General features: G+C 46.6%; 4 protein-coding genes across 7 annotated transcripts; 2 read left to right on the top strand and 2 right to left on the bottom strand.

Moving 5' to 3' along the window:
- Positions 1–10,726: 10,726 nt before the first annotated feature.
- On the top strand, positions 10,727–36,343 carry MAK (male germ cell associated kinase). The gene is made up of 14 exons (XM_075142683.1): positions 10,727–11,015; positions 12,225–12,279; positions 13,217–13,338; positions 14,385–14,464; positions 16,269–16,401; positions 16,493–16,664; positions 22,049–22,216; positions 23,972–24,292; positions 25,429–25,619; positions 26,161–26,291; positions 27,985–28,116; positions 30,036–30,110; positions 31,380–31,508; positions 34,796–36,343. Exons 1-14 carry the CDS (start codon positions 10,915–10,917, stop codon positions 34,948–34,950), a joined length of 1,965 nt encoding a protein of 654 aa, XP_074998784.1. The 5' UTR covers positions 10,727–10,914; the 3' UTR covers positions 34,951–36,343.
- A 3,280-nt stretch (positions 36,344–39,623) lies between these two features.
- LOC142079102 (transmembrane protein 14C-like) lies at positions 39,624–43,535 on the bottom strand. Its single transcript, XM_075142682.1, has 4 exons — positions 43,346–43,535; positions 42,747–42,848; positions 40,671–40,755; positions 39,624–40,443 (listed from the first exon to the last, which is right to left on the bottom strand). The coding sequence occupies exons 1-4, from the start codon at positions 43,419–43,421 to the stop codon at positions 40,386–40,388; spliced, it is 321 nt and encodes a 106-aa protein (XP_074998783.1). The 5' UTR covers positions 43,422–43,535; the 3' UTR covers positions 39,624–40,385.
- A 7,510-nt stretch (positions 43,536–51,045) lies between these two features.
- GCNT2 (glucosaminyl (N-acetyl) transferase 2 (I blood group)) lies at positions 51,046–72,233 on the bottom strand. Of its 2 annotated transcripts, none has more exons than XM_075142679.1 (3): positions 71,082–72,233; positions 53,900–53,992; positions 51,046–52,721 (listed from the first exon to the last, which is right to left on the bottom strand). In XM_075142679.1, exons 1-3 carry the CDS (start codon positions 72,001–72,003, stop codon positions 52,531–52,533), a joined length of 1,206 nt encoding a protein of 401 aa, XP_074998780.1. In that variant the 5' UTR covers positions 72,004–72,233; the 3' UTR covers positions 51,046–52,530. The 2 variants fall into 2 exon arrangements, with proteins under 2 accessions (XP_074998780.1, XP_074998782.1); XM_075142681.1 differs by lacking the exon at positions 71,082–72,233 and adding an exon at positions 59,463–60,199.
- A 20,546-nt stretch (positions 72,234–92,779) lies between these two features.
- Positions 92,780–112,271, top strand: TFAP2A (transcription factor AP-2 alpha). 3 transcript variants are annotated; one of them, XM_075142677.1, is made up of 7 exons: positions 92,780–92,812; positions 100,766–101,200; positions 104,175–104,226; positions 106,100–106,331; positions 107,326–107,444; positions 109,737–109,878; positions 111,433–112,271. In XM_075142677.1, exons 1-7 carry the CDS (start codon positions 92,780–92,782, stop codon positions 111,719–111,721), a joined length of 1,302 nt encoding a protein of 433 aa, XP_074998778.1. In that variant the 3' UTR covers positions 111,722–112,271. The 3 variants fall into 3 exon arrangements, with proteins under 3 accessions (XP_074998778.1, XP_074998777.1, XP_074998779.1); XM_075142676.1 differs by lacking the exon at positions 92,780–92,812 and adding an exon at positions 96,031–96,081; XM_075142678.1 differs by lacking the exon at positions 92,780–92,812 and adding an exon at positions 98,744–99,472.
- The last annotated feature ends 20,090 nt before the right edge of the window (positions 112,272–132,361 follow it).

The raw sequence follows: 132,361 nt of genomic DNA, 5'->3' as shown, positions 1-132,361 counted from the left end.
AACATCAGTTTGATAATTAGCCCATATACTAACCTTAAAAAAAAAAAAAAAAGGCAGACCCCCCCTGCCCCCCAAAAAAAAGGCAAGCCAAGCCAAGTTACCACCCAGAAAAACTGATGCAAGTTTTAGAGTTTCAGAATATGTAACACTATGCCCATTTACAGAACTGAGATTTCTCATCTGTACTCCAAATCATACTGAGGCATTTAGCATGTAGAATAAAAATCAAGATTTACAGCTTCTAAGTTTAAAAGAAAAAGAAACATATTGGAGGAGAATAAGGCCAAAGAAAATGACTAAAAAATCTGGAAAGATTCACAGCAGATGCAAAAGTCAAAGAAAATTTTAAAGCTGTAAGTTGCTCCGTTCTATACAGATTTTAGAGGAGTTAGACAACCACAACTCAAGCTTCAAGCGTATTAAAACATTAAGACAAGCTGTGGGGGTTTTGTGCTGTTAATATTACTGGTATAAAACTTGCCATTGTAGCTGTATGCTTAAATCATTATGCTATGCTCGTAAACACAGCCTTTTAAGTGGGAACTTTGTGCATCAGTTAAGAAAATGCAGCCAATTGTGTTAAGATGCTACTTTTTGCGTGTGGACTTAATTCTAATAAACATGACAGCTGTTTAAGCACAGTAAAAAGCTACAGTAGCGAATACCTCACTGCATCATCTGTAGTACTAGAACAAATAAAACCACTCCGAAGGTTATTGCAGTTTTTCTTCACTTTGCTCCCTTTCATGCGCAAGTGTCTGGGACAAGATACCTGTACATTACCTTTTTCAGATAAAAGACCAGATGGATAAAGTCTAGTGCTGTACATAGTTTTCTCTCCAAAATATATAAACGTAAAGGCAGTGTGAGCTTCTGTAACAAAAAAGCTGAAATTGAAAGCCTCCTTGCCGGTTTGTATAGCTGCAGGATTGACTTTAAAAGCGTGTTTCTCAAGCAAAGCAGCATCCTGAAGAAAGATGCCCTCCCTTCGGTCCCCGAGTCAGCAGCTTCTCTTCCATTAATCATCCCCTTCAAGCGTGGTTTCTGGTCCTGCCTCGAGCACATGAGAGGAGCCCCTCGCCAGCCCGCATCCTGTACTGCGGCAGACGTCTTCATCTAACAAATTCCAGTTGTTATGGCAAAGTCACAGAGGGAGGGGGAAAAAGGCGCTTTCAAACCTCGGCCACCTGTGGCTCCGGCTTCATATGGACTACAAGGACCCTACTGAGGTAAAGTACCATCTGTCCCCATGCTGAAGCTGCCCTTTATACCAAAACAGCAGCCTTTTAATGGCAAAGTTTAAAAGCCCAAGTGTTGAATGGATGCCTCCCAGAGACAAGAGGCCGCTTGACAACGTTTTTCAACCATGTACCCTCCAGACGCAGCCGTATGTCACACATCTGACGGGTGCAGCTACATGTGAGCATCATTTCGTAGTCCCATCTCCTCCTGCCGGGAGGACAGAGCCTGGCATGCCGGTCCGTGCCGTGGCCACGTGCGTCCACCTGGTTCTGCCAGAGACCTCCAGTGAGTCCAAGCAATTTGTTTAGCGCTTGCTCCTCTTCCAAAAGCAGGTTACCTCTGGGCTTTTCAAATACACTAAATGCTACATACAAGGTGGGCAGAAACTTGTCTGGTTTGTGCCTACTGAGCTTGAAGTAGTTCATGTCCTTGTTTGGGGTACAGACTACCATCCTTAAAGGCAGAGGCAAGCTTTCCTCCAAGTTCTATGGGTGGAACCAGAGCTACTCTATAGATACTGACGATGTAACAGAGCAGAATATGATTTCTGAGCCTGTTTTTTTTTTTTTCCCTGGGGATTTTCTGGGATTTTTTCTGGATTTCTAGGGGTTTTCTTCGTGAATTTTTGGGGGAAGCTATCTAATACAACCGAGCTACTCCCATTCTCAAAAGTGGATCACACTTCTTGAGAGAGACCATTTAGCAGGATGCACAATGCATTTCTAGAGATGCAGGAGGTCTTCTGAAGAGATGGATTATGCACTCAGGAAAATTCATGTCATTCCCACCCTTATCAGTAGCAGTCACATGCAGATAAAAAGGGAAGAAGGGGGACCTTTAATGTTGGAGTAGTTCCTCCCAACACACAAGGTGAAAAGTTAGTCCAGGTCTGTTAAAACCCCTTTGCCTGAGGAGTAATGAGACCGGTGTACAGTGCAGTCTGTAAGGCAGTGGATAACTGACTCTAGGTGTTCTAGTTGTGTAAAGTAAATATCTGCCTGTCACTCATGAGCAAAGGGAAGGTGAACCTGTTACTGTTTATGTAGCACTACAGTTGGGATTGTGCAAAACAAAGAGTGCATTGCAACACAACACCTCCGTGGGCTCGCAAGAGTCCATGTGCAACACGAGGATCAGTGGGATGATACAGGTGCAAGTAAGCATCACACAGAAACCGCTCATTTGGATCGAACTCATTCAAACAAGCAGAAACCAAATGAAGTCTACACAACCCCTATGAGCTTCAACGTGCATGCTGGCATTTGTGATGGCGTTTGGGAGAAGCTGGTTTCGGGTATTTAGGCTGGCGTTTCAGCAAAGCATCCGAGACCTTTAAGGACCACAACCAAAGAGGGTTCTTTCAACAGAAAATAAGCAGTGCGTCTGCTCGTGGTGTTGTGTAAAACGAGCAGGGAAGCAGGTGCAGATGTTGTTGGAGGTCCTTTCGCAAGGCTCGCAAACACTGCTGCAGCTCCTATGTCTCTTTGTTCCAGCCTGTTGCCTTTCCTTCGGTTTCCTGGTTCATGGCAAGAGCACAGCACAGCACCTCTCTCCTGTCTTTATGACAAAATGAAGTGTTAAGTGACTGGGTTGCAGTGCTTGTCCTGCAACTCCGCACCATGTTGCACTTTGGCTTAAATGCTGGCAAGTTCTGTCTACAGCCTTTCTGTCTTCTTGCATGTGAAATGTCGGGGAGCATTACAGAAAGGACCAACAATTGACAGACACAAGGTCCTGATAGCAGAATTCAGACTTAAGTGCTGCACCTCTGCAAAACTAATATTGAAATTATTTAAACATCAGACCCCTTGCTTGTGCCAGATCTCTTATAAGTGACTGTAATTAGACTGGAAATGCCCCAGAAGCAACCAAGAACATTGTTCTAGGGACTTCCCAGATAAAAGCATTAAAGCAGCTGCAGCTTCCTTCCCTTCCACAGACTAATCTCTTTGGAGAAGGGATTAGTTTCACAAACCACTCTTACAGGCCACGTAACACTCAGGCACACAAGCACAGCAAGATCCCAGGAAGCCTCACATTAGCCCCACGGCCCTGCAGGGGAAGGTAGCCCAGGGATACCTGTGGAAATTGGGTGGCAGCACCAGAGGAGGAGGAAGGAGTCCATTACTGGGAAGGAAAGGCAGCCGTGGGACAAGGCTAAGCTGAGGAGACAGAGAGGAAAGGACACAAGGGCAGAGAGGGGATATCACAGGGCAACAACTGCACCATTTCCACTGATGGTGGAGAGATACTGCCACGCACGTGATGTACACATGTAACAGCGTTCAAACATCTTTACAGGTGAACGCATGGTTAAATGCTTTGCTAGGTATGACCAATTCCTACTGAATGTTTGCCTGAATTCTGCCTGTGTGGGTGATGGTACCTTCTCCCTTCTCACGTCCAAGTCTCACCTTTGAACTTCATTTTAGCCGGGAGGCACCTCTGATACTTTATTTCAATAAAGGAAATGGGCATATTCTATTTCAGAAACTATAACGTTGTCTTCTTGTACTTTCATTTCAGTACACCGTGTGCGAGTGGTTGAATCCCTTGGATTCCAGAAAACCGATTCCCATAGCCCCATGTTCCACCCAGTTGACTTGAGGTAGAAGCAATTAATCTGTCAACGGTGCTTAAACCATCACAATGCTACCACATCAGTTAATGAGGAACTGGGGGGGGGGGGGGGAAGGTATAATTAAGACAGCTTCCAGTTTTCGCTCAGCAAGCCTGACCTGCCAGCTTGGGGAAGCAGATAGGAATCTGAATTTCCAAAACAATTTTCTGCCTTTCCCTCCATGGTGCTGCTAGTAGTTACCATGTTGAAAAAATCTCCTCCTTTTCTAGCCCCTCGCTCTCAAAAACATTAAAAAATAGAAAGTTCAAAGTAATGTTGAGAATTAAAGCTTAAAATGAGACTTCACTGCCAAAATTACTCTCTGACTTGGACACTAAGTATGCAGTTTTTATTAACCATGCCTTCTGTACACACTGGAGAAATGCGGGTTACAAAGGACCAAGAAGAAACTTTGATTATTTTTATAATAGAAATATATGTATTTTAGAATACATAGAGCATTCAAAGTTTCGCCCCTGCATCAATATTAGCAATAAATTGCTTACAATAAATAATAAAAGAAAAACACTAGGGGGGAAAAAAACTTCAGACTTCATCGCAGCTATGAATATTAGATAGGAGTATTTTGTACAAATCCCAAATATGCGGTGGCTTAGCTGGTGGCTTCATTTAATATATGATTATCACTACCATTAGCAATAACGATAGCAAAGACACTCTCGAGACGATCTCGTGTATTACGGTGCCACCTTCAGGACACGCGTGACACGGCTCTTGCCTGCAGGCGCAGATCCCCCTTTTCCAGCACCCGCTCCCTTCCCGAGTTCTGGCTCGCCCGACACTGACTTCCCACCCCGGCACCGACTCGCCGCCCTCCAGGGTCTGAAAACCCTCCAGAACAGCGTTCCCACACCGAGACGTGTCTACGTCCTCTATGTGTCATGCACGCACGTGCGCACGCCCTCGCCCCCACGCATGCACACGCGCGTGCAAACACCCCTGCACCACCCACGCGCACACCCGTACACACGCACACCCCTGCACCCCACCCATGCAGGCACGCATGTGCACGCGCACGCCTGCGCCCACGCACGCACACCCCTGTGCACACGCGCGGCCCTGCGCCCACGCGTGCTCCCGCTCCACCCGCACCCGCGCCTCGCAGGGGCCTCGCGCCCGCCTGCTGCGCCACGTGATCCACGGCGAGAGGGGCGGGGCCAGCGGCCGGCCCCTCCCGCCCCCGCGGCCCCGCGCCGTCGCCCCGGCGACGAGGCAGAGCGGCGGCCCGGCGGTGGTTGGCGGCGGGAGGCGGCGGCGGGCGGGCCGGCCGGGGGCTCGGTGGCGGGGGCGGCCGCCCGGCTGGCACCGCCGCCCGGCTGGGACCGCCCACAGCGCCGCAGTGAGTGGGCGGCCGCGCTCGGTGTGGGTGGGGAGGGGGCGGTGGGCGTCCTGAGCCTGCGTCTGTTCGTGTTCGCGTCCCGCCTGCCCGGGGCCGGGCCGTTCGGGGCGGGGGCGGCCGCGGGGTCCCACCAGGAAGAAGGAGCTGCCGGTTTAGGCTGGAGCGGGAGCAGCCCGGGGTCCGTCGTCTGTCCCTGAACAGGATGGCCTCTCCCAGCCCCCAGGCTGATTTGGGGTGGGCCGGGTCACTCGTGGCCTTTCCGCGCGTGTGTGAGGAGCTAGCCCGCTCTGTAGTGCTGGGTCTCTGTCCGGTCCCTGCACAGGAGGTGCAGCCCGTGGAGATGGGGATCCTGCCTGCTTTGGCTGCGGTGAGGCAGGTCCAGGCCTTGACAGCCTGACATGGTCAGAGTTACTGAGCGGAGGTGAATTTTTATTTATTGGAACCAGGGTGAAACTTCCAGGCCGGGCCCTCTTGAGTTTCACAGCCTGAGTAAGTGAGAGGAGACTTGTGCTCCCCTTTCTACCGCAAGCATACATTAAGGGAGGTGACTGCACACTCTTGGGAGATAACTGAATGTCACCGGGTGAAACTAAAATTGGCATGGAAACGGACATTTATTGAAACTTACAGTGGGGTGGAGACGTTGAAAGATGGGTGATCTGTGTTCCTTCTGGACACTGCCCAAGGCTGGAGACTTGAAAGCCCGGCAGCAGGTCTCACTGAAACCATTGCTGTCCTGAGACTCGCTGTACTGCTCCTTGCATTGCGGGAAGACATTTCATGGGGGTGGGAAGAGATAACCTGACTGGTGCGGGGCAGCAGCATTCAGGCCGCTGAAACATCCTGAAAAAGTTGGTGTGGATCATTTTGGTTTGAAACAAAAGCAAGGGAAAGTATTTCCAGCAAACTGGAGTTCCTGCTTTTTGATGTGCTCCGTCCTGAATGCCTGATACAAATAAGTGAAACAACATATTAGACTCTTGAAAAGACTTTTTTTAAAAGTTTATTTAAAGCAGTATATTTGAAAGTACAAACATTTATTGTCACTGTTATTAACTTCTTGCTTGCAGCTGAGTAGTCATGCTTTTAAATAACCGCTGGTCTTTGATTAGAGTAATGGATTTGTAGTTAATCTCAAGAACTGGATCCACCTGTCATGGGAGCTGATTACTGTCAGCTTTAGTAATATGCAGTCACTGCAAAGAAGGTTTTTGTAGCAACAATTTGTTTGTTGGTTTGTGGTTGTTTGGGGTTTTTTTTAACTTTTAGAATTTGTATCAGCATACATTCTGTACTGTGCAATGCTGCCAGCTTTGGTCATTGAGAGTAGTTCCACACTCTGTGAACGCTTCTGGTGATTTCAGCAGTTACTCTAAACAGGTTGGTGAAATTGGGTTGTAAGTGTTTTGCTTATCTGTGTGGGAGGTCTTTATCGGGTCATAGATCCTTGTTTGTATTTTAATTTGAGAGTAGCCTGTTTAGCATGCAAGTGTAAAACTTTTGGTAACGTGTAAGACTTGTACAGCAGAAATGCAGATGATTTGCTGTTATTCATTACATTTTGAGATGTCTGAATTACATTTAAAATAATTTAAAGTTGTTGCTAGTGCTTAAAATAAAACACCAGTAATATAGTAAATGTGGAAATTTGCTTAAATTATTTAGTATTTGTTCAGATTCTCTAAATTTACACAAATTACTGGATTCTGTCAAGCGATTGTATTTTGTCCTCTATTTGTCCCCTGCTTTAATCCTTCCTTAATCCTGTGTGAAGAGATTATGGGGAGTGTGTCATTAAGACTATAAAACAAGCTGTTGTTTACAGCAGGATTTCTCTTTTCAGTTTGGTAGCTGACTATTATGACAATTTTACATTTTAGAGCTTCATATCACTGAGGAAATAATATCATATAAGCTTTAGGATGGGAAAGGCCACTTCAGAGGCTTGCATTAACCAGAAAAGCTAGATTGAGCCCTTTCTTTTCCCCAGGTTAGTACAAAAGAGAAAACTGAACTGCAAATTTGAAAAAAATAGAGACCACAGAGGAAAAATTGCACACCTGAGCTGGGTACGTGTGGTGTAAAGTATGAAGTGTTCAAAAGTCTGTTGTAGTGAAATGTGAATCTCTAGAGCATTTATATTCTAACTCATCATGCTCTGTAATTCCAGTAAGAGCGAAAGAAGCCCATGACCCTGATGTCACACCAGGCTGATAAATACAAGTGCTCGGCAGCCTCATTTATTGTAGTATCGGTGGACGGTGGCGGTTAGAGCCTGCAGGATCCAGTGCTGTACTTCATGGTCAGCAAACCTCTGTCACCCTCCAGCGTTTCTTACGGACTACTGCGTGGCATAGCATTGCCGTAAAACTGACAGCTTAGTTGTCCACAGAACTCTATCAATTATTTTAGATACTTCTGTATGAAGGATGAATTCTCTAAAAAGTTGGAGAAGAGCTTAGAGTCAGATACCTGCTGTCCTTTTTTTTCACGGCATTTGGTTAGTTTTCAGTTGATGATGTCTCACAACTCATAAGAGTTCCCTCATTTGTTAACTGTAAGTGACCAAGACAATTCTTTCACGAGAGTCATTAGTGGAATGGCCTAGCACGCATCAGTGTGGTGGTGAATGTATGCAGTATGTATGATGGTACATAAATATTGTTATCAGGTACGTAGTTTTTATACCCGGTTTTATGCATTTCCATAGAGCAATTTTGAGACTTCCATTTTACTATTGAAAGAATGTGCTGACACTTCTGTGCTTTACTTGATTAAGTGTTTTCATGCCCTAAAAATTACAGTATACAGCAGAAAAGGAATAAGGCAATAAGATATATTACAGAACAGACAAAATGCACAATTATGTCTGTCATGTGTTACATTACATAGGATTTCTGGAGGGAAGAAACACTTTATGTGATGCTGTTTCAAGTGCACATGCCGAAATAATAGAACTGGACAAAAGGAATAATTGTAAAAGCATGTGAGTAATTTATACTCCAAAAATGACTTGGAAAGCTCATAGGATTTAGGCACCAAAATTAGAAGACTTAAAGGTCAAAAATTGAGGTTTGTGTCTAAATCGGGGTCTGTTTATTGCAAATACAGAGGTTTTCATCTTGGTATTTTGGTTCACTTTGTTAGAGAGCAAAAGGTTGGGCATGAAATGCATGCAAGTTCTCCAAATTTTTAATGTATGTAACTCTAGGAGTTCAGGCTGTCTTTGGCAGGTATTGCTGAATCCCCTCTGAAAACCGTGTCTTAAACAATGTACAATGATACTTGTTGAAACAGAGAAATGCAGGCACCCAAATCCTGTTACATTTAACTTCACTTCATGTTATATGCCTGTGTATACCTATACATAAAAGGCCTACACAGTTTATCATTGCTGATGCTTTAGATGCAGATGCTGTGTTTTAAAATGTGTATTAGAATACTTTCAGAAAGTTTTTGGTTTGGGTTGGGTTTTTTAATAATATATATAAAACTAACAATTAATAACTTGCAAGATACGAGTAGTTAGTATGTATCTTAACTTGGCGTAAACACTTGATCATCTGCTTATTACTGGAGTCAACAAATAGTCCTATTGAAGAAATGGCATTATTCAAGGTATTGAAGACTAGAGTGCATGCAGGCACTTTGGGGAATAAGATATAAAGCTGAATTCTGAGAAAAACAATAGGCTTAAATATATGAAAGTCCAGTTTAAAACCCAGTCATAATTTGAATTGTCTATGACTGTTACTTTTTGTTAAATCTCGTATTTAGCTTTGTTATAGAATATGCTATTAACCAGTGATCTTATTTTACTATAGCGATGGCTTTTTTTGGGGATGGATAAAAACTTCTTTATATTTTTCACTGCTAAACTGGTGGTTGTCTGGTGCAAAGATTACACATTGAGATGTCCACTCGGTCACTTGTTGCTGGCATCCTGACAGCTGATATAAGATTCCTCCCTGGTAACAGAAGCAGCAGTGAGTAGCAAGGTGCACATTACGCCTTCTCCAAGGAAGCAGCATTTCAAGTAATAACAGCTTAGAAACATTGGTGTATTGTCCAGGCAGATGTTTCCTTTACACAGCAGGCTAGTCTACTTGAGAATGCTGCGTTCACACTCATAAGAGGCCAATTTTATTGTTCAATTTTGCTGGGCCTGTAAATCTAACAAGCCTGAAGCTTGTTACCAGCTGAATTTGAGTTCCTTAATTAGTTTGGACAGCCTTAACCAGCCTGTAGCTAAGTCTGGCATAAGGATAGGAACTACAGAGTTGCATCTCCTATAGAGGTCGGCTGACAGTGGATGCCAGTTGATTTGAGCTTTATTTTGCATTTTCTGACAGGAGAGGCAAAAGGTAGAGATAATGCTGGAATTCTGTTAGCAGTCAATGGTTTGTTTGTGTTTAAGCAAGTTTGAGTTATGGTGAGTAAATGGTACAGTGATTGGCTGTTAGTTTTTCCTAGGCCTGCGTAAATAAGTGGATGGCTGTTGTGAGTTTGCGTAAGTGCCTTAACATCAGTTTTTAGGATTGTGTCTAGTAGGCAGCCAGTGCTAAGGTTAGAATTAGGATTTGTGCATAGGACCTATGGGAACTAGCCCTCACCTGAAGTGTTGGTGACAGGTAGTATTGTGTATAATGAAATCTAGGGTTCGGATTCAAGTTTGGGTCAGGATTCAAATTAAAGTTTACATATATTCAAAGATGAAGATTCAACATTGTTTAATGTGAATTCTTTTCCAAATGGCAATTCAGGTCTAGTCTTCCATATCAATACAGGTGAGCTCTATACTCCTCTCTGCAGGCCTTATAAAACTGAACAATAAACTTAACTCTTCAGCATTACTGTGCCTAATCCTAACTGTGGCTATAAAGTAAGAATTCCGTGAACTTCAGAGCAAGATATTCAAGAATGTTTATAACAACTCGATTTACCTTGGTGAAGAATGCAGCGTTTATCTCGCTTCTTCACCTCCCTTCCTCGCTAACTTTAAGCATAGTGAGCCTGCTTACACCACCAATCCAAAACACAGCATTTGGACCCTAGGTTTACCATAGCACCCTGTGCAAAATTTGAGTTCTTCTGTCTGTTTTTCCAAACTTCAGCCCTGCCTTCATTACAGATTAGAAACCTGCTACTGTCTGCAAATTAAGAATAAGGAGTTCCATCGGAGGACACCAGCCTTAAACACACTTCTCTGGTTCTAGGGAATTATGACAGTAATCCTGACTCTCCAGTTCCTGCTTACTCTAACCCTAATCCTAGACTAGGCACCTTCTGTGGTTTGAAGGATTTAAGGGAAATAGTTATACTGAAGTGTTCTATTTAAAGAAAGCGTACAGATCTGGAGGTTGTTACTGTTAGATACAAATAGTAGAGTGTCTCTTTCCTAAAATACTGTAAAATTACATATTTTTCTATTCTTTTTTTTTTTTTTTTTTTAGGATCTATGTGAGAATGACCATGTTCTTCTGTCTCCTAAACTTTATCTCTGGATCTCAAAGTAGCTATAATTTGGAGGAGACTAGTGAATATCCTGCTGCGTTATGAGAAGACACTCACCAACGTAAAACAGCCTGGAGGAAGATTTCTCTAAGAAAATCAAAGAGCATAGAATCCTTTAATAAAACAGAAGACATTTAGAATTTCATAATCTTTTGGCTATCCGGATCTTAAAAAAAAAATGAACCGTTACACAATCATGAAACAACTAGGTGATGGCACCTATGGCAGTGTGTTGATGGGGAAGAGCAACGAGTCAGGAGAACTTGTGGCTATCAAAAGGTATGTAACATCTAAAATCAGTAAAGGTACTTGCAAAAGCTTAATTTTCACTTTTAACTTTATTGTTGTCTGCCATCTGTGTAGAATAGAAAAAAATGTCCCTTTTCTTTTTAAGGAAATTGACATAACAAAATTAATTTTATTAATTAAGATGCTTAACAAGGTGATCGTGGGTCAGACTTCAGCTAACAGATCAGTAGAGACATACACATCAGTTTGTATAAGTTACTGATTTATCTTGGCTTATAAAATTGCATGCTGCTTTTTTTCCGTTTGAATATGCTTCCTTCTAAAAACGTTGTTAGGCTAACACCAAACGAAAAGCAAAACTGAATGTGCAGTTTGTTTATTTATATGAATTGTAAGAATACTCGTCTTAATGGGTAGATTTGAAATACCTTCCCACCCCCCAAATCTTTTTAGATACTGCATTGAGTTTCAGATATTGTTACAATGATAAATACCAGGTAACAATCTGGTGAGATAAATAAAGGCTGTCTCCTTGGATCTAATAAAGTTGTGTTGCGCATAATCATCAGTGATGTCATACTTGCCTAAAAAGATTATTACAAAACAACAAAAATTGTTCTAGAGGGGTAGGGAAGTTCCTCTTGTATTCCTACAGAATTGCAAGCAGGATGTAAAGCGTAAGTTGAAATACCAGAAATAGTATGTTGCTGATTTTTTTCTCCATTTGTGGTTTTACTGCAAGAAGATAATTGTAATATAATTGACTGACTTTTGTTTTAAGAATTTCTGAGAATTTCAGGTTTCTCCATATACTCCTAGTACTGTCACCTAAGTTAATAATATTAACCTAAGCTTAAAAAAAAAAAAATCTGCAATTGATTATTTTCATTATTTTTAGGCAAAAGGAATATTTTTGTGGGAAGTGTTTTTTGTTCTCATGTTTTTAGGATTTGGAATTCTTTGGTGTGATTTTTTTTTTTTTAAGTTTAGGATTTGAAGGGGGAACAGTTTTGGTTGGAAATACGTTTATTTTAAATGAAAATCTTGGGTTTAAATCTCCCTGCTCTAGCTGCTAGAACTTTACAGAGACACAGCAAATAACATGACATTCACAACCCCATCCCAAGATCCGAGCAACACCGAATATCCATGTTTGTATCTATGCAGCCTTACACATAATTGTTCTAAAGCATTCTGTACTGTTCACTGAAAGTAGTTTATCTTGGACTTGTATTTCAGAATGAAAAGAAAGTTCTATTCATGGGATGAATGTATGAATCTGAGAGAAGTCAAGGTAAAGTGGTGAACATACCACATTTAAAAACAGTGTCTGCTTAGGTTTGCTTGAAGGAAAAGGGCATCTACAATGTCCAAGCATAAGGCCAGACTCTTTGAACTCTTTAAATGGGGGTGACAGATTCCACAAAACCATGGGCTGCTGGCACTGCTGGAGCTCCTGCTGCGTTGTGGAATATCCCACTATTCTCAAGCAGTGGCCATGTCTCATAAGCAAGCCTCTTGTCTTTGAGAGAAGATAAAGAAATTGATTTTGTGTGTGTGTATGTTTCTGTGTTTTACCATCCTGCTCTTTCATTTTACTGGCAGATTTCTAGCTGTATATCCCGTCCTTATATCTTGTATTTGGGGCAGTTGTAGAAAGCACTGGGAGTTTTGGCTAGCCACATGATAGAATAAGACTTGAAATCCTGGGCTTAAATTCCAAGTCATCCCCTGTTTCAGGCATCTGATTTTCTGTATATACAAAACTCCCTAACAAAGGAGTTGGGTATCCATAATTTAGGTTTAACTTAGTGGAGATTGCACGTAATCAGTATCTCCAAAAAGAACACCTGTAAGAGACTCCTTGTTCATGAAAGTTTCACAACAAAAAAAATGCTGGGTTTTCTTGAGTTCTGTGAGCAAGAGCTGTTACGGCTTCAGAACTGTAGAGAGTTAGGTTTTTGTGTTAATCTTCACTCCAGCTATGATGTAATCCCTCGAAATAGAAGTTCTAAACTACTATTAATATCATTGCTGCTTTTATTTTGAAATTAATTTAAAATGCTGGTTTGTTGTTCTTTTAAACAGAGATTACAAGATAAAAACGGACTATCAGATGGATATGTTTTGTAAATTCTGTGCTAGAAACTTCTACGTGTTAAAAATTTAGTTCTGATAAAGAATTAAAGTCACTGTTGAGTTATCTGAAGCCATATTTTGTTCTATTACAGTCTCTGAAGAAGCTAAATCATGCCAATGTAATAAAACTGAAAGAAGTCATACGAGAAAATGACCACCTTTACTTTGTATTTGAATACATGAAGGAAAATCTCTATCAGTTAATGAAGGACAGGTATGTCTCTTTCACAGAACAAATAGTGTGCTATCATGCTTTATTTAATGATTCTTATGCTATCTTGAAGAACACATTGGAATTTCTGGTTTTGGCTCTTCTTGCAGCCCCACTGATGTGAACAGGAGCTGCTGCGCCTGCTTACCTGAGGGCAGAATTCTGCATTGCTCTGCTTTTGGAAATAACAGTTTGTTCAGTTGTTAACACGATAGTTTGCGTGTCTTTGGTGTGTAGAGCCATGAGAGAAATTCCAAATACTTTTTTTTTTTTCTTTATTAGCCTTCACTTTAATGTATGAAGGATTGGATAAACACTGTTCATCCTGCTTTTGTTCATGGATTTGGCTTAAGGTGGGGATGGTCATCTGCATGTACATGCGTGCATGCTCGTAAGAAAGACTTATGTATGGACTAACTGTGTGATGTTGCAATCTTGGCAAAGAGTACATAGCAAGGCTTGCAGGATGGACTTTGGAATAGGATCTGCCTTTTCAATAACATTTTTCTTTGCTGAATTCTTTTTCCTTTAATGTGTGTTTCCTTCAGACGTTGTCATGCACCTTTATCTCCTGATGTGCAAAGCTCTTAGGTTCGCATCCTGAGACAGCCGCTAGCGATACTAGCGCAATGTTACCCTGCAGCTGACAAGCATTGCTCTCAGTCAGGGTTCCCTTAAGGGTGCCACTGGGTAACACACCTACCACAGTGCTGCACTGTGCGGTCTCTCTTCCTTGCTACATTACTGTGCATTCTGTTTTCATCTGGTCAAGCACACTACTGGCCAGCTGGCTTCTACAGAAAGATAGGATCATGAACCTCTCTGCAGAGAAGTCCCTGTGCACCACTTAAAGTGAGTGAAATTAAGGCCTGGCAGCAAGTGAGTTTTGAGATGAGAGCCAGTTGCATCTGTCTTTCTTTGTGTGCAAGGCTTGACGGATCTGTTTTCATCTGTTCATGATGTGTTGTGCAAAATGAAGAAATACGTATGTTCGAAAATACATTCTTTTTTTTTTAATTATGTGAAGTTGTTAATCTGTTTTTTCACAGAAGCAAGTTGTTCCCTGAGTCAGTCATCAGAAACATGATGTATCAGATATTACAAGGGCTAGCTTTTATCCATAAACACGGTAGGTTTCATACTAGAGTTTAACTGTGTAGCACTTTTTTAGGAAATAAGATAATGCACAGTAATAACATGCATAAAAATATCTAGCAAAAGCTATTAATTATCTCTAATAAAAATTCTTATCTGCTTCAAGTATGGTGCATTTTTAAGCCATACCTGAAGTTACACTTTTTTGTTCTATAATCAGATATTCCTCTTTCTTTTTGAAAGCATAGGGTATTTTTCATACACTGTTCAGTACTTTTTTTCCACCTTAGTTACCAGACGAATAAACTAAAGAAACCTGTATGCTGTGCTATACTATGCATTTCTGTTTCCTCAAAAAGATCTATCTAAGGAGCATTGATACTTTACAGATGGCAGTTTCTGCTGTCTTGAGATACTATAACTAATATGATACCCTACATCTAAAAAAGTACTTAAATAACTTGTTCACTAAGAAATTCAAACAGCCTCCTTGTCAAATACAACCTGGATTTAAGTATCTTTAGAGCTGGGACTTTTCTAGCAATTACAAGCACAGTCTAAATAAGAGGTGCTGGGTGATCACAACAACAACAAAAAGTTTCACAGCATTTACAAAACTTTTAATTCTCATGTTTAATATCTGTCTGCAAACTGCGTTCTGAAATACTGGTATTAAGCTTCTTTGCATTTAAAAAAGTAGTGATTTTATTTTGTACTTGTCCTTCACATCACATTGGTATCCCTAAAACTTTTCAAAGGCAATAAAATACTAGCTGAAAATGAAATAAGAAACAATGTTCCCAGGGATCTCTGGCTTTCATGTACCCTGACAAGGCCTGTTGATGAATTCAATTAAATAATTAGTTCTGTTCAGTATTATCAAATATCCAGAAACTGCCATTTTATGTCTTTCTGATCAAGATCATATACTGTTCTCTGATTATTAGCATCCTCTTTTCCTTCCTCATTTCTACATGAAATAAATGAGAAAATTAGAATTTAAGAAAAACTGCCATTTCTGAGTTACAATATTAATATTCTGTTTTGACCATAAGTATTTGGGAATAACGGGTATGATAAATTTGAACATTTACATTTCACTAATAATTTCAGCCAATTTCTTACAGTGGTTGTCAGCTTCTGCATGCAGAAATCGAATGCTTTATTGAAATTCGCTTGCTACAATCAAATTGATTTATATTATAGCTAATTGTGTATACCAGTTAAGCTGCAGAATTGATTTGCTTAGCAGCTTAACTGCTGTCCAGGTATATAGGTACTCAAGCCAACACTAAGCATTAAAGAAACTTTATGTGCCTGCATTACTAATATTAGCATTCCTGAGCAGAATTTTGATATCTTTTATATGTCTGTGTCTGCAAATTGTTGTCACAATGATAAATAAACTAGTTAAAAATCATTCAAGGAATTTTATAAATCAAGTAAGTGTGTCAATTTTCCATTGCTCAATTTTCCATTATCCAAAAGTGACAAAGCAGTTGTAATTTTCGCAAAAGATTTCATTCTGAAATTGGTTTGTTATTTGATATTGCTGCAATAGTGAATTAATTTTCCTTAGTGTGTTAATGACAGTTTACATTTGTTAATTTTAGAACACTTGGTGTAATAATCACTGGAGGGAAAAAGTGTGTGCTTGTTGGGGGGAGGGTTACCATTCATTTATTTTGAATTAAAAAAAAAAGAAAGAGAAAAAGGAAAAAAAAGAAGCTGTTTTCTTCCAAAACATCCCAAAGTAAATTTTTGATTACTCTATTAGAGGTTGCTGTTTAAGTGATGACACAATAATTCTCCATTCATTTCTGTCTGGTCTTCTATAGGATTTTTTCATAGAGATATGAAGCCTGAAAACCTTCTCTGTATTGGACCAGAACTTGTGAAAATAGCAGATTTTGGTTTGGCTAGAGAACTAAGATCTCAGCCACCTTATACAGATTATGTTTCTACCAGGTGGTAAGTATATTAAGAAATTAATACGTTACCTTAACTAATTACCTTTCTCTTACCATTTCAATTTATCTATTATTTCCTTCCATCCTCATAGGTACCGAGCTCCTGAAGTTTTGCTAAGATCGTCTATTTATAGCTCACCTATTGATATGTGGGCAGTTGGCAGCATAATGGCTGAATTATACACACTAAGACCTCTTTTCCCAGGCACAAGTGAAGTAGATGAAATCTTCAAAATTTGCCAAGTATTAGGGACTCCGAAGAAGGTAAGACTTTTAGAAAAATTCACACAATAGTATTTTAAAAAAAAAATTTAAGTAAAATTACTATAAAACATTGAATGTTATCTCTCTTTCAGAACATACATATAAGTTATCGGGTTAGTTTCCTGCAGACTTAAGGTTTTCTCAACTGTATTTCTTTTAAGCTTCCATTAAGGCATGTAGTGCTAGTCTTTTGTGGTATATTAGGATCTGTTGTATATCATGCCATTGTGAGTAGCCTTGCTCTCCTCTGATGAAAACCAGATAAAATTGTTTAATGTAGTTATTTAAAGCTATGCATATTCGGAAGAAAATCAGAAGTCTTCTAGGATTTCATTTTGCCACAGCCGATTTGCTTTCCTTTCCTGAAAGTGTAATTCTTCAAGGCTGGTACCCAGAATTTGGAGCTTATGGAAGATATCATAAATAAGACAAATTACGCTTTTCTTATTTTTAAAGCATAAAGGAAACATTTGATCTCAAACACAGGTATCTCATAAAATATTATTAGCAATAAAAAGTAATGGAGGAAAAATGTGCGGTATTTTAGAGAGGAAACAATTATTTTCAAATATTTAAAATTACAAGAAAGGTTTGGATTGTATATATAAAAATGTATGCAATTATATTTACTTCAGTTAAGTTGTTTTAGCAAATGGATACATGAACATGCAAGAAAAGAGTAAGTTTACCTTCAAAATTTTGAATAAACTGAAAAAAGACCATATAATATAAATATTTTTTTGAGAATAAGAGATGGCAGATGTATATCAGTACTTTATGAGCGCAAACAGAACTTTGTGAAATAACTGACTGAACACAGTGTCAGATCTGGAAAGCCTAAGGGTGGGAGAGAAAAACATCAATGTCATTGGTGTTCTACTAATATAAAATAAAGCATAATTCTTGTCCAGTAAAGGAGCTTTTATCAATAGAGAGGTGAGGAACAGAAAACTTAAAACAGAAATAGATTAAGCTTAGCTAGGAACATGCAGCGCTTGAGGTGGTGGGAAAACACCCAAGAGAACGTACTGAGAAACAGGCGCAACTCATGGCAGAGCAGAGAGTAAAAGGTCAGAGGTGGAGAGTTATAGACGACATGTTGTGGAAGTGAAAATTGAGTCTAGAGTGAAAATTGCGATGATGTGTGAAACAGTGCTTGCTATGACAATTGTGCATTAGAAATAATGTGTAATATGAGCGCTATTTTAAGACTTGAGTTTTCAAACAGATGTTATGTTTCTTAGGCAGCTCACAAGTGTAGGATGGTAAGAAGAACATTTTGATGTATATTAAGAGTATCCGTGAAAGAGAACAACATACTAACTTCTGGAACATTTTTAGTGTATAGCATAAACAAGTTCTGGAAGTGCAGGGAGATCAGAGAGAGAGATTTTCACTGCGTGTAGTAGCAGAGTAGTACTGAGCTGTCTGCTGTGGTTTTTCTCTAACCTTATAAGCAGTTGAACAGAAGCAAATCATATCTGTTTACACTTTGTCGTTTCCTGACTAGCAAGCTGATTGCTTGGGAAAGCAGGGAGCGTTACCAACTGAGTATTTCAGAGAAAACTGTAGCCTCTTCTAAAGACCCTAAGGGTTAGAGACACTGTAAGTCAGCCCTCTAGGATCAGGAAGGTGTAATTAGTTCCTTTGTGCCCCTGTCATCTGCTGGGCAGGCTTGGGAATTTTATCTCCTTACCACAATGCTAAGGCATTCTTCAGGGAGATCACAGTGTAAGAAGAGTACGTAAATATTATGATCGGAATTATCACAACAAATGATGCATGTGTTACAAGTGAAGTACTGTTCTGCATTCTGAAAAACACCAGCAGTTATTTTAATAGTCTGGTTTTGCAGATAGTGTTACAAATAGTATTTTTTTCAGACATACATTTTCATTTATTCCATTATCCTGCAATAAGGAATTACAGGAATTACGCCCAGAAGCTATCTTCATTCCAATTTGCCTTCCTTTGTTTAAGTCCGTAATACCGTACTAATGACTTCTGTGAGTTTGGTTTTTTTAAATAGTGACAGGCAACTATTTTGCTTTATTTTATAAATGGAGTTGCTTTATCTATTTATTTTATAAATAAAGCAATAAGTTGCACCATACAAGTACTGGCATACTAGGAGTATGCCAATTTAATGAAAAAGCTGTTGACAATGTGAAAAGGAGAGATTAATGAAATGCATTTTCATTAGTTGAAGGTTGGCAATGTCATTTTAAATAATTCCAAATTCATTTTTTTATAAATTGAAATGTATTTTTCATTTTTTTTGTACTTGTACTATTTTCACGCTATCCCTGTACTTCACCAGTTCAACACTCAGCCCTTGCTACTTTGTTCTAAATCGTTCCTTTATCACTACCTCTGGCAGACAGAATGTCACCAACTCCAGTAAAGGAGGGGGATGCAGTGGAGGAGGAAAGACTCTACCACCCATTAATTTAAATGAACAAATTATTCTCCGAGGTGGAATAGGAAATCACTTGAAGTCTTGAGACTTACTTTAACCAAACTTGGTTTATAATTATATTTGAGTTCTTTGATTACCATAGACTGTGTTAACAGAGCTAAAATTGCGTAAGTTGTTGATGTACATAAGAAGATGAGTAATAGCTAACATGGTGTCTTAAGACCAAATTCTATCGAATTAATCCAATTTACTCCTGTAGCAGTGTAACAAGCTTTGTGGATAGAGGAGAAGCACTAATATTATAGGTTGTGTTCAGTAAGGCTTCTGACGCTGTCTCTAATAACATTCTCATCAGCATATTTATATAAACAAACTGCATGATAAGTGCATAGCTGTTTTGAAAGCCTTATTTAGAGAGTAAGATTTACTGGTTTGCATTCAAAATGAAAGATAGATTGTATTAAAGGCCTTCTGATGGAATAGATTTTACTTCTTAAGTTGGTAGATAGCAGGCTGGGAAGGATTCAGTATGTTAGAAGACAAGATTAGAATTCAGAGTTTCTTATAAAAATTAGAGATGTAGCTTTAAAAGTTTTCTTCAGTAGTGTGTAGAGTGCTGTACCTAGGCAGGAATAATCAGCCACCTAAATATCTGGGGATAATTATCCAGCTAACACATCTGTAGAAGAGGATGTAGGAGCTATATAGTGCATTGTATGTCAACAGTATTTTGTTGCAACAAAGACAAATACCATACCAGTGTGTAGAGAAAGGAGTATTGTCCACTGACATATGAACTGATCTTTCTGTTCCACTTGCTATATTATATCCAGTTATAAGTTTTGCCTTTCAAGAGAGAAAAATCAGAGTGCAGATGTGGTAGCTTGACCCTGGCTGGATGCCAGGTGCCCACCAAAGCCGCTCTATCGCTCTTCTCCTCAGCTGGACAGGGGAGAGAAAATATAATGAAAGGCTCGTGGGTCGAGGTAAGGACAGGGAGATCATTCAGCAATTACCATCATGGGCAAAACAGACTTGACTTGGGGAAATTGGTTAATTTATTACCAATCAAATCAGAGTAGGGTAATGAGAAATAAAACCAAATCTTAAAAAAACCACCTTCCCCCCCCACCCCTCCCTTCTTTCCAGCCTTAACTTTACTCCCGAGTTCTCTACCTCCTCCCCGCCAGCGGCGCAGGGGGACGGGGAATGGGGGTTGCGGTCGGTTCATCACACGTTGTCTTTGGCGCTTCTTCCTCCTCAGGGGGAGGACTCCCCACACTCTTCCCCTGCTCCAGCGTGGGGTCCCTCCCACGGGAGACAGGCCTCCACGAACTGCTCCAACGTGAGTCCTTCCCACGGGCTGCCGCTCTTCGCGAACTGCTCCAGCGTGGGTCCCTTCCACGGGGTGCAGTCCTTCAGGAACAGACTGCTCCAGCGTGGGTCCCCCACGGGGTCACAACTCCTGCCAGCAAACCTGCTCCAGCGCGGGCTCCTCTCTCTCCACAGGTCCTGCCAGGAGCCTGCTCCAGCACGGACTTCCCATGGGGTCACAGCCTCCTTTGGGCATCCACCTGCTGTGGCGTGGGGTCCTCCACGGGCTGCAGGTGGACAGCTTGCCTCACCATGGTCTTCTCCAGGGGCTGCAGGGGAATCTCTGCTCCGGCACCTGGAGCATCTCCTCCCCCTCCTTCTTCACTGACCTTGGTGTCTGCAGGGCTGTTCCTCTCACATATTCTCACTCCCCTCTTCAGCTGCAGTTGCATGGTTTTTTCCCCGTTCTTGACTACGTTATCCCAGAGGCGCTACCACCGTCGCTGATGGGCTCGGCCTTGGCCAGCGGCGGGTCCGTCTTGGAGCCAGCTGGCATTGGCTCTGTCAGACACAGGGGAAGCTTCTAGCAGCTTCTCACAGAAGCCACCCCTGTAGCCCCCCTGCTACCAAAAACTTGCCACACAAACCCAATACACCAGAGAAGAAGAAAAACTTAAAAAGCCTAGACCCAGGAATTCAGTTGTTTGGGTTTCTTTAGCCTATAGAAAGGAAGACTGGAAGAAAGGAGAAGAAATACACCTTTTAATGTATAAAAAGGCTGTTCTAGAAAGAAGAAAGAAATAGTCTTTCGTGGTGTCCATGGATGATAGCACACTCAGCAACGGTCTTGTATTGTCGTAAGAAAAATCTACATTTTTCTAATCTTGAGGAGAATTAAGCTCTGGAATAGACTGTTTAGAGTGGTTGTGGAGTGCCAGAAACTGGAAGCTTTTTGAGACTAATACCTGTCAGGAAGGGACAAGAGCATGGACTAGAGGATCTCTTGAGGTCTTTGATAATCCTGTGATTCTGTATTCAAACAATGCAATTATGAAGCAACTAAGGACTTCAGGGTTTACTTTTGGAAAGTTAAACACGCAAAAAAAAAAATTCATCTGGTGGTCATGGCTTTTTTCTGTTGTAGTAGTGTCTAGTTGTAACTTAATCATTACATTAATCATTGTAACTGTAATCTTAATGGTGGAATCAGTGGTATATTATATAGGCTGCATCGCGGTTACACAACCATGATCTGCTGGGTGTAAGGGCCTCACCTCTGCTATTCCCATAAAGAAGGTATGTCGAAGTCAGCTGTTTGAGCTCATTTCTGTGGTAGATGGGATGTTCGGCACTGCTCCTGGTACTGCACTCTCTTCTTCAGATAGAATATGTCCAAGTGTGGTATCCACAATGACAGTTCCACCTTTACCTACAGGAGAGCTTGAGAAGGACTGCCATTGGAGACTGATGCTGCGTTCACTGGTGGTGTAACAATTGTAATGGAAAATAGGAATGCCCGTTTTCCACTATATAGGAAGGAGCTACGCAGACCAAGTGTGACTCAAGCTGCATAAAATTAAATTTGATCTAATACCTCAAAGCTATATCGTCTGTTCTTTTTTGGCACTCATTTTTCTTTCCTTTGAAACAGAGTGACTGGCCAGAAGGATACCACCTTGCTTCTGCCATGAATTTCCGTTTCCCACAATGTGTCCCTATAAGCCTAAAAACTCTCATCCCAAATGCAAGCAATGAAGCAATACAGCTTATGAGTGATATGCTGAACTGGAATCCAAAGAAGAGACCTACAGCAAGTCAGGTCTGAGCACCTGAATGATTAAGTATAAGACTGAATTTTCTTGCATTGTTAAAAAATTGTATATACAGAAACCAATTGATTGTCATAATACTGATGGCCAGAGAAATGAGTAGTAGTGAGGAGAGAAAGTTCTTAAACCTGTCTCAGCAGATATCATAAACTCTTTAGTTATTTCTGCAATGTTGTCTTATCTATTGGCGTATTCTAAAACTTCCTCTGTACAGGACAGAGAAAAATCTGCGCTGCAAGTTTCCTGAATTGTAACTACAAATCACTTCTACTGCCGCCTTTTTCCTCCCCCATATGTACGATGGGCGATACTGAAAATTAAGCTTTGCTTTTTGTGGAGCTGCAGATGGAATGCAGTATGGAAGAGCTAAGGATTATTTTTCCTTGGAGGTGGGACCTAAACTGTACTAAGTGATAAAGAAGGAACTTTGTGAAGAACATACCAATAGGTCACACAGGTCACAGTCTTTCTTGAAGTTAATTTTTAAAAACATATTTCAAGTATCAAAGATGGTTACATTCTACTGATTTTTTTTTTAGGTATTCATACCTAATGCAATCCTATTTAGAAGGTATAAAAGGGGAGTACAATTGGGAAAGAAAAAAGACATATTGCAAGTTATCCTAGGTGGATGTAATGTGATTTCATAAAGTGATTCAGAAGTGGTTAAGCAGATGGTACCAAGTAAAGCAACCATTCCTCTCCACTTTATAAAGCATATCTATTGTTACAGTCACTGAGATCTAACTGGAGTCCGGTGCTATATATCCCTACACAGAATACTGCATGGTGCTTTATGAAAGCAAATAACCATCTTTTGCCCAAATGAGTTGTCAAGGAAGCAGCTGCAGCAGTTGTGTAATCCACAGCCAAAAGGGAGAGTTTAATGGACATACATGGAAATGTGTACAAAGGCAGCAATTCTCAAGTGCAGCTGAGGCAAAACATCTCTTTGAGAACTAACAAAGAGTAGGACCCTACCCAGAAGGAGTAGCAGAGTGTGTTGTTTTGACATAGGAGGAGCTGTGTTAGTAAGGTATGTCTGTGCTGTGTGTCTAGCGGTGGACATGAAAAGGTCAGAGAAAAAGAATGAAATGCACATCTGCCTGAAGACAGACGCTGTAGTTTCCTAATAAACATGAAGGCACAGCAAGCACAGTGAATGTACTTCAGAGCAAAACAAAAACGGGGAAAGCTGGTGATAAGAAAATGAAGGGGAAACTTTGCTCATTAACATCCTCTAATTGTAAAACCCATGCATTAATATTAAATGGCAATCATCACACTTCTGTTTTTTTAAATTAAAAAACAAAGCTGTTCATCAAGTTGCCAAAACGTAGTTAGCAGTGGAAATATGTAATAAAGCATGTGGTAAAGGTAGTGGAGGCTACCTGTTTTAAGATTGAAATTTGTTACTGCATGATTATAGAATAGTGTTGAATGTAAAATGCACCTCAAAACACGGACTCCACAAAACCTAGAAGTAAAGGAGGGAAAGAAAGGACATGACTGCTGTAACATGTACAAGTGGATCCATCTTACTAAATTACACGATGGGAAGGGTTTAAGATACAGAACTGACAGTTATCAATACACACTGTTTACATATGATCTTATTATGCATCCATCTTGCATTTGTGCTGTAGAGCTTGCTCAAATGCTTCAGAAACCTGCTTAGATCCTTGATGAAGTTACCAAAGTCAACTTTTTGAAGTAAAATTAGTATGTTATATCTTCTTCTCCAGGCTTTGAAGTACCCTTATTTTCAAGTTGGCCAAGTTTTAGGACCTCCTCCACAGTATCTGGAGAAGCAGACTCCTGTTAAACCAGTTCAGCCAACAGAGCCAAAGCCAGCTTTACCTAAACTGGAAGCTATATCCAAGCCAGAACCTCTGTCTTCACCTGATGTACCTGACAAAACACAGCCACAGCCCCTGTCAAAGGTTAACCACCAGCCTCTCCAGCAAATTCAGTTGCCTCAGAATACAGCTAACCAGCAAGTACCAAAACAGCAGCAGCCACAGGCACAACCATTTTTTCCAACTATCAATAAAAACTCATCGCCAGTAAGTTTCTTCAATAAATATTCAGGTGGTTTTATTCAAAGTTCTTACTATATTCAACCAGGTAATTCCTTGAAAATTGTCATACTTTTTTATTAGAGGAAATACAGAGAGGTAATTAGGGACTAATTAAGGATATTACTGGCCACTTACTGAAATTTTACAGCGAATCAGAAGAATAGATTGCCTGTAACAACAATGTATGTTCATTTATAATAGCTTTTACTGATGTGCCTATGCAGTAATGTAGTTACAACAACTATCGTTTATTGACCTTTGAGAAACAATTCACAAAAATATTTTTAGTATACAATAGAGAAGTGGAAAGAGAGAACTTCACTTGCCTCAAGCAGGAAAATACCTGAGAAAGCTCAGAGTCTTGTTTATGATGGTAGTTCTCCGACTACCGCCTGTTGGCTACTAGTAGATAGCTGCAAAGTGAGCAACACTTGTAATCACATGGAACTTGACACTTCATCCAATTCCTAAGCTTGTAAGATTTTTAGCAAGATGAATATTAAACTTTGGTTTACAATCTTCATTTTGCTTTCCACTTATACCCACTGAACTACAATATAAAGTATGTTAAAAATAACAGGTATTCAGAAAATACTGGAAAGCAAACTACGGTCAGGTGAAAGGACAACTTTAAAATTTAATAATTTCTTTAGAAGAGAATGTTAAGGGAAGTCCTGACTAACTCCTGTTATTTGCTGTATTTACTTTGGGGCCAAGGCAATTGGCATTCATAAACCCTGAGCGTGATTGCTGTGAATGTTCTGCACCACTATGCCCTACTTCTTGACAGTTCATCTGCCGCTGTCGAGAGCAGGAGTTCAGCAAGATACCAGTAGCAGAGGCTGAGCACTGAACTGCCTCTGCAAATAGAACATTAACTTCACTACTTCAGATAGATCTGAGCAATTTAAGGATGACAGTCCAAAAAAACTACAAGTCAAAATACCTGCCAGCATCATTATTATGTTTTGTGCTTAAAATCATTCTAATTCTATGACCAGAATAGGCACAACACAGTGGGAAAAATTATCTCAAAGTTCTTAAGCGGTAGTTAGGAAGTGAACTAGATACAAAATATAAAATTTTAGAATTGAATTGAAGCTTTTTCCTATTTCAAATAGAAACAAGCAGCTAGTGGCCCTGAGAATGGTGCAGCAGGTCCTAAAAGCTGCAGAAGACGATGGGGTCAGACTTTGGTAAAGGCTGTGGATAGCTGGGATGACTTGGATGACACTGAATTTGGAATGTCATGTTCAAAGAAGCCTAGCATTGCACTGTTAAAAGAAAAGAAAACCAAGGAATGTCTTTTTAGGTAAGTCCTATAATTATAAAATCGCAATTTTTTTAGTAAACAGTTTCCAGTAGATTTATAGATTGATTAAGACAAATCTACTAAAATTTAAGTCACCAAGAGTCTGCAAGAATGCAAAGAGCTGTATGAGCAGACCAGCTTTGGGTGTGGTGTTGATATGGCGCCAGTAATATCCAAACTGAATCAAATTTGTTTTCAGGCACTGTATGGTTTAGATGTTTGTCATGTTATTAAGAAACTGTGTGTTTTACTAAAATCAGATATACTAACTTAATATCCTTTGTCAGTTAAGTTAGGGAAAGTTCTGCTACAGATACCCACATTTGGTTTTATTCAGTAGTGTTGGATACACTTTTTTTCTTTGAAGTCCCAGGTCAAACTCTCATGAGGTATGAGATTTGGCTGTTACTTTCTGTGGGAATAAATTCTACTGATGAAGGCAGGGTAAGAGAAGAGCAGTGTACTCCTCAGGCTAGGGTCAGCTTGTGGTATTCTGAGCTGGAGTTGTTGGTCACATTGGTTGAACATTTTGGTTTTTCAGTGTGCCAGAACCAAAAGCTTCATGCTGTATCCAGCCAGGAGGGGAAAATAAGGTTCTGATGAGAAATGATTCTGGAAGATCAAATACATCAGCAAAACAGTACTATCTAAGACAATCAAGATATCTTCCTGGTAAGGATAAAACTCAATACATACGGAAAATACAAGCTGAGAACAATCTATGTACAGTAAGTTTAAACTTTAGATTTCACACTGGATAATTTCACTTTTCATAACCAGGCTAGATTTTCAAATTTTGGACTAAATACCTTTCCCAGAACATATCTTATCACAATTGATGCAGAAGGTCCTGGCTATGTAAACATGGACGGGAGCTCAACGCTGCTTGTACACCATAAAAGTTCATAGGCCCTCTTATGACCAGTAATGTATAAAACCCTCAGTAATACAAATCCAAGATCTCTTGGATTCCTAGGAATATATCCTGATTGACCATAAGCAAGTGTATTTGAGGACTAAAGAAACTACCTATATATAAATATATAGTGCGTTGTTCTCAGTTTTGCAATATCAGGAGGTTTGGGTTTTTTTGAACTTAAAAGTTCTGATAAGCAGAATTACCCTTCTTGGTAGGAAGTGTTTAGAAATATCAGCCACTTGCACTGGTAGGAATTCACCACTCACTTTCCTTCCCAAGGCAGTCATCCTCCTTAAAAATAAATAGATAGCTAGTCTAAATCTGGGTGATTTTATCAGGAAAATAACATGAAATTATGTAATTGCTAGGAATAGGAATGGGAAGGAGGAGAAAGAAAAGGGAATGTTGCCTTCAGTTAGTATTCTGAATACGTTCTATAATCAAATGACTGCCTTGGTGTCTCACTTAGTATCTTTTCTTTATTGCCATGATGGTTTGCACAATTACAGTACGTGTATCATGACTTCTACTGTAATCCATATATGAGAATTCAGGTAGCTCACAGAGGAATTCCTGATTGTCAGGCAAGTTGTTTTGTTACAATGTATCACTAATTTCTCAGGAATTCATTAAGCCAGCGATGGCTTCTGAATATTGAATCACTTCTTGAATGTTAAATAGGATGCCTAGAGCCTCAAGAGTTTAAGTCCAAAAGGGAAAAAATAAAGGGGTGGGGGAAGTAGCGGGGAAGCTTCCCTATCTAAAGGTAACACAAATGGAAAGTTCATCTATATTTCTTATGTTTTTTAATCTTTTTTTTTCTTCTAATGTCTCTTTGGTTTTAGTGGAGTTTTCAATGAGAAAGGCATAGATATAAAAAATAATTAATATCAGCTCTTAAGAGAATAATAGCTCCAAGAATCATACTTGTTATTTATCTGCATTACTTTAGTTCTGTTACCACTAGACCTGGAAGCTACTTTCATGCTGTGTAATCCCATTAACTCTTGTAATGCTCGTAACATGCTGAAGTAACAAGAACCTCTTTGTCCTACTTTTTAACTTACCTCTTGAAGAAATAGTTTATTTTCAGCCATGAGAATGCTAGTTTTTGATAGGTATTTTTAATTTGTGTTAATTGTTTGAGAGTCAAAAATATCAATAATGAGATTATGGTTTTATAGAAACCAAGTAACTGCACTAAAAAGGCTTTTAAAAGTTCTCTTGAAAGCATGGAGAGAATTGTTCTTAAATCAGTGTCTCTAGTTTTCATGGTTTGGCTGAAAAATCTAACCTGATTGATGGACATTATTCTTTTACATTAATGGTGTTTACATTACAGCACAAATAATTCAGCGTTTGACTGTTCTAGAAATGTCCATTTTTCATTGGTTGAATTGTTTGAAAAATGATATTTATAACATTTTCCATAATTTGTTTTCTAAGGTGTAAACCCTAAGAGTGTCTCTTTAGTAGCAGTCAATAAAGAAGGATCACATGGAACTTGGAACAACCACTTGTTTTCTAAACCGCTGGCACATACTGGAGGAGGAGTGACTTTCAACAGAAATGCTACAGGTAAAAGTGTAATTAAAAGTGGTCACATTATATCTCATCATACTTTGTTTAATTAATTTAGTTAAGACCATCTGGTTTAACTTCTGTTGTCAGGCTTAGCTTCTAGGCTAACATTTTTTTTTCTTGTTTTAACGACAGACTCGTAAAGTAACAACTTCTTCAGATGTAAACTATGTATCTTGCTTTCAGAGCACAAAGGAAGTATAGACCAGCCCCTATTATAAAGTTCCGTCAAGATAAATTTTGTCCATAATCCTCTTAGACCATTATTTTACTGTGTTAATTTAAGAAAATAGTTTGACCTCATTACTGCCTAGTCAGTGTGCCGTGGAACACTATCAAACAGCAGTCTCAGGTATGAAAACAAGATGGTGGGTGGTGTGCTCATGTAATAAAAGTGCTGCTTAATATTCTAAGCATGTCTTTTAACAATCTACTAGCCTTGTCCTAAATACCTTGCTGCATGAAAAGTCCCCTTATTTTCAGCAAGGAACTTGCAGTAAGGTGCCTTTTGGTACTATGTTTTGTGAAGAACACTATTGTCAGCATTTTATAGAGTGAAGACTAAGACTAGTTAAACGGCTTATCTAAGATTTTACTGGGGAAAGCACCAGACTCAAGACTAAAATCTATCTTCCGACCACTCAGCCCTATGTACTTTAAGTACATAGACCCATCACCCTGTTATGGGAGGTTTCCTTGTTAACAACTTTGCAGCCATTGTCCAGCTAGCATGAGTCACTCCCAAATACTTTAATGCCAATAAACCACCTAGCCTTACATGCTTGTACAGAAAGAACTTTAGAAGGTTTGTTTACATGCAGATGCTGCACCCCTTTTTAATAGAACTTTAGTAGCCATTCTGCAGTGTCAACAAAGCTGATTTTCCCTCTGAAAGTCAGGTGAGCTGTAAATCGTTAATCTGAAATATGTGAAAGATTTTAGGAAGTGGAAAAATAACAGCACCTACCAGAATTTTGATGGAATGGAACAGACTTTTTTAAGCAATCATCATATGTACCTTTTTGTTTTCCGAAATATTGTATCTGGGTGCCTCAGAATTAATTAATATATTCATAAAATAGTCTTGCAAGGGAATTAGGCACAAAGAGGCAAAAAGCTGTTTCCAAAAGTATGCACCAATAAGCTAGACTTCTACCTATTGAATTGCACTGAAAATAAGATGAATGCTTATGGTAAAAATCCCGCTTTTGTCTTACTGTCTTACTTTGGGTATCTACCAAAACTTTAAAGGAAAAAAACTCATTATTTTGTATGTTTGAAAATACTTGGTATTATTTCCATCAGTATCTTAAATTGCATGTGACGTTTCATATACTGGGGAGGCAACAACATCTAAGACAGACACACATAAAACCAGTATAGCTGGAGCACCGATCACGGAAATACAACACATGTAAATTGTGTTTGTTTTCTTTTTTCATATTGACAGAATTGAAAGTTGACACTGTGCTGTTTACTGTTTAAATAACTATGTTTAGTTTATTTAAGTGCTTTTTTTTTTTAGCTCATCCACAACATTTCCCTAAGGTGAAATAAGATAAGAGCAAATACTTACAGATGCTTTATTTACGAAGAATTGTAAGGTTATGATCAGTCAACTTTGCAGATACGCCTGAGTGCTTAAGCCTTGTGATTTATGTATTTGTGTGACTGCAATGTGATCGCATTGTTCATAAATCACATTTTTATTCCATTATTAGAAAGAACCTTGTAAAGTAACTTGTTAGAGTAACATTTCCTGCTTGAGAAAACACAGGATTGAGACATTAGATATTTATTATTTCTTGCTTTGTTTTCCCTCATTTCTTTTACATCACCTAGCCAGGTTCTTCATACACTTTTTCTAAAGCTCTGTCTTTCCATCTTTTTCTTCCTTTCATTTTCCTTGTCTACAGATGAGAACTTAATTATACCTATTGAAAAGCTATCATGCAAAGAAAAGTTGAATGAAAAATTAGAGGATCCAAAAGGTAATTTATAGCAATTATAGCCTGGTTCTTTGCACATTGCATATATATATTTTACATTTTCTTGTAAAAATTGCACTTACAATGCAGATTCCAGATGATCATATACTTCATTTTCAGTTGTAAGCTGTTTTGTCAAACCTTGCTCTCTTCATTGTGACTTCTTCTGGACTCTTGGCACTTATTGTGCTTTAAAAGACAGAGAATATTTTATTACCCTAATTATAATCCACAGCATGTCACTGCACTGTTGCTGGATAGTGGTGAAGAAGCGATCCTAAAGCAGCAGCATATGCATCTCTCCTGAAGGTCTGCTTGTTCATAACAGCACTTGGGACTTGCACCGTTGACTGCATTCTGATTCTCTGTTACACTGATTTTACAGCGCTGTGATTGCATAGATTTTGGTGGAGTTACCTTAGTGTAAGAGGGTGGAAACTCAGGTTTCCAGGCAGCCTAGTTTATGGCTAAACACAGTCCGCTGCGAGCAGTGTAAAGCTGCTGGAATGTTTCACCTCTCTCCCAGTTTCTGACCCCGCTGGTGTGTACTGCCTTTGTGATACGTCCCTCTGCAACTATTCAGAGAGTTTTTTGAACTCAATACCCAGGACAAATGATTCAGTGACTTTATCCTTTATGAAGAACCAGGTATGTGTTGTTTGAGGTAGGGGGTACAGCCTGGGCCATGCTTACACTTGCTGACATCATGGCCATGAGTGCTTGCCTGTACACCTGCCGCCAGACCTCCTGGATGCCTGATGGATGAATACTTCTACAGCAAGAACCCCTTCTTTTGTACTGCAGTGGTCAGATAGATTTAGGCCAAACGTGTTGAGCACAAGAATACTGTTGAGCGCTAGTTTTCAAATACCAAAGTGCTTAAACTAGCTTCCGGTAAAGTAAGTAGCTGTAAGTAAAAGGTAAGATCCTGCCTTGCTCTAAAACTCAGTGTAAACCTTTCCATGTGGTCTAAGTTTAAGGAAAGTACTAATGAAATGTTCATCCTGCTCTGTCATTTTTATTCCCGCTGAATAGCGTATCAGATGTACTGGATGTGCGACTTAGCGAGTTTGTTAGGTGTAAAGGGTCCAACTAATATACAAAGCAAAGAATGAATACGTACTTTTTTTCGACAGACAAGCACTAGGGAGTTTTTAAAGAATACTCATACTTCCTCTTGTGATACTGCAAATACGTTTTGAAGTGACTATAAAAAGTAGGCAAGGTTTTCTGAATGCAACTGAAAATGCTAAAACTCTGTAATGTCAACAGGAAATCCTGGCTTTGTAAGTGGTGCTGCTTACAACCCATCAGGAGCATATATCCCTTCCTTTCATAAAAAAGAAGTTGGATCAGCTGGACAACGGATACAGCTAGCTCCTCTTGGTGCACCTGTATCAGGTAAGAAACATCCTTTTACCATACATATCTGAGACAAAGAAATGTTCATTTCCCATGCTTCCTACAAGATTTATTAGCCCTTAGTAAGGTTTTCCTCAAGTTTTGTAAATAAAATTCTTGGGCATAAGTTGTTCTTAATGTAAGTGAATTGAATGTAGGTGTCTAGAGGCAGTCCCAATACCCAGAGAAAATATTTCTACTATTATTTGTTAGGTAAAAGAGAAAATAAAGGTGCAAATGTTTTGTAATTCTAGAAGGTTTGGACCATTTGCTAAACTACTGTTCATTAGTGGTGAAAGGCTAAGCAGAATTGTAAAAATATGTAACTCCACAACTCTACAGTAAATGGTCATACAGATTGGACACAAATATAAATCCATGATTTATGTAGCTAGTAGGAATTGGTACAGTCACCAACTAGTAAGTATGCAAAATAGATGAATTCAAGTTTAAAAAAAAGCCTTATATTCGAGTGGATTTGGAGGAATTTTCTTGACAGTGACTTTCATGTAGCTTGGGGCCGTCTTGTGTGTGTCTTTAATCAGTTTAATGTCACTCAGTGCAATGGAACGATGCTGATGCATGCTTACAGTGGCCTCAACAATTTCAAAAAAGGCAAAGACTTTCATCAATTGACTTAGTAAATTCATAAATAATGTTAGAGATATGGTATAAGCAGTAAATTAAAATCATTTGCTCTCAGATACGGTATGAGCAGTAAATTAAAATTATTTGCTTTCTTATTTACTGGCCCTATCTAGTTGGCAGTGGTCATGTAAGGTAGGTTTTCACTGTGTCTTTATTTCACTATGTTGGCTATGTAAGTCTGCGGATACGGAGATGACACTACTCTTGTACCCATGAAACATCACAAGAGTGCTTTGTGAAGTAAAACTTTCAATGTTGCTACATTATAGAAGGTAAAAGCCAAACAAGAGAAGGCAAATGACCAGTTCTTAATAGTTATGATACAGTAATCATGTAGCTGTACATTGCATTAACAAACACATTGAAAGACTGTTCCATTCGTCAGTTAAAAACAATGTGGAATCTGTTCTGAATGTAACTGTTACCTTGGATCCTCTGCGGTATGGATGACATTCTGAGCACCTTCTTTGTTGGTATGTTTCTGATTCAGAGAAGATGAACAGAAGTGCTCAGGATGCAGGAGAAACTGGTTTGTAGAGCCGTTGTCCAAAACCCAACAGCACACTTCTCTAGTTAGTTCAGGGGAAATAGCAAGGCCCTAAACTAATCGTGAATTGTTTAACTAAAGGGCCTATGGCAGACCAATCTGATGTGGTCCTGCTTAATAATGTTGTCTTTTTCCTGACTTGCTCGTTTGAGTTACCTGTTTCCCATAGGAACTTGCAAGTGACTTCTGAGAAGGAGAGAGGGAGGGAGGGAAGGAAGGAGATGGCACGCATATATAAAATACGCTTAGATGTATGCATATTCTGCGTCTGAGTTGATCAGAAACCCACCAGGGAAGGCTGGAGCTGCACTTCGTTATCTTATCAACTCACCGCTGGAAGACAACAACGAAAGTTTTGATTTGTCGCAGTGTGTGGATCAAGAAGTTCACAGGAGTACGAAATCTGCAACTATCTCTAGACTGCTGTGAATAGCGAGAATGAAAAGGAATTACTGATGGTGATCCAAAGGAAAATAAATTCACTGTTAATCTGTAATTAGAAATGGAAAATGTGTAGTAAAAGTCAGAAAGGCTGACAGATGGAGGTCAATTAAGAGACTCTTCCATGTCCTGGAGAAGAGCAAGAATCCTGTTGCTTAAACCCCTCACATTTAGCCTAACCTCTGCAGACTTACATGGGAAGAGAGATAAGGATGAAACAAATGGCAGGTTTTTTTATCTCCTATCTGTCAATATTTGAACATTAACATTTTTGGTGACCCTTTGCTTTGTATTATTGAAACTGAAATATTTATGCTCTCAATTGTTTTTGCTCTCTTCATTTGTTCTGTTAAGTTTTTTAATGCCATGATTTAAATAATTTAATGTAGTATAAACGATCAATTTCTCTGAGGAAAACGCAATGCCAAGACCCACAAAAAGTGACCTTCGTTGCCAAGAGAGGTAAGCTGGAATCATACTTGCTGATGAAAGATAGGGAATGCTAGCCTACAATAAAAAAGAACAGTATTAGTTTTCAAAGAGGTGGAGACCTGACCCCCAGTTTCAGTTCCTTGAGATTCCTCCTTTTTAAATGTCTTGATCCTCACCTGTTCCTGAACAGGTTCAACCCAATTGAAAAATACCACCAAAAATAGGTGGTTTTCCTCCGTAACATGTTAAATTTAAAAAGAAAAGACTAAACTACGAAAGTAGGAATGGAAGGGGCAGGACATACTTTAGGAATGCTAAGGCAACAATGGTAAGGTATAGCAGGAGTATATATATTTCTTATATATACAAATCCTAACAGGATTTCTTCTTATATGTAAGAGATGTCCCAAATGACTGACTTTAAAGGCTTGGGAAAATGGCAGAATTGGTGATGAACATGAAGAAAACCATGAGCAGTCAGCCCCTGCAGCAGGGCAATTACTTTAATCACATGAAGCTTGAGGAAGTAGTGGCTATCTGTGAAATGCAGTGAAGGGCAAATCTGAGTAGGAAGGCTGGGAATATAGTAGTGCACTACTACCAGTGCCTGAGACCAGGTGGATGCCAACATAAGGGATAAAAAAACCCAAGGACTTGGAACAGATCCTACAAAAACGATAGAGAAACAGGAAATGGAGATGAAGAGAACTTGCCACCAGGTACACCAGGAGTTCTCAGCTAAGCAGGAGGGGAATAAAAGGCATAAAATCTCAAAAGGAACAAGAGGGTCTGCAGAAGCTGTCTTTCAGTCTAGGCTGTTTGGGTTTTAATAAGTTTAGCAATGTTATAATTATATGCTTTTTCAAGTATTTGAGATAGAGGAAAGAACACTTCCATTCTGTAGCCATTTTGTAATAGGAGATACAGAGTTGTAGACATACACATCAGTTTTTCCACTGAATTTCAGTCTCAGTGTTTTCTCATAGGATTGTTGCAAAACAAGTATCCAGTAGATGAGAATTACTAAGAAGATACACGAACTATAGGAAACATTAACCTTATCTGAAAGCAAGCATAGACAGCATATCAGAGACCAAAGCATCCTGCTGTTTAGCATCCTCGAGTACCACAAATCATCTTTAAGCTCTTATTCCTGTATCTGTAAAGGACTGAAATCCCTGTTGAGTCATAACTAATCCTGAGTTCTTGTTCCTTTCAGATTGTTCCTGGAAAACCAAAGCTGCTCGTGCTCAGTTACCAGGTCCTACTTTCAATTCAGCAGCAAAAACCATGACTATTTTAACTCGCCCACCAACAATTCAGCCAGTACATGGAAGAACAGACTGGGTGGCCAAATATGGAGGAAACAGATAGAAAATGCCATCCTATATAGATATTGCCTGAGCTATGTTCAGTTCTCCTGTGGTGGAAACCTGAAATGCCTACTTGCTCTCACTTTTCCTAAGACTATGCAATAGTAAAGAAGAAAAAAAAGACCTTGTGTTCTGTTACCTGTGTAATACATATAATACTACATAAAATACTGGCTGTAAAGTAGGATTTATTGAAGTATTTTATAACACATATTGCCAAAACTACTGCAAAGTAGATTCCACTTGACATTTTTCTATAGATGGATCTCCTATCCTCATACTCTTAGAACAACTGTCATGGTTGTTCGCCCAATGCAACGTCCACTATTGGCATATGCCTGCTTTCAAGTACACAAGCTAGAGCAGGGCTAAAGCAGAGCAGCACCAGGCTTTCAGGTATTGGCTGGTTCCTTACCAGAAAGATGAGAGTGAAAGCATAGATCGGGCCTTGTGAAGAACACCGTGCTCTCATACAAAGATTTCAGAACTCACTTGTACCTAAGAGTTACTTAGGGTCTGTAATGTGCAAATATTCATAATAGCAATGAGATCGTAACTCCTTGTAGCAGGACATAAGCAATCCACTTAACTCCTTGTAGCAGGACATAAGCAATCCACTGATAAATACTACACAAGCAAGGTCTAAAAACTTGGCCCATATATTGCTATAGAGTGATATAGCAATATTGGAAAATAGTTAAACTGAATGCTAGACTTACCTCACCAAGGTATAGTGAAGCCTAAAAATTAGATTATAATTTATAATTAACTTATGGCCATTTTTGGTCAAAGATCTGTGGAGATTTATAACTGTCCTGTCAAAGGAGTGTCACAGTGACATTTTAAGGAACCTGAATCACTGCAGTCTGTCAGTCATTTTAAGGGTGAATTAGCAAAAAAGGTATAAATTATCAGTAAACTCCTGTTTCTACATGTCTTTATTGGGTGATCAAACTAAACTATGGAAGTTGAATAAGCTACATGAGGGAGGATATTGCGCTGTTCTTCAAAGACATTGCTTTCTGGTTTAGATCTTAAAGGCCAGCTTAGGTACCTGAGAACACACACAGACTTTAATAATACAATACCTCACTGTTTATATGCTCATTCAGTACTTTCCCTGGCTTCTATGCTAAGTTTTATAGTAATATCCCGCAAAGGACCTTGCAACGTACAATAAATTGTTTTTAGGATGCTGAGCTAGGCTAATTCTGTTAACAACTACATTTAGAATAGATGCTTTAGACTTAGTAGTTACATTAAACCTGCCATTTTAAAGTACAAAATGAGTATGTTCTTTAAAGCTGTTAATGATTACTTTAAGCATTGTAAAAAAAAAATGTATTTGTATGGCTTTTATAACTGCATATAAAAATTTGAAATCCTGTTGTTGACCTAGTGTGCCATAATATATGGGTTATGTTAACTTACTGGAAATCAATTTAATCTAAAACAGTTGTACCAAAAAGTCAAGTATTTTGTTATGAAAATTGCACCTAAAGAAAATGCCACTTTAATACTGGAAGAGATATATAGGGATAGGGATATCTGGTTAGTAATGCACTAGAGACTTTAATTCAATTGCCATTGGTCTAGTCCTACGTATTTGTTATTCCCTTAATATTAACAGATGGCCCTATGCTATTTAAATGCATCTTAATTTATCTGTAGAATATATCTGTAACTGGCTATGGCAATGAAGGACAACCTCAGACTTTCTATAACAGGCATAAATGCACTGGTTTTATAATTAAAAACCAAGAGAAACGAATCACTCATCTCTAGTACAAGATGCCAGTGAGTTAGTTAAAATCACAGTCTGGTCAAGGAATTCACTAATAATGTGTCCATAGCTCACATGTCCATAAGTCACCTAAAGCAGAAAAATAAATAGGTACTATTTTTGGCACCAAATATGGCTAGAAGAAACATGCTGTCCTTACCATACGCTCGTGAACATTGAAACGGCTTTGACATAACCATAACAGCATTTACTTGTCCATAATCAAAGCATGACAAGTGTTAATAAATTCTTCTCATAAACAGCAAGAAAAAACAGTAATAAGAGGCTAAAAAGCTTTGTACAGTCATTTTAACTCTGATTCACTGATACACATTGAACTGTTAGTGCAGAAATGCCGTCTAATGCTCAAGAAATTTAGTATATGCTGATAAAGTTCCAAGGGGTTAAAAAGTATATAAGGCTCAAGCTTTTCTCTCCTCCCTTTGTCTGGATTACTACTGTTTCTCTTGAACATGAAAAGTGGTAACGAGTTCTACCAGCAGTTCTTAATTCAAGCTACTGCTTTCCAAAGCTTAATGCTTTGGTCTAAGAGTTTAAAAGCTTATCAGTCCAATTCCCTGCTTTCTATTGTCTTTATTCCATTAAAGGACAACTGCAGCCCAAATTTGCAAGTTACCTGATTTGAGACCAGCATTATACAATTAGAAAACTGCTGGATCGTGGCTGTTCTCACTTTATTGCAGGAGATGCGTTTATGTTTGCATCTTACTTCCAGAGAAGATTACTGCTTCAAAAGCAATACGAAGAGGCAAATAACCCGTACAGTAGTTTAAAGAGAATCATAGAATCATTAAGGTTGGGAAAGACCTCTAAGATCGTCGACTCCAACCGTCAATCCAACACCACCATGCCCACTAAACCATATCCCTAAGCGCCTCATCTACACGTCTTTTAAATACTTCCAGGGTTGGTGACTCAACCTCTTCCCTGGGCAGCCTGTTCCAAGGCCTGACCTTGGAACTTGGAATTTCAGTGAAGAAATTTTTCCCAATGTCCAGTCTAAACTTCCCCTGGCACAACTTGAGGCCGTTTCCTCTCGTCCTATCGCTTGTTACCTGGCAGAAGAGACCAACACCCACCTTGCTACAGCCTCCTTTCAGGTAGTTGTAGAGCACGATGAGGTCTCCCCTCAGCCTCCTCTTCTCCAGGCTAAACAGCCCCAGTTCCCTCAGCCGCTCCTCACAAGACTTGTGCTCCAGGCCCTTCACCAGCTTCGTTGCCCTTCTCTGGACACGGTCCAGCACCTCCATGTCCTTCTTGTAGTGAGGGGCCCAAAACTGAACACAGTATTCGAGGTGCAGCCTCACCAGTGCCAGTACAGGGGCACAATCACCTCCCTGCTCCTGCTGGCCACACTATTTCTGATACAGGCCAGGATGCTCTTGGCTTTCTTGACCACCTGGGCACACTGCCGGCTCATGTTCAGCCGGCTGTCAACCAGCACCCCCAGGTCCTTTTCCTCTGGGCAGCTTTCCAGCCACTCTTCCCCAAGCCTGTAGCGTTGCCTGGGGTTGTTGTGGCCGAAGTGCAGGACCCGGCACTTGGCCTTGTTGAACCTCATACAGTTGGCCTCGGCCCATCGATCCAGCCTGTCCAGGTCCCTCTGCAGAGCCTTCCTACCCTCCAGCAGATCAACACTCCCGCCCAGCTTGGTGTCTTAAATGCTAATGTCTGGCTTATTAACCTTTCCAAGCTAGAGCAAAGACACTCAGACACCTGCCCACCAATGCTGGGTCCGCGGCCTGGGATCAGGCACTTAAAAAGGATGACTTATAAACAAACCCTCTGCTGTCCTGCGCACCCCTTGTTTCCCTATGCAGGGAGGTAGGATGGAAAAGTAAATACAGGTGAGCACCCGAAGCTGAACTCTACATGTTGATGAATAAGGGCTCTAGGAAGGTGCCCTCAGTAGGTTCTCCCCCAAGAGCTCTTGCTGCCTGCGCTCAAGCCGGCTCTGACCCAAATTGTGTGGCCTGGGACCAGGCTGCCAAGACCCTTGCCCTTGCTGGAGCTGTGCGGCAGCTGTGCCCGTGCCTGGCCACGTCCCTGCCGATCTGGAACCCAGCCTGCTGACTTGGCATCCTACCTCAACCGCAGCCCTGCCTCATCGCTGCAACCTGCCCGGCCAACCCCTCACTGCTGGCAGAGCCGGGCTACTGCCACCGGACTAGCTCTGCGCCTCTGCTCAGGCAGTGGGGGGGTCACCCCCTGCCTGTTTTGCTGCGCCAAGGAAGGAGGGAAGGAAGACCACACGATGTCACCCGCCTGCTAAGGTCCTAGCCTGGTATTTAGAGAACTCTGAGCAACTCCAGAGTCTCACCAATCTAACGGATCAAGGCCACTGCTTCCATCTCTCCCAGTACCAGCCACTAAAGAAGAAAGGTTGAGGAAATCGAAGCTCAGGATCTGTGCAGAAAGGGACAGAAGTTAAATGAGACTGGAAAAAGGATACATTACCATCCATGCGGAGCTCCCAGGATCACTTCTGCATGACAGGTTTGTATTTAGAATTATTTCAGGCATCAACAGAATCAACTGAGGACAAAGACTGATCAACTTAAGCCCTTCAGTCTTTAAATAAACTTTCATAGAGCATTTTTCAAATCTGAAATAGATGATTCCTCTCAGAAAAAAAATCGCAGATTTTAATGTAACACTTGTCTGAATATATGGTCTCTTTGTTCTCTACACTTCCCCCCGGCTTATGGGATTTTTATATTTACAAGTCACTAGATTCAGGGAATGGAATAGAGATAATTTATACAACCCAGGTTCACAAATACATCCAGACACCCTGCAGGAAAGGCACCAAACTGTATCAAACCAGATGAACAATTAAAGAAAAAAAACAGTTGTGTAGAACACAAAAGTTTGTAATAATAATTTGTTGGTTTATTTAACATTTTAATTCTCATGAAATGCAACAGCTATGCCTACAATTCAGCATTAATAAAGCATATTTTTGATTTATGAATAATAATCTGTAAAACTGAAACAAACAACATGTAGCTGGGCACTTTTGCTTACAAGTAATTGCAAGTAACAGGTTTGCATTTATTGCATTATAGCAGAACCTTGACAGCCTGCTCCATGATTGTGTTTTGTGGGACCAGGTTCTAATGCACAGTGCTGGGAGAACAAAGTCCCTGACTGACAAACATGATGACCGGATAAACTGGCAGGGAAGTGGAAGCAGAGAGGTAACATAATAAGCATGTTTGTTATATTAATTACTAGTGACAAACTGGCAACTCCTCTCCCCTTATTTTTAGGGGTATAGATGATTTTAGAATGACAAATCCAGATGTACATTTAAGCTTCAATCCTGCAACTGTCTGTATGCAAGGGCCAAGAGGTCTTTGCCTACAGTAAGTTGCAGGACCAGCAGCTAAACTAATGCTATACTTGTATTTTCTTGCTTCACAGTGCAGAAAATGTTAATAAAAATACCATTTTGGAAGACAAGACAAGGGCTCTCAATGTCGGTCCTTTAAAAACACAACCCACGTACATTAAGATACGAAAAATACAATGCACAGACAGCAGTGCCTTTTCCACTTTTGTGTAGCACATTTAGGCAGTTGCATTTTCAGGCTTCTCAATCATGTATCTTCAAGTGACTTGATGCAGACTTATGGCTTAAGAGGCTTTTCCATGATCTGCAATCCAAGCCGTCCAACCATCAGTAAACTGTTAAATAAAATAGTTGTTATAAAAAAAAGGGGGGGGAGGCAAAAATCCCGTAAAGAACAAGAAGGAAGAAAACATTGGCATGATTTCATTTAGCTGAACTCCACTGTAAAATTTCATTTTTCACAGAACTTACCATGTAACATTTTTAAAACAATATAATCCACAAGTAAGTTAAATAAAATGCCTATTCAAAAATACAGACAAGAACAAAAGCAGGTGACTACCTGGCACCAGCAATTATCCCAGGCATTGCTTTTCTGGAGTTGTAAAACCTCATTCCCATAACAGCAGACAAGGTTCCAGACGCCACTGTTGAAAAGAAGCCCGGTCAGATCTGTTTGAAATAGAAACACCAGCGCAGCACTGCAACGCGTGGACGTTTAGCAGAGCCAACCAAACAGGCCTATGTCTACAAGCAGGAACGCCTCCCTCCTCTCCGCAAGGAAGCGTATGCAAACATTTTATTTATTTTTGTTAAACAGTAGAGCTGTTGCAAGCTTCTCAGCAGCTTTGGTAAGCATGCCCTGCTGCTCATTAGAAGCACATAGATCTCATCAGGCTTGAGACCACTTGTCTAATCCCCCACAACCTCCAATCCTCTGGGCAGATCACTGACTCTCCCTCAGTTTCCCCTTACTTGCAGAAGAATGGTTATGTCCTTGAATACAGACAGGCTCAAAACTGCCAGAAAGCTGGGACATTGACAAAGTTCGCTATGTGAGAGGCAAATATTACTACAGTTCCCGTTTCTCTGTGACATTCTGAACTGGAAGGTGGCACTAAATACTACAACCAGAAATAAAACAACCCCACCTGAAAATATGAATTAGCAAACAGAAAGCAATCTAAGGGATCAAACTGAAAGAGCAACTGACATTTTAAACATTACTCCAAATTATTTAATCTCAAAGTCTGGAAAAAAAATCCCATCAATATTCACATACAAGTTACAGGACCATTGTTTCTTCAAAGAAGAAAGGCAGACGAAGGTGTTGTATACCTTTCTCCAAAGCTTTAAGTTTGTTTGCATCAGACAGGGCAAAAGCTATTCTAAAGATACTCTGTCAAGATTCTTCTTCTGGATTTCTACCCTTGATGTACTATGACCAACCTAAAGCTCAGCGGGAGCTGCAACTGCACACCGCAGCAGGGCTGAGGAGGAACGGATGAGTAAAGAGCTGTACTAGACTGGGACACAACACCGCTTTCAAGGGGTCCACTTGAAGGCACTACAGGCACCACATCAGGATGTAATGAAGCTGCTCAACTTTCTGTCATGACACTGCCTAAAAACTCATGCCGGAGATGCACAGCCACTCCCACAGCAGGCCAGAGTGGAAGAGAAAGTTCACAAGTGGAAACTTTGCTTCTTACTGAGCTGTGTTTTACATTCCATTCCTTACTGACAAGGCAGCTTGGTCCTCTGCAGTATCTACCAGGGGCTTCATAAAGCCTTTCAGCACATTATGTGATCAAGTCCCATTGGTTTTAAGTAGTCCTAAATCACTGTAATGCTACAGTATCATAACTAATCACTAATAATACTGTGGTGTAGTTACAGAACTAGAAGGAACCTCAAGAGGTCACCTAGGCTAACTTAATGCCCAAAGGCAAGATCAATTCCTGACAGATAGTGGTCTAACCAGTTATTGAAAGTCCTGCAGTAATGGAAGTCCCTGAGGTTCACCTCATCTCTTCCAGTGCTTCATAATACTTTCCGCTGTCATTTTATCCTTCTCCTTCACCTGAAGAGTTAACTGCAAGCTAAGCCCACAACTTCCTGTCCCATCTATCATAAGCAAGAATAGATTGTTCCCTCTTTTCTTTTATCTACTTCAGACTGTTTCTTCCACAGCATATGATGCATTAAAAAGTATACTGCTCTTCTTCTGAGATGCTTGTGCAAACCAATATTCCATAAAGCCACATACTGCTTGTCACAGTGCTTTCACTATTGCTAAAATGCCTATTCCATGACCACAGACTAAAAATGCTGCTTCGCAACCAAACGTTTTTCACATACGCTTCCCGTGCCTACATTAGTTTAACACAGTATCTCGTCTGGCAGAGGAGATAGGTATTTCTCACCAACTCTGGCTTCCAGAAGGACAACCTAGGTCTTGGAGCCAGGTACCGTGCTCTTACACAAATACCTCCTGGCTATGGGCAGGAGGGCCTGCCATCACTTACAACATTTGTGTAAATAAAAGGGCACAGATAGGCTGGAATGCGCTAGAAAAAAGATTACTATTCCCACTGCTACCAGTAATGCTTAGTACTTGGGTGCCGAGCAAACTTACCGAGGGAAAGCCACACATTCTTTGGATCTTTGGACTGCTGGTAGGCACCTAGTCCTGCTAAGCCACCAAAGAGAAGACCAGCTGCTAGAGAAGGGACGCTGCCTTGAATAAAATGAAAGATAAAGCAGTTAGCGAAAGAACATATATAAAGCATGTCTGCAAAACAAACAAAAGCACTTGCAAGTTCACATTCACTACTAAAAAAAAAAACATCACAAACCCAATCTAAACCAAACAAATTATACTGGAGTGGGGTTTTTTTTTATTAGCAAGACACTTGCAGACCTCAGCCGAGCTCCGTTTCCACGCAACAAGGACTGAGCACGCTTTGCCGGGGTCACTCCCCGCAGCAGGCCAGGGCCTTGCGGAGGCGGCAGCCTCCCGCGGGGCGCTCCGGGGGCCGGCAGACACCCCGCCACCGCCCAGGGCGGGATTTAAGCCCCTGAGGTCGGCCCGGTACCGACACAGCCCTCCCTCCCGAAGCGCCCGGACATCCGCCGCCGGGCCGGGGCCGGGGCCGGGGCCGGGGCCGGGCGGAGCGGAGGGCTGCCTGCGGCAGGACCGGGACACCGCCCCCGCCCGCCGCCGGCGGCACCCACCTGCCTTGGCGTAGCCGACGACGCCGCCCGCCGCCACCAGCGCCGCGTAGCCGAAGCCCAGCCAGTCGTACTCCATCTGCGGGCTGCGGAAGCCGCGGGCAGCGCCTGGCCTCGCCCCGCCGCCCCCCGGCTCCGACCTTGGGCCGCCCTCCCCGCGGCGGCACCGCCTCCCCCGGAGGTCCCGCCCGCCGGCCGTGACGGGCACCCGGGGGGAGGCCGCTCGCCTCTGCGGCCGTCCGGGGCCGGGACCGGGGCCGGGGCGGGGGCGGAGGCGGAGGCGGAGGCGGAGGCGGAGGCGGAGGCGGGTGTCTCTCGGAGGCTGGGTGGGTGCGTGGGTGCAGTGCCTCCCGTCCTGCGGTTCCGGGGGAGGAAAGATCACTCACCGGTTACCGACACGGGCAAAGCAGGCTCGGCTTGGGGAGATTAATTTAGTTCATTGCCGAGTAATAACAGAGTAGGAAAGTCAGAAATAAAATAAAACCACCTCCTCCCCTTCTTCCCAGGCTCAACATCACTCGGACTCCCCGGGGGATGGGGAATGGGGGTTGCGGTCAGTCCATAGTGCCTCATCGCTGCTGCTCCTTCCTCCTCACGCGATTCCCCTGCTCCAGCGTGGGGTCCCTCCCACGGGAGACAGGCCTCCACGAACTGCTCCAACGTGAGTCCTTCCCACGGGCTGCCGCTCTTCACGAACTGCTCCAGCGTGGGTCCCTTCCACGGGGTGCAGTCCTTCAGGAACAGACTGCTCCAGCGTGGGTCCCCCACGGGGCCACAAGTCCTGCCAGCAAACCTGCTCCAGCGTGGGCTCCTCTCCACGGGCTGCAGCTTCCTTCAGGGCATGTCCACCTCCTGTGGTATGGGGTTCTCCAAGGGCTGCAGCATGGGTATCTGCTCCCCCGTGGTCCTCCAAGGGCTGCAGGTGGACAGCCTGCCTCACCATGGTCTTCTCCAGGGGCTGCAGGGGAATCTCTGCCCCGGTGCCTGGAGCACCTCCTCCCCTTCTTCTGCTCTGACCTGGGTGTCTGCAGGGCTGTTTCATGTTTTCTCACTCCTCTCTCACAGCTGCTGCTGTGCAGCGTTTTTATAAAATATGTTATCACAGAGGCGCCACTAGCATCGCTGATGGGCTCAGCTTTGGCCAGCGGTGGGTCCATCTTGGAGCTGGCTGGAACTGGCTTAGCCCAACATGAGGGCAGCTCCTGGTGTCTTCTCATAGAAGCCATCCCTGCAGCCCCTGCTACCACAACCTTACCACGTAAGCCCAATACAGTTGTCAAAAGAAAGCATCTGGATTCCCTGGAAATTCTCCTGACAACAGTGTGCACGTGCTGAGCGATAGTGGTGGTGTGCTACAGGGCACAATCCCTGGCACCACATGGAGAAGCTGCCCAGGCACTGCACTGGCTGCAGTCCCAACTCCTGAGGGAGCGTGCAGCTCTCCTGGTCTGGGGCTGCAGAGGTGCCTGGGACTGATCAGCTGGAGAGCAGCTTTGCAGGAAAGGTCCTGGGGGTCCCAGGGCGTCACAAGAAGTCGCCCATGAGGCAGCAATATGACCTTGCAGTAAAGAAGGCAGACGGCACCCTGGGCTGCATCAGGCAGGTCGAGGGAGGTGATCCTTCACCTCTGCTCTGTGGTGAGACACAGCTGGGGTGCTGGGTCCAGGCCTGGGTTCCCCAGTGCAAAGCAGACATGGACATACTGAAGCAGGTCTAGCAAAGGGCTATGAAGATCATTAACAGCTTGGAACATCTTTCATACAAGAAGTGGTTGAGGGGGCTGGGACTGTTTAGCCTGGAGGAGAGGAGGCTCAGGGGCATCTTATCAATGTGTGTAAATATCTGATGGGGAAAAATAAAGAAGACAGAGATAGGGTCTTCTCAGTGGTCAATGGGCATAAGTTGAAATACAGGAAATTCCATTTAAACTTAAGTAAAATAATTTTCACTCTGAAGGCAGACAAACACTGGAAGAGGTGCTCGGGGAGGCTGTGGAGCCTCCACCTGTGGAGATATTCAAAACCCAACTGGACCCAGCCTTGAGCAAGTTGACCATGCTTTGAGAAAGGGGGGTTGGAGTCGGTGGTCTCCAGAGGTCCCTTCCAACCTCAGCTGGTCCATGATTCTGTGTGACACAAGCACTGTGAAATTTGGGCAAGTTTCCCAGCTGATCTCTGCCTCCTTCCTTCCCAGCCGTGCTTTGAGAACTGAGCGCTGAGGTTTGTGCTTGTGACAAGATCTCTTACGTATTTTACAGAAAGAAAAATATCATGAGGCCCATCTGACACAAGAAGCAAATGACTTTCTGACCCTGGCAGAGCTTGTTCATTAATGTGTACCCAAAAGTTTACCGAACTTGGCAAGTTTCAAGGCCTGCCGGTAGGACAACACAAATGACCTGTTGATCATGCCTTCTGCTTTGTGGGGTTTTTTTCTTCAGCTGCACTACTGATGGTAGCTATGCTTGGGCCTGGATATATTTGCAAGGAAAAAAAATCGGAAGATCTGAAGCTTGCATGCTGCAAACTATGGTCAGACCAATTCCTTCACAAGGCAATGAACTTTCTTCCACACTTGCTTCCATAAAAGACTCCGAAAAAGAGCTGTGCAGACTGCACCTTTGTTCTGTTGTATATGAATGGTTAAGGGACTAGCACAAACATACTTCGACCAAAAGAAAGTTAATACAGTTGCCAGGCTTTCACTAAACAAACAAAACAAACCCAAAAATATGCTATTGCAGTTTTATGAACTCTATGGCAAACCAGCAGTTTGCCCCAGGTTATCTGGAAAAGAAGGCTTACACTGACTGAATGACACTTACCAAAACAGTATTTTTATCCTGTTTAGCTTATCAGCTCTTTACATTCTCCGTTCATTCTCTCATGGGCTGTGTCTTCCTTTTCCTTTCCTTGTTTTCCTTCTCCTACCTTCTCCCCACTTTTGTCCTAAAGTTTTCTCTATCTTTTCCGGTGTCCTCCCCTTCCCCATGTTCTCTGGCCCCCCTTGCTCTGAGCTCCACATATCCTCTTAAGACCTCCTCTACTGCCCTTAACGGGTGCATGGAAAAGAGTAAGACTATGGATCACATTTGCAGAAGCTTGCCGTCTTCTGTGGAGACAATTCGATTTGCATTTTTGTGCCATTAGATGCGCTGCAAATATTTGTGTTTTAGGCAGACAGGGTTTGCAGTGGAGCTTGAAGCATCTAGCCAACATAGTGCTAATGACTGTCTGCAATGGCTTGCTGATCAAAACCAGGCTGGCTCCTTTGTTTAAAGCAGGACCTTTACTTTTGGTTTCACATACCTGATCAGATCAGATAGTAAGGTTTACCTGTTACCTACTGGATGCCATTGTGTTGCCTTGGTGCGTATTTCTAGGCCCATTTCTAGTGCTGATTTCCAACCTCTTCAGGTGCCCCTCCCAAAAATGACACTCACACAGCAGCCAGATTTTTGTCACTCCTATGAGTGAGCCTTGATGCTCACACAGCAAACCACCATGGTGCCTTAAAATTTCTGGTGGCAGTGACCAGCCATAAGCCAGCAGGATGTGCTAGGCAAAGACCTTGTCTTGGATGGTCCTCTGTTAGTAGAGGTCTGAATCACCCCTGGCTTCTCTGGTGTGGGGAGAGGAAGGAGGCGGCAAGCAAAACCATAGCTATAGAGTGGCACTGTCAATCTGGAGCAATGAAAATCCATCTTCATTCAAATCCATTAAGAATGGATTTATTTGCAGAGGGTCAGCAAAAGTGCCTCTCTGGTGTGGAGCAATGCCAGTAAAACTTTTTTAAGCCTTATGTCAAGATGTTATGTTCATTAGATATTTGTATGTTTATATGGTTCCTGGTGGACACTGAGGACATTATTGTATTCCTGCACGACACGGCGTAACATAGCCTCTTGATCTCTGAATCGGTGTGTGCTAACAGGCAGATCCTGGCACCATCCTCCGTGGTGTTTGCAGCACTTGCAGCTTCTACTTAATTCATTGTTTGGTGTTGCTGATGCCACTGCTGACTTCACAGCTCACAGAAGTCGGGTCCACCAGAGTCTTTGATGCTTTAACTGAATCAGAAGCCAGCAACTGACTCAGAAGCCAGTGAGAAGACAGTCCTACCGGCTACTTTAGTTTTATGCCTCCTGTGGCTATGCGATGATTTATTCATGCACATCGAAGCTTCGGTCTTGCAGTTGTGGGTGCCAAAATGGTGGGTTTGTGGTAGCTGTGGTGCCCACAAATTGAGACAAGGTTTGCAGGACAAGGCAGTGTACTTTAACAGAGGAGTGGGATATTGCAAGAGAGCAAACCAAACCAGACCACAAGCCCATTAAAGTGTGCTTGGCTTTTGCTTTGTTCTGCAACTTCAGTGTCACCTCTCCTTTCTTTTATGCTATTTCTGTTATTCATTTGGGCAGGGAGGTCCAATATTGCACCCATATTAGTTGGCTACTGTATGACCTCTAAGGTGACGCCTAATAGTAGTGGTAAAACTGAAAACATGAATACATTCACATTACTTTCATTCCTTAAGTGAAGGTAAAAGGATACCTTGGTAAGCCTCTCTTTTTTTTTCTTTTTCCTTTTTTTTTTTTCCTTTTTTTCTTTTTTTCTTTTTTTGTCACTAGATTCAACTTGAGCAGCTGCCTGGCTCCTAGTCCTGGGATCACCTCTGCCGCCCCTTCTTTTGGGCTGGCACAAGTACTGCTTGGCCTTTTGGTAGAGGAATTGATACAACTAGGACGTGGACAAATCTAGCAGGAGTGGGAACGGGAGGGCTGGGAGCCTGCTGGTCTAGGCTGACTTTTGCAGCACTGCTGCCAGACATCGAGCCATGAGCTAGGCCTAAGGCTTGTCCTCCCTTCTCTCCAAAAAATCCTGCTTGTGGACCTGCTGCCAGCGAGTTCAATTCAGGCCTCTAGAGCAGAGCTCTAAAGCAGCATTTGCGCAGATGCCCGGTTTGCAATAGCAGGCTTGAGCCCTGCAGTGAACAGGATGAGGCAGAGCGCGCTGCATCTTGCTTTTCTTGGACCCGCTCTCACAACTGTGCTCCCGGGGACTCTTTCACAATTCCTGCAGCCTGGCACACACTGCCAGACATTTTTGGCTGCTGCGCACACCTCCGATGTTGCAGGCACACATAGAACATACGTGTTCCTAGGGGTGGGGGATTTTTGGAAGTATTTGGGTGTGTTCAGCTGAAAGGGAAATAGCGTGAAACCTGCAAGTTACTTACAATGGGGAACAGCAGACCTGTGGCCATGCACGTTGTGTAAGCCCGAAACTGCAGCTCCTGCTGATGTGGGCTGGCTCTGGGGAATGCATGGCCACAGGGTCTCCATCTACAGCAGCTCTGCTCATCACCCCACGCCGAGCACTGGCTGCACCAGCTCAGCCTGATCTGTGGCCCTTTCTGTTGGCTTGGATCAGGCCCTGGGAGCTCGCTACTGTCTCAGCCACGTATTAACTTCACGGTGCTGCACTGTGGGGTGGAAAACGAACACCTGATGGTGCCTGCTGGACCTGAAGAAATAGTGTGTCTTAGGAAGACGAAAGCTTGGGAAGAAACTCTCAACTCTCACACCCAACAGATACTTTAAAACCCAGTAGGAGAAAGTTCCACTTAATTTGAGACTTAGCAAGCACCAGGCCTGTCAGCTCATACATCCCATTGCAAGCCCAAATACTAAGCTGTACAGCCACATAGCAGAGTACGCCATGTCTTGCATGACTACCTCTTTGCGTTAATAGACCAGTTAAACGAATTCCAATGATGAGTCCAAGATTTGTCCTAGGCTAAGACAACAGCAAGCAAGGGGTGAAGCAATGGTGACGTTTCTTCCCTACCACTTACAGAAGGTGCAGAAGTGCTCCTCCAGATGTCCTCTCCTCCCTACCTCACGTATGGAGTGACAAAAGAGGAATGCATGCTCCTCTCGCTCATTTTTAGTATTTTGAACATCTGAGGTGCTAGGGAATGAAGGAAAAATATTGCAGTATCTAGTATAGGCACAGAAGTTTGCAGGGTCATGGAGCTGCTCATACAGCATCATAGAGTATGTAAAAATGTCCTTAATGTTAAGAATACACAAAGGTTGAGGAAAGGAGACTGATGATTTCCATTCATAGGCATGAATCCTAATCCCAAAGTGATGACAGCCTGTGCAGATGTACTTGTCATGACTTCAGAGCTTTGTCCAGTGGGGTCCTGAGCCGCTCCAAGGATGAAGACTGCACAGCCTCCCTGCGCAGCCTGTTCCTATTCTCATTTCACTGTCCTCGGAGTCAAAAGTCTGCAGTTGCACATGCGTTAAATCTTGGCTGCTTGGATGAGGCGTATAGAAGTCTTTAGGAGCTCAATAAGCAGAAAGGCATCCAGTGGGTTGTCTAAGCAAGTCAAACTGACTTCAGTGGAAAGTCTGACCTGCTTGGAAATCCCGTTAGAGAGAGCAAGTTCTTTATGTGCCTCGTCCAGGTCAGCTTCTGAGTGAGCGACTGAACAGAACTGAAAACTTTGCTCCGCTGTTCATACTGATTTGGAAAGGCAGCTACAAGTAGCACTGGGAAGGCAGCTACAAGTAGCACTTTTTTTTATTTTCCCTTGCCATAATTGTAGCAAACAAGAAGGTACAGATGTGAGTTACTCAGAGAGCAAGCTCCCCCTACGGAGGTGCACCGCAGTTGCTGAACTGAATCACTGTTGTTACTGTTGTGCACAGGAGTCTAACCCTCCTTAACGTCCTTCCTACCAGCCACCTCCTCCAGTTTTTCATCTCTCCCTGTCTTTTGCTGCCATTCCAAGTACTGCTAATACTGTTAGGTCACACTGGTTCAGATGCATTTCTTGAGCTTGGCTGCCAGAAGTTGTTCTATTCCCTCTTTTCTTTCCACATCACTTCACAAACAGTGATTAACTGTAATGTTCTTTCTTTAAAAAAAAAAGAAGAGGCTGATGAGGCAGGTGTTGTGCCCAAAATCAGGCACACAATGAAAACAAATTAATTGACTTCCAGAGAAACGTAACATGGAAGTAGCATGGTCTCTTAATAGACTAACCAGCTGTGATATTTTTTCTGGGTTCTTACTTAAACAGGTAATATAACCCAGTCTTAAAATACCTATATTTGTTCAGGCTCGGAGTACAATACCCTTTTATATATGTAGTTTCAAACTGCCAAGCTTACTGCTTCTGCTGTTGGGTAATATTTTGCCTTTTGCCTGCAGAGTCTGAACAATGAAAAGTAATCTTGTTTGTACTCTGTGGTACTTTAAATATTCACATAAAATGGTGAGAATGCCTTTATTTTATTTAGAATGTTTCAATTGGGGGAATATTCAGCTTGATAAAGCAAAAGGGGGGCTGGTTCCAGACCTCTCAAGTTGGACACGCTAAAACTCCCTCTTTAAAAGAATTACTCTCTCTGAAATACTTCTCTCTTAAGCTGCCACCATGGCAGTAAGTTAGCAAAGCCCTCTTATTCTCCCCTCCCTAAAAAACTGAACAGGATTTCCACCAAAGTTCTGCTCTAGAGGTAAATTCTTCGTGCCTTTCTGCAGGGATCTGCGTTATTAGGTGTTGGCAGTGATAAATGCAGAATAAGCTGACTGAAGCAAATCCTGCCTGTTGAGAACCTTCCCTGGCGGTTGCCAGCCATGCTTCAGGACATTTAAATATGATGTGTTGTCGTTTCTGAACTGCTGCAGTTTGCAATCCAGTTTGCTAAAAGACCCTGAAATTAGCAAAGTTTTAATTAAGTTGGCGGTAAATTGCTGTTGTTCAAGAGGTACTCTTTGAGCCATCATCGCTTGTTCAGAAGAGAGACAGGAGAGCAGCACACACTCTCCTTAGATTCAGGCATCTGGATTTATACCGCCTCCATGCTGCTGACTGGGTCACTCAACAGCGCTGCTAAAATGCCACGTAAATACAACCGTCTAGCTACATGAAGAAGCATTCATAGTTTTGCTTCCTTGCTTTGTTTTTTAGGACATGATGACCGATACCTGTAACTTTTACCTTCTGTTTGCCGTACTAAAATCTTCCCGAGCACTGATTTTTTCTCTGCAGCATGCTTAGTCTGTTGAGATTTTGTGTGGTTTAAAGGGTTGCGGAGACTTGGAAGGGAAAATCTGCTCAGATACTTGATGGCCTCCCTCTAGTGGTAGTTATTGGGGAATAAAAATAGGGCTGTGATGAAGTAAACCCCAAGGTTAAGTATGTGCATTAACCATTATACGAAGATGAAAGGAAGGACACTTGGGAAGAAGGCTTATGCCATATCAAAATATGACACAGAATTACTGAGTTATTGCCAAAGCTCAGTTACTTTCAGTCATGAAAATGTTTGTCTTGCTACTTCCTTCCCCGCTTTCCATCTCTTCCTCTGTGGCCTTACACATGATGATCTAAGGACACTGGTGGGCCAAAATCTGTGTGTAGAGAGGTTTTTTATTTTTTCGTGTTCTGTTAGTTGGCCAAGTAAGATAAATATGCAAGCCCCCGTTTTTCAGACATGGAAAAGGGCTCCTGTGCCTGAAAGCCTATCTGATTTTTCTAACCACACCCATTGATCTAGTAAAAGATGCCATTTTCTCTTACAAACCTTGTCCTGACAGATATTTAAAGAACAGGTAAGATCTGGGAGTGCAGCATCTTTATTCCATTTCCAGTACTTTTCCGTCAGTTCTCTGCAGTAAATATCAGTATCTTTGACAAAACGGTATCTGTATGTATAGCCAGCAGTTGTGTTCCTGCTTTTAAGATCTTGCTGACCGTGACTCATTACCTTTTTGCTTACCACATGTGCACACTTCTCTTTTAGACACGAGAAGTGCCAGGGATGCATGACTCTCTTTATATTTTTATAGAAAAAGATAGCAATGACAGTGTAGCAAGACAAGAGTTGCGGCTGGAAAACAGCCCATTAGAAGTGCAAAGCTCCTCCAGCTGCAAGAGGAGCTTTGCCCTGGTGTCTCTTTTTGGATCTCTTGCACTTTGGCCTCTGGGTGTTAAGTGGAAGGTGAGATTTGCAGACAGTGTGAGACAAGCTGACCCGAGCTGCATCTACAGAAAATCCTAAAGAAACCGGTCTCATGAGTTTGTGCTTCTAGCACAGCAGAAATTAAGATTGCTGCTGCTATTCTCGTGACCACTTTTATGGATGCTGTAGCCTGGGGTTTTGCTAGCTAAAAATACCAGTTGGGTTCCACCTGAACCTCACTCTGGGACAAGGTTCTCTGCCGATGTCTCAGCTCCAGGCACTCCACAGTCAGAGGGTACGTTCTGAGCTCAAACTTATTTGCAAACATACAGGTGGAGTTAAAAAGCCACTTGAGGTCGCCTGTTCCATATACACAAATGCCTCTCACATAATGGCCTGCCAAAAGACAAAGGAAAACGTCAGAATCAAGGATCCAAATCATTCTTTTTGAGAAGTTTTATGTGCAAAGCCACTATAAATAATCTCCTGCACAACAAACATGCTAAAAGGCCTACTGCACATGCAATGGGAATAAGTATGAATAATGGGATGAAATGAAGAAAGTTACTTCAGAATAAATAATTAGCAAAATAAGGAGATAGATAGCTCAGAAAAGAAGTGTTACTATTTGAGACTTTTTCTCAGACGAGGGTGAAACACAGCAAAGGGGAATTTCCTTCTGTCAGTGACGAGAAACCAATACTTTTACTCATACTAGATTTTCCACTAACTATTTCGGGGTGGTATTGGTGTAATTTCACTGATTTCAATGTAGCTATGCGGATGTGAAACTGCTGTAATTGAAGCTGACTGAAGTTCTCAAAATTTTTCTCCTCAATACAAACAACTATGTTATGGATTAAGAATTCTTGAAATAAAATTTATGTCATTAGTATTTTGGCATTCCCTTTCTCGTCCCAAGTGGATATGTCAGAAGTAGTAGCAGTACGCAATGTACAAACTAGTGACTGAAAAATTAATTGTGCCATACAGAGACTATCTACTGCTAATGTCATGTCATGAAGTAACATGACATAGGAAAACTCAAAGCTCAGCCGTCATCGTCAGCCCACAGCTCCTTGGGTTCCTCGTCAGCTGTAGCTCTGGCAGGCATCGGTGCCCAGCTGAGAGCTGGGATTTGTCCAAGTTCACACAGGACACCTGCCCTGCACGCTGCTGCTGGCTCTAGCGCATCTGCATCCCAGCGTGGGACATACACACAGGTTATTCCCACCCACCTGCAAGAAAATGCCCCCAAGGCCTTCAAGAAAATAGTCAGCTAACTCATGTGAGCCCTAAGCACTACCAAATATCCCCCTTCCCAAGGCTTTATATTCTATAAAATTCCTGATGAAGAAGCAACTGTTCCAGCTTTCTCACTGTTTATGTGGCTACTATCATTCACATATGGACTGTGAAGGAGGTGACTCCTTTTTAATGTCTTCTCTCTGATGAAGTGCTGTCTAAAGACTGTCTCACATTATGATTAGAGGCTGTTTAAGTACAGGAACAACAGTCGAGTGTTTTTCACTATATGAACAGGAAGAAGAAATGGAGAAAAATGTACACATTACCGTGACAACCTCCATGGCTCTCTTCCATATCAATCCACTTCACCGCTTTCAGGTCACCTTCCCATGATGCGTTGGGCATGGATCCTGGGACACCTGCAATTAGATAACAGAAAATCAAACAATTAGTTCTTTTAACAGTTATGTGTTCAGGTTTATGTCCACTCTCTGGGACCTTTCTCCAGAGAACTGGGATGAAATTCTTAGGAATATGCATCAATAGATGTCTGGCTGCTAACCTTGTTGTCAAGTTTCTTCACTGAAAGCAACTTTCATGACATAAACAAGATGTCAGCCCAAGAGACCTAAACATTTCACTTGAGAAATAAAATCCCTCTTTTGCAACAGCCTCAGTATGATACTGCATGCATGTACGATCACTCATGTCATCCTCCCAACTAGCACAGCCTTCCGAGGGCTATTTGAACACTGGGCCACTGACACTTAGTACCTTCACATGAATTTAATGGTAAAACCTTTCTGGTTTGTTTTTTTTTTTTTTTTTTTTTGAGAAAAGAGGCTATCAGAACAAATTCAAACATGGTATAACTGGATGGAGTTTTTGAAACTCAACTATAGCTTATAATGTTATATAATAATATATGTAAGTATAGGCAAATCACAGGACCTATCTAGGAGATAAACTTGTAAGAGGACCTCTCCTCATCAGTAAATGATCCAGTCCTGCTATAACCTAGCAAACATCCATTTTAAGTAATTAAGGGGGAAATGCTGAACATGCAGTGTTTGGTATTTGCTGAAGAGTAAACAGACAATATGTATGCAATGTGTAGGAAACTGCTGTGAGTCAAGGGAATTTCAGTATCGTCAGCACAAGGCAGTAGCTATAACAGACCATCGCCATGGGATGAAGTCTTTGCCTTTAAAAGCAAGAGCTGAACAGGTAGGTACAGCTGGGGAAACCTCCCTGTCTGATCTGTACTGCAGTATCATATTCAATTCAGTGAAAGAAGTTTATTGAAGTACTCCCTAAAACTGACTTCAGAATACAAGAAAAAAAAAAAAACCAAAGATATAAAATCGTAAAAGCTTTCTATGAACTTATCCCTTTCAGCAAATTTTGTCTTTCTTATTGGCTCAATCAGTTGTTGAAGAATAAAACAATGACATGGACTGTGTAACTGCCACCCGATATACAAACCACTTCGCTAAGAAAAGCTGGAAATGCTCCAATTTCTCACTGTAGCACAAACACTTGCATATGACTTGCTTGCTTGCTTGGAAAAAACTAACTGTCGTGGTTTAACCTGGCAGGCAGCCAAATACCACGCAGCTGCTCACTCACTCCCCCCCCTCCACCCCCAGTGGGACAGGGAGAGAATCAGAAGGGTAAGAGTGAGAAAAACTCGTGGGTTGAGATAAAGACAGTTTAACAGAACAGAAAATGGAAAATAATAATAATAATGATAGAATGTACAAAGTGAGTGATGCCCAATGCAATTGCTCACCACCTGTGCTGACCAATAACCAAGTAGCGATCGCTACTTCCTGGATCATGCCTACCATTCATATACTGAGCATGACGTCACATGGTATGGAATACCCTGTTGGCCAGCTGGGCCAGCTGTCCTGGCTGTGCTCCCTCCCAGCGCTTGTTTTTTTTTAAGCTCAATGTCCTTGACTAGCAGGGTACTTAGCAGCAACTGAAAACATCAGTGCGTTATCAACATTCTTCTCATACTAAATCCAAAACACAGCAGTAGGAAGAAATTTAACTCTATCCCAGCCAAAACCAGGACACTAACCATCTTTTATTCTTTCCTGCCCAGCAAGCAATGACCAGTGCTGTCCCTGAGCTATCAAAAGGCAGAACAGGCAACGTGTGGGGAGCCAACGTGCATGCCAGCAGGTACAAAAACACAGACGTTATTTCTTCTTTCCCTAATGAAGCTGAAAGCAAAGGAAAAGACTGACTTGCTCAAATGCAAAGAATTACTGCAGTGTTACCGCTGAGGGGTACCTGGGACTCAAGCTTTTTAACAAATGCAGCATAAGCGCCAGCACTGACTGGTGGCGGTGACCGGGGAGGAGAGGATTTGTACCAACCTGGCTGCTCCCTGCACACCCCGAGCAGTGGGAGGCTGGAGCCGAGGGGTGCTGGGATAAGCTGGGGCACCGCTGCTCCGTGCTCCTCACGCACTGCTGAAGCTCAGCCCCTGTCCCAGAACCCCCCGTAACGGATGGCCCTCTGTGATTTTTGTCAATCTGTTGTACACGCAGGGGGTGGGGAGTCCGATAGCAATAACAATGTTAAGTATTATTGCTATTAATAAATACTAATAGCACCTGATAATAATCTAATCATAGCTGAAGCAAAAGTTAGGCTGTTTTAACAGCTAAACATTTTCAAGTGTTTTTCTTCCAGATTTTTAATAGGGATATTTAAGGCCTGTTATTCCTACTTCCTCCTGTTTTCCTTTTAAAGGAAACAATTACATGAGTGGCAGGGAGGGAACCATGCAGCTTTTTATGAAAACATCTTCATAACTTTTGTATTATTATCCGTCATTTCTACTGACTCTGCATACTGAAACGATGGCAATTTTCCTCGATGTACAATGAGATGAGAACAAGGCCTTTTAGAGCTTGTACAAAATGCATAATAGCACTGGTTTGGAGTTGTGGGACCTGTGCAAAGACAGGGAACCTGAGCCCTTCAGATATGATTTTAACTACAATAGAACAGACATTTTAATCTCTAGTTCTGACCTCTCTCTTTCTTTAAGGCCAATTAGCCCTCTTCCCGATTTTCATAACTTCACTTAAAATGTGTATTTATTTTGCTGGTTAACTATAATCCTAAATGGGGTGATTTGCCAGCAGTTCTGTAAGGCACAGTTTCAGCTGGTGACCGCAGCACACACAAGAAGCCCTTGGTGCTGAAATGGTAGCTGCGAGAGTGTCATCATCCCAACCTTGGAGTTTTCTAAAAATTAAAGGTGAAAGCAAGGTAAGATTTTGTTACAATTTTGTTTTTTTTCTGTTCCCTCCTTGGGTGGCAACAAATACAGTACCTCTACAGTTACCATAACACAACAACTATTTTGCTTGTGAAGGACAAACCAGAACCTAAACGCACTGTTTAATGTCAGGGGGGTTTGGTTTTGGGGTTGGGTTTTTTTGAGAAATTGGATGGGATTAGGTTAAACATCAGGTTTTTTTTCTGTTTGCTTGCTTTGCTCTGTGTTTTTAAGGATGACTTGTTCCTGGTAAGTAAGGATGGTTGTTTGCAAATACTGAGTCATGACTTTTATACCAAATGCAAAAAGACCGTATGATCCAACAACAGAACCACCATAGCACTTTGCCATTACAGAGATATGTGGCAGCTGTAGCCAGAACTTCACAACCTTATTTCTCCCCCTTTGTATATTGAGCCATTATCAAATAAAATAACATGCCAAAAAGTGTGGTTTTGTCCTGGGGAAAATTCAGAAAATATTACCCTTTTGCAGAAAGCATTAACCTAAAGATAAGACTTTATAAAAGTCAAAAAGAGGCAGCGATGGCAAGGGATAAACACTTTAAATGGCCTGGGACGTGCATTATCATCCCAAATTAAAAATCAATTCACAACAGATGGCACTAAATGTGGTGTGCGGAAAGACCTGGAAAATGCTGACACGGTGGGAAAGCAGAAAGATGACGGACAAAACAGGAACGACTCCAGGACATCCACAAAAACACTGGAAGGCACTGCCTTCCAGGATTACAAAACTACTGACTTCACATTATTCACTCGTCTCCCAAATTGAGTAAACCAGGCATTTTTGTAAGTTAATTAAAGAGTGAGGGAAAATGTAGCTCAGCACTGGGAAAAAAATATGGATTTACCACATTGTCCTTTAAATATTTGTTTGAGCAACTGATTTCAGATTCAGAAGCTGTTCTGCGGTCCTGTTCTTATAAGTACGGTTTTCTGAAAAGTGGTGCTGATGTGAAAGTTAATATAAAGTTCAGCATGAGTTGCTCACTCTACTTTTGTCCACCTCTCGTCTCCCGCTCCATCAAAGTTAGCAGAGTTTTGTCCCTGAAAACGAGGAGGGGGGAAGAGCCGCCTCGCGGGCAGCAGTACTAAGCACTGCCCTGGAAATGAGTTTGCCACCACCAGCTCTTAGAAAGAGCCGCCACCAGAACTGCACCACTCAGGTGTGAAGACAGTCACAAGTGACTGGAAAGACAGGCCAGCCCCTCCGATGCCTTTAATTTCATGTCTTCCCTCAGTGGCGGAGGTTTGGAGGCAGGAAAAACACTGCTTCAGAGCCTGGACCTCATCCACAGGACAAAGGAAACACAACCTCCTTCTCTGCTAAGCCCTTCCTGGTTTTTTGCCATTGCAATTCCAGTGAGAGTTGATCTGCAGGCGTTGGCTCCGAGCGGCAGCCCACTCCCTTTCCTCCTTGCATCGCTACCATGTGTTATGAAGACAAACATCCGCAGCTTACACAAAATGAGCCACTGCACTGGCATTTCTGTAACGTGCACATAAACCAACATTGGGCTGGAAATCTTGCAGCATAAAAGGCTGCCTGATTTGCCTTGACCTCCAAGTCCCGTACCTGTGATTCCAGGATCAAACCAACACATAGGTTAAAACCTAGCTGCCACCGGGCTAGTCTTCACCAGTCTCCTGGAGCAGCCTGTGCTTCCTTGTCGGCATCTCTCTCTAGGGAAGGGAACAACTTCTTTACACTTCTGTGCCACCAACTGATCTGAGCTTTTCTCCTGCACTTTATAAGCTGATGCACAGGAGTTTGTACTTCAGAAATCTGCCTGAAATGGTGTACATATCACCCTTGGGAATACTATTCTGCAAGATCTGGTTGAAATCAACCATAACTTTTGCTGGACTTTGGGGCCATGTATTTATGTTTGGGAAACACGCAGGGCTTGGGGCGGGCCACATATAGGTGGGCAAGTGCATACCCTCTCCCGTACAAGTGAAGGCGTGCAGCCCACCAGTGTGTGAGAGGGACCTGGAAATTCACAAACCCCTTTGGTGGCTTTTGGAGAAGCAGGATGGTACAAGGAAGTACACGTGGGACTAGTGAGACAGTATGGCCGAAGAGGGTGGAAGCCAAGTGGATGCCAAGCTACGTCCTTGGATCTTCATGGGGCAGGACAGCTGCTGCTAAGCAGGAAGGCATGTGATGTCCCTAAACCCATCACACTGCAAAGTCCACCACCGCTGGGGACCTCCCCTAGCCACTCATGGGTGCTGTTCCCACCAGAAGACAGCTCAGCCAAGTGGATAAATCTCCAAGACATCAAACTCAAGGAGGTTGAGTACGCCTTCCTCACTCACCACTAGTGCCACCAACATGGGCTGTCACCTGCCTGGGTGTTTCTCCATGTGAAACAATGGGAGTGGCGACAAGCCCACTGGTGGGCACCACCAAGAGCCACATCTGGAAACCATGGAGAGGTGAGCTGTGGTGGCCACCACAAAGAGCAGGCACCATGCAATGGCCAAGTGGTGGCAGGTGCCGGAGTGGCAGGTGCCGGGGTGGAGACCCCCACACCCTCCCCAGGCCTTATGTCCTACCTGGGATCCTGTTGAGCGTCACCCAGAAGTGCTCGTCGGGGCTGTAGGTGTCCTCAGACCAGGCCAGCAGATCGATGGCGCGCTGGTCCTGCAGCATGAACTCCACAAAGGGCCGGGTGACGGCCACATACGCGGAGCCGAAGTAGATGGTCATGTTGTGGGGCGGGGGCGCCTTGCGCAGCCGGGGGGTGACCAGCCCCGAGGCGTTGTGCCCGGCCCCCTCCCTGTGCACATACTTGGTGCGTGCAATGATGTGGGGGGGCGGCAGCACCCCGGGGGTGACGTTCTTCCCCCCGAGGCCCTTCAGCAGCCGGACGATCTCCCGGTTGGTCTTCAAGGGGAAGTCCTGGCCGCAGGTGTTGAGCAGGTAGCGCCAGGGCACGGCCGAGGCCAGCAGGTCTCTCATGCAGTGGAGGTCGGCCCGCAGGCGGGAGGCACCGCCATAGACCACCCGCTCCGCCCGGGAGGCAAGGAAGGCGTTGGGGAAGCAGCCCACCAGGCGCCCCACCGCCTGCCGGAAGGGGGCCGGCGCCTTGGCGTCCACGTGGACGCAGTAGACATTTTGGGGCATGTACACTGCCCTGAAGAGCCGCTCAAAGGTCTCGAACTCCTTGTGCAGGGTCATGATGTAGGCGATGGGGAAGGCAGCCTCCTCGGCTGAGAGGGCGCGGGTGATGTAGCGGCTGCGGGACACATACGTGCTGCAGGGGGCTGCCCCCGGCGCTGGCTGCAGCTGCCTGCCCCTCAGGCGGGAGGCCTGCCCGGCCAGCAGCGTGCCGCACGCCCGCTCCAGCGCCGCGGCCTCTGGGGAGCCCACCACTTGCCGCCCGCCATGCCGCAGCAACATGGCAGTGCCCAGCAGCACCGTGGTGGCCACCAGCAGCCCCACCGCCCGCCGCCACCGCATGGCCCACACCACCAGCCTCGGCCCACCCCTGGCCTGGCCGGCACCTCCCGGGCGGTCCCACGCCAAGAGGACACAAATGCGAGGCTGACCCGTGAAACGCACTGCCGCAAGCCGCCTCCCACGCTTGGGAAGGGCAGCCTCGCCACCGCCCACAGCTGGCCCAGCGCCCCAGGGTGCTCCCCGCGCCTGCCGCTTCCACGGCGCCTTCCCAGACAGAGCCCCCCGTCGGGTGCTGGCAGGGCTGCGGGCAAGGGGACGTGCGCCCCGCAGGCCGGCCCTGTCTTCTGGCGGTAGCCACTGCCCTTGCAATCCTCCTAGCTGCATGAGAAGTCCCGCGCATGGACACAGGGCTTCACTCCCAGGTTCCTCCAATCTATTTTAGTCTCTTCCAGGTTCTCCAACAGTAAATTAGCTTTGTTTGGGGTTTTTTTTCAACTTTTGTCATCTTACAGAACTGCAATAGGGAGAAATCAAGGAATTAAGCTGTCAGTGTTAGGAGGATGGAGAGAAGCTGATGAGCAAATGCGGGTAGGATGGAAACGGTCACCTCTCAACCCTGTACAGCAACAAGAATTTGTCTGACCAGGCTCATAAGACAGCATGCAAGAACGATTTGCACTGAAATCCTGGTTTGTCTGTTTTCTTGTTTGTCCTGTGAGACAAGTTCTCCCACCTGTCCATGGGAGGGAGGTGGCTGGTAAAGATATACGGGAGTCCTCAGAAGAAGAGATTTTCTTTCAAGATGAGATTGAAACAATGGAGGAAAAAAAACACCACCCCTCCTTAAATATATACAAAGACTCAATTTTGTATTTTGCCACCATAAATTTTCATTTCGGTGGGGTATGTGAATGCAAAAATGTGTGTGTGGAGGAGTGAGAGATTAACTAAAATAAACTCAAGATTGTCAAGCTTTAAAGCAGACCTCAGAACCTGGAGAGAAGGAAACAAAACTCAGGAAAAAAAGCAGCTTATTTAAAACTACTTCTTTCAAGACAGCGGTCTGAATTAAGGCAATGCATGCCATCTCCTTGAGCCGTAAGGCTGTTGACAGTCATAAGAGAGCTAAACTGCACCTCCTGTGTTGAATCATCTGGCGGATAATAAGGAAAGTGTCTCAGTTCTAGTGGCTTCATTTGGTGATATGTTTTGAAGGAGGTTTTTCTGAGCTGTTATTGACCCATAAACTAACTCTAGTGTCTTTGGCATGGTTGCGGTCCTGCATCACAGGAGGTGAACTTTACAGGGCTGGTCAGGAAACACCAGCTTCCCGACACGGGAGTAAGCTGGACCTGTGGGGACACGCTGGGTGCCAAGGACAACCAACGGGAGAGACGCTCTGCAGGAACCGCCTGTGCCCACCCCGGCACCAGTTCAGGCATGGTTCTTCCAGCTTCCACCCCAGCTGCCCAGGCAAGCTGCTGGCGGCAGGGTTTGTCTCTCAACACGCGTAACGCAGCTTTAGGTGTGGTCAGATGAATTTGCTCATAGGAGAAAGGAGGGGACAGGTTTAGGTGGCCTGACTGGAGTTCCCCCTTAACAAAAACAAGGGCTGTTGGCAGCTCAGCATCTGGGAACGTCAATAAAAGTCTCTGTTACTGCAGATGGATTGAAATTTAGTTGGTTACATGCATGAGTTGTGACAGACATTACCTGATGCCAGAATTTAGAAAGAAAAAAATTCTTCCTTAAATTACTCTCATCTGATTCTGTTCTTCAAGGGGTTGTGCTATTCGAAGCCTATTACACCAACGTCCGATAGTTGCGAGGATAAAGGAGAATCAAGTGAAGGAACACAAGCCCATTTGTTAGCTGTGGCTTTTCAAAAAGACTTCTTGAAGACCTACCCTTCCTTATCCCATCGTCACTAAGCAGTGTTTTAGTGAGAAGCAAACAATTGGTTGTGAAGCAAAGTATTGCTCCTATTGAAAGCAGTACTTAAATTCCAATGATTGCAGATTGCACAGAGACTAAACCCTATTTTAAGTTATATCTTCTCAGATGAACTATGATATCTGAATGGTGGATAGAGGACAGGGGTAATTTTTCAGGAAATCCTGCCATGAAGAAGCTGTATTTGTGATTGCTGCTACTGTGTTGCAACACCTTCCTTTAAGCAGGTTTTTCAAAAGAGGAAGGTTTTGATGATGAGATTACAACAGCTTTGCGGGCATGAGGCTCAATAACAGTCACAGGAATATCCTTTTTTTTTTTATACCTTATTCCTGTGAGAAGTTCTTGCTCAATCAGGAAGTCTCATTAAAATAATGGAGAACATGAATGAGAGAACAAGGATTAGTTATATGAGTAATGCTGCAGACATAGGTACAAAATACTTCTTTTCTAGAACATGGCTTATTCAACCAGCATCACTGTCTGGAGTCATATTTAAAAGCTTCTGTCTCTCTGTCTGTCTTTGGGTGGGCACTAAGCTAAGGAAAAGGAACAATTTTAACAGGCAGAACAGAACCGCAATGGTGCAAGTTAGTATGATGTATGCGTTGCAGAGAAGATCATTCCAAGAGCCTGTCTACAAACAAGAGTGGGGTGGAGAGGTACCAAAGTAGTTTTGAAAGATTAAGTTGCTGTAGTGAGAAGCTCACTGCAAGCTAAATCGTCTGGAAAAAAACCAGATCTGTTTGTACAAGCAAACAGCCATATAAAAACTTAAAAATAAGGAATTGGCTAACGTGATTGATTAATGTGCTGGCAATACCACTCAGAATTTTCTGGTTGATACTCTTGTATCTCACACCCACATCCAAGGCATGTGAATGAAATGTTCCTTGAGAGCCACCAGCTTTTGTTTGGATGTGAAACTACAGCTTCAGATAAACTGCGGTGAAATTTTAACAAGGACAACTCCCATCTGTCTTGAAAGCATACTAGCTTCACTCACAGCATTACCCACCACATGCCTGCCATTACCTGAGATATACTGTATGCCAACTGTCTTCCTTATTTTTCTGTCTACCATTCAGCTCCCAACTGAGGAGTTGCCATCAGGATGGTGCAGGTATACTTTCAAAGTTTAGGGGTGGTTTAACACTCCACTTGCAAACAAAACTAGCTATCATTTTCATTCCTTCCCAATCATTTGCAAAATGAATGAATATGTTAGCAACCTTAGAATCATAGAATCATTTATGTTGGAAAGGACCTTTAAGATCACCAAGTCCAACTGTTAACCTAGCACTGCCAAGTCCACCACTAAACCATGTCCCTAAGCGTCGCATCTACATGTCTTTTAAATATCTCCAGGGATGGTGATTAAACGACTTCCTTGGGCAGCCTGTTCCAGTGCTTAACAACCCTTTTGGTGAAGAAATTTTTCCTAATATCCAACCTAAGCCTCCCCTGGTGCAACTTGAGGCCATTTCCTCTTGTCCTATCACTTGTTACTTGGCAGAAGAGACCAACACCCACCTTGCTACAACCTCCTTTCAGGTAGTTGTAGAGCGCGATGAGGTCTCCCCTGAGCCTCCTTTTCTCCAGGCTAAACAGCCCCAGTTCCCTCAGCCGCTCCTCATAAGACTTGTGCTCCAGGCCCTTCTCCAGCTTTGTTCCTTTTCTTTGGACACACCTTCATCCTGCTCAGAGAGAGCTGAGGGGACTCTGAGTTTTCGCATTTAGACAGACACAATACACAACTGTGTCAAAAACACTTAAAATTGTGGTAGGCATACACCTGGGTGAATCCTTGAAAAAGCAAACACAAGTTAGAATGCAAAATCATCTTCCATGGATGGGTTCCCAATTTCCATGTCAGATTAGCAGCCAGAGGAGAAAGAACCTCACTCAAAGAGGTTGAGGTTGCTGATGTCCCCAGGTGCCTGTGCTTGACGGGAAGCTGCTGGAGACCCTGTGCTTCTGTGATCTGCCCATTCAGATCAGAGAGTGGTCTGGGTTTGTGGGCTTGCACAGGACACTGTGGGCCACCCCTTCTGGTAATCAACTAGCTCGTGTTCCCACTGATGCAAAAGTTTGTCTAGTTTTGCAGCAGGCAGTGTACCCAATGTCCCTTTCAGACTGGCACAAGAGCAAAAGTGACATGGTGCTCCTTTCCCCCCGCCTGGGACATATGACCCACACCGGTCCCCATTCTGCAGGCTTCTTGCAGAAAGCAGGAATAAAAGTGGTTCTGCCTTGGCACTTTCCCTGCAAACCCCCAGCTTCCCTTATACCAAGTGACTGCCAAGTGCCACTCATGATCTCTGTGGAGGGATGTGCATGACCAAGGCACATCCTAGAGGTGGGACCACACTGTCCGTGGGTGGCCAGGTGAGTTTTGTGCTGGCCAGAATGAGAGCGGGGAAGAGAGGTGCAGTACTGTGGCTAAGAGCTGGCACAGCTGCTAACCACCTTGCGCTCCATGTGAGGACAAACAAACCCAAACTAGTGGCTGTGCTTTCTGCAGTGACAGGAACCAAAGAATTGCTGAACATGGCACCGTTGCTACGTCGTCAGCATTTTTGGGGAGAGACAGGAACCCCATGTTAGGGTCTTTTCATGGAAGCTTAGAAGGGCTGGTCTAGCATGGGAGGATGCGTCTGCAGCCTTGTTGAGTTGCCAGAAGATAACTGGGCAGGGAATGAGTGGGTGATTTCTGTAATAGCCAGTTGCTACACGCAAACTTTCTTTCGCATCTCATAACCTGAGGGAATTGCTAAGGATTTAACAGCTCTTATCATGGGACTGGCAATACTCATTGCATCTCTGCAAAACTGAGACTGATGCCCTGGACAAGTGATCCCCCAGTAGCCTAGTGTGTCCCCACCCTCCCCTGCCATACGTGCATTTGAGCTGGAGACATGGGTAGTGGGGTTGGGGTGAGGTAGAAAAAGCAGTGTGCCTGGATGTGAGTGTTCTATTACAAGGTTTTTTTGTGATATCCAGGATCAAGGATCCTGGATGAGTGCCAGAACCTACAATCTCCTGCACTTACCATAAAGTAAGGAAAGCAACAGGGAAGGGGAACAGTGAAAAACAAATGACAGCTGAACAAAGAAGTTCAGCATGGGAGAAATGGCAAAAGATGGAGAGCAAGGAAAGAATACTGAGGCAGGAAAAATGCTGTAGAGATAAGGAAGGAACAACCAGACTGGTGTGCTGGTGGGAGACAGCAACTGTGGAAGACCAGGCATCGCCTAGCTACTTATGCAACATGAGGCCTTGACGTTTCGGAGTCTTCTACTGGCACATACTAGCCAGTGTGCACTTTAGGACCAGCACTGTGCTTGGCAGTGGTGCAGGCTATTTCCTGATTCAAATCCTTGTGTCCCCCTTAGCTGCTGCACTGCACTAGATGTGTTGCTAATGCACATCTTCTGGTTTGGTTCCATCGGAGAAGGAATACAGCCCTCGTGCACTAAGATCATTATCTGAATAATAAAACTAGTGTGCAGTAGGAGGGAACAGTTGGAGGGAAAGCACTTCAGAAGCACACTTCTGCTCCCAACTAAAACATTAATTGTGTAACCACCATCAGCAAAGCAAACGTGTCTGTGCAAAGCTGGGGTCCAGAGTGCTGTGCTCTGTCTCTGCAGCAATGCAATGCCTTTTGGAGGCACACCGGCTAGTTGCGTGGTGGCAATTCCACAACCATTTCCCTCAGTGACTATGCCACATGAAGCATATTCCTGAAGTTCTTGCTCCTCTTGTTACACAGGCCACTCAGTTGTGCTCATGCAATTTCTGTGGAGCCACACAGTGAACTCTGGGGGCAGAGCATCCTGCTAGGAATAATCCTTCCCCAAAAGCATCAGAGTGCAGCTGCAAAACTCAATTTCTCCTGGTGATAGCTGGGTTTCTTGTTATGCCTAGACTGCTTGTAGTATTTGGCCAGCTTGGATATCGCAATGCAACACTCCATTGTGCCTTTCCAGTGTGCTCTCAGAAGAGTCGTTCCCAAACTTCTCTGCTTCTTCACCCAATTTCTTGAGTCTTGACTGCAATTCACTTCTAAATCCAGCTGTAGCCATGGCCCCAGATGTAGCAACTCCTGCCCCTGGGAACGAAGAGGTCCTTCATATCCGCTAGTGAACAGAGTGAAAGGCACATCAGGGCTGGCTCTGGTCAGAAGCCCTGTGAAGAAGAGGATGCTCTGCCAGCATCTGTTGATGACTAAATAGCTAAGACATCATTTGGTTTTCAGTGGTACAGCATCTCCGTGCATGTTGGTTAAGTTTTGAAGCTAAAGACGGCAACTTAAAACACTGCTGTCGCCATCACAAGGCAGAAGCTGTTGCACATATCCCAGTAAAGCAAGTCACCCTGAGTACAGCTGCCACCCAGAGCAGCTGGACAAGGGAAGGATAAGAAGGGTAAAAGAGACAATGCCTCGGGTGGGTTTCCCAGGCTGCAGTAACAGTTCTACTCTCTTTGTAACAGGGCAGAGAGGACAGGCAGAGGTCAACTTGCCAAGTGGCTGTCAAAAGGCACTGCAGGAAAGGCCTCACATAGTAACAGCAGCGTGGTGAGCCCTCTGGTCTGGATAAAATAGGACCTTCTTGGCATGCCTGAATTTGGGAGAAATTCCCTAAAATGAAACCTGAACAAGAAACTTGGAAAACAGATGCAGGGAAGTAGGAAAGAGACTTGCTTTGCAGGTGCACAAGTGTGTTCAGTCACAGTGTTCAGAGAAGGAATGAAGATAGAGGTTAAAGTGCTTCGGGAGATGAGCCTCTTATCTAAATACATACTTCTGGCCTCTGGAGATTTATTCCCTGTTCCTGAAACACCCTGGCTGTTCATTCCTGTAACTACCAAGCCCCTTCAGTCCTGCCAGCACAGTCATCTATAGGACTATGTAATGAGCCAGGGCAAAGATTGATTGCAAATAAACTCTTTTACATTTTCCAGACTGGTGTTAACCCAGACCATTTAAGACAGAAGAACGATCTGTATAGATGAGCCCAGTGCCAGCAGCACCTAGCAGAAAGATCAAAGTAGAAAACAGAGGCTATTTTTACACGATATTGCAGTAAACTACCTCTGGCACACTAATGACATTTGTTCTTCAGTCTATGGGCTAGTCCTTTTAAAATACTTATTTTGGCTTTGAGGATGACTAATTCACTTGTCAGTTGGAGAGTGCATGGTATAATCTTGAAGATTAAAGCAGACAAAGCTAAGACTTGTTTCATTGTGATCAATGTGAGAGAACTTCCTATAGGTAAAAGCTTTAGCACAAAGACCTGAGCATGTGAGTTTTAGACAGGCAAAGTTTGTAAGAGTAATATAACCCATGGGACTTTAACGTTGAACTTTATTTCTCCATATCCTTATTTCCTAGAAATATGTCTTAAATGCAAGAACAAAAATATGTTCAACTAGCAGTGCTGGATTCCCTAAATACATCTCTTGTCTGTATTGGGATGAAAATTGTACAGAAACTGTTGATACTGATAATACAGAGGTAATGCCTTTAAATATTTCTGCCCTACCCTTCCAAGCTCTGATGTTAGAAAGAGGTGGTGGTGTTGTAGAAGGTGGTTTGAGCCAGGCTCATGGCTCACCATCACTGAAACGGGAAGGTCTGGCTCCTGTTCCTCCTCTCCTTCCCATTTTCCTCTCCTTTTTGCTCACATCTGCATGTTCACCCCCAGCTTTAATTTGTGCTGACTTCAGTGCTGGCCAGATTCTTCACGAAGTCAATTCAATTCACAGACTCAGAAAAAAAGTAGATTGTTTTTCTTCAGATCTAGTGAGTTGAACTGTCAGAGCTCCTGGCACAGGGCTGGTGGGCAGAAGGGAATGGGAAGGGATGAGCAGCAGAAAATTTCCTATTTTGGCAACAATGAGCTTTTAGCCCTCAGCCATCTTGTGCACCCTCACCCTTAGTAAAGAAACGGGGCTGGTGCGGAAGCAACGGTGCAACCATGCTCTGTTATTCTGCAGGTGAGCCAATTCTGAAAAAGCAGTTTAATCCAGTGCATTAGATTGGGAGTCAGGTGTCAGTGCACCAGTGCTGGCTTTGCCCATGGTCTGGTTTAAGACACTGGGAATATAATTTTGCCCCTTTCTGCCTGCTTCTGTGAATGGGAAATAATAGCACTGATCTCCCTTGTAAAGCATGTTGGTGTCTCTGAATGAGAAGTGCTGCTATTACTTCTCCTGACCTTTATTTTCCCACTTGAACAATGTGTAAGTTACTAGTGGACCAACGTATGTGTATGTCAATGTACATGTCGGTATGTACTCTGAGGGATTATCACCTGAGACTGCCTGTATCCCAAGTCATGCATACGCTGTGACCCTATTGCATGACAGTGGGGACAGGATTTTGGCTTGGAAGAAGATTCAGTTGCCCTGAAGGACTCAGTAGCATGGACTGTGGATGCACATCTCTCCCACAGTGGCCAGAACCTGCTTTCTGCTCTACGTGAGCAGAGAGGGGAAAGGTGGCTCAGTGGTTACGCTGCTGGCCTGGGATGTGGCCGCTAACCTGCACTGCAGTGGTGTGTCCTTCTTGTGTGACCCCAGGGAAGTGATTTGGGACCAGTCACTTCAAGCCTACATACTTTGCAAATACTTTCCCTTAATTTCCCCATGGTTCTCTTCCTTATCTGAAAAGTGACTTTCAAGAATTTTCTGTCACACAGGAGTCATGTGGGAGATAAGTGGCCTAAGATAAATACCAAAGATAAGTTAAGACTGTTATTTGAAAATCAACTGAATGGGAATTGAAATTCTCTAGCCTTTAGGGAGCTAAAAAAAAGTCTTGGTCTTCATTGCATGGCTCTGGGTAATACGCATGCTATTTTAAGATTTGAGGACCAGTCAGTCTTTTTTTATCTTTTAGCTGAACTGAGATTATTATGGCTGTCTGAAACTACAGATATCTGTTTGGTTTAGTTCTTTCATGATATGCTGTACATCCAACCTGGTCCTTAAATGATCTCTCCGCTTGCCTGGAGGCCTCCAACAATTTGTTCTAACAGCTGGACCACTGCTTGACACTATTATCTCCGTTTGTATGCATCAAAAGCTAAAAGGAAGTGGCTTGGCCAAACTTGGACCAGAGGTTTTTGTTAGAGCCAGGAACCAAGTCCCAGGCTAACACTCCATGCACCGAGAGGGACTTCTCACCCCAGAGTTGCTCAGAGCTCTGGATCTGGCTCAGGTATGTTCAGATGAGACACTCCATGCTATGCTTACAAGTTAGGATTCAAAATCCTGGACAACAGCTTAGGTATATCTGTCAGAGCTGTGTGGCCCTGAGTATATCTGTCAGAGCTGTGTGGCCACTTTTGTTCACTCTAAAATGATGGCAGGGAATAAAGGAAAAGGAAGGAAACATATCTACTGTGGAAATGTTTCATCTTTTTTTGATTCCTCTTTCAGATGCAAAGAGAACCAGCACAAAAAAATGTTACGCCAATGTGCAACACTGGAAAGCGTACAGTGATGATCATGGACGTAAATAATGAAATACGCAGCCTGTAAGCCACACAGTGCCATACAACAAATGGCAACCGTCTTAAAGTTTCTGATTGTGGAGAACATATCTGGTCCCAGGTTTATTGCTTCTGAGGCAATGGACTACAATAAGATCACAGCAACCGGCTTCCTGGAAAAGTCAGCTAGCTACAAATAAGATATGCTGATGATTATACCATAAATATCTCGATCAGTAATCATTTGTGCATCTTGTGCATGCCAATTGTAAAATATAGTTATCAGAAGAGCAAGCACTATTCTCAGAGAGAGTTATGTGATAATTTGAAAGCAGACTGGCTTTGCCAAATGGACCCATAATCTGCTGCTTAGGTTAAGCTCTGCCTCTCTGTTACTGTTCCTTGTTTTCGTTCCCACAAGTTACAGTAGGGAGAGGGAGAAAGAAAAAAAAAGACAGGAGAAGAAATTTATCCTTGCTTCCATTCCCCATAGCCCTGCTTTGGGCCGCTGTGAAGCTCTAGAGAATCGGGAGCAGTAAAGTCCTAGCAGGTGCTTCTAAAAGCAATGTACATGGGGGAGAAGTCCTGTGCATCTTTCTGACCCTTTCCCAGTTGTATGAAGGAGGTAAAACTAATTGTAAATACATAAGTGAAGATGAAAATACTGGCTCTGATTCTGTTTCTCTGAACAAATCCTTAACCTTGTACAATGGAGTTTAGGTAGTAGTTATGAGTACATGGGTTTTTTGCAGGTGTCACGGGAGAGCTGGTGTGTGTGCATGTGTGTGTGCCCACAGAAAAGCACGTGCAGACTAGAAGCAGATTCGAGCCTGCACTCAGAACTTCTGTCTCTGGAGTAATAGATAGAGAGGGAGGAATTGACTTCTATTTGTGGAAAAATAAAATTCCCCCCAGCAAAATGAACATCTTGTAGAAAACACCTTCAGTACAATGCTTACATACCTTACATATTTTAATCTTTATTCCTTCTCTTTTCTTCGTCTCGATTTTTACAGGTAAAAGGCTTAAATCAGCTGAAATGTCCAAGGATTTCAATTTGAACTTAGATCCCCTGGGCTTCTTCCTGCTCAGATGCAGAACAGTAATGCACATCCTGCACGGCGCAGTCATGTCTCCCTCAGTGGTCAGAAAGAGCAAGTAAACTTATTTGATAGATAAGCCTTTTTTATCAATTACAAGCCGATTAAATTTTTCATCTAGGCTTTGTCAAAATCAGCCTCAGATGTAGGACTCTGTGTGTGTGCGTGCATGTGCGCACCTATCTACAGAAAACAAAAGTGAAGGTGTACTCACCCGGGATCCTGTTGAGCGTCACCCAGAAGTGCTCGTCGGGGCTGTAGGTGTCCTCGGACCATGCCAATAGATCGATGGCGCGCTGGTCCTGCAGCACGAACTCCACAAAGGGCCGGGTGACGGCCACGTACGCGGAGCCGAAGTAGATGGTCATGTTGTGGGGCGGGGGCGCCTTGCGCACAAACGTCCACAGCATGAAAGAAAAGAAAGAGTATAATTGCTCCCTGTGCACATACTTGGTGCGTGCGATGATGTGGGGGGGCGGCAGCACCCCGGGGGTGACGTTCTTCCCCCCGAGGCCCTTCAGCAGCCGGACGATCTCCTGGTTGGTCTTCAAGGGGAAGTCCTGGCCGCAGGTGTTGAGCAGGTAGCGCCAGGGCACGGCCGAGGCCAGCAGGTCTCTCATGCAGTGGAGGTCGGCCCGCAGGCGGGAGGCACCGCCATAGACCACCCGCTCCGCCCGGGAGGCGAGGAAGGCGTTGGGGAAGCAGCCCACCAGGCGCCCCACCGCCTGCCGGAAGGGGACCGGCGCCTTGGCGTCCACGTGGACGCAGTAGACGTTTTGGGGCATGTACACTGCCCTGAAGAGCCGCTCAAAGGTCTCGAACTCCTTGTGCAGGGTCATGATGTAGGCGATGGGGAAGGCAGCCTCCTCGGCTGAGAGGGCGCGGGTGATGTAGTGGTTCTGCGTGATGTACTCCGTGCAACTGGATTCTCTGAATGATGTTTTTAAAGTGTTTTCCTTCAGAAAGGGCGCCTTACCTTCAATAAGTGCTTTACAGGCTTCTGCCAAAGTTGAACTCACCGAGAAATTCAGCCTCTTAAGAGATTTTTCTCCGTGCAGATTAACAGCATAGAAAACAAATGGAAGTGAAGCACTGAGAATCAAGACAGCGAAGAAGCAATATCGGAGTGTATTCATTGCTGCTTAGAGAAAGTCTCACTTGAAATATTGTGAAGAGGTCAGATCAGACACCACAAACAGCTTCTTTTGCTGGCTGCGCTTGCTTCCTGCTGGAGAACGCATGCGTCCGTTTAATGCATAATATGTAGCTGCTGTCCTTACTTTCAATATTAATAGTTTCGTAGTCATTGTTGATGTGGAAGCAGCATAAGCAGCAAACAACTTGCAGACGGAAGCTGCTCCACAGCAACCTGAAGATTAAACAGACACATTGCATAATTACTGCCTTGGCAACGAACAGCCAGCACTACATATTCCACAGTGTCCCTGAATTCAATTTATGAGTATGTTCTTAACTGCTCCCTCTCCACTCTCCCCACACGTATCATATAGCTGTAAAACTTCCTGTGCGTGCACCTTGTGACAGGAAAACCTCATATTTACCTCTTGTATCATTCTATTTTTTCACTTATAGGAACTTTTTTTTGAACCACCCAAGTGTATCAGTCATCGCTGCTTCAGAATTATGAAAGGCTTGTTCAGCGCACCGTGCTACCATGTAAGACCACCAACACTCTCGTATAAGAAGCAGAAGAGTCTTTCCTCCTCTGTGTAGAGTTATATCAGAGCCATCAGGTTTTTGCAGCAATGTTTTCTTCATTTGTAAATTTGAAATCTGCCAAATAGTTTCTGCTAAGTGTCATGGATGAGTTGTGACGAGCTCTGGGCTTACATCCATCGCAAGGAACTGGGTTAGCAAAACCTGCTATTTAAACTACTTAAGCTAACCTTAGGCTTTCTGAGCCTAAATGATGAGACATTCTTCTTTCTAAGAGCCGTGCATGCATTTGGTATAACAACATGATTATGCAATGAGAGCTCCTGGCATGGCTCTGACAAAGTGAAATACTTGGTAACTCCCCTCTTCCAACTCTGAGTCTATTCATGTGGATCTGCTGCCATGAGACAGCACGCTTGGAGCACTTTTTCCAGCATCATGTGGTTTTGCTCCAACATGGAACTGAGGCAATATCAGATGATCTGAGATTACACCAATAAATATTTTGACTGGGCAGTCCAGCGTGCTACAAAAGCAGAAATACCACCACCTACCTTCCACCTCATGCAGACAAGCCACCTCAGGTGCTGGCAGGTCCCTCCCAGAAGCTGCACTTTCCTCCCGAACTGACCCCAATGTCTTCCCACCTGCTCACTGGGCCAGCTGGCTGCAAAACCATTTCTTGCCCTGTGCCATGGTCTTAACATGAGACCTCCATCCAGCTGGAGTTAGGAAAATGTGGAAGGAGGAAAACTGGGGGCAGATGCCAGCATTCCTGCAGGAGCCAGGATTTCCTTGGGGAAGTCTTAGTTGGGGGCAGAAAACACAGGTAGCTTTTCCAAAGTATCAAAGGCTGAGATCCTCCAAGGCATTTAGATGCCTTTGAAACTGTCTGTCCAGATACTTTTAAAACTCTATTTTAGCCACTGTGTAACCTACTATGCAGCTAGGAAGACTTTTAAGAACTTAAAATATATATATTTATATGTGTGTGTGTATTTGTGTATACGGAGACTGTTTTCTTTTAGGTGTTGAAGTTTGCATTACTATTGTGGTCCCCAGCAAACAAGTAAGCTACATGCAGAAAACAAGAGATAGGCCTGCTCATCATAGGAGCAAAATGCAAGATTTAACTTTTCCTTGGTGTGTTTTGCTTTTTTTTTTCTTGCACAGACATTGCTGCAACACCCTTGCAGCAATCCAGACTAACCGTGATCTTTTGGTACTACTAGCCTTCGGGGAAAGAAGGCTGCATGCTCGGTGCTACTTCTTAATCCTAATTCCTCGATTCTCTGGCACGGTTAGTATTTAAAAACCTGAAAACATGCATGCAAATGATTGCTGTGGAAAACCAAGCTTTCAAAACCTTTGGGTTTTTTGGGATTTTTTTAATAGTTCTATCTTGTGCCGATCTTTGTGAAATAAGATCCATGCCATGGGTTATAGGGAGAAATCACAGGGGAGAAAAAAAAAAAAGGGCAGGGAAACAAAGAAATAGAGTACAAATCACATGAGCCACCTCAATGGAAAAACTCTTTCTCAGGTATTGGTGAGTTGTAGATTTTACAGACTCATCTGAAGTTCAGATGCAGGGAGAAACCAAATCTAGATGCAAATTGATGCCATATGATGGCAGATGTCAGTGAAAAGCAGCAAGGTTGCAGGAGACCTCATGATGCCCGTGGCTTCTCCCAATATTGGTTTATATTGGACCTCAGCATATTTTGGGTGCAAAACCAGAGTTACTGGACAAAAGATAAGAGAAGATCAAATTTACCATGCTATTCCATATAGGCTGCATAAGAGAGGTCTGTGCTGGTAGAACTAAAACTGCTGCTGACGGAGACTTGCAGTGCAGCTCCTTGTTGTTCCCTCGACCTGCATTGTAGCAATTCTCATTTTAGTGTGAGAGGAACTTTTGGTGTGGCTTCTGTAGTGGAAACACACTCCCCAGTAGGATTAGCAATTGAAATGGCCTCCCTGTGAATGAATGGGAACAGACCTTTCCAGACAACGAGGATATTATCTTAGGAATATAGTTAGTACTCAGTAAACTGCTCCTGGCCTTAATCAATATAGGTAATTGGTTTCAGCTAATTTGTCAGCTAATTAAAAAGCAAGATGCACGGCTTTGCACATTGGTTTTCAGTTCCTGTTTGGCCTCGGTCAGTAGTGACAAACGTTATATATTTCATGTTTATTTGGAGTCACTTGGCATTTTCTATTCTATTGTTAGGACAAAACCATCTGTATCATGACATTCCTTTTCGTGACCCTCACATGCAAAGCTGTCAGTTTGAATTGGCACCGTTGTTAAAATCACAGCAAGGCCGTTGTGAGCAAGCAATTTCTCCTCAGTGTGGTTTTTCTGGTTAGGAAAGGCAGGTAGCCACAGTCTGCTGTTTTGTGCCCAAGAAAAAGATCTCCTCCTCCCTCACACCTTTTTGCACTGAGATGAATCTGCCTTGGTTTTGTGCTGCTCTGGGATGCCATGCAAATGCACAGTCTCCCCAAAACTCTCCTCTTGGAGCAGCCCTGCCTGGAAGCAACCTTCTCTAACACGTGCCTTATTCACCTGCCCTGCCTGAGCTGGAAGGTATATACATACTGTATAATACAGGGAAAGAGAAAGCAGTCTTAGCACAGGAGCAGTTATAGTTTATTCCTCTCTCTTCTCTTCTGCCCTTCCTTTTCTTTCCTGTTCAGAGCAGCCCCTGGCATTCCTGCACTTCCCAGCCAGCCATAATCTGGCTATTCAAAGAGAAGAAAATACAAGCCTACCTGGAACGGGAGCTCCCAGGCAGACGCACTGATATCAGACAGTCACAACGCAGCAGCACTCGCAGCAAATGGGAGGAGAGATGAAATGACACATCAAGGCAAACACTAGCTCAGCTCACATGGTCCAGTAAAATCATCGACTAATCTAATCGTACGCAGTTAGTGAGCCCATCTGTCTGCACAAACAGCAGGGGCCAGACAATACACCATCCCATCCGCTTTTGTCTCGCCGTGCTTTCAAAAGCTTCTTACACTGTGGGAACTTTGCTGCTTGTCTGAATTTGCAGTAGACTTTTAGATATAAAGGTTTCAGGAATAAGTAAGCTGCCTAGTCTCTAGCAGAGCGCATTTTGCAAGTCAGACTTGCTACTGGTCCAAAGCAGAGCATTCTACTTCTCCCTTCTCCAATTAATTTCCAACAGGGACACGTACTCACCTCTGTGCAAACTACTCCTCATCAGCTGCTCAGGAGCAACAGCACAGCGTTCTCTTCCCTGCTCATTTATCCTCCTGCGCAGAGAAAGCAAGACGTAATTAAACATGTCCTAATAGAGGACAGGCAGGCTGTGGTGGTGAAGTTGGTTTTCTTATGTTAAATATGACTGGATTTTATAGGTGACACTGGTGTAGTCGAGGCATGGAGAGAGATCTGTTTTCTTACTGCAGATTAATGTACACATTAGTGTACAGTAAAGTACAAATGTACACGTGCAGCTATTATGTGCACTGGAGGAATGTCCAAAGGTAGCTCACACTGTTCTTTGCAAACATTTGGGCACTCGCTAACTTTATGAACATGAACCACGGTGTTCCCCTCGGTGGGTGAAGTGGGGCAGCTGGTGTCAGACCCTTAAGGAGGTGCCAGGACAGGGCGGTGTCCCTGCAGCCCGGTCCCTGCGTGGCCAAGGGCCCGTTCCCAGCTACAGGTGCCTTAGCAGCTAGAGGAATAAAGCAACTCCATCTGCAGGTTGGGAGTGACCTGCTCTGCCAAGCAAGGCTAACCGCAGCCTCGCCTGCTGGTACGGGTGTCTGGCTATGCCACAGAGAGAGCAGCTACGTGGATCACTCCTTTTATTTCTAATGGCTCCACTAAGCGTTTAGCATTATCATGCCCTTTATTCTGGCAATATAATTTGTTGGCAGGTATGAAATGGGCAGAGAGTCCATAGGAATCTAGAAAACATCACCTGTCAGGGATGACTGAAAAATACATATGGTTATTTTTGTCATTAAAAAAAGGAAGTAGGCAGAAATTCTTTAAGTATGCAAAAAAGGAAAACCAGAAGCAAATCCTGATGCAAATAGGAAGGGAGTAGCTCATTCTCCTGTGCATAGGACAAGAACTAATCATCTTAGATAGCATCAGGAGAGGTGAAGATCAGACATTAGGGAAGCTTTGTAGTGATAAACAGTTAAATGTGGATTAGATTGTCTGAAGAGGCTGGAATTTTCCCGCTGATGGTTTTCAGGAGCAGGTTAGGCGTAGCTTTTTCAGCAGTTTTGCAGGTCATACTGGTCCTGACCTGGTAATTTTCTAGGTCTTTTCCAGCTCTCTTTCTTATGATTGTCTGTATTACAGTATCTCTTAGCTTTGCTGTAGCTGGGCTGGGGATCCTGTTACATCTAGGAACTGTTAACAAAAGGACTTTGTCATTACTTAGAAATATGCTCACCATCTCTGCTACTTACCATCTGCATTGCAATTTTGGTAAGCTCAGGATAGTCCTGGACCACTCTAGAAGGAAAAGCATTTGTATGATACTTTTGTGATTCATCCTAAGCATAAAGAAAAATCATTTAATAAATGATAAGTCTGTAACTGTTTACACATTGACAAGTATTTCACCTTTCATGTCTTTTCTCATCGGAACACAAATTAGCTTGATGCCTGTTCCATCTCTTTGCTTAGTTTTCTTTCAGTGAATTACCAGGATCCTCTTTCAGAGGGCTGTGGTAGGTATCTGTTGTCCTTAAAGTCTTCCTATCTGGGACAGGCTTTTTATTAGGTTTAGGTAGAATCAAGCCAGGACTTGCCTTGAAAAAGTCTCTTTCCCACCCCACCAGGCTGTGAGCAGTGGTGAGGTGCCACCTGGTTTGCAGGGCTCCGGAGTCTCCCAAAGGGCTTTAGGATTGAAAGTGTCCCCATCACACTGCACTCCAGGTCTGCTCGGGAAGTAATGTTAGACATGACCATTAGAGCCTGCCAGGTTCTTAGTGAGTAATGACAAGCCTTGTGTCAGAAGTAACTTGTGACTAGTGAGAAACGCTGGCTGCCAGACTGGGGAAGGAGTTGACCAGTGCTGTGCAGCTGCAGTTTTTTTCCCGCCAGCAGAAGTGTTGGCTTTTGCAGGCCAAAGTACAATGTTTTTCTTAAGGTTTAGCCTAAGATTAGCTTCCATTGCCTTGTTTTCTCTCTGGAGGCTTTACTCTATGCCAAGGTCTCCTCTTTGTATAACCAACAGCCTGGGCGAACCATCTGTGTTGGTGATCCATCTGCCTCACACTGTGTAAAACCCAAACTTGCACTTAAAATTGCCACTGTCCTGCTGTAAAGACAGTCTTTTTCCCCTGTCCTTGCCATCTACGCTAATTAACCAGTATCACCCTTTTCAGAACCAACCCTGCTTCAGGCTCTATTAAGTTTTCACATTCATCTCCATGCCTTTTTTCCTGATTATCTTCTAGAGCTGCTGATGTACGCACACCCAAAATGGTGCTCAGCAAAAGCCCCAAACTCCACTCCTGGGTGTTTCAAATTGCCAAGCACCTTCCTGTTTGCTTTTGGTTTGGGTGGGGGCTCATGCTTCTGTTTTGGTCCCTTGTTCTACTGCTTACACAAAAACTTTTTATGGCTCTCTTACGGGAAGGGCAATGGCTGCAATCACCAGTCACCATGAGGTCAAAGACAGACCCTGATGGCATTACCGAAGCTGGGACAATCTAGTCTCCCCATATTGGGTTGCTGGAAGGTTGTAAAGAGGCTAGAAAACTCCTGGAAGTCTCCTGCCTTGCACAACATCACATTCCTCAGCTCCTGCAGCCAGCCTTGTCTTGTCTGGTCCCTTCCTGCTAAACTGCCCCTCCCAGGCCAGGGTTTTCTTATTGGGTTCCCCAGTTACCATACATACCTGGCAGCTGGTACCCTGGTGTGGGTTTTCTGTCCCGTGACGAGTTATTTCACGGTGTTTTCTGGGACCTTCCTTTTGCAGCGTGCCTGGATCCTGCCTTGAACTGCAATTCTACTCTGCAGTCTCAAAATCCTGCAAGTGTCTGTTTCTTTTCTTCCAGTTTGGCTCAATTTCTCTGTTTGGGAACTGCTTACAGCTTCTTGCCTGTTGCTTACACTGATAACACTCCTTGGCCTGAACTTCAAGCCTATGTTTAGGTTAGTTTTTGCTATACTCCTTTTTTTTTTGCAAAGAACATGCACAAAGGCCTCTTTTCCCTGTACCTACAGCAAGCAGAAGAAAACAGGCTGCTTTACTCCTAAATCTCTGCTCGCTCCCTCTCTCTGCGGTCTCTGTTCAAGAAGTGGCTGGGTAAGTTCATGAGAGAGAGGACCATTCTTGGATACACAGCAACCACGTCCATCTCGGGAAGACCCTGGTCTACAAAGGGTTGGAGGCTGGAAGGGTGTCAGGAGAAGTGCCACGTTTGCTTGCCTTGCTCCTTTGCTCTTCCATAGGCCTCAGCTTTGGGCACCTGCTGGGGACACCATACTGGGCTGGGATGTTATGACCCTCCTGCTCTCTCTCAGAGGTGCACAGACAGTTGCTTTTTTCACTCTTAGATCCTTTTCTTAGATCCTTAGCTCAAGACAGCTGCAAATGCTGCCCTGCTCCAGGCTGCTGGTTGTCAGTGGATACTGAGGTTTCTTCAGGTCAGGTCTTGCTCAGGACATGACACGCAGTCAGTGTCTCGGACAGTGGCTTCTGTTGTTTCGGTGATGACGAAACAGTATCGGAGTTCGAGTTGCTTCTGGTGGTTAGCCTGAACAGACCACAGAGAGGCACACTCCATCCCTCAGCAGGCTCTGAGGTTTCTTACATACCCAGCTTGCCACGTCCAGCATGAGGCCACCATGTCCTCTAATCAATGCAGCAGTTCTTGAGTAACTTGGCTTCTCTGTAAGAAAACAGTGACTGAATTCATGCGCCTGTATTTATACAGTCCCATCTCAAAAATTTCAGCCGGGCCAACTCATAGTGGAAGTAAGACTTTTTCCAGGGGCATTAGCTGTGGGATCTCCAGAGTTATAGCCACATTAATCATTAATTCCCCAAGAAGCTGCCCTACCCCATTAAATACACTGGCATATTTTTTAATAAGGTCACCTGCCTTGTGTCGGCTGAGATGGAGTAATTCCCACTTTCATTACCAGTTTGATCAATTTAATATCCAGCCTGCTCAGGGACTGAGCTCTAGCGATGCCGCTGTGTGTACAGCATGAAATTTGTGGTGTTTTACATGCTATTCGATTGGGTATAAAAGCACACCATGTCTGTCAACATCCCCCTGCTTTACCTTTCTCTTGCAAAGGTGGGTTCTTCCTCTCTCTTCCTTCAGCCCATCCTGCTGTTGCCACACCAATGTGGAAAACTACACAGCCAGTTGGGGAGCCATGGCTGAAGCCTCTGCAGGTTCTCACTTTCTGCTGGGACCTGACTGCTTCCACGGGGACACCAGGAGGGGGTCCTCTTCCTGTTGGCTGCCTGGTCTTAAGTATCGCATATTCCACCCTGGTTTTAGTTGCATAGACGCTGGGGTTGGGTATCAGCTCTTTGTGGCAAAACTGTTGCAGGCCACCACACTGTCCCCAAGCAGTCTGTCCTTGGCATTCACCAGCCAGCATCTTCTGTCCTGTGGTGATAATCTCCACTGTGGCAGCAGGACCTGCTTCATGACGCGGGGCCAGCAGCTGTACTGGGGCTTGCAGAGTAACCTCCATGCTGTCCCGTCTACCCAGCTTTTGCAAAAAGAAAACAGTCCTTTTGGCTCTTCTTATACAACCACTTAAATCCAAACAGTTGGTTTGGGGTTTTTTTTTGTCCAATTAGTACTGGAAAATGACTGTCATTGGCTCCTTTGTGTTGGGCTTTGGTCCTTTGCCACCCAGATGATTCAGAGGATTTCCCTCTGGACAACAAGAAATGACAGCATTGCCAAGCCATGAAGGGCAGGTGGGTGATAGATATGTTCCAAAGCCCAGACTAGATCAATGTAAATATTGCAAGTTTTCTTGGGAAAAGAATGACCCTATATTTTTGCAGATTATTTTTCCCAATAGTCTTCTGCACTGGTTACTTAATGTTTGAGGTTTTGGGGAGCATCCTCGCTAGCAGCATCTCAGAAAAAAATTCTATGGCCAGGCAAGTGCATTACAAAGACCATTTGTAATTTACTCAGCTCTGCAATCTATAAAGCAATAATAAAGTGAACTTCTGCATACTAAAGCACAAAAAACCTATACCAGGAACAAATACAAGCAGGATTTAGGATCTACTGACAGCCATTCTCTGAAACAGGCCAGGTACCCTTCAGTTAGCGCACCATCCCCTAGTTATGTTAAATGTTCACCCCCTTCTCCGCAAATCCCCATTAACAGCAAGCTGATGCTAAACGGCGATGTTGCAAGCTATCAATAAACCATGTGTTGTATCCAACCACTAGGTTGCTGCCCAAGTTTGGGCCAACCTGTCGAGCCACATCATCACCGGGTACAGCGATTAAACTAACGAAGGTCCCCCCTCCCACCGGCAAGCCTCTCCGCTGTCATTTGTCCCCTGTGCCACTGGATGGCAATGCTGACTAAAGCATCGGTGAGGTTTCGCGGCCGGTAGCGGAGACCAGGGTGAGGAGGGTGAGGAGGAGGAGGAGGGTTGGCAGCGCCGGCAGCCGGGCAGGGTACGGGCAGGGGCCAAGGCAGGAGCGGGCACCGTCGTGCCGAGTCCGTGGGAAAGGCGTCCCATAGGGACACGGGACCTTTTGCTGTTACTTCCAACCTGACAGGAGATGCACGACTCACGGGGGCTGATTTCTCAGGACCCCCTGATTTGGAGGACTTGAATCATGGAAAACTAATATTTGGTGTCGAGGTTTTAAGCGTAGGAAGGGGTTGCCGACAGGCGTGACCAAGAGTCACGCATTGGCACGGCTTGCTAGAAATTGCCCAGTTTTTATACTTAAAAACTGTACTTAGACTTTGCAAAAACGACTTTGTAAGCATGGCATTGCTGGGCTCAATGACTATTCAGTGAACTCATTTGAATGTGCATAGACAGGGCTTGCTTGAACTGCTGCATCAAAGAGAAATGCTGAAATGAGTCATTTGTGAATCACGGCTTATTTTCTGTTGTTAGTTCATCTGGAATCCCATGGTGATCAAACAGCCTTTTACAATGTGTTAATACATCGCTACTCCATGTGTTTAGCAACAGCTCTGTTCCAATAAATTGTAGGTAGTCACCCATTATAAAGAGGTAGTGTTTTCTGCTGTGTGTAAACCGGCTGGGGCGAACTTGGAGATGAAAACACATGCGAAATTTCATGCTGTTCCAAACACTCCCTTCCATGCTGCTTCCACCCTGATTTCATACATCCTTTTCTGTCTCCTTGCTTGCAGGGCCACAGTCCAGCCAGAAGAGATTGCCTGCAAGGGTCAGTGCTCCTGTCCTCTAGGAAGGCTGCGGACAGCCTCTCCAGCAGGAACCAAGCTGCTTTCCAGGCACAGGAATGGAAGGGAGACAGGAGAAAAACGCCCTCAGCAGCAGTTTAAGGTAAGGCCCTGGTTTCCAAATTGGTGGCTGTCCTCAGCAATACTGGCTGTCCCTGTCCTACACCTTCAGCTCCATGGGCTGGAGAGCTTGGGCCAGACTATAATCAGGAACTGATCTGCATAAATTTGGAGGAGAGGGTAATCCCCCCCTCACTTTTTTTTCCCCCCTCTTTTCTTTAATGAACTGAATCAGTCCAGCAGGTCTGCAAAAAGTTGACAGGAGGCTGAGGAAGAGGGTGTGAATCCCCTAAGGCTGCTATTGTCATTGAACTCTCCGTGGTGTGAAACCACAGCCTGAGGTGCTGAGCTTCTCCCCAGAGCGTCTGAGGCTCAGGAACCAATTCCCTTCTGCCAGCTCTTTTATTGGAGTGAGCGGCTGGAGATGGAAACATCTTCAACCAGCACAGCAAGCTTCACCACAACCCGTCTGTCAGTGCCCTAAGCCCTGTCTGCTTGTATGAGAGTTACATGGCCATGAAGGCCAAATACTCCCTGCCATCAGCTACTTAGGCTTCTTCTGTCACACATAATTGTAGCTCAAAGGTCCTGAATAATTGCATGCATATTGGGCCTGATCCAGCCCCCAATAATAATCTTAATAATGCTGCTCTTAACCAGCCACATGAATCCCTTTCAATCCCCAACACAGGCTCAGTCATGCTGTAATTCAGTAGAGGAGGCCATTCACTGTGGGGCTAATTTAGTTTAAAATGCAGACAGCCTATTTATGGGACAATTTTTTTGTTCCTGTTCTAAATTCTTATGCTCAATCAACAGCCTGTAAACCAGGTCAAGCCAATGCATGACCCATTAGTGTAGGCAGTTGGGGCTTACAGCCCTTAGGAGCTATATTTGTGCTGTGCTCCCTCACAAGTGGGATAGATCCCCGATTTAGCTAATAGGCCCTGCTGGAAGGCAAAAATACAGAAACGCTTTTCCTTCAATTTCATACAATTGCAGGGTTGAGTTTGACCCCACACTCACTCGATAAGCCACCAACTTCTGCAATCAACACTGGCCTTCCCAAAATGAAGAAGCGTCACTTTCCCCCTGTGCAGGAAGAGCACAAAATGAAGGTAAGTGTTGAGATGAAGACCATCCTCCCACCGTTGGTGCTGCCGGGAGCAGGATTCCCAGGAACACAGGAAAGGGCTTTCCTCCTGGAGAGGCTCCACATGAACACAACTCTATTAGCGAAGCTCGGGTTCCTTAATGAGTCTAAAAGATGATTAAGAAGTAGCTTATTCACAGGTTTTGAAACTCAACCTGTAGGATGTTGCAAGACTGGGCAGGGGTTAAGACATGCCCGTATCCAGCAGGGAGGTGGGCAGCAAGACAGATGTCTTGGGTCCTTACCCAGGACAAGTCCTCTGATTTAAGCACACCCCTCCTTTTTCTCTCCAACGTTATTTTAAGCTGGCTGGCTGACTTCAGCAGTGTGCCTTACCAAGAGCTTTGGTGGGGCAACCCAATACTGTGTGAGTGGAGGGGAAGGGTGGAAACAGAACAAGAAGTGAGGGGGAGGGAGGTGAGAGACACCTTTTAGGACAGCTTCCCCTGGTGTGGGGAGCTGTGGCCTTAGGGGCCAGATTTACCTGCGACAAGGGAGGCTGTCATGGAAGAGCTGGTGAAAGGAGTAATAAGCACTCCAGGTGGGAAACAAAGGTAGGGCAACCACCCACCCATAAATATAGGCAGGGCAAGCCTACATCTACATTGCCTACAGCTGGGGCCACCTGTCTAAAGGCAGGGAGGGGTATCAGGAGAGGAGGGCCTGTTCCAGGTTAGTGAGGTTAAGTGCGAAACAGGTGATGCTGACTCTGGGGCAAGTGATAGCCTGTCTGCATTTGCATGCCATATTTTTCCAGTGACACTTTGCAGAGTGTGTGTGTGTTCTGAATAGCCCCAAATAAACACTGCACCCCTCAGACATGCACATCTCTTACATGTTTTGAAATAAGTACTGACAGCTGGAAGACAGGAAAGAGGGCAAAGACTTAAGAGACTCACGTCTGCAGAGCCCGTTGATATCAGGACCTCCAACAGAATAAATCTCACCAGAACTCAGGCTGGCTGGGTTTCCTTCCTCTGTCCAGCCATCTCACTACATCCCTGTACTCAGGCAACTCACTTCATTCCTTTGTGTCCCAGATATCTTGAAGATATGGGATAAATAATGCCACCTACCTCACAGAAAAATATTTACAGTTCCTCTTAGGATTTTCCTAAGTTTTTATGCTGATTTTCTGCTGCTTCTGCCTTCACCTTTGAGGAACACAGGGGCTTATATTGCAATCCTGATGCAGAGATATAGACATGTATTTCCCACAAGTACCATATTGCCTGTCCAATTTGTAAATCTGACCCTTTGAGAGCCTAAGATACTTCAAATGCTTTATTTTTCCTTCTTGTCTTTAAGGCTCTTTCCAGTCTGCACCTCATGCATACTGGGAGATACAGGGATGTGGAAAAAATGATGATAAACACCGTGACTCCAGGAAGTGGTGCTTTAAAATTATTAGTCACTTTGGATAAAGTTGCCAAAGAGAGCAATTCCGGTATCTAAAGGAGGATAGGTAAGGAGGGGAAATTGCACAGCTCAAGTTAGGGTCAGGCTGGGTAGCGTTGTCTAGGCTGCCCTTGCAGAGCTCTCCCACGTTCAAGCGCGGTGTTTCTGCTGCTAGGTTAAAGGAAGAGAAGTCTGGGGTTGTTCTGTCACTGAATTTCCCGAAAAGGAGACACACAGGGGCGCCAAAGACTTAGAAAAAGAAACGTAAGCCTGAGCCTTTTTCTGCATAGCTCCTTTCTGGGCAGGCTCCTCGCCCCGCGAAATCAGGCAGCGGGAAGCGCTCTGCTCCGGAGCGGGTAGTGTTAAGGGAGCAGCTTATCAGCCCGGGCCTGATTTCATTTGCAAACGCGCTGGGGCTTCGCAATCGCTTAAACTTGCCTGGTGTAAACAGGCTAGGTGGCTGCTGGCTGCTAATAACCTCGCAAGAGGAGTCCTAAGGAGCTGCTGCTGAAGGAGGGACGGCGTGCGCTCAGGTGTGGGGGGCCTAACTCCCGTGGGAGGCTGATGCATCGCTTTGTCCTTCTTGCACAGCACTCGCAAGCACGGCCCCAAACTTGCTCTGAACAAATTTCCCAGCTAAATCTGGAAAAGCTCCATTGTATCAGTGTGGTAATACCACCCTTTGGAAAGTAAAAAGTTTGCTGTCCAGTCTCCAAGTAACTGCTTTCCTGGGTGTGATGATGACAGTCTGAATCTCCGCCCAGTCAGTTTGTCCTTATGAGCTGAATCCGGCGTGGTGGTGTCTGCGGCAGCTGTAACAGACACCAAGGTGAAAATCTCCAGGACGGCTGTAATGTGGGTGCATGTCGTCTGTAACCTCCATCCTCCAACTACACCCTCGTTTCCCTTTGACGTAGGCAGGAGGCTAGTGTAAGAGCGATTACATCAGCTCTTGACTGCCATTAGACTATACATATAGCGGGTTGGTATTCCTTCAATGGCTATATGGAACAATTATACCGGATCATCCAGTGCATGGCCTGCTCTTTCACTCACTTCCAGAGGTTTTATTCCATAGTTGTTAGGAAGGCAGGCAGGACATATCGGCATAAAACACCACATAAACACAACTGAGCCAGGCAAACTAGATCCATAGTATAGGCTGCCATGGAAAAAAAAAGCCATGCTGTTCACTGTTTTGTTTTGTTTTGCTCTCCACTGAGTGATATATCTTAGTGACAAGTTGCTCTAGCCATACAGCATTGCTTTTAATACCATAAAGTGTCGTGGGGTGTAGGCATGTACTAGGACAATGGCTAGAGCTAATGTTAAAGGCTAAATGTATTGCAGCTGCATTCAAGCTGGGCTAGATTAAAGACTACAGTTTTGGAAGTTTCGTTTTAAAAAAAATCACTTAGAGTTTTTTGTGCAGATTAATATTGTTTTGGACATCAGAGCCTCCAACAGTCATTTTCCAGTAATACGGCTTTTTGTAATTATTCGACACTTTAAAATATATGCCTTGCAGACAGCAGTTCTAATGTTAGCATAGACATATCAAAGTAGATTTTATTTAAACTCTGCTGTGGGTAATACCAGGCTTTGTTTTTTAAACATGTCTTGGAATTATTAGGGTGTTTTATTCAAGGCACTAAAGAATGAAATTCCACTTCCAATATATCATATAGTGCCAGGATGGATGCAACACCAAAGTATCATTGGAGAAGCTGAGATTTTCAAACGAGGGTGGCCAAGTTTAGCTATCAAAGAGCACCATTAGGCACCTGACTGGAAATGACCTGTGTTATAGAGATCCTGATCATGTGCTGCTCCTCTAAATATCACTTTCCTGGCTATGGGGCACATTGTCACCAGCAGTAGGAGGAGCAGATACTGGTCTGGTGGTTGGTTCAGTCCCAGTTCCTGGTTTCCTTTCCTTTCCTTCCCTTGATCCCCAGCAAACCAGCTGCAAGACCTTGGGGAAATTCCTTATCTTCCCCTTGCATCAGTTTACTTATCTGTAAAGCAGATAAACTAATAACACTGCACCTCTCGAGGGTTTGTTGAAGCTTATTATACAGTAGCAAGTGCTTTGAGAACAAAGTCATTATAAAAGCGACAGTGTTAATATGACATGAAGGTAACATGAAGGAGCCCCATTCCGCCCCATGCAAGTTAGCGGAGCTCTGTTATTTGCTTTAGCAGAAGCAGGGATTTGGCCTATGCTTAAATGACTTGCATTTGTTTTTCTTCTTGAAGGCTAATATATAGTTAAGAGATAGCATTACAAGGAAAACTCATTCCTGCCTATGTGTAAATATTTAGCAGCTGAATAGGCGTTATTTAGCAGGGCACAGTTTCTGCTTCTCCACAGTTTCTAAGGATGTTAGTACAGACTCATTCTAAGCTGCTACAGATCAGAAGATACACCGAAATTGCCAGATCAAAATCCTTCCCATATAAGTGTACACATACAGAATTTATTTTACTGGGCAATTAAATGTGTAAGATAAATATCCCTGGGGGAAGAGGGTTGTTTGAGGTTTTATGGCATATCTTATTATGGGCTCAGTTTCGAAACCTTAATCCAAGCAAAACTCCCCATGTAGAGACTTAACGCTAGAGCGTAACTTTGTGTTTCGTACTCAGGATATGTGCAGTTGGGTGGGTATGTGCAGTTGCATCAGTGGATTTTAGAGTAGGTGGGAGTGAAGGCAGTGGAGCTTCACCTAAAGAAAAGCAGCCCTTCCTAGAACATTTATATTGGCAATAATGCTTTGATCACGTTGAAGGACCTTAGGCAGCATACTGTTTTCTGGATTTCATCTGACAATTTTATTGATGAAAAATTAAAATAAACGTCAAATAAAACTCATTTGCAGTTATTTTTGGGTGGCATGGTCAGTAAAACTGCAACCTACTGCAGCCATGAGATTGTTGGCAAAATAGTTGCCTGTGTTTCAAATGCAAAAGCTTTTTTGGAGGACATGTGAGCAGCCAGAATCGCCCAGAAAACACTCCAATTTTATGTCTGAGCTGCAAATGCAACTATTTTCTTAAAACTGGGTGGGTTTTTTCTGTTTAGGAAATGAAATGTGCAACAGAAAAAGTGGCCAGGTTGGAGTAAACAAATAATCAGATCTTGACATGCTCCTAGTGGACAGATTTCTTTTTCTAAAGACAAAAGTGCTTGGTGGCTTTAGCGTGGATTTATTGTGCTTTACAAAAAAGACAAATGCCTCACAAACATTTGTATTTGAGACCATACAACTGCTCCCCGAGTAATCCAAAAAAGCTGAAGCACAGAGTTTTACCCCACCGATGCTTTATTCATAGGGATGATCTTTTTAGGAGCTCGTTTTCTGGAGACGGCAATGACGGTACTTAGCCCTAAAGGGCCTAGGTTGAGAAAGAGGTATCTGGTGAAGCAGAATGTGCCTGTTATATTTCCATAGGACATCTACAGCATGGGAATTTGAACCATGTGGTTGCTCATGCAAACACCGACCAGTCCTCAGTAGCTGGATTGCATTGGTACCGCAGTGTGCGCTCAGTTTTAACTCATTTACTTCCCGGTTTTGCTTGTTTAGTTGCTTTAGTGTAGTTAGTTTAGCAAATAAATATTAAAGGAGCAGGTGAGACCCACGTGCTCCTTGGAAAAAACTTTGCTTCCCCCCCCCTCAAAAATGTTTTCATCTCGCTTCCAAAAAGTTGCACTCAGACATCCCTCCTGCCCCTTCATTTAGCATTAAAAAAAAAAAAAAGCTATTTACATGCAGACCTGATATCCAAACTGATCAGCCCCCTGACAACACTCTGGGGCTTCAAACGCCGGGCCGGCGGCCGCGGGGGTCTCGGGGGAGGGGGGGGCGGGCAGCAAAGGACGCGCGGAAAGGTACCGCAGTGCCGTACTCAGGGGCACAGCATCCTCATCATCTTCATCTTCATCCTTATCCTCCTCCTCCTCCCGTTCCTCCGCGGGGGCTGCGCAGGGGCGCCGGCCACGCTGTGTCCTGGCGCCGGCTCAGCACCTGTTCCACGCGTGACGCCCCGCAGGCGGGACGCCCCGCATCCCCCTCCAAAATCGTGCCCCGGAACAAAGCGGGAGGGGGAAGGGGAGGGAAGGGGCATTGGTTTCGTGAGATCCCGGGAGCGGCTGAAGCGACCTGTTGCACTCGGTGAGCTTTTCTCCCGTGGGAAACAGGCTTGAAGGAAAACAAACTCTGCTAAAATGAGTAGCCGGAAGACAGCACCGTGGGCAGGCCAGTCGCAGGTGGGAGCGGACGCATTTCTTCTCTTACCCTGTTTTTCCTCTCCGTCACACCATCCCAAGTCGCGCACGGGGAGGACTTCCCCGGATGCGCCGGGGAGAGGGCTGAGGCTGCTCCACCCCGGCAGCCGGCTCCCCCACGGCAGGGCATAAAAACAAGACACAGACCCCCATATCAACCGAGGAAAAAACCTCTCCGCTAACACCCGAGACGCAGCACCCCCCTTCTCCGGCACCGGTCTCCCAAAACTAATTGAATCATACTGGACCGCAAAGCGCGAGGCGAGGAAGGGCGGGGGGTGTCTATTTTCCTCTTCTTTTTTTCCTTTTTGTCTTTGTTTTGTAGGGTTTGGGGTGTTGGGGGTTTTTTTATGTCCTGCCGGTTTTTACCTCTTTCCTTCGGCTCCCCCCTCTGCTCAAAGCTGCGCCCGGGAAGACGTCTCGTCCCCGAGACGGAGGCGACCCTCATCCCGGGGGCAGCCGCTGCCCCGCTTCCCCCCGCCCCCGTAAAGCCGAGGCAGACCCACACCAACCTGAACCTCTCTTTCTCCCTCCGAAAACACCGACACCAGGAGTTCAGCCTGGGCAGAGGACGGGGGAGGCTCCCTCCCTCCCGACCCGGCCGGGGAGGAAGCCCACCCCGCTGCCCGCCGCAGCCCCACGTCCCCCGCGGAGCGCCCGCCCTAGGACGGCGCGGAGCTGCGCCTCTGCCGGCCCTGGCTGGGCTGCGAGTGGCCCCACAGGCGCAGGCCGGTCACTGCCAAAAATTAATTTAAAAAAAAAAAAGCGATTTATGTGGCAGTGAGCCGGTAGAAATCAGCCGCGCCGAGCGTCTCCCCAGCCGGGCGGCACTGGGGCAGGGAAAAGGGAAAAGCAACAGTGCGAGGAATAACCAACCCTCAACTCTCCGCAGAGCATCGGTAGCCGGGTTTATCCCACCGCTTTTGCGGCCTCGCCCCGGTAGCAGGCAGCACAGGCAGGAGCGGGAAGGAAAGATCCGGCCCGCAGCTGGGGTCCGGGCAGGTGGGGATACTCCCGGCTCAGGGGTGCAAGGACCCGTCGGTAACTCAGACCGGCTGGGGAAACTCGACGCCGGGCAGGGGAAAGCCCCCCAAGAGCATCTCTTCCCCCCCTTCTCGGCTGGGAAGAGATGCGTGGTGGGGTTTAGCCAAAAGGGTGCTGCCGGTGGAGGGGAAGGGCAGCGGGCAGGATCTGCTGCCAGCGCCGTGACACACGGGGAGGGACCCAGCGCGCCCATCAGAAATAAATCAGACGGGATGGAGTTCGGCGGTGACTGTCTCCGATCCACCTGCCAAAATCCCTGCCAAGCTGTGAACCAGCCGGTGTGACAAAGAGGGAGGAGAAGAAAAAAAAAAAAAGGCTGCATATGTCTGTTTTAAAAGAGAGTGTTTAGTCTGGGGAGAGAAGTTTCCTCAGCCTCATCTTCCCTTCGCAGGGGAGGAGGCAGGCGGCGGGGCGGGCAGGACGAGGACGACTCCCAGAGCTGGCACCTCAGGGATGACAGTAGCCCAGGGTGCGGTGGCTTCGGTCCCCTACACCTTTACGTGCCGGATTTGCCCTCAAGGCTGCGAGGGGAAGGAGTCCGCTAAACGCCCGGGCCAGGGAAGCCGAATTAACCCCCTAAATGCGGCCACCAAACGCCCCAGGGAGGGGAAAAGGAGCGCCCCACAACCCCGGGCTCTGCAGCACGCCTAGCCCATGCCCTCCTCCCCTGGGCTAAAAAAAAGCGCAGGGATGAGCCCGATGCGAGCCAGGGCTGCCCCGTAGCCCCAAAAGCCCGGCTCCCGCCCCGCAGGCGGGCTGCGCTGGGGCCGCCTCTCTGCCAAGTGCCGCGGGGCAGAGCCGAGTCCTGACCAGGGAGATTTAACCCTGCATGGGGAGCGATGGAGGCAGGGAGAAGGGGGAGATCCCACCGGGAAGACAACAGAAACGTGGCACCAAGTTTACCGGGAACGTTTCGCGCAAGGCCAACTTCAAATCGGATTAATTCCCCACCTCTCCCCGCAAAATAATAATAATAAAAAGTAGCATTTTAAATAATCGTTTCGGGGCCAAAATTGCCGTCTCCCGGAGAGGACTCGGAGGGGCAGGGCGGCCGGGAAGCGGGGAAAGGAAAGGCGGCAGACTCCCAGAGCCACGAAATCTTCGCGCATCTTCCCCATCCCTCTCCCATTTTGCACGGGGCTGTGTTTGCTCCGCGTCTTCCCCGAGCAGGAGCCTCCCCGGGACCGGAGGGGTGGGGAAGGGGCAGGGCTGGGTAATTAAATTCCGGTGCCCGGCTAATTGCTGTAATTTGACGCTAACTGTACACCGCGGGCAGGCGCTGGGAGCGGCGGTGTGAAGCGCGCCTCGCACGGCCCATTGACCGCGCCCCGCCCCGCCGCCGCGCAGGAGCCGCCGGTCCCCGCCGAGCGGGCCCGGTCCCGGTCCCCAGCGACCCCGGCTCGCTGGGGCGGGGGATGGGAAGCGGAGCCCCGCAGGAGCTGAGGCTTCAACTGCCCGCGGCCCCGGCTTTCCCCCCGGGCCGAATGGCTGCGGGTGCCGGCTCTCGCCTCCCCCTTCCCACCTGCCTGGAGGCAGGGCCTGACCTCCCTTCTGCAAGGTCCTTGTCCCCAGGCTCTTAGGGTGGGGCAAGGGAGTGCGTTCCCCTTCCCTCTACTGGAGGCTGAGACCAGCCCAGGACCCCAGGACCCGACCCAGCACAGCCTCATAGGTGGGGGGCAATGCGCCCCGGCTTTTAGGAAGCCTCAAAGTGACCCACACCTGCGACACGATGCCACATTCCTCTGTCTCTGAAATGCAAAGGGTTTGCTGTGCAACTGCAAAGTGGAAATTAATTGCATGCCTCCCCAAAATCCTGTAGCTGGAGTACTGCTTCTCCCCACTCCCGCCGTGCCCAGCCCCTGGAGATGGGACAGAGGCTGTGCTCCCTGTCTTTCGGGGTGTGAAATCAGAGCTGTGCTACACCCTGGCAACTTCCCAGGGTACTTCGGCACTTGAACCCACAAGGGAAAAAAACACGGGCGAGGACAAGGGGTGCCGATACCGAGAGGTCCAAGGCCCACAGGCTGTCGCAGGCCGGATTCTCCCGCAGCATCCCTCACCCCGTGCCGCTCCCGCGCAGCCCAGCGGGCCAGACCCCTGCTCGCCGGGTGCTGTCACCCCGGGTGCTGCATTCCCCCGGCCGCTGCCGCCCGCCCCGCTTCCTGGCCCGCGTACCGCGGGCTCGGAAAGCCGTCTGCACTTGGGGGGCTCTTTGTTTCCCCCTGAACTCCCCCGGCCACTTGCAGCGCCTCCGTTACCCACTTGGGCTAGGTCAGCCCCCCCGGTGCTTTGTCTTTTTGGGCTGCTGCCATTATTATTATTATTATCATCATCATCATCATTATTGCTACGAGCACGCACCCGCTGGCAACTTGCCCCCGAGGAAACCTACCGGCCCCCCGGGGGGGCGGGGGTGAGGATGGGGGGGGGTCGCCCGTCCCCTCCTCTGCCGCAGGCACCCCGGCGGGCAGAGCTGCCCACCGCTCGGGCTCGGGGGAGCAGCGGGGCAGCGAAGTGGGCAGCTGCCCGGCAGCTGCAGCGCGCCCGGGGCACGCCCGGGAGGCTCCCCGGGGGTTGGCGGCGGTGCACCCCCGGGGGGCCGAGGGACCGCTGGGCCGGGCCGGGCGCCGTGGGAGTGCGGTGGCGGGGGGCAGCGCGCAGGCAGCGCGGAGGCAGCGCGCAGGCGCGGGCAGGGAGCACCCAGCTCTTTATGGCCAGGTGAGAGAGTCCCGGCGCAGGTAAGGGGAGGATTTACCCACAGGCATCCCGGGCGGGTCGCTTGCCCTCGCAGTCCATGACCAGCAGGGACCTGGGGATCCGGAGCCCGCAGCCAGGATGTCTATCCTTGCCAAAATGGGGGAATGGCAGGTAAGGCGACCCTCCTGCCCTGGGGGGGGGGATTTATTTTGGGACGGGAGGCAGGGCTGGAGCAGGAAAGGTGACGGGCCGGTAGGGAGCGGGGACAAACCTGGCGCCGGGGTTGGCGATTTTGTGGCTCCCCGTGCCGGGAGCTGCCCCGGCCACCGGCGAGGCCCGGCCGCAACAGGTAGAGAGCGGCGGGCTGGGGCCGGGAGGGGCGAGGGCTGCTCCGCCGCCGCCGAGGGGGGATCCCGGCCTGGGGGCGAGCTGCCCGGCAGCGTGGGCCGGTGAAGCGTGGCGTGTGCCCGCCCGCCGTCCCTCTGCCCGGGGCTGGCGGCGGCCGTCCCGCCGCGGAGCCCTGGGGCTGCCCCCGAGGCGCGCCGGGCCCCCATGCAGGGCAGCGGCCGCCGGCGTGGCCCGCGGCCGCGCGGCGTGGGCCCGCCGCGCTTCGGAAACGGGTCGCGGGGGCTGAAATGTCGCTGTGAGCTCCCACCCGAGCCCGTCCCGTGGAAAAATAACGTCCTCAAAGCTCCCACTCGAGCCCGTCCCGTGGAAAAATAAGTAGACGCGCCGGGAGCGCCCGCGGAAAGCGCTCCCGCGGGGATGAGCTGAAGGGAAAAGCAGCACCCACCAGCGAAAGCGGCCAGGCGGGGAAAACGCGGCCCGCCGGGACCTCGCCCAGCCCCGCGGACCCGGGGGACCCACCCGCACCACAGGCGAGTCGACACGTGTGGAGTTACGGCGGCTCCCAAACCGGGAGACACTTGGAAATCCCTACAGCCTCCCGACGTCCCTCCGCTCGGGCCGGATGGCCGCGCCTTGCCGGCTGATAAAAGGGAAGACGAACCGTCCTGTTCAAACACCCGGGCTTTTATTACCGAAAACGACTTTTTTTTCCAGGACAGTCCAGCTCAAGATGGGAGCTTCGCTTCTTTTTCTGCTCCCAACTTTTCAAATCTCTCCACTAAGTCTTTCTCCGGACTGCCTTACTTAATTTTTTTAGGGTAGCAGTAAGTCGTCTGCAAAAAAAAAAAAAAAAAAAAAAAAAAAACACAAAAAAAAGAGAGGAAGAAAGTGCAGCAAACAAATATCTTTTTAATTATTTTTACAGTTAGAACGGGCTTCTTTATATCAGGTCGGTGCGGAGAAGGGATCCAAAGAGGATTTTAATTTTTTTTTTTTTTTTGCACTGAAGTCAACTCTTATGTAATCGCACTTACGGGCTATCTGCCTTGGCATCTATTCCCGATTTTTCCTTACACCCTGGCCCTCCTTGCTCCCTCTCCCCGGCGCTGCGGGCCCCTCCATCCCCCGCCATGCCTGGCCGGAGGGGCCGGGCCGGGCGGACCCGCCGCGGGGCGCGCAGCAGCCGCCTCCCGCTGCCCCGTGCGGGTCTCTTGGGAAAGCCGCCCCCTCCCCTCTTACCCCCGCACCACAGCCGGGCCGGGGCTGGGGGAGAGGAGGGACAAGGGCCGGGCCTTTGGCCTACGGGAGTCCTGGGCGGCCGCGGGTGGGAGGCTGTCCCGGGTGGGAGGGTCTCCCGGCCGGCCCGGCTCCGCCAGGACGGCGTTGAGGGGCGATGGGCCCCTTCGTTACCCGCCTCCCCTCCTGATTTTCTCATCCCCCCCACCCCCCACCCCAGGGCATTAACTAGGCTTAATCTGCCAGCTCCATTTGAACCTCAATGGGAGTAAAAACAACAATTTACTCTCCTGCCACATGCAGACAAAAGCGCTGGTGAAAAAGAGCATCGGGGGATGGAGGAGGGAGGAAAGGGAAAGAAAGAAGAAAAAAAAAAAAAATCCATTTTGGGGATGTAGATGTGCGTGTTTGTGAAGGAGCAGGCCCGGGAGCCTGGAGGCTTTGCCGCCCTTCCCGGCGTGGGGACGCGTGTGCCGGGCCCGCTGCGGCTCCCCCGCGGGGTGGAGGGGCCGTTTGCTCTTGGAGGCAGTAAATTTTCCGCCGGTGTCGGGGGGTGGCCCCGGGAGGGTCTCCCAGGCCGACAGGGCAGGGTTTGCCGTTGGCAGGAGGAAGTTTCGGGGAGCGGGTCCCCCCCCGCCCCGCGCGGGGATGCCCGGCTCCGGGGGGGCGCCCGGAGGCCCGGCGGGCGTGGGGAGCCGCGCCAGGCCCGACACGCCGGCCCCACGGAGAGGAGGATGCCTCGCCGTTAAGAGCGGCGTGGGATCAGTGAGAGGAAAAAAAAGAAGAAAATGGGGGAAAACGAAGCCTTTCGGTGGATGGATCAAGGCTGGGCACCCGGGGAAATAAAAGAGGAGAAGGGTGGAAAAGCAACCCCCCAGGAGGGCGGGCTGAGCGCTCGCTTAGCGGCACATTGTTAAGCAAACGAAGCGCTCCACCTAAGAAAGTACCAAAGTTTTATTATGGTCATTGTTTTGTCCCTTTGCTCAAGTGCTTGCAAAAGACTTTTTGGCTCCTGCTGCATTCACATTACCGCTCGCCCACTTCTATCTCGGAGGTTTATGTTGGGTTTATTTGGAGTTTTTTTGAAGACCAATAGCCAACAGAGCCGAGGGGAACAAAATGGTTTACAAAAGAAAGAAGCTTTTCAAATATCCACCAAAAAGATCAAATCAAATCCAGAGGGCAACAGAAGCCTCCGCAGACAATAACCTCGTTAGAGCAAGACCCGAGTCTCGTTTCTCCTCGCTTTAGTTTCTTTAAACCTCATGGGGAAAAAAAAAAGGGGGGATAAAAAAGAAAAAAAGGAGGTGGCTTCATGGCTAGCCCCCAAACTCTGCAGATGAAGGGACGATGGCCTTTTTGATTTCGCTGGCCACTTTCCTCCCCGCTAGCAGGTAGAGGTGCGGGGGGAGCGGCGGCCGGGGAGCCCCGCTCGCCCGCCCGCAGGCAGGGCCCGCTGCCCCCGCTGCCCCCCCGCGCCGGGGCTCGGCGGGTTGGAGAAAACATTTTTGGTTTTTGTTTTTCTTTTTTTTTTTTTTTTTTTGCTCGTGGGTCCTTTCTACCTGTGTCCATCGCTGCAGGTTGTTATGCTGGCGAGCAATTGGGCTGTTGTTGATATGCTAATGAGGCGATTAGGCTGTGGGTAAAGAGCTGGAAAAGGGAAAAGTTTCCACCATTAGAGGGAGATCTCCGAGCGCGGACGGGAGCGCCGCAGAGCCTCCGCCAGCCGCGCTCCCCACGCCGCCCCGGCACCGCCACCGTAGGGAAAGGCAGGGAGAACCAAATCCTCTCTCTCACGCCAATCCATGAAAATGCTTTGGAAACTGACGGATAATATCAAGTATGAGGAATGTGAGGTAAGCGCTTTCCCCGGCCGGGGCAGAGCCCCGGCCCCGCAGCTGCGAGCGGCAGCCTGCAGCATCCCTCCGTCTCTCAATTTCGTTTAGGAAAACTTCTGCTCCTTCGCCAGGCTTCCTCGCGGTCCTGCAGCTGGAGAGGGGCTGGGGTCCTTCTCCAGGAACTTCGGGGCTTGTGGAAAGCCGGCTTTGTCGGAAGTGTATGAGGAAAGGCAAAGAGGATCCGGCAGCAGTCTGGTCTATAGGTAGATCCTCCGTAGATAAGGCTCTGTAGGATGCTACACTCATCCATATGGATGGATGGATGGATAGATGGCTGGCTGTCTGAATGAATGGACGGATGAATGAATGAATGAAAGGGCAAAGAGACAAAGGGAAGAGAACTATTCCTACACGCCAGGTACCCGAGGCATCCCAATAAATTGGCTCAGGACCGACGCTTAAATTCAGCCTTTTCGATGTAGCTGCGGGTTGGTTATACCGAGCTGCACAAATTTGCAGGGGTCAGCTGCTGAACTGAAATCACGGGTTTGGGAGTGGTGTTCCCTCAGACTCCTAATTTTCAGGGCCACAATCCCACGGCTTTAAGCAATATTTTAACCGCTTGAAAAAAAATTAAAATCCACCTAATTTGGTTTTGGAGCCGTTCAGCACAGACTGTGTGCGCGCATCTTTCTATATGTGTCTGTGTGTGCATCCATATTTTTAGAAAGAGGCGAGTGTCTTTTAATCTGACAAAAAGGAGAAGAGGAGAAAGAAGAGCAATGCCCAGGACCCGTGCCTAGTCTCAAACCAACGAATACTACTGTCACCCGTTTCGCAAAAGTTGCCTGTGCAGTGCCTTTAAACCGCGCAATAAAGGACTCCACTTTGCAAATGAACGCAGTTATTTGGTCGTGACCCACGCGGGAAGGCACCCCCAGCCTCGGCGGAGCCTTGCCGACATGCATGTCTGGGGCGAAGGGGGGGCCATGCTCCCATCCGACCCTGCCGCTGCTTTGGGCGATGCTGTAGCTTAGAGAAGGGACCCAGGACTCGCCAGACTCGCCGCCGACTAAATGATTTGGTGGTTTAGTCCCGGATCGAGGAGTTTGGGATAAAGCTGTCTCCCGGTGCGGGAGCTGAGCTCTTATATCCACTCGCTGGCGGATGCTTGATTTCTAGGAATGAGGCGTCAGGGGTGGTGTGTTGTTTTTCGGTTTTTGCTTTTGTTGTTGTTTTTTTTTTTTTTTTTTTTTTTTTAAGTCGAGGAAAAAAAATATTGCTCAGCTGGATTTCGGGAGGAAAGCGTGTCTCTCCCCCTCCCTCCCCCCAGGATCGGTGTTCAAGCGTGCACACGTGCGAGCGTGTGGATTTCATCGCAGACGGCTTTTGTTGCCTTGCGCTAATGGGACTTTGCACCGAGGTGCTACCGAACACGGAGGGAGCAGCGGCCGCTCCGCCGGAGCCCGCCGGCTTTTGTGCGTGTGCGGTTGCCTCTCCGTGTTTTCCTCGGGAGCGGATGCGAGGTGACTTGTAGAGAGGATGGAAAAGAGGGTGGACGTACCCTGACGGGGACAGGACCTGCCTTTAAAAGCAGCAAAAAAAAAAAAAAAAAAAAAAAAAAGAAAAGCGAAATAAAAGCCCGAGAAGCCGCGCTCAGCGCCCGGAGCGCCGGGGGGCCGGGAGAGCAGGCGGGCGGAGCGCGGGGCCGGGCGCCGGCGGCGTGGAGGCTGCGGCGGGGCAGCGGCGGAGAGCGGAGCGGTGCCTGTTTGAGGGAGTTGTTTGGGAGTTGCACAGCCAGTCCGACGGGTTGCGCCGGAGCCCCGGCTTGTCTGGGCCGGGAGAAGCGCTCGCCTTGCCTCTTTTCCCGGCTCCCTCTCCCCCCCGCGTCCCTCCCGCCCTCCTTCCCTCCCCGCCTCGCCGCCTCCTGCCTTTTTCCCCCCGTCTTTTCCCGGATCCTCCGAGAGGGGGGCCGCGGGGAGCCCGGCGGATGCTCCTTGGGCTCCCCAGCCCCCCCGCCCCGGGCGCCCGCCGGCCTCGGCGCTGGGCTCGAGCCGGAGGAGGAGGAGGGCTGACACCCAGAAGGGGAGACACCCAAAAAAACTTTCCCAGCCGGTTTCCGGGACGCGGGGGACGGAGGCGAGCCGGCTCGGGGCGGCCGCCGCGGGGGCAGCGGCGCGGGGAGCCCCTCGGCGGGGCGCCGTCGAGGCATGGACGGGGCGGCGGCGGCGGGCGGCCCCGCGGAGCCCACCCCGCGGAAAGGCGGCGGCGGCAGCGGCGGCGGCGCGGCCGAGGGCGGCAAGAGCCAAGCGGGGAGCCAGCAGCCGCTCTTCTCCCTGGGCTTTGAGGCCGGCTACGCGCAGCAACCGCAGCCCGAGGTGCGCCCGCCAAGGACCGCGGGGCTGGGGGTAGGGGGAGGCGGCGGCAGGGGGGAAGGGAAGCGAAGGGAAGGGGAGGAAGGGGGGATCCCGCGCCCCCTCCCCTCTCTCCTTCTGCCCGTCTCTCCCACCTCCCCCCCCCTCCGCACCCCCCTTCTGGCTCCCACCCTCTCCCTCTCTCCGGATCTCTTTCTCTTTCACTTTTGCATGCCCTGCAACCTTTTAAAATGTTGCCCCTTTCCTGTGATTCGTCAGACGCAGCAGCATGTCCCCCCTCTCTCTCTCCCGCTCCCTCTCTCTCCCTTTTTGTCTCTCTCTCCCTCTCCCTCTCCCCCATCTCTGATTAGATACACTGATTCTTCATTCAATGGACGTCATTTAGAACAGGCTCTGCCTTGAGTTGCCTTCTCGCTTCACGCTCGATTTCCAGCCATTCTTCCCTTATTAAGTATTCGTGTAATATTAATAGTCATGAATATCTGCTATTAGGAGTCTCCAGGAAGGCAGCAGATCTGTTATTAGGAGCTCAAGTGAAGCAGCAGCTAAGTCAAAGGAGAAAAAGAAAGAAAGAGACAGAGGAAAAAAAAAAAGGATTAAGAAACAAACACACACACGCTAAAAACAAAACCAAAAAAAGGCAAAAAAAGCGCGCAAAACAAACAATCAAAAGCAACAACAAAAAAAAAAGCAACCAACTTTGACTCCTCACACCACGCCAGGATAGAGAGCTCGCCTTGGCAACACCCGATGAAGGGCAGCAGAGATCGGTGCAAGTTCTGATGGATTATAGTGGCGCGCCCGCGGTGCAGGAGCAGCCCCGGCGCCCCGGTCCCGCCGCCCGCGCCTAGCGCCGGGCTCCGGCCGCGCTCCCTCCGCGCCCGCGCCGCGCCCGCACCCGCGGGGCTCCGCCGGGGGCTGCGCGCTCCGCCGGTCCCTTTCCTTTGCCTTTTCTTTTTTTTTTTTTTTTTTTTCTACCTTGACTTGTAACCCCCGACTCTTCGCAGATGTTAGTACACAGTTTTTCGGCTATGGTGAGTTGCTTCACGTTTCTCTCGGAGGGGGTTTGGTGTGTGCTGGGTGTTGCTATTGTTGTCGGCGGTGGCGGTGGCGGTCGGGGTTTCGCACCCAGCTTTCCGGAGAGGGCTTTTTTTCCTTTCCTTCATTTTTATAAATTCGGTGGCTTACCCTTCCCCCCCTCCCCCTTCTCTCTTTCTTTTTTCTCCCCCCCCCCTTTTTTTTTTTTTTTTTGGTCTGCTACGAGCGAACGGCAAAAGGCTTTCCTTGGACCCTACCGCTTCGATTTCTTCACCTTGCCACCTGCAAGCGGGATATTTTCAGCTTTCTCGTTTCCCTTTTTCGGGATCGTGGCTCTTTCCCTTGAATCCTCCTCCTCTTCCTCCTCCTCCGTGGAGGCCATGCCTTTTTCCCCGGACATACCTGTGGGCTCTTCTTCTGCCCGCCTGCGGGAGCCGGCAGAGCCCTGCCGAAACGCCCGGGCGCATTTCGGTGCCGCTGGCCCGTCGGGGCGGCGGAGCTCGGGGCGGTGCTTCCCCCCGGCTGCCCGGCGCATTCCTCCGCTGCTCCGGCGCCCCGGCCGCCGCCGCCGCCCCCTTGGCTCCGAAATCGGGGAGCTCGACCGGGCACCGGGACGGCTCTCCCCGTAGGTGGAGGACCGTGGCAGTACCTTCGCCCCGAAACATTTGTAAAACTCGCGGGGGGAACGACCGGTTTGTTTAGAGCCTATTTCGGCGTCTTCTGGTAACAAAATGGCAGTGGGCTTGGATTTTCCAGGGTTTTCTCGGGATGCGTTATCGGTAATCCCAGCGACAGTATTTGTCTTGGTTCTGTCCAGGGCCAGCGGGAGGATTTTGGGTGGTGGTAGAATTATTATTTTAATAATGCCCGCTTATGAATTGTTCTTTTTATTTGCGGGAAATACCTGCTCCTGAAATGCCGGGGCGCGATCTGTTGGGAATCCACGCTGTATCGCCGCAATGTTTTATTAATTATTATAAGCAGTCCTGTTATAATTATTGCTATTATTGCCGTTATCATTATTGCCGGTATTATTTATTATTATTATTTAAAAAGCGAGACTGCCTCTTAATTGTGTGTGAGGGGAAATCGGAGGCAGAGAAATCCCCAGATCTGCTCTTCTCCGCCTCGGAGCGGACGAATTGCCCATCTTTGCCCGATAGGTGAAATTCGCAAGCCGATTTTTGAGGAGAAACAGTTTGATTTTATCTTTGTTTTTCTTTTCTCCCCTCCTTCCCCCTCCCCCTCCTCCACCCCCCCCCTTCGTCGCCCCCCCCCCCCCACCTCAGGAGCGCCACGACAGTACCAGCAACGGGACAGCCCGGCTACCCCAGTTGGGGACCGTGGGTCAGTCTCCCTACACCAGCGCCCCGCCGCTCTCCCACACCCCCAACGCCGACTTCCAACCCCCCTACTTCCCCCCCCCTTACCAGCCCATCTACCCCCAGTCTCAGGACCCCTACTCCCACGTGAACGACCCCTACAGCCTCAACCCCCTCCATGCCCAGCCGCAGCCCCAGCACCCAGGATGGCCGGGACAGAGGCAGAGCCAGGAGACGGGGCTGCTCCACACGCACCGGGGTTTGCCCCACCAGCTCTCGGGGCTCGACCCACGCAGGGACTACCGGCGGCACGACGACCTGCTGCACGCCCCGCACGGGCTGGGCTCGGGGCTGGCCGACCTGCCCCTCCACTCCATCCCCCACGCCATCGAGGACGTGCCGGTAAGCAACGGGGCCGCCTCGGGGCCCCTCGCCCCTCTGCCCCGTCCCCCTCCCCGCGGGAGCCGAACTTCGGGGGGAGGGAGGGAGAGGGAGGGTGACACCTCCCCCCCCCCCAAAAAAAAAAGGGGAGGGAAGAAGAGAACCCCCCCAGGGAAAGGCGAAGCCCCCACCTAGAACAATAGGTTCTCGCAGCTCGTCCCTGCGCGACGCCTCCCCGCTAACGCGCCCGCTAAAATATAAATAAATCAAATTACTGTCATCGTTAACAATATCTTTCCTTCCCAATGACAATAAGCTGTTACGATTGGAAGAATATATAATATCACCACAGGGCCGTGCATTTGGGGATTTCTCGCTGCCTTGGGAAAAACATGAGTCTGAAACGCGAGATCTCATTAAATGTCCTCCCAGGCAAACGTAAAGGGGGAAGGAAAAAAAAAGTGGGTGAAAGTGGCCTAAGAAGGAAAAATCGGTTTCCCGTGATTACAGAATTGGCATATAGGATAACGACATCTAAAGTTGTAAGAGGATACGGGCAGATCCTCTTCTCTAAAGGAATTAATTGACAAATCAGGGAAGAGGTATATTAAAACGCTGCCGCCTTCTTTTAGCAGCGGTGCAAAGGGATGACCTCATAAATCATTAGCTATAGGTTATCAAATTCGAGCCAGACCTGCTACACCCTATATTAAATTAAATAGTTGGGAGCCTATTGGAGGATGCATTATTCGGGGGACCTAATTCTGTTATCGATAAATACAGATTAAAAAAATGATTTCTAATTAAGCATGACATTAGCGCATGGGCTATTTACAAAGCAAGCCAGAGCTATTGTTCGGTTAGGAAAGTGGCCTTATGCAACGTGATAGGTCACGATCAAAGTTCATCTTTCTGGGTTTCTCCCCGAAAATGGAATTAGAACATGGCAATAAATTTATTAAAGCCCACAGAGCTCGTGCTGAGGGACTGAAGCTGCTCGACTTGCAGGAGGAAAGAGGAGGAGGGAACTGTGGTATCTGGATGTGATTTTTGCTGAAATGCCATCCCAAATTACAGGATCAAATATTACAACAATATATTCGCTGACAGTTTAATGAGTACAGTTTCGTGTTGCAAGGATAATGTTCAGATGGACTTACCTATTTTTGGGGGTCATTTTGAAATCTTTTGTAAATTATACTCGGGGAAAATAGTGAATTTATTACAGCCCTCATCTGGCTAAATTAGCCACAGAAAATTGCTGGTTATGTTTAGCAGTTTTGCAATAAACGCATAGGTTTCCCAAAGTGGAGGATTTAGTAAGCAATTTGGATCCGTTAAAAGCAGGTCGATTCTTTAAACTTGATATAAAATAACATGGAGGCAATAGTAAGAATAAACTAATTTGTTGACTGCAAGCCCCTGATTGCTGTAGGAGGAACATGACCTAAAATGTTCTCTTGAATTCTCCCTCTCCTCGATTGTGCTCTGTGACAGTGGGCTGATTCGGGAAGCCTCCTCTGCAGATATTTTAAGTACAAATCATTTGATTTGCCTTTCAGGGATCTAGGAATTAATAGCATTGCTATACTTTGTGAAAACCAAATGCCATCTGGTTTAAATCCTTAAACCAGCCCAGCCAATTTTTTTTTTCTCTGTAAAACTGAATCAGCAGGCTGCATGAAGGAAAGCATAAAAATAGGAGGATGTATCTTTTAAGAGAATTTTATCTAGTTATGCAAAAAAAAAAAAAAAATCCTTTACAGAAATCTGGGTCGGGAAAGGGTCGTTTTTGAATTTTTCCGTTGCTGCAACAGTTAACCTTTAATAAAAACGACCGCTAAATATTTAAGAAAATCAAGTAGACGGTGAAAATTATTTAATCATAAATATCTCTGTGGGATTTTAAACTTAACAGTCCTCCCTGTATGGAATATGTGTAGAAATAACACAAATAAAAGTATTATGCCACAGTACATTTACTTTATGGGTTTAGGGTGCATGCATAAAGGGATCATATTTCCCCATATAGTTAAAACACAAGAACTGCAGCAGTAGTCATTTCTGAACATTTCTCAATTTAATTATACTTAAATCCAGAAGCACTTTAGGCAAGTTACAAATGAGAGCATTGAGTATAATAAAACCTGTAATAAAGCAACTTAGTACCATCCACCCGGAATCATTGAGATCAGGCACAATTAACAGGAGCATAAATCCAAGACAGAATGGAAAATGTTAGAATCAGTATTATTGTTGGACAAAGACTAGAGAAGGAAGTAATAGTTTTTTAAATGGTAATGCCTGGGTTTTGTAACGATTGCGAAATCTTCTATCTCAGCAGCACTGGTGTTAATTTGTAAACACAGCCAGACATTATATTGCCTGTCAGTTTTTGGAATTAGAAAACACGATTTCATTTGACTTTCTAATCACGTCGGGACTCCGCCGCGCGAAACCCAGCTGTAGCCGCGACCGCGGAACCTGCGAGGGGACAATAGTGGGGGAGCGCGGGTTGCGTGGGGCCGCGTGGGGCCGCCCGCCCGGCCCCCCCCGGCACCGTACCGGTCCCCCCTCCTTTGTGCTTTCCCTCCGCTGCGGGCGCAGCGGCGGGGAAGGGCCGGGCCGGGCCGGGGCTGCTTCCCGGGGAGGAGGGAAGGGGAGGGAGAGGGAAGGGAGCCGGGAGCCCGCAGAAGCTGGAGGCCACTCGGATGCCGGGCTCGGCCGGGCAAGCTCCGCGTATCTGGGGGTGATTTTTTTTTTTTTTTCTTCTTAGGGAACGAGGGAAGAGCGGGGAGGGATGCAGGATTCCTCCCGATAAAGGAAATTCCCCCAAATCCCGTCTCCCCCCCGCCCCGTTCCCGCCGCAGGATCTGTTGTTTCCCTCCCCGCACCGTGGCCGGGGAGGGGGGACACAACTTCTCCCGCACCCCAGCCCTCCCCGCCTTTTGTTGTGGTTGTACATTTACATCCCTGCCTGTTCCTTTTGTTGCAGCACGTAGAAGACCCCGGTATTAACATCCCAGATCAAACTGTAATTAAGAAAGGTAAGCCGTTTCCTTGCGCATACCAAACATGTCGTCACAGGCTGGGGACTACTCGCAGGGAGGACTTACCGGCCTCCCCCCCGGCCCCAGGCTCCTTCCTCCGGCACGTACTGCTGGCCGAAAGGTTGGAGGCAGGGAAAGAAAACGGGCGACGCCGGTTGAAATCTCTTCAACCCGTTTCTTAAGCGGCCACGTTTGCCGGGTATTTTAATTATTGTTGTCGTTAACGAGGAAAAATGTTAGCAGATGATCTAGAAAATCCGAGCCGGTATTTTAGTGCATTAGCAAACCATTCGGTTTCATGGTTTGCCCCATGCATCTGGCTGAGCGGCGGGGTTTAATCGTTGTTGGTCAACTGGGTTGTGAAAGAGAAAACGTTGTCCCTCCTTCTTCGGGTTTTCTTATTTAAATCACGGCGGTGATGAGGTGGGCTGTTGGGAGAACAAGGGGCGAGTTTCTGGAAACTGACGGCTGTCCGTCAGGGCGGTTTGGTTTTCGTTGGCTTTGTGCGCTTGCTTCACTTGGAATTGAATTGCTTGGAAACTGTTCCCCAAACCGTGCAAAATATTTATGGCGTGTTTTCACTCAATTTTCTTTTCCCGTCTTTCTTCGGACGACCGAAGGATTGGGAAAGGTGGCACAGGGCGGTTTGCAAAGGAGGTTCTCGGTGTCAAGCGGTTGGTTCGCGTTGGGATCCTGCCTAGGGAGCTGCTGTCGGAGTGAAACTCGCGGGGCTGAGCGCGTAGTTAGCTGCTGCCTGCTCGGAGGGGGGCCATGGCTGTGCAGCCGCCTGGAATTTGGGTAGCGCGGCCGCCACCGGAGCAAGGTGCTGTATAGATCTGCTCTCCTCTTGAACCTTAGTCGCTGTACAGCCAGCGAGCTCAAAGTTTCATTTCCCCCCCCCCCCGTCTGTGAAGCCTTTGTCACGTCAAATTAGATGTGCAAGGGATAAATCTTAAGAGATGCTCTTTCCAAGTCGACATGATAATTGGCTCTTTTATTAGTAATCTCAAGAGTTCGTTTAACTCCTGTTGTATCTATTAGCCTTCCCAGAGCTATTAATGTCACAAGTGATCTATCCAAAACGGAGAGAGCCCCCCGCTAGCTTGGGCTGCGCCCGCGAAGAGTAGCGGGCTCGGGCGGAGGAGAAAGGCCAGGCGACCGCACGCCCGCGGCGCGCCCGGAGGCCGGCGGGCACCGCATGCCGAGCGGCGGCACGGCCCGCCGCCTCCCCGCCAGCCGCCGCCGGGCAGGGGCGGGGAGGGACCGGGCTTTATTTCGGGGAGCGACCGGCGCTGGCCGGCGGGGCGCGCTCCGCCGCCGGGGCACACGCGTGACGGCTCCTCGCTGTGTTACGCTTTTTCCACGTCAAAAGTTGTGCGCTGCAAAGGCAGCGGGGCGGGCTGACCGGCCGGCACCCCACCGCGCCGCTCCGTGCCGCGCTGACGCCCGGCCCGCCGCTGGTGCCGCTCCCCCGCGGACCGCCTGCCCTCCGCCCGCCGTGGCGGGCCGGCCTCGCCCGTGACGTCTAACACGGCCGGTCCTGACGTGCTTTAACAAACCGCCACCGGCCCCTCGGCGGCGCGCGCCCGCTCCGGGCTGGGGCGGGGGGCGGGTTATTTTTTAATGTCTTTGCTGCGGGTGGAGGGAAGCCCCGCTCTTTCCCTGCTCCCCCCGGCGAGCGGAGGGGTGCCCCCGCCGCAGCCCCGCCGGCCGCCCGGCCCTCACCTGCCCCGCTCCCCCCCTGCCCGCCCCGTAGGCGGTGCGGGGCCGGGGCCGGCCGCAGCGAGCGGCCGGGGTGCCCGGCGGCGGCGGTGGCCTCCCCCTCCCCGGCTCCCCGCACCCTCACCTCCCTGCTCCTCCCTCCCTGCAGGCCCCGTGTCCCTCTCCAAGTCTAACAACAACGCCGTCTCCTCCATCCCCATCAACAAGGACACGCTCTTCGGCGGGGTGGTGAACCCCAACGAGGTCTTCTGCTCGGTGCCGGGCCGCCTCTCGCTGCTCAGCTCCACCTCCAAGTACAAGGTCACGGTGGCGGAAGTGCAGAGACGCCTCTCGCCGCCCGAGTGCCTCAACGCCTCCCTGCTGGGCGGGGTGCTCCGGAGGTGAGGGGCGGGGGAACGCGGGAGGCGGGGTGGCGGCGGCGGCGGGCGGATAACGCCCGCCGCCGCCGTGCCGGGCCGTGTCGTGCCAGGCGGGAGGAAGGAGGAGGATGAGGAGAGCCCACGCGGGGCGGGGGGTGGTGGGGGGCGCGGCGGCCGCCGCTAGGGGTCGGGGCGCGCGCGGCCGCCGGGGCAGCGCCGCGAGGCGGCGGGGTTGGGGGGGGGGGGGTCGCTGTAGCCACGGCAACGCGCAGCCTTGTGTGGCCTCCCCGCCCCGCTTCGGGGGGCCTGGGCCGAGGGCAGGGGGCCCAGCACGGCCCGTGTGTGTCACACTGTCCCGTCACGGCGATGAACCGCCCCCCACACACACCCCCCACAGGAGAGGGGAGGTTGCCGGCCGGGGCCCCGCCGCGGGCACCCAGCCTGCCGCCCGCCACCCTGGGCCTGCGACCTCATCCAGGCAATTCCGCAGCGCCCAGGCAGGGAATAAGATCCAGGATTAATTAAGCCAGCTCCCACCTTCACGGCCCGGCTCGGTCCGGCTCTGCCAAAAAGCCGCAGATGAGCCATGTAGTGATAAGTACGAGGGCAGCGATGCTCTGTGGCGGTAATGGGGGCTGCCGGCCTTACAAACCGGCCTCTTCCCGTAACACCTGGGCCGCTGCCCGTGGGCTGTGGGGAGAAGCTGCCCCCGGGTCCATGGCGCCTTGGGAGCTCAGGCGGCTGCCTCGGCCGTGATGGCTGTGATGTGTCCAGAACTCCCCGCCAGCCTGGGGGCTGATCCGGACCTTAGTGACAGCCCCTGTTCCCTAGACATGGAGCCATCCAAAGCTTCATCCCTATGTCTGAGACTCAGCTTTCAGCAACACTTGCTCTTCAGCCCCCCACAAAACCCAAACCCATTTACTCCTCTCCGTGGGAAGGCAATGTTTCGGGGGATCCGGGAGCGGGTGGCCCCCACCAGCCTCGTTTCTCAATGCCTTTTTGTGTGGAGCAGGGCGAAGTCTAAAAACGGAGGGAGATCTCTGAGGGAGAAACTGGACAAAATAGGATTAAATCTGCCAGCCGGGAGGCGTAAAGCTGCTAACGTTACCTTGCTCACGTCGCTTGTGGAGGGTAAGTGACTCAAAAGAGCCGGGAGGGCTCGTTTGGGAAATGTGCCTGTTGCTTTTGCCTAACGGGAGAAGACTTGGTCTTGGGTTGGGTTTTTTTTCCCCCAAGTCAGTGCTGCTTGTTGGAAATTGGAAGGGCATTATTTTCTATGCCTCAGAAAAAAAATGTTAATTGTGTCTTTGCTTTTTGTTTTAACCTGAAATGGGCTTGCGTGAGTCCTGCCGACTCAGCATTGCATTCTACCATTTATTTGCTTTTAAGGCTCTGAGCTAGACGTTTTCAGGGCCCCATCTTGCTCCCTTGTTCAAGTGAGTAATCCCTCCTCAGAGTAAGCGGATCTCATTGGGAGCAGCGTGGGAAGGATCCCTGCGAACGGGAGCTGTGAGCTTAGCCTTGTAAGAGACCCCTGAGTGTCGAGTTGGAAGTTACGGGGAGCAGAGCCTCTAATGCTTCACTGCCGTCCTTCTGCCACAGGTGGACAACCAAGCAATTTTAAATGTCAGAAGCTGCAGCTACTTTAAGTTTGTTCTCCCTCCCAGCCCGCAGCCACGTAACAGTAAATCATTTAAGTTTTCTGACATCTGCATTTGAGAAATGCGTGACCATTACTTCCTGAATTAATTTGGGAATCCTTGACCCCAGCCATGAATTAATAGTGTCCTGAAAGCCTCAAAGTTGCACCATCGCCACCCCCCACTCCCTTTTGGTTCTCATTTTCAGAACACATGTTCCCTTTGCTGTATCGTTCTCTGCTTTGCTCTGGCCAGAAAAGGTGCAACTTACTTTTAATGCCTTGGGATGCCCTACGCTGTCAGAACTGGGAGGTGGGAAGCTCAAGACTTCGCAGTCATGTAGTTTTGAAGCGGTTGCTGTATCACGCTGACTGGCACAAAGTAAGCCCAAGGCCAGTAAATAGATCCTCCTCCTTTCCCCTCGCTTATGGATTTGACTGCATTTTAGACCGGTTCAGTCTGCAAAGCGCTTTTAAGCTCAGCCCGGGCTGCGCAGGTTTAGCTTAAGTTTGGTTGTGTAGGAGGGAATTTATTGCTTTGTTTTGTCGTCTCTTCGCATTCTGTGAAAAACGTTTCACGTTCAAAGGGACGGGGAAGGAAGCGCTGCGCGATGCCAGGCTTCATTTTTTTAAACATCGGGATTAGTGGCCGCACTATTTTTATACTGTGTGAAAATTACTGCGTCTTCATGTTTTTGAAAAGGCTTTGCAATTGCATCGACGCGCTGTAGTAAAGTAAAAAATCACGAGGGGAAAACTTGTAAAAAGTCTAGATTTGGTAGATGCTTAACATTATTTGTGATGTTAATGAATATGGAGAAGGTTTTATGGTAATCTATTGTTCTGTTTGGCTTTCACATACAATGGCTTTAAAAGAATGATTTTTGGAAAAAACAAAACCAGAGGCCCAATCTCTGGATAACTTAGCGATGGTGGCTAATTTTGGGGGGATGATAGTATAAACATTGCTGGGGTTTGAGTCCTGTAGCGATGAGGCAGTTTCTAGAGTACTGTTATTGTTTATGATCCGCTCCATTTTATGGAAACAAGCTCACTGGACTGAGGCTTTGAAGCTCTAATTGGCGCATGCGTTCTTCCGGAGCTAGAGCTAATGGCAGGAAGCCCTGCAGTAAAAACCAACTGGTTCAGGAAATTAAAACCAAAGATTTGAAAATCAACAAAACAGACAGACTCGGTGGAATGACCCTAAAATTCTCATGGTTAATCGTTTGGGGGTGAACATATAATTATATGCGATCAAGTTAAATTTTAAACACTTAGCTGTTTAATGCATTTTATTTAGAAGAGCTCTAGGAGTAATTATGATCAATATTAATCATTGATGCATTGCAAAAGAATATAGAGACGTGGCTGAGGCAAACAAACATTTCCAGAGTAAATAGCTGTGAATTAAATGTACATAAATGTCTGTGTATAGGTATGGATATGTAAATCTAAGCACACATTCTAGGTGGATGGAGCCTGCCTGTCTAAAAGTATCTGTTAGTCAATGTAAACTTTAAAAAATTCTTATGTGACATTTCGCTTGTAACGATTGTCATGAAAATACACATTTGCATTGCCCTCGACTGAAGCAAAGAAAACTCCTGCAAGATAAGATGCGATTAGCATTTCTTACCCTACCTTTTTCAAAGGAAAAAAGTCCAAGCCTTTTAGAAGAAAAGGCCCAGTAGAATGTAGTGCTTTTTTTCCTAATGGATTTGTGCAATGTGTACTGATGAGCTGTGTTTCCCTCCCATCCCCACCCGTGCCTCCCTTTTCAGGAGAAGCAGTACATCTAGCTAGAGATTTTGGGTACGTTTGTGAGACAGAATTTCCTGCCAAAGCAGTAGCTGAATTTCTCAACCGACAACATTCCGATCCAAACGAGCAAGTCACAAGAAAAAACATGCTTCTAGCTACAAAGTAAGACATTTACCTTTCTGGCATGTTGCTCAGAAGTGAGGGGAGGGCGACAAACCCGGGTTTGGGGCTTTTATTTGTGAGCGTTTGCCACATAGCCAGTGGCTGATGGTTTTGCAAATTGTGAGGGGGTGTATTTGCCCTCCTGCTATGGGGAAGCTCTGTAAGCCAACTTGGTTTCCATCAAGTCAGTTCGTGCAGATTACCTTGAAAGCGAGTCGTGAAAATTGTGGGTGGATGTTAAGTTAAAGAAATAGCAGTAATTCTTCAGAGCAAAATATTTTCACTTAGCTTATCAATTTAGGTAGAAGGGGAAGGCTTCCCATTGACAGTAAAACAAAACTGGCACATTAAACTGATTTCGGTTCATTAAAATCGGCAATGGTTCTTTCTGCCTAAGCAGCTCTGTTACTTAGTGAATATAGGGATATTAAAAATATATTTTAAATTACAATCTGTACGCAGTTAAAATGCTAGCGGAGTTTATCACTGGTGGGGCTGCCTAGACATCCAGGTGGTGCGTGAAAAGAAAATGATCGTTTTGATATGTTTGCTGGAAATTAAAAGGGTTGTTTAGTAGCCCTTAATTACCGATGGAGGTGTCACCAAAGGGCACAGTGCCAGAGGGCGCGGGCAGAAGATGGGAGCCGCTTTATGGCTGGAAGACATTAACGCGAGTTTTAGAATACAAACTGTTTCAACACGCCTCTGAGCTCTCTTGCTATAAGGTGTGTTATTTCCCCAACCATTTGTGCAGCGACTGGATGATATAACCTAACTGCTGCACCGTGCCCTCGTATCCTCTCTTCCCACCTCCCTGGAAGGAAATTTCCAGACCCCAGTTAGCATCAGCCTTCCCCTCTGTGGGAAGGTCCCTTTGGATTTGGAGGTATAGATGTATATATAAATGTTTCAGAATACCCTAATTTAAAGCCTCGATTCCCCTCTCTGCCCTCACTCTTTCTTCCCGACACGTTTTAGCCTTGTGAAGGCAGAGGCCCACGCCTCTCTCCAGTTCCAAAAAAAAGGATCTTCCAAGAGGCGGATAAATCCCTGAACCTCCCTTTGGATATCGCACCCTGTCTATTCCCTTCTGCCTTGCTGGGGAACTTTAAACTGTGTGTCTGCTCCAACACCCAGCTGGGCAGGGATGTCTGTTTGTGGGGAGGGTGTGGGGGGGCTGCGATGCGGGGGTCGGCGGGGACGGGCGGGCGGTGCGTGTGTATCTGCGTGCCTGTCATTTGTCTGTGTGTTGGCTGGGGCCAGGGCGTGATGTGTGCGCGCAGTCGTGTGTGCATGCGAGGTGAAGGGAAGAGGTTTGTGCGTGCCGGGGAGGTGTGAGAATTAGGGGGGAAGGGTGTGTAGAGAGGAGAGAGAGAGGCGAGAGAGCGCGCGTGCACTCGGGGGCAGCAGCCCCCTTGATCCAGGGGCTTGTGTAATCTAGCAGGGAGCGTGCACAGGCTTTGCTGCCGCCAGTGATGGTTCATTTCTCCCCCTCTCTCTTCCCCTCCCGCCCTGCCTCCCTCCCTCTGTCTCTCTGCTCCATTTGTGCTACAGACAGATCTGTAAAGAGTTCACCGACCTGCTGGCTCAGGACCGATCTCCCCTGGGGAACTCGCGGCCCAACCCCATTTTGGAGCCGGGCATCCAGAGCTGCCTGACCCACTTCAACCTCATCTCGCACGGCTTCGGGAGCCCGGCGGTGTGCGCTGCCGTCACCGCCCTGCAGAACTATCTCACCGAGGCGCTCAAGGCCATGGACAAAATGTACCTCAGCAACAATCCCAACAGCCACACAGACAACAGCACCAAAAGCGGCGACAAAGAGGAGAAGCACCGAAAGTGAGGATCCCCCCCCCCACGCTCCTCTCCCTTCCCCCTCATAGCCCATCGATCCATTCATCTCCCTCCTCCCTCTCCCCTGCACCCAGCACCCCAGGCTACAGCAACAGAATGAGCGTCCTTCTGCCAATCCTGTTCTCTGACTCCGCAGGACTGCTCTGCCCTCTCCCCACACCCCTTCCCAGCATCCACACTTCCATTTGCTCCCTCTTAACTTCCCCCCCTCTCCCCGCTGCCACCATCGTTTTGCCCCAGTTTGGAGCCTGAGAGAACAGAACAGGGGGACGGAGCCAGCAAAGAAAAAAAGTTCTGTCTTGAGTTTGTGAACTTTTTTTTAAATAAAACAAAAGGAGGAAAAAAAAAAACAAAAACAACAAAAAAAGAAAAGGACTTTTTTTTCTAAAAATATATAAAAAAAAATAAAAAAAAAACCAAAAAGAAATAAATAATACTTAAAAAATTCTATGAGCTTCACCGGACTGAATCACCACCTTCCCTTACATAAACTTCAGTTAAGATTGTAGCCATATTAAAAACGAAAAAAAGCGAAAAAAGTACAACAGCAACAGCAAACAAACAAAAGGCAAAAAGGACTGATGACATTTTATCAGTATTGTGAATAAACTTGAACACAAAACACAAGCAGTTCCATGTCATATCTTCAGTTGTAGAACTTTTTCCTGTCCAAGGTAAAGCGACCAACTTGAACTTTCTATTGCAACACGATTCACGGTTATTATATAAGGGAATCAGTGTTCATGTATGTATATATTTATTTATGTGTAATTTAATGGGAATTGTAAATATGGTGAGTCTGTTTTAAGCCTTTTTTTATTTATCTGGTGATCTCGTTTACCTCTTGTTTAGTGGGTTTTAAATCTTCCCCTCTTAGTTCATCATGTGGTTCATGGTACTTATTTAGATATCAGAGGTTTTTTGGGGGTTTTTCTCTGGGATTCATCATTTTTAGCCCTGTTGTAGCATGTTAAAGGCGACAATGAAGCAGCTGAACAAATAAAAAACCATGAATTTTTATATATAATTAGTATGACGTTTAGTTTCTCGTTGAAGATAAAATAAAGTGATGTTGGACCCTGGCAAGGTTTTTAAACATGTTAGTGGTTTTACAACCCTTATGTGTTGTGGAAAATGAAAGAAGAAGTTATTTTCATCCACTGTCCTTCTCCCAAAAGCACCATCAGAGCAATAAATTAATATTGTCTTTTAAAACAAGATTTAGCTTTCCTTTCCTTTTTTTTCCCCCCTCTTTTTTTTTTCTTTCTCCCTTTCTTTTGTTTTTCTTTTTCTCCTTTTTTTCTTTTTTTTTCCAAAGAACTTCAAACATTCGGGACCACCTGGTATCCTGTATTTCCACTGGCCATATTGGAAGCAGTTATAGTTGTATTGTATTGAGTTGTGCCGGCAGTAGTTTCCATGCCTATCAATGTATCATAGTCCTTTGTTGCCCAGATAAATAAATATTTGATACGCTTTATGTCGATTTTTTTATTCAGTGGCTGTCTTTACCCAGGCGTATTTTTGTTCTTGGCAGTATTTTTTATTCAGTATGGTTACAGTAATTGAGTTTAACTCTCCCTTGACAATTGCTCCTTGCAATAAGCAGCTGAACCCATTGTTTCCCTCAAGTATAATAAAAACTTACTTTCAACTTGGAGTTCAGAGCAGGGTATCATTTAGATATTCCACTGAGTCTGTATTCAGACAAATGACACAATAAAGCACAATGTATTCTTTTGGATAAAAAATTGTCTGTACTACTAACAAAATGACACACTATCTTTTCTTTAACCAAAACATAATTTTATTTAAAAAATAAAGTTTTATTTTATTTATGTTGACCTCTAGGTTTTTATTTATGTTTATATATAGCGTGCAGAATTATAAGGCTATAAAATTTTGTACATGTTGTTGTCCTAACGGAGAGCGGAGATTAAAATAAACATTATCTCGAGAAGGACATTTTTAAAAGAATTGTTACCGAGCGAATACCGAAAATTAGGTGCTATGAAAAAAATTATATACTGGTGAATCAGAGCCGGGTGCTCCCTCCCCCTCAAGAAAAAAGAAAAGCTCCGTAGTCGATGCCAACAAAATCATCTCACGGTTGTGAACTTTAGTGAAATCTTGCAGGAGACAGATTATTTCTGATTGATGGTTCGTGTTTTAGTGGAATGCACAGATTGACATTTTGAGATGGTTGTGTCAGTTTGTAAGGGGCTGAAATTTTTATCTTGAGTTTCTTCTTGTGGAAACCAGTTGTAAAATAGGGAAGTTTGCTTTAAAAAGAAATGGAGTGTACGTCTTGAAGATGGGCTGTAAAAACATGTGAGAATTCAGACTTTGAATCTGTTTTCTTTGGCCCATGGGGTAGGTGAAGTCAGAATCAGACTGGATTATTTTATCTCATCGGAAGGGAGGCTAATGCAGTTTAGAATGTAAAGGCATTTTAAAGAGATGGTCTCCTTTAAGTGCTGATGATATTTTGGTGGTGGTGGCTGATTTTTCTCTCTTTCTCTTTCCTTCCCTCCTTGACTCTCTCTGTCTCTCCCCCCCCCCCCCCTTTTTTTTTTTCCTTTTTGCTCAGGCAGAATTTGAGGAGGTTAAGAGGGAGGTGTTTACAATAAAGCTCCAAAGAGAATTAACATTTGCCTATATATTTTGACGTTTGGTAGGGCTGGTGAAGCAAAGCATTAGATAAAGCCCAAGATGTTTCATTTTGCTTTGGTAATCTACTTATGGAAGGCAGTATAAAATCAATCTTGCCAAGCAGAAAGAGAGTTGGTGGAGTCTAAATTCTATTTTCGCGAGCCAGCCAGTTTATAAAAATGGTGAATATTTTTTTCCTATAAATTGAAAGTGGATCTTTTGAATGCAAAGCTGCAATTGTTTTAAAAACAGTTATTTATTATTTCCAAGAGAGACTGGTTAACTGTAAAGTAGATGTAACAAAATAATGAGGTGAATGAACCCTAACTGTACATATTCTTGACATAAATGAAATGCACAGTATTGTAGCAGGTGAAGTGAAGCATTGTCTATCAGGGCTGTTTTTCTTGGCTGCATCTCAGATTGTGTGTGGGATCCTAACCTCAGGCACAATAGCATTCATAAACAGCAATACATTGCTGCTCTTTCTACAGCAACACATAAATACTCATTTTTAAATGAAAACAATCTTATTAAATACCATTCATTCATATCTGGATTTACAGATGCTTGTTACTTTTTGAAACCTGTACCCAATATAGCCGTTTTATACTGGGCAATGTATAAAGCAGTCTTATGCTAGAACATTATAAGGTCATAATAAATAATGTTTTAAAGATATAATTAGCTACTTTATGCTAGGAGAGCGCATTTTAAGTATCCTGCTGCTGCATTAGCAAGCCACCAGAAAACAGAAATGAAATGACCTTGCATAGATTTCTTTATTACTATTATTTCCAAGGAAGGATTTTACAGGCGATAATGGAAATCAGACTAGCTTCGGTTCAGCCTCTTCTGCTGTGACCAATATGCAGTTACTAAAACGTGCTAATTACTTTCGCGTTCTTTGGATGCGTTTTTAACGTTGTGATCAAGGCGCAGCAGTGAAATTCTAGGTCATGCTTTTATACACTAAACAAAAATCTGCTGTTATTTTTTTTCCCTCAGATTGGCTGAAATGAGGGTGAGCGGTGGCAGAATGTTAGACCGTTGCTGCCACACTAAGCTAATGCCTACATGTGAACCAAAATAACAGCTCGGTGCTCTTTCACCGTGAACAAGGACAGCCCTCCTCTTTGTACCGTAATTTACCCCACCCTCCAAAAATCGAATATTAATATAATTTGAGATTTAACTGGTGGAACAGCCATCAGGACAGCAATGCCCCGCAGCTGAAATAATATTTAAAATAGAAGGGATTTGACATTTGAGAAGTCAGTGGCTTGAAATACCCAGTTGTACTTAGCTAATTCAGTCCTTAACCTCTGGTTTCAAATAAATCAATTACAGTCGATTCCACTTCAGTTCAGAAGTGCACGAGGTTTTTAGTTAATTGAATACATTTTATTCACTTGCTAGGAGTATTCATTTATCCAAACCCTTACATTTAAAGGCGATTTCTTTATTGTCCATGATAAATTTGACTGCGTAATCAGATCAGCTCCTTGTTTGTTTACTCGTCTTCTGCCTCGCATTTAAATTCCAGAATGTGCACTTCCCTTTCCCTCCTCGGTACGTGCGTGTCTCAGCCCAGACCAGATTCCCAGAGCGTCAGCCCTGGTGTTCGCAAAGTGTAGCTAAAATAACAAGCGCCCTTCCGACGGGGAGCAACGTGAAGCCCATCCCAGCTGGTGAGGGCAGAGTGATGTAAACAGGCTCAATACCCAAACGCGAAAGGTCGGGAGCGTAAAAAAAAAATGGTGCCTCTGATTTTGCCCCCTGCACCTTTCCTGAATGGAGGGGCTATGCCTCTGCCCCCTGCCCTGCAAGCGGCGGGAGCTGTTAACTCTTAGAGCGGATTTGGAGCCAGCTCGGTGTCGGCGGGAGAAGATTTTTGTCGAGCACTGGGCAATGAAGTTGTGTCACTGATCCACTTTGCACGGATATTGATATACGCCGTACTTTGTGTGTGTTGTTTGCAGAATCCTGCTGGCGGTAGTTTGCTGTTTTGGAAAGGAAAGGGGTTAATTAGCGTCATTATCAATCACTAATGCTTGTCTAACGTGTCCAAAGAATAATCAAGTTAGGGGACTGCATGAAGCTAACATCTGCTTCATTCCAGCTAAAGATTTTTCCCTATATCGTTCAATTATTGGAAGTCCACACCGGTTTCAGGCTTTGTCAGGGCCATAAAACAGGGTCAGATCGTTAGAAATCTAGAATGGAGGGGAAAGTGCAATATAAATAACAAATGGCTTCATTATTTGAGTTACAGGTGCAAGAATGGCCGTGAAAATGAGCAGGGATTACTAGAATGTGTTCCTTCTTTTTATCTCCAGTACGGAGGAAAAAAGAAACCAGCCAAGCCCGGTTCTTAAACCATTTATTCTGCATAGGTTGCAGCCTCTCTATTTGCAATATTTAGTTTAGTAACCCCAAACTCCTCAAAATAAGTAGTTTAAAGCAAGCGATTGGAAACAGAGGAAAAGTAAGTGTCTTTCATGACCTACTACTAGCCGAGCCTTACCGGCTTCAGAATAGCAAAATAGCCTTGTTTCTCTTCTTCTAGTTGAAGTTTCTAGGCTTTCTTGGGTGGCTGAAACAGCTGATATTTCAGGCAGGGTAAATAGAAATATAGCTTATGGTGACGGTAAAGATTTGTGTCCTTGGACTGTTACTCCTCTGTTCTGGTGCCTGGTGCTGTAGATACAAAGGTGACAGATCTGTGGTCTTTTATTCCTTCTTACAACCGCTGCAGTCATGTCTCTCTGGTGCCGAGTTCAACCTCGGTGGCCCAAAGGGCCAAAATTTCTTATCTAACCAACGGAGTGGTTAGAGCACCTTCACCGAGTGAAGGCAGTGTGGAAATCAGACTAAGACTAACGAGAGCTTTCTGGCAGGGTAGGAGCGACCCGTTGGTTCCCAGTGGTGCTTTTCTTTTAGGCCCTGATTTTGCAAGGCAGGTGCCAGCACCCAAAGCCCCTGCAAGTATCAGTCTCTCTCTCTCGAAAGCAGGGCCCTGAGGTTACTCCAAGCTCTGTGGTTATTGTCCTGTTCGTAGTCACAGAGCTCGTTTGCGCAGACACCTTCAAACCAGGGTAAGGAGGGTAAACTGGAAAAGCATAGCCTAGGTGAGGAAGAAATCATCTTGTGTTTGGAGCAGGAAGGTGGAGGACTGCAGGGTGCGAAGTGCAAGCTATTTCACCATGTCGTGATTTGAGTGTGCTGTGCACACACACACACACACATCCTAGTTTCTATAGGAGATCTGCAGCAGCTACATGAAGACCTTCCCCGTCCAGAGATGCTCTCAAGCCCCATTGCTGTTGTTGCCTGTGGTATAGTTAATTCCCTTTGTAATACTCTATTAAAAGCAGATGCAGGGGCTCTGAATAGAGAGTTGTTTCCTAGCAGGAGCGTGGGCTGTGCAGTTACACTCGCAGGCTGCGGGATGTATATTTCTTCTACACGATGTTTTTGGTTATGTTCCTACCCGCTCGTTCATCCTGCAGAACTTCCTGCCTCGGCGCTGCTTTGGGCACAGCTGGCCCCCTCCTCGCTGTGTATGAGCCACCCTGATCCCCAAAGCTGAGGATAAAGAAGCAGAGGTGTGAAATGTTTGGGGCACGTTTCTGGTTGTAGAGCAGAGCATTTTTTGGAGCTCCCGGGAGAAAGGGAGAGCTGCGTTCCCTTTCCTTCCCTCTGTCTCCCTCCTTCCCTTTTACGCTTGCTGGCAGACTGCTCTCCCTCCAGCACGTCATCCTTGCCCTCTCCCTTGCTCCTGATGCAGCTCCCTGTCTCTCCTCTGATGCTGTGGCCATTCTTCTCCTGTGATGGGGGTTATCTCTCTGCCTGGCAAGCGGGGCGGCTTGGACGATAGCTGAGGAGACACCCCATGCTGCGGCACGTGCTGGTGCGCCCAGGCAGGAGAAGGGCAGTGGCGCAGCACTTGGGGGGAAGGCAGGGTCTGTGCCTGGCCTCAGCTCTCCTTTCCTCATTAGGCCTAATGAGCTACACTATAATAGTGCTAAAAAGGTGCTCCTGCCACCCCTGCCCAGGTTTTGGAGCCGGTGGCTCTTAGGATGGGTGTAGATGACTCAGGCCTGAAGCTCCTGGGTATCCCGTTGCCACAGAGCCTGGATGCAGGCTGCTCCTGGGGTGCTGGTTTTTGGGGTAGAGGCTGGCTGGCAGGCTGGCTGCTGGGGCTTCCTCCCATCCCTGCGCCCTTGTGAGAGCTTGCAGCTATTCTGCTGGAAAGGATGGAGTTTTGCAGGGAGTTGGGGAAAGGGAGAGAAAGCAGGAGGTGGATGTGGCTTGGAAGAAAATCAGATGGAAAAGGGGCAATTGAGGTTTTTGCCTTGTGTCTCCAGGAAAGCCTGGACAGGGCCCTGGTAGGGGGGATGGAGATCACCCTGTCCCTCGCTGCAGCTGCTTTTGGAAAGTTTCCTGGGAAAGGGCTGGGGAAACTGGAGCCTCCAGCAGAACTGGCTGCTGCTACGACCCTCTTGGAGGCCGGCTGTTTATTTGTTCGCATTGTCATACCCGGGGAGGTTTTTCACCTAGGGCGCCTCTTTCTCCCTGCCTAGCTGTGTGCCGGTGTGTAGAGCTGTGTGTGCGTGCGGCTGTATGTAGAGGTGTGCGTGCATCTATCTTTATGGGTGTCCGTATGCATGTGCGTATCTATCTATTTATCTTTATGGGCGTGTGTATTTATCTCTCCATCCCTGAGACTTTTGGAGAGGCTGGGAGAAGAGGGGGTGGGGTGGGCTGTCTCCCGGATAGTTGATATTCCAGGTTCAGCCTCTTTCTCCGCTCTCATTCTCTAAACCCAGCCAGGGGGAGTGTCGCCCCAGGCCGAACATATGCTTCTTTCCATTGCACTAATCCACCTTCAGCGTGGAGGAATAATTGCTCGAGTGTCCATGGCTCCTCGGCGCTTTGTCCCTCGCTGGCTCCCATCAGCTTGGCACACGCCATTTCAATCAAATCCTTTCAGAGCCCTGTCTCCTTTTATCACGTCCCCGCTCCGGCGAGAGGAGGGAGGGGAGGACCGGGCTCCCCGCAGCCCCGGCGGGGCCGAGCCGGGCCTAGTCCCCCGTCCCCCCACCGGGAACAAAAGGGCCACCGAGCAGCACCGGGCTGAGTTTGCTCTGCCTGCAAAGGCGTTTGAGTATGTTGTTGTTGTGGCTGGGAAAAGAAAAGAAAAGCAAAGCCATCCCGCCGGGTGGTCGAGCTCTTTTCCCTGATGCGGTGAAGAGGGGCAGCTCCGGTAGCCAGCCCGGCCAGCCAAACCATGCACGCCGGGGCAGGGAGAGGGGCTGGGAGGGTGAGTGCGAAACCTCCACCTCTCGGCAGTCGTGCTGCTGGTGACAGGGCAAGGGCTGGGAATTAGCGGCTGGGAAACTCCCGCGACTCTCCGTGGCCAGGGGAAGGGGGGTTTGCAGGAATCTGCCCTCACCCCGGCTTTCCCCTCTCGCCCGGCGGAGACAGCCCTAACCCGGCGGGAGAGAGCCGCTGGGCACGGGAGAGGGGCAGGGAGGCTCCCACCCCGCCTGGCCGGCTCGGGACCCTCGGAGGGGCAATGTGAGGCCGTCTCTGCCCCGCGGCAGAGAAGGGCTCCGTCTTTTACTTATTTATTTTTCCTCCCTTCGCCTTCAGGCGAGGGGGTCGTGGATGTTGCGAAGGGCGTTAAAAATTCCTCCTAGGAGCCCCGAGCTGAGGTAGTGAAGGGAGAGGAAGGCAGGATGGTTAACCGAGGGAGATTTAAAATTAGGGGGGGGACACACCAAAAAAGGAGAAAGATGTGTGCTATCTTTACATCCTTGCGGGACTGTTTAGCTCTTTCTCACCTCTTGTTTTTGCGCAGCTGCCTGGGATGGCTGATGGAGGCCAGCCCCCACCCCGGGCTGGCCCCGCCGCCGACCCCGGGCCCACCTTTGCCGGGAAGGCTGCTGCGCTGCCTAAGGCGGGGGGGGGCTGCCTGCTAACCTGCCCGCCTTGCTGCTGCTGGGGAGCCGGACTGGCTGCCAGGCGGAGGGGTCCTGCCTCCCCCATCAGCTCTTGGGGGTCGCGGCAGGTGAGGACCGAGGCTTTTCCCAAGAGAGCGGGGTGTCGGGGCACCGCCGGGATACCGGCATTTCGCACCCCGCCGCCCCTCCATCCTCCCCGCCCCGGGCTCCGGGTGAGCCCGCAGAGCCCCGACCCGAGCGAAGCTGCCGCGGGAGCTGCGAGGGGCTTTGCCGGGACACACCGGCCGGGGCGGGGGGCGAGAGCACCGGGGAAGCTGCTGCGGGGGGAGAGGGGAGAGCCGCCCGGCAAACATGCGACGGCTCGGGAGTGCGCCGGCGTTTTCTCTTCGCAATGTTTGCCCTGTGAGTCCCTGAATAGTTTTTAACTAAAGCGTGGGTCTTTCCTGCTGCTGAGAAAAATCGCCTTAAAAAAAAAAAAAATATCCCCTTTCCACTAGGTTTGGATTTAACCGCAACACCCACAGAAACTGCCTTATGAAAACCAGACTTTTCTATGAAAAGACTCTTCTGGCAGCAATTAGTCTGGCTTTCTTTAACAAAATTCTTTGTAATGTTATTCAGCGGGAAAAAAAAATCCCAGGATAATTTTGATTACTCGGTAAAAAAAAAAGTAAAATAAAACATTTTTAAAATTAGCATATTCGGGTTTGCCCTGGAAAAAAAAAGGTTTAAATTTCCCATTGATCGGAAAAAAACTCGCTGAAATTTTGCGAGGATGGGCTTTTACGGGAAATAGGCTCGTTCAGTTCCTGTGTGATGGGCGTAAAAGGCATTAATGCACACACTCGTCACCGACTTATTTCAGGGGCTTTGCCCCAGCCTCTCAGCCTCACCCCGGCTGGGAAGCGGCAGTCAGGCAGGAGTGCCGCTGCCTCCAGTGGGAGGCTCGTGTCGGGCCCCACGCAGCTGCGCCCGCCCCCCGGCAGGCAGCGCTCGGCTGAAAATCGCCCGGCTGCTCGGCGCGCAGGAAGATGCGCTTCCCTTTCCACTCCACACCCCCCCGGGATCAGGGTATCCCCGCGTGGGTCCCGGCCCCCGGCAGGGCAGCGGTGCGCACCCCGACTCCTGGGGGGCACCCGACCTGCTCCGTGCCTGCCGCCCCCTGCCCACCAGAGGAGGAGGATGAGGAAGGGGGGGGGATTTCACCCCAGGAGGCGGGGGAGGGTGAGGGTAGCTGCCTACCTGGAAGCCTGTCGCGGATGCTCGGGCAAAGCCAGTCCCTCCGCCTCATCCGCAGGTTTTTGCTACTTTCCCCCCTCCCTCCCTCCCTCCCTCCCTCCGTGCTCTGGTGAAAGGTTGCATGTTCCAGCCCAGAGATTCAAACGTTAAATTGCTAAACCAGAGTAGGAAAGGAGGGGGGAGGAAAAAAAAAAGGCGTGTTTATGTTTCAGATCTTTTAAAAGGTCGGCTTTAATTAGGTTAAATACAAGTATTATTGGCCCAGAAACACATACTGCAATAAGCTCGTTACAAGCCTAATTGCAACGCAAAAAAAAAAAAAAAAGTGAAAAAAAAAAAGTGCGTGGGGAGAGAGAAGAAGAGCCGTACTCTTTCGGCATGACCCACCTCCCGCAGTGAGTGCGTGGGGTTGCGCGGCACCCCGCATCCCCACGCAGGGCGGCCCGGACAGGCTGCGCGGGCGCATCCCTCCCCACCCCGGCCTCCATCCTTTCGGGGTGCGTTTTCCATTTCCCCGCGGTGCTTGCCCGGAGTGGGGGGCTGCTTTTGCGGCTGAGCGAGGTGTGGAGTGTCTGTGCGTGAATCTGCTCTGAACTTGCCGTGGAGTCCAGTCCCGCTCGACCCTCCAAAATAGCTCCTCTCCCCAGCTGGTCCTGCTCTCTCAACCCCATGGCAACAGAACTTGGGGGGGGGGGAGGGGGAACCATTTGCCCTGAATCACAAATTTTCATGGCTTGCAAAGAAAAAGGTAACCCTCATGTCTAGCTCAATTAATAAACATGGTGATTTCACACCCAAAAGGAGGACATTATTTCACGGGAGCGCTATCGGCTCCATCACAAAGGGTCACAGCGCAGCTGTGGCGAGCTCGGGGTTATTATGCTGCCTGATGATAGGATCCCGCTTGCCATCCCGGCTCCTTCCTCGGGGCGACCAATAGCCCCCGGCAGGGCTTGTGCCACCTCATGATAAAGGACTTACCCGATGTGTGAGGAAATGGAGCAGCTTTCAGATGAGAGAGGTAATCAGCTTGCAGGCGCAGCCCCAGCCCCTCGCTTCCCCCCCCACCCCGTCTCCTGCCTTTCCATTTAACTTTTTTTTCCCTCCTCCTCCCCCCAAACAACAACAACAACAACAAGTTATTTATTTATTTGAACGCAAACCTGACGCTCCCTCTCACCTTCCCTGCACCCCTGCGGGGAGCAAGGGCGGGACACCCGCCCCCGGCCAGCCCCCACGGCTGCCGGTGGCAGGGGGAGCCGCCTCCCCGCACGGAGGGGCAGTTGTGGCTGATAGATTTCTGGTGTCAGGAATTGGGTCCAGAAGCTGTGAGGCAACATATTAACTGCGATCCCATAATCTCTTAATCACATTACATTTTAAGTGAGCATGTGTAATTTCACCCATCAATGATTTATTTAAGCAAGGGAGCACAATTACTTGTCTCGCACACAAACGCTGGCTGGGGGAGCATTGTTTGCCAGAAATAAAATCTGCGGTTTCAGGGACTATCTGTTTCTCCGTGCTGAGGAACCCCAAACCCACGCTCCTGAGGACAGGAGTTACCGCGGCTGATCCTCCTACCCAGGCAAGGCGAGGGCGAGATTTCCCACCCTTTCCACCCCCTTTTCAAAATCAGCCCGGCAGCAATATTTGGCGCTGGTGCGGTGCGAAGTGCCTTCAGCTGCCCGCTCCCCCGGTGCTTTCCGCAAGCCCTTGCTCGGGGGAAATCGCCAGGGAAGCTAAGGGGAGGTTTGCTGGCGTGTGGGGGGATTTGCCCCTTCTGCACCGTTTTGACCAAAGCAGGTATAATTTATGGGGAGAGCTGATCTTGCACGGTTTCACTCTTCCCACGTCCTGCATTATCGAAGAGGGAAAGGCGAGTAACCTCTCCCGGCACAATGCTGAACACCAGTCCGGGCATTTTACTCCTCCGACTCTCGCCAGAACACCTCTGGCGTTGTGAGAGCCGAAGGACGCCCTGCATTTCGGCACGCCAGACCCTTCTCTCTCTGCGCCCGGGCTCGCCCCACCGCCTGGCCGACCCTTTAAAGTTGCCCCAAGAAAAGCACCGCGACGTTTCTGCGGGAGGTCAGCATCCTTCCTTCTCCTCCATCCTCCTTTGGCAAGCCAAACTTGCCGCCGAGCGCCCGGTGCCGGGACCCGCTTTCCTGGCTGCGGGGCGGCATCCCCGCCCATCCCCGCCGCCTCCCGCCTGGGGACGGCGGCTGCCGGCGGGCAGCCACTCCGCGCCCCGCCATGTGCCTGCGGCGAGGGGAGGTGGGCGCGCAGGGGACCACCCTTCCCCCCCCGGCTCCCCCAGACCCCCCCACTGGCCCCGGGCCACCCGGTCCCGCCGTGCAGCCTGGCCTCAGCGCCAGGCTGGAAACAGCTCAACAGCTTTATTGTTATTATCGTTATTATAGTTATTATTACCATTAACCCCCTCGCAGATTGCTCTGTGTGGAATCGCCGCCCCCCCGTGCCCGCGGCGAGAAGGGAAAGCCACCCGAGAAACGCGTGGGGCTGCCCGGGAGCCGATGCCTTCCTCAAACCGGACTGGGCGTTTCCAAAGGTTTTGTTCTACACGTGCCGGTATTTTTATTAAATCGTCGATGCAAGAAGGTGCCCGAGAGAGAGAATCTTCGGCTAAAGAGAGAGAAAGAGACCTCCTCCCCTTTCATTAGCTTTTATAATTTTTTTTTAATTTTTATTTTCTGGAGCTGCCTTAGTCAGGCATTTGGCAGATTTAACGTTGCAAAGGAAACAAAGAAAAAAAAGTAATTACATTTTTGGAAAACAAACAATAATTACACGATACAATCGGTATAACAGTAAGTGAAACACAGCAGCGGGAGTTAGAAACAATATTCTAGCCATGGAGATGGGCTCCGCCGCTGACTCAGCGGTTTTGAATACTCCAAATTATCCTTACATCGGATTTCTGTAGCGTAGTTCAGCTGCAGTCTATTGGCTTTTAAATTAAAATATATCTCGCTGATTAAGCACGTATTAGCGCCTAAAAAAAAAAAAAAAAAACGAGGAATCAGGTTTCCCAAGGTAAAAATAATTCTGGTGGATCAGGAATATTTCATGAGCCCTTCTTCCCTATTTGTATGTAAAGCAGAGGAGCCGCGTTTGCAGGGGCAGCCCCCGCTCCTTGGTTATTGATGCCTTTGGCGGGGGCGGGAGAGGAGCGGGAGCGGCTCCCTCGCATCTGAATTGCTGCAGCACCTGTCACCTGGAGAAGTTGTGACTTCACATGCCCCGCGGCTGTGACTTCACGTTGGGGCGCATTATTCCATCACCGAGCGGTGTTGACATAAACACCCCCTCCTTCCTGACCTTCTATATCCCCCACCCCGGTTTGCTCGACTTTCACACGAATATTTGGGATGATCTCTAGGATGGCAGGAAAGTTGTGCGTGTGTATTTGTTTTTTTTTCCAATTAACTATTTTTTTCCTATTTTTTTCCAATTGACTCGCTTTTATTTCAATTGAAAGCCCTTAGGATTAGTTGTAATGATATGAATGGTTAAGGTGGGAAGGGCTCAAGGCTGGAAAATGCTCTCTCCTCGGAAAAAAATATCAGACATCCCACAGAAATAACCGTGCAGAGTGTAGGTCTTATGTAGATGGAAAGAAATCATAGGGCTGTCGGTGTAATGTGAGGCGTACATGAGACCTAGCGTTTGTTCAATCAAACCGTCGTTCTGCTTCCCATTAACCGCCAAATCAAAAAGAAAAGGAAAAAAAAAGACGAAAAAGGAAGAGACAAGAGGGAAAAAAAAAAGACTTTGATTGCCCCAAAATGCTGATTCCCACCACTAAAACATGTGTATCCTGGAGAAAAGTTTTGAGCCGTGCCACTGCTCAGCCCCGGTTCTGCTCTCGGGACTCCTGAATTCCCAGGGAAGAGGCGCACAAGCGACAACAACAGCAGCAGCAAATACGAGGCTCCTCGTCGCCTGCTCCTTTGAAAGCAAACCCCATCTATTTTTGGCCAGGCAACCCCAGACAGAAGTGGCAACTAAAGCTTTAAACCCTTTGGAAATTCCTTTCTGATTTAAAGAGAGAGCCAGGGGGCTTTCGTCCTCTCCCCGCCGTTGGTTGCGAGGAAGGGCAACAAAAGAGGTAAAATGCCTTCTCCAACTAACTGGCTCAGCGTTTCATATGCATCAAAGGGAAAGCAAGAGCTAATCCGAAAATGACCACTTTAATGTACACGAACCCATGGCTACAGCAGCAGAACCGAGGGGGATTTTGAACTCTCCACCACAACAAAACCCTACACTTAATGTCATAATAACAGATATTAAACAAAGGGGAATGAAAGGATCTCACGCTGGTTTTTCTGCATTCTTGAGTCTAATTAAAAATATACAGAAAGAAGACGTAGTTTGGGTCAAAATGGCATGAGAGCTGCCTTGTGCCAGCGAAGGGGCTGCAATTATCAGCTTAGAGGCCAGATCCGAGAGGTCTTATTCGCTCTTCAGCTCCTGGGGAGCCGAAAGCCGGCACAGGGGCGAAGGTGGGATGGGTGTGCACCCGGCCAGGGCTGGAAGGGCTGGGAGAAGGGGGCTGAGAGGCCCTTGTCCTCTCCTTTCCCCTTCCCCCAGACAGCAAAGGGGGACTAAAACAAATAAGGCAGAGCCCCCGCAAGCCTTTTTTTTTTTTTTTCTTTTTTTGAAAAAATTTTTTTGGAGGCCACTTGGACAGCCCTTCCATTCATATGAAGCTGGAGTGTTTACTTAGTGTCAGGTTGTGACTCGGCTTCTGCCTTTGGGGCTGGTGCGGCCGGCTGGGAGGGGAAGCCTGCGGTGAGCAACAAGTGCCCTGCATGACAATACCTCCCCGGGGAGAAAATACCTCGCACAGAAGGGATCTTCTCCAGAACCGGAGGCCAGAAGCTGGGGAGCCAGACAAATTCCAATGCGAGATAAGGCACATGCAGGTGATTACCACTTGAATAAGCTACTGAGGGCAGCAGCAGGTCCTGTTCCTCACTGTATTTTGGCAGGGGAGTGGATGTCTGCACAGAAGATGTGACTGAGTCTAATCCAAGTGATTGAGCTCAATATAGAGGTAACGTGGTAAAACACGACAGCCTGCAGTATGAGAGAGGTCAGATGAAGCCCTCGCAGCCATGACTCTTGAATGACTTCAAGACTTTGTGATCAAGCCCCTTATAAATATCCATAGTTGCTGGTATTGGTGTTTGGCTGGTATTATTGATATTTAACAGTAGGCAAAAGTCTTTTCCTTGACTCATATGGAATACAGCCTCTTTTAATGCTTGTCTATTTTATTTCCAGAGGAGCCAGACTTGTCCAGGCATCAAGAAGTCGGGTCTTCTGTGAAGAGTCACCAGCGTCGCTGCTCTCCATAGACCCTTTTCCATCTTTGCAAGAGACTTTCTTGGTGCCTGCAGGCATCTCGGGCTGCACCCAAGGTATTCCCATCCACCAGTGTGACAAGCGATGGGAAGGGGTTCCTTCAGCCGAAGCAGTTGAGAAGACCTACAGATGGTACTCCCACCCCAGAGAAGGGACATAATTGGAGTGGAAGTCAAAACAGAGAGAGAGGGGAACAGTGCTTCCCTCATCCCAGGGCAATCGCAGAGAGCAAAGTACACCTGAGCTCCGTGTCCCAATTATCCCCCCTCAACTGGTCTGATGGGCCAACTCAGAGTGCCCCAAGGTATTGAATATATGCTTCAGTGTATAAAGACATAGCAGAGCACCCCCCACCCTTGCTGCCAGCAGGACATGGATGGCCTGATGGACCCTTCTTTCTTAGGTGCTGTCTGTGCCGTGTCCTCAGAGGCTTCAGCTGCCCAGGCCACCCTGGTTTTAGAGTCTGTCTTGCAGGGAGAAGAAGGATCTTTCCACCTTGCCTGGTCAGACCTTCCTAACCTGAGGGCCTTTGCAAGAGGCCCAGGAAACCTTCCCCTGTAATTGTAGGGTGCTGAGCTCAGGGCTGTGTGTGCAGTGCAATTATCGTTTACCAACACAGTGACTCCTGCTAACCCTGCAGCACAGCTGCCTCACTGGAGCTAAAGGTTAAATATTAATTACTGCCCGTAAATCCAAGAGGTCTTCTTCAGGCAACATCGCTAACAATTCCGAGGCTGGATTTATGCTGAGTTTTTGAGGAAAAGCTGTCAAACGGAGGTTTCAGCTAACATCACCCCTCAGCCTGTAAAATCGTATGGGGGGGGAAGAATATCTGATATTTGAGGGCTTGAGCTGGGGCTCTCCACCTTCTTTATGGCTTTGGAGTGACACCTACGCAGCGGCGTTTGAAACATTTATGTGCTGTTTTCAGCGAACACCTGCAGAGCGATCCCACTGCCCTTTGCAGGGAGCGCTGGCGGGACTGGAGAGGGAGGGATGCCGTAGCTCGTTTTCCTGCTGGCAGGTGTAGGTTTGCGCTACTTAATCCCACAGTGGTCTTTGGCTAGTGCACCCAGGGGGGCTGAACCCCAATATTTGGCATCACAGGAGTGTTCCCCACACACTCCCTGTAATGGATGCTGTTCTGCATCCCTCCAGGGCGTGCAGGCTCCTGCACCGGGCTGATTGAAGATACGCCATCAGGTCTCTCAAGGGGAGAAGCCCTACTTCAGAGAGGGCTTCAAGCATCCCGTGTGCTGCGAGGCAGCCCTGACGCCATGATGGCTTTCTTTGTGGTAGGGTGACCAAGAGATTTAGGAGCTGAGCGGGAAGCTATGAGGGTGCCCCACAGTGCCCTTGCCTGTCTCCTAAAGGCAATCTTTAAGTGAAGCTCACAGCCTAGAACACCGATTTTGGAGAAGCTGAGATGTGTTTCCTTAGTCCTCTTTGCGTGAGGCACGGCATGGCAGTGTGGGTGCAGTCCTCATCAGGACAAGTACATTAAAAATAGCAACAGACAGATGGATTTGAAAACAAAAGCAATTCCGTGCAGCAGCAGCTTTGTACACAATTCCTTGAGAGAGTGACTTAAGTAACTACTCTATTGTAAAGCCAGTTGGAGTCTCGAGATAAAAACAACAGGAGGAATTTGAAGCTAATAATAAAATTATCGTCATCATCACCTTAAAGGAAATGGTAAATGAGAGCTGGAAGGAGCCTGACCATCTTTCCCAGGCTAATAAAATAATCTTCTGGTTCATTTTGCTCATATCTGATTAACATTGTGTCTCATTGCCATGCTGGTTGCAGTTCTGCTGCCAGTATAATTCTGAAGCGTTTTGCTGTTTTTTTGTAAAAATTTGCCCTCACGTGAGTCTTGGTTTATACATTATTCGCTGGGAAGTGTAAATTTTCATAATCAACATTATACACAATGCTTAGTTAAGCCATAAGAATAAATGCTGACATATTTAGGGCCCAAACTTGTCAACATTTCACTTTTATTAGTGTGAACACTCATGGCATGGGCACATTTTTAGTGGGGCTGCTCATTCACCTCTTGGCCAGCTTCATGGCTTGGTGGGTGTGCTGGGATGGGGATGGAGGTGATGGTGGTGGGGAGACTGGGAACCAGACTGGGACCTGGGAGACCTACACTCTCTTCTCTTATTTCTGTCATAGGGAATAGGTAGGAGAAGATGGGATCATAACACGGTACACAAGCACCATGCTTTTGTTGTCTGTTTGAGGAATATAATTGATTGTAATTGATTAGCACAGGCTCCTGCACTAAGATTGTCCCCAACACACGTGCTGTCTGATGTGGATTAAGTTGCAAAACATGACTTGCGAGCTGTTGACACTTCAGAGAAATGAAAGGCACTGTGTCCCTTCTGTAATCTACAGTTTGTTCTTCACATTTTTCCAGTATAGAGGTACCGGGATTAAATTCACTAGTTTGTGCCCAGTTCCTCTGCAGGGAGAGCAATGGGAAACAGCTAGGTGTCTCTCTGCACTTTCAGGTACTTCAGTGCTTTAAAAATCTGATCCCTGTGTGTCTATGTCCTTATCTTAAGATCAACCTAACTGACTTGGAAGCAGGTGAAAATTTTACCAGAAATACTCGCTGGCCTGTTTCTCAGTATAAGTTAGAAAATAAAGGCAAAAAGGGTACTTTGAGTCTATGCTATTCAAGCTTACATTTGTCAGGGGAGCATCTAATAATGCCGGATGGAGAGCTGGATCCTGCGGATGATGATACGTGGGACAGTCTGAACTCACTGAGTTTGGGGGCACTCCTCACTTTAGGAAAGCCACTCCCAGGCCTTGGCATTTGGAGATCTGGACAAAGAGCTGGTTAGGCATCGTGTCATCCCTTGCATCCTTACCAATAGATCCTTCTCTTCTGGTTTTAACGATAAAATTAATGAGAAGGAAAAATTTTCATGAAGGAAAGGAAGCAAACCCCACAACCCTGCTTGTAAATAATGCCAAGGTTTGAATGCAAAGTGGTGGGGAAGTGACATTTTAAGCTGTGCCTGTGTCCTGGATTCACCCCGTTGAGCGAGAAAGCAGTACTGTCACTTCAGATTCCCTCCTCACTGTTGCTCTGGAAGAGTCCAGGGTGGGAATGGTTGCATGCATCTACTGCTGCGTTTCTTCTGCAGCTGTGTCGCATTTCTTTGAGTGCTCCTCAAAGGGGTGGTTTGTCCCTAAACTCAATGGCCTCCCCCAGACCCAGTCTCTGGTACTCGACATGAATCTTGCTGGCAGAACGCATCCTGGTGGCCTTTTCCATAAGGTCCTCTGAGTGGTGGACAGACCTGTGGCTCCTCAACTGTTGCCCTTCGTCCTGTCCCTAAGCGCCTCCTGTGAACTTCCACAAAAGGACTCTGAACATAGCTGAGCAGCGTGATATGTCTTGGCATCCCTGCCTAGGCCTCTTCAAAATGTGCTTCCCCTTGTCCATAGCAATCAGGCCATTTCCGATGATGGTTCAGCAATGCCTCCCAGGCAAGTGAGGTCATCATCAGTCCTTCTTCTCCAGATTTTGTTCCGAGTGAGTCAGATAAGTCAGCTAGGCAAGGAGAGGCTCTGCAAGCCAGGGGAGAGCTGTGGCTTGCAGTGTTTACGTGCCCCTCACAGCCCTGCTTGGAGAGAGAAAATTGCTTCTGGAGCCCTGTGCCCGGGACCCTCCATGCTGCTGGGGTGCAGGGGGGTATTGCCAACACCCTGGCACTTATGGCCGTAACCTGCGGAGCATGAGGTGGCCAAGCTTCGTAATTGCTCCTGTTTCCTTTCCAGTGTGTCTCCCAGGAAATTAGCTAGACGATCCCACTGGTGTCAGGGGGATCTCGCTACCAGAAGACTTTGCTACTTTTTGGTTTTACCTAAAAGTGATTGTAGGGTGGGTGATACAAGTATCTGTCCTCTTTTAAATGCATCTATCTATATTTCTCCGTGTTGGTCTAGGGTTATATTCTGGTGTCCCTGGCCCTAGGACTTTTGACTTCTCGGGGCTAGAAGATTGGCAGGCTCTGAATTTAGCGATTTTCATGGATCCCTTGAGTGTAAAAGTAGAGCTGTTGTTGCATCTAGCTGTACCTTCTGCAACAGTGTCGGTATCTGGAGATACAGTGATGTGTTGGTAACAGTATGACAAAATCCAGAAGTTACTCCTCTGCCAATTATGAAACGGCCACCAAGGTAGGACAGAGTTTTTATTCTAAAAAAGTAATTTCTCTTTCCATTGTTACTTGGTGTTTCAGTGAATCCATTCATTTTTCAACAGGAATCCTATTAAGATCAGGCTTTATTTTATATACTGTTAAGGACAGGATATTGTATGAAAAGAAGACAGGGAAAAAAGGATGGGGTTTTCCACAATTATTTACTTTTGAGGCAGCAGAAGGCGCACATATCCTATGCCCTCCTAAAAAAACCATCCTCTAGCTAGGCATTTTGCATAGTGATTGGGCAGAGATTTTAGGTGGTTATGTGTCCACCGAGATATTTGATTAACCCCAACCACAGCTGAGCATGCCACTCCTCCTCCTCCCATTGTAATAATACATCTTAGAAAGGAGAGCTGATAAACTTTACCAGTGCTGGGGCTTACAAAGACAGAAGCAATTTCCCTGGGAAATGTATGGCCCGCAGACCCCACTCAGACGCCTTACCCCTAAATTAGCCTCTATTTGGGCAGTGCTTGTTAGCAGAAAAAGCCTTGGGATCAGGCCATCTGGGATCTGGGGCGAGGAGCAGCCTTGAACGGAGGAAGCGGGAGCTTTTGCTGTTTCGCTCGTCAATAGAGCAGTTCCAGCAGGAACGAAAGCCATACGAGCGCTGTGCATTTACAACGCATGACATCCCTGTCTCAGGCTTGTAGGACAGTGCCGACGTTAGTGCTTTAGTGACAGGGGAATCAAAGCACCGAGTTGTTAAAGGAGTTGATCAAGGCCAAACATCCCGCCCCACACAGAGCTGGAAAGAAATGCAAGCCTCTTGCCTTTCAAACTCTGGTGTAAACCACTTTTCTCTGCTCCCCCTGTAGAGTGGTATAGGATTTCCAGTGCACTGGGGAAAGTAAGCATGGTATAGACATACAGAATAAAAGGAAGATATGAGAGAGTTTGCACTAGGGTATGAATTTTCAGGAAGCAAACTACAAGACCTTGTAATAATTTTTTTAGATTATTGGGTGCAAAGAAGGATTTGGCCTGCATCCGTGGATGGAATCATAAATAAAATTTGCTTTAACTAAATCCCACTCACATGCCAGTCTTGTGTGCTTGTATTGCTGATATCAGGAGGTAGACTATAGTTATAAACTCACTGCTCAAGACATGCAGAAGTTAAATATAAGGATACTG

The sequence above is a fragment of the Calonectris borealis genome, chromosome 2, assembly GCF_964195595.1.
Source record: "Calonectris borealis chromosome 2, bCalBor7.hap1.2, whole genome shotgun sequence".
NCBI classification, from domain to species: domain Eukaryota; kingdom Metazoa; phylum Chordata; class Aves; order Procellariiformes; family Procellariidae; genus Calonectris; species Calonectris borealis.
Note: the sequence above shows the minus strand (reverse complement) of the source record. Positions and strands in the feature narration are given on the sequence as shown.

What these genes read in the sequence shown, in the direction of transcription:
- MAK (XM_075142683.1), top strand. Translation starts at nt 10,915, where the DNA reads ATGAACCGTTACACAATCATGAAACAACTAGGTGATGGCACCTATGGC. An exon ending in TATTAGGGACTCCGAAGAAG is followed by an intron (nt 16,665 to 22,048) that starts GTAAGACTTTTA and finishes CCTTTGAAACAG; the next exon opens with AGTGACTGGCCAGAAGGATA. An exon ending in AGAGACCTACAGCAAGTCAG is followed by an intron (nt 22,217 to 23,971) that starts GTCTGAGCACCT and finishes CTTCTTCTCCAG; the next exon opens with GCTTTGAAGTACCCTTATTT.
- LOC142079102 (XM_075142682.1), bottom strand. Translation starts at nt 43,421, where the DNA reads ATGGAGTACGACTGGCTGGGCTTCGGCTACGCGGCGCTGGTGGCGGCG. An exon ending in GAATGTGTGGCTTTCCCTCG is followed by an intron (nt 40,756 to 42,746) that starts GTAAGTTTGCTC and finishes TCTTTTCAACAG; the next exon opens with TGGCGTCTGGAACCTTGTCT. An exon ending in GGGATAATTGCTGGTGCCAG is followed by an intron (nt 40,444 to 40,670) that starts GTAGTCACCTGC and finishes TTTATTTAACAG; the next exon opens with TTTACTGATGGTTGGACGGC.
- GCNT2 (XM_075142679.1), bottom strand. Translation starts at nt 72,003, where the DNA reads ATGAATACACTCCGATATTGCTTCTTCGCTGTCTTGATTCTCAGTGCT. An exon ending in GACGCTCAACAGGATCCCGG is followed by an intron (nt 53,993 to 71,081) that starts GTGAGTACACCT and finishes ATCTAATTGCAG; the next exon opens with GTGTCCCAGGATCCATGCCC. An exon ending in GAGCCATGGAGGTTGTCACG is followed by an intron (nt 52,722 to 53,899) that starts GTAATGTGTACA and finishes GTCTTTTGGCAG; the next exon opens with GCCATTATGTGAGAGGCATT.
- TFAP2A (XM_075142676.1), top strand. Translation starts at nt 96,031, where the DNA reads ATGAAAATGCTTTGGAAACTGACGGATAATATCAAGTATGAGGAATGT. An exon ending in ACGCCATCGAGGACGTGCCG is followed by an intron (nt 101,201 to 104,174) that starts GTAAGCAACGGG and finishes CTTTTGTTGCAG; the next exon opens with CACGTAGAAGACCCCGGTAT. An exon ending in GCTCACGTCGCTTGTGGAGG is followed by an intron (nt 107,445 to 109,736) that starts GTAAGTGACTCA and finishes CTCCCTTTTCAG; the next exon opens with GAGAAGCAGTACATCTAGCT.